The sequence below is a fragment of the Cylas formicarius genome, unplaced genomic scaffold (genome assembly GCF_029955315.1).
Source record: "Cylas formicarius isolate icCylForm1 unplaced genomic scaffold, icCylForm1.1 PGA_scaffold_4__25_contigs__length_36172078, whole genome shotgun sequence".
Classification (NCBI taxonomy): Eukaryota; Metazoa; Arthropoda; class Insecta; order Coleoptera; family Brentidae; genus Cylas; species Cylas formicarius.
The window spans coordinates 3,825,686-3,938,905 of NW_026844334.1; the positions used below are offsets into that span (position 1 = coordinate 3,825,686).

Here is a 113,220-nt window from a genome sequence, read left to right on the forward strand (position 1 = left end):
GCAAAAGGCAATCTTATATCAGTTGTACCACGGGTGTTATGTTCGTGGATTTTAGTATTTGTCGTATAGAGATTAGCATTCTTCTTCACGTAAATAAGACACGATAAAATATAATGACTTGGCCACGTCAGAATACGGAGGCCAATAAAATATGTTCTTACGTCATCGACATATCCTATTTGCTGTATTTTTTGCTGGTAAAAAAAGTGAGTAAACAAACTTATTATTTAAAGATGGAAAATTGCAGTCGTTATATATTGCAACCGTATCGTCAGCGAATAGTGAGATAATCCCTTGATCAATATCAATATCAATGTCATTTATGTATATTAAGAATAGCACTGGGCCTAGCGTGGAACCTGATGGAACACCAGTGGGGTTGATTTTTACCTAAGACTTCGTTCCGTCATACAGTACGTATTGCTTACGATTGTTTAGAAATGATGCAATTAATTTGATGCTTGTATCAGTAAAATTATAATATTTTAACTTGCGTAGTAATACAGTTGGACTTACGCAATCAAAAGCTTTTTGTAAACCAAACAAGAGGGAACCAACACAATCTCTCAACATCTTCGATCCGTCAAAGATAAAATTCCATTTGAGATTCCAGGAGTTTACAGCATTCCATGCATGTGCGGCAAATAAGCCAACAGGATGATTGAAAATAGTTGAAAAAAAAAAGAAAAAAGAAAATAAAATTAGTTTATTCGATAATCAATAATAGCTAAAAATAATCTTCGTCCGCCATCGCTTCGCCCGAAGAGTCGTCGTAATTGTCGAGGGCGCTCTCGTATTTCGAAAAGTCTATGTCTAGGAATTCTTCTATGTCCGAGTCACGCGACATCTTGGTCACTTTCGGTGTGACGTCGGCCTGAGCTTCGGTTCGGTGTTCGACACGGAGTTCGCCGAACTCCTGCGCCTGTTTGTGTCGCTGCAGGAATCGCGTCTTGTGCCGCATCTTCTTTTTCTGGAGCACGTTCGATAGGTCGAACTTGGGCGGCCTGCAAGACGAAGGGAAATTAGTGAAGGTCAACACAGCAATAAATTGTCTGAACACGCTTTTAACTACCTGGTTAAGCAGAATGACGAATTCTCAAAAATTGTTAGTATTGTTTTTAAGTCGATTAGCCACAAATCGACTTTTTTATTCCCGGCTCGAATTATAAGAATCAGTTTCTATTATAAGAGATTATTATCCAACTGCTACTGTGATGGCCCATAAGGAACATTCAAATACTGAATATCGAGAGATGCATGGCCTTATATCGAGGCTTATCCCAATAGAAACCTTCCATCTGCTAAGACATTCATCAACATACACAGAAGACTTGGTATAAGGGAGACGAAGGTATAAAAGAACGGCTGCAAAAGAAGAAAGAATACTTCAAAATGTGGAGGTTGACCCGTCAACGAGTACCAGAAAACAGGCTGCTCAGGAAAGAATTGGTTGGTCTACAGTTTGGGAAGATTTGCGTGAAAATGATATTAGGCACTCGCATGTTCATAGGGTTCAAGCACTGTATGAGGGTGATGCGCAATTGAGAGTAATTTTATGCAATCAAATTTTATGAAAAATTCAAATTCCATTGCATATATCTTTTACTACTTTTAAAACTAGAATTAAAAAAAAAATAAAATATTTAAAAGTTAAAAGGAATTCCACAAAGAAAAAACAACATCCTATATATCCGTTACAAATTTGTTTCTGGGATAGACGTACCCCCCTAAACACAAATGTGAACTACTGAGAAGATCCTTCTCCTATTAAATTACAAAAACGGTTAATAAGCTTCTTGCTGAAATAAAAAAACTTGGTTGACCTATACAAAGCAATTATTTAATTTTCTAATATAAGAGCAGTAGTATATTTCAAATTAAAGTTTAGCAAAAATTAAGAACATCAATACAAATGTTATCATTTCCTTTTATTATTTATTTTTTGAGGGTTGAAGCTAAAGTAGGTGAGCATCTCCTTTTTTTACTTATTTGTATAAATAAATTCGTTACGAACAAGTACTTGGCTTAGGCGGAAGAACAGAAATCCGTCATTGAAGTTTCCTTATATATATATATATATATATATATATATATATATATATATATATATATATATATATATATATATATATTTCTTTATTTCCTACAATAAATGTCTTTTTATTATTATTACTATTGGAACAAACTTTCGAAATACCCCCTATAATGTTAATTCGTTTGAATGTTAAATGGCTTGAGGTGGTCTGCTAATGACGTTTCAGTCAACCGCCACTATCGAATTCCGTCAATATCATGTACCCTAGCGTCGGTTCATTTGCGTGATTGTTGATATATTACGCCGGGGGTTGCGATTGTTTTATTTCCGGCCATGACACCCCAACGCGGCTTCGTAAATAATTACCTGTTAGTTGATTGAACCGATCAAAATACTACTACCATAATTTCCACCCCCCATTTGCGACCATCTCTTCCATTCCATTCATTTTTGCCAAAAATTTAATAAAATAGTACAGGGTTATTTATTATGTTTTGACATTCACCTATATGGTTACTTTTGAAAGATAGAAAAAGAAGTAAATACAAAAGTCTGAAGATTTTTGCTCTATTATCTTACGCAAATGTCGGAAAAAACAAACGACGATCGCAAGCTGTCAAAATGACAGAAACATCATTTTTTTAATGGAATGCCCTATACATTATTGTTTATTGTTTAAAAATGGTCAAGTCGCCCTTGATAGTAACCATATTATCTATGTTTGCAATTGTTTTAATAATGTTCTACGTTTGCTAAACAACTAATCAAAACCAAAGATATGCAGCGTAAGTAGTAACTTAATGTATTTTAAATGAGTCACACTGAGGAAGAAAAACGGACATAATGTTGCAAGGGTTAAAAGAGAATATCGACTAATATATTCGGGTAGAAGTTCCTTTAATAAATACAATTAAAGACGTAATTAAACAATTTGAGGACCGAAATAGTTTTGGTTAGTTTTACAAGATTTAAACAAAGAAACCCTTGATTTTATCACATCATGTATTAATAGGACATTGAGAGGAAATATTGTCCGATATATAGAAAATAATGGAGGTTATGTGAAGAATGTTTAGGATGAATTAATAATATTTTATTACTTGAATAATATAATTTTATGATTTGGCGTTTTTCTAGAACTGTCTTCCACCGACTTCCATACACGCTCTAGCACGGTCTATAAGTGATTGGGCATTATTCACTACTAACACTTTGAAAGGCTTCTCGTCTCCTCTATTTCATGTCTTCTTCTGTTGGGGGGACAGGTTTATACACCTGGTCTTTAGATATTCCCACAGAAAATAGTTAATCTTTGTTAGAATAGGATATCTAGTTGGCCATCTAATCGGACCACCCCGTATATTTCTAAGTAATTTTAAATTGTTTCTTGTCGTCTCATTTATAACTTTCCTATATCTCTACAAAAAATAATTTACGATACAATCTGTATTGGGTGTTTACCTTAAACGAACGGTGCATTGGATTGTTTTGTAAATTTGGTTAATTCCATAAGCGACGATGCTCTATCGACGTTGCCGATTCTTCGAAAAAGTAGCATCAACATTGAACTTTTAAATGGGACACCATGTATATTATTGCATTTTCCGATCCGCCAGTACTTCATGGTTGTTTTAAAATATTACGCTGCAATATCTGTTTTTAGTGGTTTTCGAGAAATTAATTATTTTCTTTATTTTTCGACCAAAATATACTAAAAAAATTTTTAGTACTACGACACTGGAGCCAACGGGAAGATAAAATTTTGGACGTAGCTTAGGGACGTGCTGTACCTTATTTCTTAATATCGAAAGTAATTCTATATTATACAGGGTTCGCACAATTAATGATTTGGTTACGAAGTTTTGTTCATTATTGATTGCGGCGCAAATTTTATAGATAAAATCCATTCAAAATGGAAGAAAACCTGTATTCTAATTCTATTTTAATGAATGTGTAGAAAATTTAATGAAACAATTACAAAATATGAACAAGATACAATTTTCCAGATTTAAGAAAAGCTTTACGAATATTTTAAAAATTATTTACACTAAGAAAACTTTACGTACTTAAAATAAAAATTGCACACAGAAAAATGGAACTATTTGCATTCTAAATACTTTTAAATCTATTGAAGTGGACTGATGGAAGTAGCTATCTTTATCTCCGATTTATCTATTTGTTCAAAGCATCGTAAAATTTGATGATGTAACTCTGCTCTGCACTGGCGTCACATGGAAGCATGACTTTAACGCATCTCATAAGTAAAAATCTAAAGACGTGAGATCGGGCGATCTTGCTGGCCAGTGGTCATTAAATAATTCGTATAATTCCTGTGATACCTCTTCAGTGCAGGGCCGATGCTGCATTTAGTTGGTACCAAGAGGTCCGAAGTTCCTGAGGGCTAAGATTCTTGAGAAAGTCATTTAATGGTTCATTGTAAATTAAAAAACGTACTTAATTATCTTTTAACAAGGAAAATACACTTAATATTAAATTCAAAGATAAAAAGTGTCTATTGAAAATAGCCTGAAACTATTGCTTCGTCGGCCACCTAATGAATTGTGGCAAAGTAATTCAGTTTCCATATTAACTTGGACTTGGACTCCAGACACCATTATACATCGTTTGTCAAATCATTGGCTTTGACCGACCCTGTATAATATGGAACTAGTTTCGATATAAGAAATTCTGTTCTATACTTTCCTAAGCTATGCCCAAAATGTTAACCTTCTACTGGGCTCCAATGTCGTAGAAATAAAACTTTTATTGACGCTATCTTTTGGTTGGAAAAATGAAGAAAATAACTATTTTCTCGAAAAGTATGATAGGAAAGGTATTATTCAAAAACAATCTTAAATTATTAGCGGAACGGAAAATGCAATAATATACGTTAGTGTCCCATTCAAATATCAAAGTAGATGCTCCTTTTTCGTAGAAGCGGCAACGTCGTAGCATTTATTTATTTTTGTGGCAGCCCATTTCTCGTTAATTTAACCGCACAAAATCAAAAATATCGACAATTCTCCGCTCATATTTCGGCAATTAAAAAAAATCCACATGCGAAATATTAATTTCCTATTTGTTTTGTTTTAATTATTCAAAACGAAACGAAATTACGTTGCCGCGTCTATAAATTGACATGCCGACTGGCGGAGATGAAAAAGTGCACCAAATGGCGGGACGCAACGTCAGCTTACTTCTCGCCGTCAGCGTACACCTTTTTCTGCAGGTGTACGATATCGTGTCTCACGTCGGCTAGCAGTAGTAGCAGGAAGTCAAGAGAACCCCTTTCGCCCTTAGGGCCACGAGGCCCCCGCTCACCTTGCTCCCCTTTAGGTCCCTGGGGCCCCCTCGCGCCCGTCTCGCCCTGCGAAACGATAACGTTTTGACAGATCAATTCGATACGGATTGCCAAATTCAATTTTTTGATATTTCAAGCGGTCGACGAGTATGCCATGTTCTGGAATGGCGTAATATCCGGTTCACTGGAGCAGCAGCGGTTTTTTTTTTTAATTATTGAACTGGCTTTTACTTGATGAAAATCCATTTAACAAAATAAATAGGAACTAAAAGTTCAGATTTTCACGAAATTATATATATTCACATGACAATTGTTTCGAGAACACCGTGTCTTTATCAAATGTAATATTTACAAACTACCTGCTGCTATATATAGCGAAAAATGACAATAAAATCTTAATTATTGTTGTTGTGAGAATTTAAGTTTAATAATGGAGAGGTATTTAAATCTAATTGATCGTTCAGCAATACATTTGAACGTCTCATTTTGTTAATCTCCATAGCTTCCAATTTTGTGGCTGTATGTAAAATATCAAAACTGTCGTCAAAAATGTGTTTTTCCGTGTTTAAATGGCTAGCATAATTAGAATCTAGACTATTGTTTTTAAACGCTCTTTTATGTTCGTTAATGCGTTTCTTGAAGGATCTACCTGTTTGTCCAATATAAATTTTAGGACAAGATCCACGACAATAGTGTTGCATTGGAAGAGATTTTGATATCTTTAATTTTGTTGATTAATTCAAAAGAATTTTTTATTGCAAATTTTGCTTTAAAATCTGTGTGGAGCTGTATAATATTTACTTATTTAATTAACCCATTGATGAAACAAGATTTATTAGATTGCTTAATAGTATCTTTGGACCAAAATTATTTTGAATTTAATGGACAGATTTACATCTCTAAGGAAGGTTTGATTATGGGAAAACTACTTAGTCCCTTGTTAGCAGAGATTTTTATGGATAATTTCTATGGTGGTATAGATACGTGGATGAAGTTTTTGCTCGCTTTGTTGGAACGGACAGACAATTGAATTCTTTTTTAAATTACATTAACTCGTTACATAATCGTATAAAATTCACAATCGAGATTGAACACGATAACTTTTTTAGATTTACTATTACGAAAACGCAAACAACTTAGATTTTTCCATTTACCATAAATCTTCACACACGGACACAATCATACATAAAAGCCCAAATCACCCTTATATACACACAAAATGGCTGCATTTCACTCTTTTATACACAGACTTCTTAATACGAAGGAAAACCCAGTGAAAAAATGTGGTTTAAAAATAACTTTCGGAACTAATAACACAATAGGAAAATTTTTAAAAAACAAAAAAACACAATTTCAAAAGTCAGGTGTTTACAGGTTGAAAAAAATAAAAGAGCGTTTAAAAACAGTAGTCTAGATTCTAATTATGCTACACACTTAAACACAGAAAAACACATTTTTGTCGATAATTTTGATATTTCACATACAGCCACAATGGAGATTAACAAAATGAGACATTCAAATGCTTAACGATCAATTAGATTTAAATACCTCGCCATTATTAAACTTAAATTCTCACAACATTTTATATATAATTTCGTGAAAATCTGAACTTCTATTTCTTATTTATTTTGTAAGGGTTTACGGTAATTTTCCGTAGAAATTTTGAAAAAAAAAACAAAGGAAATAGACCTCGAGAAATTTTCATATTGCAAGCCAAACGTTAGTTTGCAATTTTTACATTGTGATAAAGAGACGTAGTGAACAAATTAAAAAGTGGAGCAAGTTATTCTACCACATAATGTAAAACAAAATTCTCTTACGGTAACTTATATATTCATTGATTTATCTATTTACAAACACACAGGCAGAATCAAAATATAGAATTACTTTCAAATAGACAAACGAAAAAACAATAATAATCCAGGTGGACAATTCATGAGAAATAAAAGAATTCAGCAACATTACACAAACTGATTTAGTTTGATTTTGAAATTCTTAAGGGTCTGTTGGTTCTTTATTTCCGTAGGCAGTCGATTAAAACCTTTTATTCTCATTGAATCAGCAGACTTCTGTTTTTAAGCCCCCGAAATTTAACGGTATTCCAGGAAATATCACTCTCATTATATCCCCGGAGAGTCACTACATTTAATACAATTAATAATTTTTGATAAAACATATCTTTTTTTTAAAGGAAATTCTGAGCAATTATGAATGGGGCTTTTAAAATTTGCTTGTCTTTTTAAAGGAGGGGCATGAACGATGTCTTGGAGGATTGATTCTCATATCGGTGAAAGGTCCGGTGTGGCGGTTAAGATCGTGTGGTTTCAGATTTAAAAAAATATCTTGTTTTGCTTACTTTGCTCTCTTCATTTACTTTTTTTTTATTAAGGTCACCTTAGTTATAAAAAAACGTAACATTCGAAACATCAATTAATCAATCTCTTGATGGAACTTTTGTGAAAATGCATTGTGATTGACTCTTACTTTTAATAGATGTTAATAAATTTTCGATAAATTTACGGTTGTGGTTCTTACTGTTGCACAAAAACATTCAGGCAATAACATTTTTTCTTGAGCAGATACCCTCTTTTAGGTTTTTGGGTCAACAAAACAAAAATATCCATCAGCACGATTGACGCACTGTGGGCCCCATGCATAAACTAGGTTGCAATAAATCATTATTAAAAATGCAAAATTTGTCAATGTTTTCAAATTAAGAACATACTGAAACATATAAAAACAGTATTGCTTTCTAAAAATACTTTACCAAGAATTTTTTATGAAGGCACAATATCAGATGTTTAAAAGAAAGTTTATTTTTATTGCAATCTCTTCAATAAAATAACGAAGTTTTCGTACATTTTAAATGGCTTAGTAGGCCTTGAAAACAAATGCCGCTTTAAGTATTTGACAACTGATGTCAGTCCTGTTAATTAGTTTAGATCCGTACATGCAATGTAGAATGTTTGTGTTTTTTCTGCGATTTGTGACGGGATAAGTGCCATTAATATTTAATTTTTCAAATTCTATAGAGTAAAAAAATATGAAGGCCAACGAGTGCCAAGCAAAAATATACATTTTTCATTAGGCAAGGGTGTAAACTACTAAAAACTGTTAGCCAAAAATGTCGCAAATAGTCGCAAAGCTTATGCCAGTTAAAAATGTCAACCTCTGAGTGATAAAAATATTAACAATTAATGTGCTCTTAAAGTTATTTATCGCATGTATTGCTTGCGCAATGAGCCAATTATAATGCATTATTTTTATACATATTGTTTTCATTTTATACACACGTTTAACTTACTTTTGCTTTTTCGTTTTTTGAAATGTAGGAAATATCGAAAACAACGTTGTTTCAATTCTGGAGGGTCTCTAGTAAGAAAAACCTTGTAGAAGAAATATTTAAAATATTTAAGTCTTTACTCGTGGTATTATATGCCCATAACCATCCACAAACTGCTGTACCATTCCACAGACATTATTAAACATTGTGTTGTGCCTATTGGGCAGCTCTCTGAGGAGGCCCAGAGGCACGTCACAAAGATTGTCGGCGATATCGCGAGCATCACACCCAAAAAAAATCGCGCATTGCCACGAATAAAGACTTGATGCGAATGTTATTAGTGTCCTCTGACCCCGTTATAGCCAGTTACCAACAAAAAACTGTAAGACCAAAAAACCACTATCACCTGATATATTGGCTCTACTTAAAAGTCCAGAGCTTCCATACCTTACAAAAAATGACTATTTTGACTGTGAGTCTGACATGTCATGACAGCGAGAATGACTAAAATTATAATTTACCTAGTGGGTTTCAGGGTTAAAAAAAGTATGTTAAGTAGAAAACATCTCTGCCAAAAGGTTATTTATAAGCCAATTCTAAGGCTTTTTCTTATCCTTTCAGTTTTTTGTGTATTGTATGATCCTTTGCTCACTGTGTTGTTTTAATAAAATAGTTATATTTTCAATAAGTTAATTTAATTTAGGTAAATAGTTCATATATTTGGAATTTGTTAACCAGTGTGTTTTCTGTTTCCTTAAATACAGTTAAATTATCTCACGTGACTACAGAAGCTTTTTGAATAAAACTGTGCAGTAACTGCAAAATGTTTCCAATTTTTTTTTATTTTAGTTTTGGTATATCTTTAAAATATACTCCGAAAAATACTAATATGGCAACGCTGGAAAATTGAAAAATAAAAGTATTATTGTTTACCGGCAATGTATAATAGTAACTTAATTTAATTAAGTAACTAGAAAATAATCGAATTAATGCAACCTAGTTTGGGCAATGGGCCAACAGTGTGACGATTGGGAATATCAAAGCAGGGTTAAATTTGACAGTTTTGAACAAACGAATTCAAGTCATGGACCACTACGTTTGCAATTGCAAAACCCAGCTGCCGGTTGGCGCTGAACAGTTCTTTGCTGTCTTACGCCATCACCTGCCATTTTCTTCCGCAACACGAACCCATCAATTAGACTTTGGCAGCTCCCGGATAGAGTTTCGACGCAGTTAAAGTACCGTTAAATTTCCAGTGACAACAATACGGCTCGTATATACAAATACTTATGGTTACCTGAGCTCCTCGTTTGCATCGGCATTGTGTTTGATCGTCCGCGGCAAGTGGCACGTACGCGTCCAACATGGAGTAAGTGTAATCGTGATTTGTGTGAGAGGCGAGGACTGCCGGAGATGATCCCTCTCCTGAAACGTCAGACAATAAACCCCACCGCAAATGTACAGGGAACAAATTTTACGTTTACTCTTCTCGGTCGGCCGGTTAAGAGGATTGTTTGCGATTCGACACCGAAGAGGGATGGGGGGATGCTCGGGGGTTCGATATGAAAACTGCCATTGTGGACAATTTTTTTTAGCAAAATTAGAAGATTGTAAAATCTAATTAATTCGCGTGCATAGAAATCGACCCAACTTTTGACTTCAGTTTCTTTTTTTTTAACTACTGATCGGATAAAAATAAAGACAATTTAATATGTTCTAATACGAGTTTAAATTGATTATAATTAATATCTGCTTTTTAGGTTTAGCATAGTAAAATAACTGCACGGATCAAATTCACTTGATTCATTACTTAAAACAAATAGGGTTATTTATTAACGAGGTTCTGTCCGAACCAATAAATGTAGGGCGAGGTAAAGTCTGTTCGTAGATATAAGAAAATAAATAACGATTGTTCTGCTTTTTCTATATTTTTAACAGAATTTGCCCAACTTTGTGGAAGGATGTTAAAAACTTCGGTTTCTATAACTTTGAGGACATTGGAGTTAACACGGGGAATACAATTATTACGACGAATGGCTGATTTTAGTTGGTTCCAAACATGTTCAATGGGATTAAATATACAGTGGTGAGATGGAAGCCTCAAAACTGTATGCCCTAAATTTTTTGCATAATTATCACAGACGTATTCCTTTTGTAGGTTCAAGCTTCGTAGAACCTCAATTAATTGCTTTTTGGTATAATCTTCGTGAAAATAAATGTCGTTAATAATACATGTAGTTTTGGATTGTTGCTTTTGTGTCACATGAGGAAGGGGTTTTAGTCAACTGTCTACTGTGAAAACTTGCATTGTCCATTACAATTACGCTATTAAGAGAAATCTTTGGAACTAGATTGTTTTTAAACCGACTTTCAAATAAATCAGCGGTGGTGTCTTCATGGTAATCCAGAGAAGAATCTTTAATATTTTTCGCAGACAGAGAAAATCCATTTGGAATCCAACCATCTTTAGAGTCAGCACGCAAAATAGTTATTCTTTAACCTCTTTTTGATGGCGCGTTTGTTTTACACTTATCAGTTGAGTCAACAAAACCCTTTTCATAAGTGTCGAACCAGGTTTCATCCAAGTAAATAATTGGCCTCTGTTGATTTCTGTAAATCCTAATTTTTTCTAGATATTCCAGTCGCCATTTCCGAGTTCTAAAAGATTCCATTAAAACTTGCCTTTTGTCATTTTTTTTTTATCTAAAACCTTTCATCTACAATCGAGAAAATGTATCTTTTTTCCTCGCTGAAATGGAATTATTCACAATTTCCCATACAGTTGATGTTGAAATTTTCGTCAATGTGACCGTTTCTTCTAAAGATGCTTGCTTGCTGGCACCACGTTCAATGAGAGTCAAATAAACATTGTTTATAACTTCCTTAGTCTCAATAGATTCAACACACGCTGTATTACACACGAAATAAGAATAATTACTAATAAACCAAACCAAAGAATATTAAACGCAGGTAGGTATAAAATTATTTTCTATTACGGACCACAATTTTACCTGAATTTAAATTCCGAAACTATAGGTTATTACCAAGATTATTATCTTGTTGCATTGTATGTTAATGACCACCCATTCAAAAGCAATTGGTCACTTTCTTATATCTATGAACAGACCATACTTGACGAGGTGACACCCTGATTCGCCTTCTTTTCGACATCATCATGGATGAAATAATAAGAAATGTACGCTTACTAAAGGGATGCAGAATGGGTGATCAGGAAATTATATTAGTATACAGCGTATATTACGTCTGCGCTGCCAAATCACTTAATATGATAATATCAACCCAGAAAACTAAGTGCTTGACGACATCAAAAGTACCATTGAGATGCAAACTGGAAGTTGAAGGAAATGTTATGCAGCAGGAAATGAAATTTAAGTATTTAGGCATATTGAGGCATTTTTGGTCATTTAACTTGTATTTCGAAATTAAAATTGCCCGTCGTATGTGTGAATCGTTTTGATTGGTTGAACGGTTTGGAAAAGATCGGAAGGTTGCGACAAGATGGTGAAACAAAAATGTTGTATTTGATTTCACGCTCGCTTTCCATTCACGCTTTCGAGACAAAATTATTTAAAAATTTTTTAAATAAAAGTTATGTTTTTTTTTGTCCAGTTAGAACAAATGTCACATCTTGTTTGAGAGTTTAATATATTTTTGTCTATATAGATTGATAGTTTAAGTAAATCAATAGCTGTTAGGCTTAAAATTTTCATAGTTCCAAAAACATCTCTGTGTGACTGTAGCGTTGTAAGTTGTGTATTAATCGATTAGTTCTATGGATTTTGGCCATATATGTTATCTGTCATAAAACCACATATCTTATATATCTTATAATTTGAAAAATCTTAGAATTTAATAAAAATATCTTTCTTTTTAAAACATAAAATAATATAACGGCGTAAAATTGGGAAGTTCTTGTGAACAATATTTAAGAACCCCTATTCTGAATAAAATACATTTTCCGGCGTGTATCTTCTTATTCTCTGGCCTGAGCTAAAATGTATTCAATTCAAACAATTTGAGATTATTTTAAAATATACAGGATGAAAAAAAAGGTGTACACTTTCTTAACTAGGACACCCTATCCTAATTGAATCCCTTTTAAAAATTTTCAGCGTTTTTATTAATAATAATATATAACTGAACCTAATGGTTTTTCCAATATTTTAATGTTTCTAAAAAAATACTCGTTTTCACACTTGCAAAAAGATTACGTTATCGCCATTTTTTTGAAAGACAACTCTTGTTTGTTATTAACGTTATTCTATAGTTGGCCATGACAAAGTGACATTGTCAAATTTTTACTTGACAAGTGAGTAAATAAATTCTACAATTTGTTGTGGTGTCAGTAAATAAATAAAAATGTATGGATTTTCCTAAAACTGCACTAATTATATTTATTTATTTTATTTATTTATATACTAGGTGAGGCGGAAAAAAATGCTTTGTTGGCAGTAAGACTTTACAAGGCTATTTTAATAGACGTATACCAACTACAAAATATCTTCAGTTTGCTTTAAGTGATAGTATTGAATACTAAAACGAAAAATGGTAAACCGGACTACTATCTATAAGGAAAAAAAATGAAATTTTAAATTTTAAGAAATAAACTAAACTCGAATCGAACTAACGTATAACACATAAAATTTGTTTTTAAAACTTTCCAAATTCAAACCCAACAACATTCGAATCGCAAAAAATCCGACTGGTCCAGTATCAAATTTCGGAACTTTTGACGAAACCCAAGGGCACCAAAAGAAACGGGAAAAAAAGGGATAAAACAATTCCCTCGCCCCATCCGAAGAGGGAATCTGAGCATTTAATTTGAGTAAACTCGGAGAAACAAACAAAACATTCATAATATTCGCCGTTTGGAGGCAGGAAATGCGAGAGATAAGCTACGGCTTACGGCTTACCTGGAAATCCTCGGGGTCCCGTGGGACCCGGGGGCCCTGCCGGGCCCGGCGGACCCGGCGGTCCGGACGCAAAGCTCGACAGCCTGATTGCGGTACTTAGAGCCGTCACCTGTTAACAAAATTTTGCCCTATTTTTAAATCTTATCACCGGGGTCGATAGCAGAGAGATGTCTAGCGTTCTATGCCTTTTTTTCCGTAAAATTTCTCCTGCTAACCTTTTTCCTGCTATTTGTTAGAGCTTTAATTTTTTCGGTTGTTTGAAGTTTAAATCGTTACCGGCTATAGAACCTAAATGTTTTTAATGCTGCGACGTTGAAAAAGTACCATCAACATCGAAATTTTAAAAGGGACATCATGTATATTATCGCATTATACCTTCCGCTCCTACATATTCAGCGGGTTTCGAGAAAACATATGTTTTTTATTTTTACAAAAATATTCTTCTAGCATATGAACGGAAATGAAAAATTAAATTGAGCTTTTAAAAGTAACTCGAAAAAGCAATTAAAATTTAACTGTAACGAATATACCACGACATGGCGAAACTAGGCATTGTATTAATCTTCAGATTCAGTGGGATCCTGAAAAGAAAGCCCGACCCTTAACATTAAATTAATGGCAATGACAAAAACGTTTTTCTTTACCAACTAACATTTTTCGCAGTCCAAGGTTTTATAATAACGAATATTTAAAACGGGTTTATAAAAGCAAGCTTAGCTTTTATAACAATTTTAGAATACCGAATTCAAAACGTTTCAGTTACTTTATTTGTGAAACCTTTGGTGTTGAGAGTTAAGACTTTTTAAACAGATTTTATGGCATTCTTAAGGACCTAATTAAAAAACTTTTACCTTTGGGGTTTTATAACTTACTCCATAAAGCATTTATAAATCTTAAAGTATCTAATAAATATTATGGAAACACTATGAAACCTAAGGAATGGTATAAAACGTATAGCCCAGTAACGAACATTTTCATCTTGAAGAAGGGTGCAGCTAAGAAAAATTGGTTAAAAAATACTATGCAAGTGAAAATTAGGCTATGATTGCGTGGCTGACATTGGAAATTTTAGCACTAATAGTTTTGACTAGTGTTCTGCTGACTGTTAGTTTTATGGATGTTCAATATGAATTGAAGCTATACCTAAAGATGGCGCCTTTTAATATATGTCTAATTGTTATACATAAAATAGCATAACATATGCAACATATCAAAAAATAATCTGAATTTTGATTGCATAATTAAAGCACATAATTTTAATCTTCGATCACACGGGCAGGAAAATATAAAATGATATAGAAAAGTTTAATGGAAAAGGGGGGGGGTTCTGTTTGCTGTTTATTAGGTCCCTGTAGGTGTCGATAGCTTTTATAATTCATTGAAATTTTTTTTATAATAGCTTTTATAATACATTTATAGCTTTTACTTTAGGTAGTTTTTATAATGGCAACGAAAATGTATTCCTCGCCGTTATTAAATTTACAACCTCTTAGATATAAATAAATGAGAGTAACAATTTTCTGTTACCTATATTTTCTTTCCTTTCCTTCCTCTTGTAAATAAGTTGATTGTTCAAAGGTTCTTGATTGAATTTTTAAATAAACGAATCAATTTTCCTCGTCTCTCGCCTCGGCTTTATAAAATGGAATCGTCGACTCCATTAAAAGGAGAAAACGAAGGCGCCGGAAACTTTCGCGTTTCGATAATCGAAGAGAAAAGCGTCTCAAAAAATCGTGAACAATTAACCGAAATTAATTTTTCTTCGGGCCGTCGATTTTCTTCCTACCGTTCTTTTGTCACGGCGACATTTTATTTCGACATCGGCATTGAGAAAAACGAATTCGCGATAAGCAAACACCGCCACCTAAGCGACCGCGACTCACTTTCTCCTGCAGCTTCCTGAGTTTGTCGTGCAGTCGGACCATGCTCTCGCAATTCGCGAAGCATCGACCGGAATGGGCTTCCATTGCGTGCGAACGGCCGGTATTCTGTTCGTCCGCGGGACTGGAAACGCCGTTTTCCTGCTGCGAGGGTTCGCAGGTCCTGTTGTCGGGACGCAAAACGTATCCCGCTCGGCAGGAACAGCGGTGACTGCCGACCTCGTTAATGCAGCCGTGCTCGCAGTCTCCGTTTCGGTCGAGACACTCGTCGACGTCTACGAATTACTAGGTGTTAGGTTGGGGTAAACCGCCGAGCTAAGAGCGCACATTGTAATTTCTTTTATTCTTAAAATATTTGGCAATTCCATTGGAAAATCTTGGAATTCTATTAAATTCCACAAGTACTATGTGGAATTCTACGAAATTTTATGGATTTCCACTGAAATTTCCACAGAATTCTATGAAATTCCACTTCAATTCCTTATAATTCCTTTGAAAGTGAAGCGTAGCATCGTTCTGTATCTTCCTCATAAATTGTTTAACATTGAATTATGTGTAACTTACGACAAGCCAGAAGAAATTTACTAAAATATTCGATTTATTATTAATTAGGAGATTCTACTGCACAGAAAGATATATATAGAAAGATTTACCAGTCCGGCCTCTTGGAAACTTCATTCATTTAATTAATTTTCTTTAACAACACTCTAAATAATTGGCTTTTGGTGTTTCCTAAAAAACATACTTTTTAATTTCTTTAATTTAATTATTAATTATTATTATTATTATTATTAATTATACAATTTTTAATAATTTTAATAATTAATTATTATAATTATTAATTATTATTATTAATTATTATAATTAATTAATTAATTTTTATTTTCCATTTCCGTAGTCAACAGACTTTTGGTAATTTTTTACACTTTTACAGGCACCTAAATAAATTGAACCTCAACGACCTTTGCGTGTATCATTAAAAGTGATGGGACCTGTTTACGCAAATTGGAAAAGTCGAATACGCCGTTAGCCCGTCAAGAAAGTTTGTTGGAATTCCGACGAATTTTAGCAAATTACAGGAGATGTTCCCATAATAAAAAATATCTAGACGTATTGATTAAGCGTTCCATAACGAACCACATAATAACAAAGGAAGAAACAATCAAAACCGTGGTTGACGGCTGAGGCTTTTACGATTCTTTAGATAACTGCTGCACTAAATCGGCTTCAGCTATTGTCAAGAATATGTAGCAGGAAACGCTCGATTGGCTCGCGATAGTGTTTAATGAAGCTTTAAAGTGACAACTGGGGCACGCACTGGAATTCTTCGGAATTTCTTCGAATTCCACTGGAATTCCTTCATGCTGTAAGCTATAATTCGCGTACGGTTTACCCCTCTATCCGATATAACCAGATCTCATTTGGATCTGCTCATCGTACGCGTTACGACTTTTCCCTGTTCCTGATGGATTATCTCCGACTAATATCGCGAAAACAAACTTTCAAACAGGTGCCGCAACTGCCACGCCCGCCCCGGGAAGCCATCAAAAACTTTGCAGAGTAACTCCGCAACAATAAACCGCGCAATTTATCTCTTCTAGACGTGGATGAATGCTCGCGGCAGCGTAGAGAGTCTGCGGCCCGCTTAAAAAGTAACACGCGGGTGACGCAAGGAGAGCTTTTTGGAAAGAGGTGTCGCTTAGATGACGCCTTCTTTAACGGGAGTTAATTTAATTTTGCTGTCAAATAAAAGGGATTTTTATTCTGCAATCGTTTTGGTGACAGCAGCTGACTGAATAACATAAATGATTCAAAAACCCCATATTAAGTATACAAACATAAACTTCCCACACAATGCAGTAAAATATGTTTCAAGTCACGATAAGCGAGGTGGCAAAATATAAAAAATCACAATGCAGTAAAAACTTTTTACATCAAAAACAATATTATTTTTGTAATCTGTGCGCGATGCGACAGCTGGGGCGTTGTTTTATCTTGCTTCTACGGACCACTACGTCACGTCACGTCATCTTACTTCAATCTCATTCAGGATATAGAAAATAAAAAAGCACTCGAAATAGCGAATTCCCATTACAATATTTTGCGTATCCTGTAAGACAAAAATCGTAATTAAAAATCTATTTCTCACGGTTTGTCAGTTAATAACACAGGTCTATTTGGTGATTTTGATGTTTGAAAGCTGTTTGCTTATTTGCATATTTTGAGCTATATTTTTTATATTTTGAACTATAACGGCGTTTTTTTTATAGCCCTCTATATCTTATATATGAAATTATGAAATTAAATGCGATTTGGCAACACTGGATACCATTAGATTTATCTGCAATACAACGTTGTAAACTGCTTATGTGCAGTTTGTCGTGCTACTGTATTCGCGGCTGTTGTCTTCGTTTTTGTGTATTTCTAGTATCCTATAACGTAGAAATATGGAAATAAGAAATTGTGTGATCAATCCAAATAACTTTTGTTATATCTGTGGTAGTTATGTAGTAGTAAAGAAAAGGCAAACTGTAACTTCTTTGCTGAAAAATATATACCACGCTTATTTTAGTGTAACGAAGACAAGTCCTGGGCTCCTCATACCGTTTGTTCCATTTGCGTTGAAGCCTTAAGAAACTAGCAAAAAAGTAGGAAGAAATGTTTAAGCTTTGGTGTTCTTGGGGTATGGCGAGAGGAATCACAGCGATGATTGTTATTTTTGTTGGTATATTGATCAAGGATTCAAAAGAAAAAATAAGAAACGAATTGTGTATCTCAATCTTGAACCTGCCATTCCACGAGTTCCTCAATGGTCAGATGTACCGATATCTACCGCCCCAAAAGAACTAGAAAACGTCATATCGTCAGAATTAAAGGATGCATCCGAATTGTTAGCGCCCAGATTTCATGACTAGCATTTACTGGCGCCTGCGCCACATCAAGCTTTGCAACAATATTCCTGACTTAGTTTCAAATTTAGGAAATGTGTCGTATATAAAAGAAGTGTTTTGTTACAACAGAGGGGTTATACAAAATTTCCATGCTTTATTTATGAATGGAATAGTTGCAAGAGATAGACATTGGACTTAAATAGAATGGCTTTCTAGAACAAGCCTTACATCTGGTAGTAAAAATTTAATAAGATATAGCTCAGTTAACCTTAGTTTTACTGCCTCCTCTTCACATCAAACTTGGCTTCATGAAGCATTTGGTTTAAGCCGTAGACAAAAATAGACAGTGTTTCAAATATTTCTGCGAGAAATTTCCAACCGTATCTAATAAGGTAAAAGAAGGTATTTTTTTTGTTGGGGCGCAGATGAAAACATTATGCAAACACAAGGATTTTCAAAACACAATAACCAATGTCGAGAAAAACGCCTGGGTTTCATTTAAAGAAGTATTCGATCAGTTCGTTGAGAACTCTAAGGACGAGAACTACGAAAGTATTGTTCTTGTTTTCGCGGCGGGAATTTTGAGGCCCGTATTTGCCACAGTTCGAAAGTTATCCGGCTTCAAATACCGACGATTGTCCGTTTCGGAGAACAGAAAACAGATTTTTTTTCTACGTTGATCTAGATAACCAAGGTCAGTAGCGTCTTCATTGCCCTACCAAGGATATTAAAGGCCCTAGACAAGCACCAATCTAGTTCAAACCGACTCATCTTATTTTACGACCCTCGTAACCGGCTTCAATGACGTCCGCTACATAATTTCGTATGCGTTCCATTTGACTTTAAAATCGACCCCGCAAATCCAAATGGCTGCATTCCAACGGACGCGACGACGTGCATCGAAAAGTAGGCAAACAATACTCACATCCCACTGCATTGTCCCCCCTGCCCTCCGGCTTTTAATCTTTGCTCGTTCTCCGCTACGCGCAGAACATTAAATCGACCCTCCGTGGGAACGCTTTAAATCGCAGACCCGCGACGGCTTTTGTTTTCGGGGATATTGACTGATGAAATTAGGGTTAATAGGTCTCGGATTCCGGGTCGATTCCAGATGTTTAAATCAACGTTTAATGGGGGGTGTTTTAAAGGGTCGTTAAGGACTGAACGCTGCCACTATTGTCCGAAGATAATACCGTCCTTTAGTAATGCGATCGGTCTTTGGCCCTCCATTCCATTGAGCATTCCCACGTTCAGGTTGGAATGTTGTGCCGTTCGCTTTCACCAAAAATAATTTTATTTGATGGGAACAAAACTTTCTTTATTTTGTATGCCCTTCGTGATTCCTTTTCTTTCTCCTCTTCTTCATTTCAATATAAAAACCTCACAAGTAACTTTATTTCATCGATGCATTCTCTCCTAAAGTATCAAAGAGATAAAAATCATTCATTTTAAAAAATGATATTTTGTTGGTTTTACAAGTTCATTGACGACGACCTTCACGTTGATGTAGGTCACTCGGCAGCGTCTCTTCGATCTTTTTTTCGTTTACACGGGGATTTTTATTAAGGGGAGCAAAGTCAACAAACTCGGAGGGTCGTTAGTCGGAATCGGGGTCCCGAACATTTTTGCTTTGTCGGATTCGGGCGGAAAACAATTGGGGATCAAAGGAGATCCTTAATGAAACGGTTAGCTACAAACTTACCGACGCAGACCGGCTTAATCCCGTTGCGTTGGTTTCCGGGACTGAATTTGTAGCCGTCGTAACACGTACAGATGATTCGCTGAAGGTAAACGGTGCACAGTTGCTCGCAGACACCCATTGAGCATGGATCTTGGTCTTTGGGGATGCACCTTAAAGAAAACATCATTAGCAGTTGCCTGCCTTGATGAGGCCAAAACACTAACACCACGAAAATCATTTAAAAATGTCCCAATATATATTACAATGACTTCCTCTCCAAATTTTAAATATTTACTGGAGGGTCGAAAACAGAAAAGAAAAAACTATTTATCTAATAATATATAATAATAACATGTTATTTCATAATCTATGAAACTAGTTATCCTTTCTATGTAGCATTTGGCAAATTTTCTGTTATGAGATATGCACTTAAATTCTTTATTCATAAAAAGTTAGATCTAAGCTATTGGTCCAAGTGGTTCCAAACAAGATGCCTCGATTTTCCACATAGATGTTACTACCGAAGTGTGTCGATCTATTCTGTATCTCAAACTCCAGGAATTCCTAAATTGCCCATCATTATCTGTTAGGCCACCACTGAAAGGTGTGACCATGCTCATTGTTTGCGCGATCTCCTCGTTCACGTCCATTGCTACAGCTTCAACTTTCTTTTCATATGGTTTACTAACCGTCTAGGATTACGAAAAATATGTGGTATTGAATTTAACGATAGCTCTATATAGTTTTATTGTCACATTTATTGTAGATGACTATAAAAAATAGTTTAGTTTTTGATTGGCTGCTTTTCTGAAGATGTATGAAACGTCGTCTGTATCATATGCAATAATCATCTGATCATCAGCAAAACGTATGTGAAAGAGATAATCGTTATCTATCTATCTATTCTACACTATCTTCGTAGCGTTACTTTAGCTTATAATTAAAAAAGTGTAGATGAGAAGGAGCATCCTTCTTTTAAGCTTTCTATTATTTTAATCTGTTCTCACACTTGTTTCCAGTATTTCGAAAATTTTCGAGACTGTCATAGAGCTTTTCCGACTCTGCGAACACTGAATGGGTACCTACATTTCTAGCTGTTTTCACCTGTCTTAACCCGAATATATTTTTTTACAAATTCCCAACTGAACTTGTGACACTAATATCTCTATGGTTAGTGCACCCTTTTGAAGCTTTTTTTTTCAAATTGAAACCAGTTCGGAGTGTTCCATTTTTTCTATCGGTCCTGTAGATTAGCCATTTTTCATCTCGCAGTAATTGAAGGTACATTCACTTCCCCATTGTTATCTGTCGCTTCCTTAAAATTTCTTTTAAACTCCTGTTGGTCTTCATTAAAAAGAGTTTGGTGTTTGCCAATAAGTTGTAATTTGTTTCCCGACTTTCCTAATATTCTTAGATGCTATTTGCAGCTGAATTCCTTCCATAAATCGATCATTTCTCCACGTTTTTCTTCCTACACTTTGGATTTTAGTATTGTCACTTCCCTGTTCATCCTGGTGTAGAGTTTTCTGCCTTCTTCATCTTAGTAACCAGCCATTTTTGGTATAGCAATTTCATAAACTTTTATCGAGTCTAGGTTTTTTTTTCTCGCAAACCTTTATCTCTTTACAAGTTACAACCTCTTCAATATGCTTTTCATCATTATATTACTGTTGCTTTGTGCAAATATAAAAAGAAATATTTAGATTCAGGTTTTTCCGAAAAAAGTGTCTCGGAACCGGTCCAGCTATACTACTGACATATCCGCTTCGTTTTTTATGCGCAATCAATTAAGGCGAAGAGGAAAGGGGAGCGCGTCAGAATCGACTTTATATGGTTCGCATATCGATATATACAGGTCGAATACCAAGCAGTCCGGATGGATAAACTTTTCTCATAAATCGGGTTGAGGAAAGTTTTGGTTTAATTTTATTTCGGAAACGAGATCAAGGTGGGACGAGCCGAAATGTCTGTTTCCAGGGAGTTATTCTTTACGTACGGGGGTCGAATACGAATTAGGCGCGGCTGCTGTCCTGTCGAGAAGAGTTTTGCCCCACGCACCCCTCAGGAAATTGCTCCCACCGTATAAGAATTTCAATATTCCAGCTCGCATTTTCGCAATATATTTCAGGCTGAGGAAATTATTGCAGAAAATCGTTTTAGTTTTAGTTCTCATGTTTCATGACCAAAATTCGTTGCTGATATCGTGGCTTTGGCTTAATATAGACCAAAAGTGCCATTTTTCGATACTATGAAGTCAATGCCACTTCCGGTTTTAAAGGACACTACTGTAACTTAAGAATTCTATGTGGAACACCCTGTATTTTTTATATTTTTGTTTTCTAAGAAATTTTAATTAATATTGAAGATTGAATCTATGGCCACAATAAATACAATCTGTCAGACCGAATGATGATTGGACAAAATTCTAAAACTAACCAAAACTAATAATTTTTTAGGATAAACCAGTGAGAACAAAGATTGCAAATTCTGTCAGTTTGTACCTGATTAGTGATATTTGCAATTTATAAATTGAGAAAAAGTTGATACGATTCCGGTATTCCGGTATATAGATTATATATATATATATATATATATATATATATATATATATATATATATATATATATATATATATATATATATATATATATATATATATATATATATATGATGACACTATATTCCGGGATATCATCCGTTCGCTCGTTGAACTCCGACTGGAATCCTGCATCCGACTGGAATCCTGCAAATCCTGCATCCGACTGGAATCCTGCAGACGTTTCGCCAAAATCTCACACTCTGGAGTGTTCGAAGTGTTTTCGGAGCGCGAGCATTGAAGATGCCAAGTGAGATTTTGGCGAAACGTCTGCAGGATTCCAGTCGGATGCAGGATTTGCAGGATTCCAGTCGGATGCAGGATTCCAGTCGGAGTTCAACGAGCGAACGGATGATATCCCGGAATATAGTGTCATCATATTTTTCCATCCGTGAATCAATACGTGAGAATATATATATATATATATATATATATATATATATATATATATATATATATATATATATATATATATATATATATATATATAACATTCAACTGGAACCAAGTTTAACGATCTTATTATTATTATGAAATTTGTTTGAACCCATCAAATAAATAATGTATTCGTATTTCATTGACAAGGCAGTTTTATGCTTACGATATACTTTGAAACAAACTATACCCCTGTAGGTTTGCCTTCAGCCTTGACCCGCCGACCGAAAAGCAATAATTTCCAATTTCTGGTGGCTGGTTAGGGTCCCGTATAACGCGATATTGTGAGTTTCACCTTCCCATTGAAAGTTCCCGCCAAGTTTCCTCGGGAAACGTTATATATTTGCGGGAGCGTCTAATGAGTTTAGTAACGAGCGTTGACGCGAGAGTTTCTTTTCACGCCACCAACACCAGAAGAGTCTTCACCTCGGGCAAGGAAGAAAAGCGTCTTTTCAAATTTCGTATTCCTGATTTCCTAAGAATCACCCTTAAATTCATATGATTGCCGTTCATTAAGTTTTCTAATCCAAAAAATGTTATGGTATAACGTGTTAGGGTTAGGTAACAAAAATTTTTGTATAAATTTGCAAATGCAAAACCTCTTTCTTGCCTCTCAGGATGTTTACGCGGTTCGCGGGGTGATGGGAGAGTTCCATATGAAAAATATTGTGCATTGACTAACCAATAACTTAACGAGAAATGGTTTAATAAACAGTTTCTCTAGCACTTTAATTTCCAGAATATGTAATTTTATAAAGATTTTCAAAATATGGTAAATTAAAAAACGGAAATAAAAGGATTGGAGGGCAAGGAATAAAATACTATTAGTTTTTTTTTCAAGCATTAAAATATAACTAAGTTCCTTCCGAAAGCAATTCTTAAATTAAATACCACTAATGAAAAAACGATCACGAAATTGCTGTGCACTAAGAAAAAGGTACTAACGAAGTTAAACCCAACAGAAAAACAAAATATCTAAATAGATAAAAAAACCGCTCCGGAAAGTAAATATTCAAGTTTTTTGAGTATGCATGTATACATTTGGCAACGTTATTTTTGATTCCAGATATTTATTTTCAAAATGGGTGCAGAATTTCCAAAGAAATCCTGTTTGAAAAAGATATTTTCGAGTTACGCAAAAACTCCACTGGTCTTGCGAAAGTCTTAGCAGTCTTTTTGTAAAAGAAACTAACCAACCATCTTTCAAGCCAGCATGCAAAATAGTTATTCATTTACCTCTTTTTGATTACGCGTTTGTTTTACAATTATCAGTTGAGTCAACCCAACTCTTTTCCGGGGTATCATACGTGTCGAACCATGTTTCATCCAAGTAAATAATTGGCCTTTGTTGTTCTCTGTAAATCCTAATTTTTTATAACTGGTAAGTCTTACGCCGTATTATATCTTGATCACTTCCATCTACACTCGAGAAAATCTCAGCATCGCTTCTTTTTTTCTTCGCTGAAATGGGATTATTCACAATTTTCCATGCAGTTGATGTTGGAATTTTCGCCAATGTGGCCGTTTCTTCTAAAGATGCTTGCTTGCTGGCACCACGTTCAATGAGAGTCAAATAAACATTGTTTATAACTTCCTTAGTCTCAATAGAATAGTGTTTTCTACATTTGTTCGGGAACATCTCCTGAGATACACTAGATGCGCAAGTATTTTGCATAATTCGCACATGATTCAACACACGCTGTATTACACACGAAATAAGAATGATTACTAATAAACTTAAACTAAGTAGTATACCAAACCAAAGAATATTAAGCACAGGTAGGTATAAAATTATTTTCTATTATGGACCATAATTCTACCTGAATTTAAATTCCAAAGCTTTAGGTAATAATCTTGTTGCATTGTATGTTAATGACCACCCTTGGATACTCCCATTCAAAAGCAATTGGTCACTTTCTTATATCTATGAACAGACCATATCACTTTTTCCTTCACTTATATCATATTTGTCAGTGGTAACATCTAGTAATCTGGTAAATCTTTTGTATTTAATTCTACTTTGCTTCGTATGAATATTTAAATAATCTCTTCACAGTGAATATAAACTGTCAGAAATACACAAAATCAGAAGCGTACGCACTCTATTTTATCGTGAAGCAGTAAACGATGAAACGATAAGAATATATTGCCTTTGTTTTAAACAAGAAATCACTGCCTTAAATTTTGCGCATTTCTTTTGAACCACCCTGTGTATGTAAATGGTGTGGTGAACAATTCGTTTTCCAAAAACCATTGTGATTATTCTTTCCCTATAAAAAAAAATTAGATCAACATTAATACTCACTTGCCAGCCATAAAAACATAATCCTTGCAGCAGTGGCTTCTGGTGCAGTCGATCCATTTCCCGTTGGAGTTGCATTTGTATCTGGTCGTTATGACGTTGCTGGAGGGGCACTCCAGGGTTTCCGGTCTGGAATAAACAACGCAGCTGAAGGGCCGGCCTGGGAATGCGATTCGGGGTGCTCAGGACGATGGTTATTGCCCTTTCGGTTATGATTCGGGTTTAGATTTTCGATGGCCGTTGACCATCGTTGCGGGAAATAAAATTTCCCAGGTCGATGTCGACTATGTCGGGGTTTCGAATGGATATTAGCGAAATTAATGGAAAATATTTAAATTTAGACGCCAACTGAACTCATTACTTAACGGATGCTTTTGGTTTTTTAAGTTTAATCGAAAAAAAAGATTTACAAATCTTTTAAAAGTATATGTATTTGTTACAATTTTTCTATTTTCATGTTATTCAAACTTTTATGCAAGTTGTCATTTACTGGGTAATAGAAGAATTAATATCTTAATTATTGGCCCATATCAAAAACTGTAATCATACTTTTTACAAAACTTTTGGATTCCTCCCGGGTCCGTTTTTGCAGAGTCGAACTTGCTGATGTTTCACCAATCATCGTGTTGGTTTCTTCAGAGCTTGACTGAAACTGGCTCGCATTTTATTCTGTACACATATTGTTTGAGTGGGGAGGAGCTAAATGAGGGGCATAAACACCATCTCGGATGACTGATTCCCAAATTGGTGACAGGCAAAGACCTGAGTCGCGATTAAGATTGTTAGGTTGCTTATAGATTTCTATAAACTCTCGGAGACCAAGACAAATAAACTCGTCAGCTGTTGCCGAACACAATCGCGCTATTTTGTCAGAAGGGCGGTCTGAAAACCAAAAACAAATTTATGTAAATGGTATAACAATAAATTACATCCGCTTTACGTTTTTGTAATTTTTTATATTAATATTAAAAAAAAAGTTGATTTTAAAGTTTTCTGATGTACACAACGTTGCCAATAAAATGTCTCCCAAAACACCGCAAATCTTAAAAAACTAAGTATTTTCCTTCTCAGTTGTTCAAAATTTAACTTTTTAAGTTTCATTTTGTTTTGCGGGTTTTTCACTTTTTTCCCTTATTTCTATTCTGATGTTCCCAGTATGGCGCAAGGGGATATCCTCAGGCCATCTATTTAAAGGACATCTGTGGTATATCGTGTACAGTAAATCAGCAATCAGCAGCATCCCTGAGATGTACTTTACAGTATATTCTTAATATATATGCTAACCCTAAGAATGTCCCGGGACATACGACTTAAATGGGACATTGACCGGATATACTGGGGATATTGTCTACCATCTGGGGTGTTCGTAGTTTTAAGGCTCTTTAATGGTGAGAGATTTTTGGACAAGTGGTAAATCTCGATTTGATGTTTTCGTACAGAATATCAATAGAAAATCAGAGTTATCATTGGGTTATTTTGTTTATAGAGAACCTACTCACGCACACCGGTATTCTAATGCATTGTCACATCACCATCCGGTCCATAAATCATTTGTTATCAATTCTCTTCAGAATTAAAACGCCTTACATTTGTTCTCCTCTCTAATAATTTCCACATTAGAGATATTAAGCGTTCCGTCACAAAATCCACTTCACCACAACCTTCCAAAGACAATGAGCCCGACAGCATTGCCACACTTGCACATTCAAAGCATCACTGACCTCATATCAAGAGTTCTAAAGAAATACACCGTTGAAATCAGATTTCTCTCTTGCTGAGAGCTTTAGCTCCGCCCCCTTGAACAATATATAAGCAGGTACAGAGTAGAATGCGAATCAGTTTCAATTAAGCTATGAAGAAGCCAACATGGTGATTGGCGAGTTTTGTAAATAGTATTACAGTGGTTGTTCCGAAGTAGACAATAACAACGTTGCAATTATTTATTTGAGGAATAAAATCTATAGATATTCTGCCGATTGGAGACTTCCAGAGACATGGAGTGCACCTTGGTCCTGGGTATTTCACGAAGACGACAAAAACGTCGCCCACAAAGGGTTCGTCGGCACCTTTAACCCGGCTAACAAAGTTGCGTCAACAACAACAGCCCGTAACTCTTGGCCGGCACATTTTTACCGCTACATTGCATAAGCAAAGCGAAGTTCCCGACCGCTTTGGGAATTGTACTCCGCGAAAGTTTACTCTTGGCGGCACACGGAGCTTGCCGGAATCGTAACGGAGAAATTGAACTTTTAATGGCGGCCGCCTAAAAGTTTGATTAAAGTCCTCCAACATTTTACTCTCTTTTACGCAGATGAAAACACGGCGGTTGCATTATATATAGGAGGAGTTTCGTGGTTGAGGGGAGCGGTGTAATCCTAGTTATCTGTTAAATTTTTGAAAAAAATAATAAAAAGGTTTATTTCTGATATTCCAGCTCATACTGTTCAAATTTTGACTGTAGTATTTTGCACCAATTTATGAAAAAAAAGTCAAATAACAGATTATTAAAATTTGACCTACGGGAATATAAGGTTCCAATTCATTTTAAAAGAAGGATAATGGAAATTACTTTCAAAACAAATTTCGTTTATTGGATGGAATCCAATATCTAAGTGTTTATTGATACTAATGGGTGGAGTAATTAATTTTAACAGATGAAAATATTACATTACATCTCCTAATATGTTAGGAATTCTAGCATAAGCAAATAGCATAAGTAAATAAAAAAAAGATGCCCTAATGAAAATTAATCCAAAAACTGGAGGTTTTTTTTTTCAAAATAATGTTATTTTGTATAGGTGACAATTGATGACATTTGACGTTGTGTTAATATATTACAAATAAATATAAATTGTCATGTATGTCATAAATGGCATGTAAAGGAGGTACGGACGTTTTTTATTAGCAAATATATTGGATAATTTAATTTTTTTAGTTTAAAATTGAATTACATATTTTGTTAAGGTCTTTAGAATCGGTTTTGTAATTAATTGATTTTTTGTTTTTTCGAATGTCTATACTTTCATAAAGTTCTCTTTTTTTGGTGTTAAGTTCTGTTAGTAGGACTTTAACTTTGTGTTGTGTTCTCGCAATGGGTATGAAGAGCTGTTTTATTTTTTTGGTCATACTTATGTCCGTTGATTCTATTTTTTAAATATTTTCTTGTTTGTCCTATATACACACTGCCGCAATTAGACCATGGAATTTCATATACTATATTACTTCTTTTTTCAACTGGAATTTTTGCTTTGAGTTTAGTAAAGAGGTATGTTTTTTGTAATTTATAACTTTTGTGTCCTATTTGAATATTGTGTTCCTTGAAAATGTTTTGGAGTTTTTCTAATAATCCAGATATATATGCTTTCTTTGAGGATTTTGATGTTGGTTTCTGTTTACGTTATTATAAAATTTGTTTTTACGTTTATTAAAGATATTATTAATTAACTTTATGGGATAATTATATTCTACAAGTGGGCGTTTTGCTTTTTGAATTGCGTCTGGTCTATACTCTGGATCGGATACTATTATGACGGTTTTTTTTTAGGGGATGATGTAGTAGATATATACTAGTACACTATTTGTTTGTATCGTATACAATAGAATAGAATAGAATTTATTGACCACGTTTTGTTGATACAATTATGGCAAGTCACAGATACAATATGTAGAAAAACATGTACATAAAAAGCAAGACAATGAATAAATTAGCACGAAGTAGCTTGTTATTTCTAGTTAAATAGTAATGGTAAGAGGAGTTATGACTGAAGCTGTCTATGTTTTTGTGTATTTCTAATAATTGATAATAAATATACAGACAAGGAAGTGGCATAATTTCCAACTTCTTAAAAATTGGTTGACAATGCTCCAGATAACCTGCACCGGCAATCAAACGAAAAGCTTTCTTTTAGAGTTTAAATGCCTAGTCTGCTGTGGCAAAATTATCCCAGAGAACAATGCCGGAAGTTAGATGAGAGTGAAAAAGAGTCTACTGATTATAAAAATATTAAAGGCAAGTTTTTTACACAAAATGTTAATATGAGGGGTCCAATTTAAACTCCCAAGAGCCTTACATTCTTGCCCTCCAGTATATTATTATTCTTATTATTATTCTTAGTTGAGTTCATTGGAGTCTTTGTCATAATTCACAAACGATGTATCGTCCCCATATAGTGTACACTTATTGGGGAACGGAAAATGATATAAGGCATTGATGTGAACAGTAGCCGACCCAAGACGGAGCCCCCCCACCCCTCACTAACAACTTTTTTATTGAACGTTTGGGGAAAAAACGTCATATTCATATATGTTCAAAAACTAATTAGATAAAACTTACCTATTTTTTAATTTAGCATCCTGTATATTATACGGTTAATAAAATCCCCTAAGAATTCTGCACCTTTCTTGTAATTCCAATAGTTTTTGAGATATATGCTCTTTTATCATAAAAGCAATAATTCAAAAAATTAAATAACATTCTACAATCTTAGGCGGCTGTGAAGTAGGTGGTCGGCTTCAGACAAAAAGCGAGTCTATAAAAAATTTCAACAAACATCCAGCGTATCCAGCAAGAAGAGAATGTACGTTTTGTATAATATCATATCCTAATACCTCCATCCTATACCTAAATTCAAGAGATTCCGAAATATTTGTTAACTTAAATGCAAAAATAAAAAATATTCTAGAATATATCATTTTCTTCAGTACATCTGATGTATGTTCGCCGTAATCTTTCTAAAGCGGCCGTGGTAGACTGAAAATATTTGAGCTTCTGTTCTAATCAAGTTTTAATTTCATCAATTCCCTTGAATTTCATCGGAGCTGAGCGCTAGTGCTAATTCTATTCAGTTTATTTCTTCATTTTCATTATATCGCTTTAGCGTTATTATTTTTAATAAATCTCGATTAAACGATTTCCAAAACTCACTTAAATCAACATCATCCATCAAGTTTATCATATTTTTTTTAATAATAACACATTTCATGTAAAAGTGGATTATAATCAGGTATTAGTGATCTCATCGGGATGAGAGTGAGCATTATTCCGCGAAATATGAATAATAGGAACTCGAGAATAATTTTTTATGGAGTCACACTTGAAATGTGTCAGAAGTTATCCAAGCAGCTTATTTAGAGAGACGTATTAAGAACAATTTCTACTTGTCGTTTGTATGCTACCATACTCAATTACTTTTTTCAAAATGCGGACCTGTTTCTCTTATAATCATTATTAGGAAAATGTAAAAAAAACACTTTTTTTGTGAATTTTTTGAAATCAGAAACTGAAAACAATGCAAGTTGGTATTTAGAAAATTTAATTCTAAATTTTCTTTCCTAAAATCAACCGATTTCAAGAAATTTGCTTTCTGTACTTCCGAAACCAATAGAAACTCGAAAACGGTGTTTAGATTAGGCATATGAACAGCATGGGGCCGCACACAGTTCCTCGCGGCACCCTTATTTCAAGAACACCCAGATTTACGGTAATGGGTTTCAATGAAACGTTTGTAACGCCGCAAATCCCGATCGCTGGCTGATCGAAAACTCACCCCATCCCAGCCGAGACTTCATTAAGGGTATCGAGGTAATATCCGTCCTCTTGGTCCCCCCGCAGTGTCTCCGCTTTCTGCTCCGTCGCGATAAAAAACGTTAACCACGTTATCGCCAGCAGGAACAGCGACGTCGTCGACGTCATACTGGCGGCGGTTGAGGCCGTGACGCGCAATTGATGACGGTTCCGCGAAGCTCGGAGCGGCCGCCGCCCTCCTGCGTTGCCGCCTCCGGTCTCTGATAAATGATTGAATCAATTACCGTGAAATTTGCCGACAGATTATCGTTTTTTATCTCGCGCGGTTCATTGCGTCCTCCTTATGACGTTCATCCGCTATAATGCTGAGCTAATCACGCTGGAATTCGTTATTGCAATGTTAAGTCATTTTCTCTCCCTCACTCTCCCTCTCTCTTCAGGACACAAGCGCACTTACAATAGACACAAATAACCGTAATGTACATAGTAATTAATATACTTAGATGTTGATCCTCCAGCTTATTTGATAAGTTGTGCAACATGTTAAAATGTCTGACAGCTATTACCAAAATTCATTGGCATCAATGCAATTTCTTTCTATCTCTTCATTTATATCTATAGTAATATAAAACACATATATGCTCTGTCTCTCTCTCCTTCTTAGCGTTTTGTTCTCTCTCTCTCTCTCTCTCTCTCTCCCCCCTCTCTAAATACCTTTGCGCTGCATTACGTTGATGCTTTAATACTCTTTATCTCTATTTTTTTCTTCGATTTCATACCATCACAAAAATATATAGGACATATTTAATTATATAATAATAGAAAATAAATATGCTGAATCTCATCGACAGCTGTTACCAAAATCTCTCTCGCTGTCTCTCCATTTTCTCTTTTCTCTCTCATCAGCACAACAGCACATCTGTGTCGTACGTAATATTTATATACCGAATAGGAAACACAAACACACACACGCACACACACACACACACACACACACAAACACACAGACACACCCATAGACACATACACACATCAGGGCAAGAAGATATTGAATAAGGTATATTTATTTTCATAATAGAAGATACAAAATCATTTGGTATTAATGCACTCTCTCTCCATCTCTCCTTTTTCTCTTTCCCCTCTTATTAGCACATTAGTACATCTGTCTAGTGTGTAATATATATATATATATATATATATATATATATATATATATATATATATATATATATATATATATATATATATATATATATATATATATATATATATATATATATATATATATATATATATATATATATATATATATAAGTATCTAGTAACAAAAATACATATGTAAACTGCCTCTCTGTCTACCTCATACACACACCAGCACAAGAACTCATTGATCAGTAATAGCTCCACTCATTGACAGCTAACTCCAATACCTTTTGGTGTTAATACACGTTTTTAATACTTACTTTCCATCTCTCTCTTTCCCTTCGGTCTTTGACTAGCGCAAGAATAAATCGAGAATATTTATTTATATAATAATAGAAAACACAGGCCAGGTCAAGATCGTTTCGTATTGATACACTCGTTATCTCTCTATCCCCCACCCACCTTCTTTCTCCTCTGTCTCTTACTAGCATGATCAGAAAATAATTGTATGCTGCATATCATAGACGACTATTATCAAGATCTTCTGTGGTTAATACATTCCCTACCTCTCCTTTTCTTTTCTCATTCTCACCACCCAAAAAATAGCCTCTCTTTCTCTAGCACCAACAAAACACATCGACAAGATGTAAATTGATTCACCTAGTAACAAAAATTACATTTGCCGAATCTCATTGTCATCTGGTACCAAGATTATTTGGTGATAATGCACTCCCTCTATCACGCCTTTTTATCCCCGGCCGCAGCACAATAACGATTCCGAGTAACACATATATAGATTATGTCTGTCCTCTTTCCTCCCTTTCGCTATATATATTTTTTATTTTCGGAGTTTGATGAACAAGCTGATTATGATGATCACAGCAAGAGATCTTTTAAAGAACATTGCTTCGAAGTGACTTACTTGAAGTTACTTAAAGTCGTTGGTAATAAAGATAGTGTCGTATTTGAGAATTCCTTGAGCCGTCGCTTTAGCCAGTCGTCCATCCATTAGTTTCAGAATTCGAACGGGGAAGTTTTCGGCGAACACGCTGTATAAAAGGTGTATTTTAGTGAACTGTAGTTTCCCAATAGATACATGGCATACGAACGGAGGACCGAGCAAGCACTCATTATTATTATTTGGTTCATAATTTTCAAGAAACTAAAAAGAAAGCTTATGGTTTTCGACTGAAAGGATTTTTTTGCCAAAGGTTGTTGAATTTTGGTTAATTCCAAAAATACGAGGAAAATTCAAAATAAATCCCGGTCCTGTTCTTAGTTGTTTGTACATTTGTTTACTCGAAAGCGGGATACGGTGCAGTGGGTCAGAAGCTTCCCAAAATATTTAAAAAATGCTAATTGGTTACTAAGGAGCTAATTGGTTAACATGAGTATCTCTATTTGAAATAAATTGAAGTTACAACATGAGATTTGTAAATTTGCATTAATTTGTTTCATATCTCGGTTCTTGTAAAGTACCAGTGATATGACAGTGACAGTTCTGAAAGTAAATGAGGATAAATTCCTAATACCACCACACACCTAAGTAAATAAAATATGATTCATTTTCTAAAATTGTTGCTTCTTAAAGTTGGTTTATTTCTAAGACTTTAGTTAGTTATGTTGCCTAAGAAATTAAACTTTAAACTTCCGGTATGTCTGCAAGTAGTTTTCTTTATTATTATTATTAATCGAATTTATAGTGCCTCGCAAAAAAAAATCAAAAAGAGGTAGAAATTCTAAACATGTTTACCCAATAACCTCTAAAGATAATATGATAATATTTATTAGGTAGCTTTTTTTTTTTATTGAAATCATTTGAGTTACGTTCATGATTTTAATGAGAACTTACTTACTTATCGGAATAGAACTTTAATACTTTGAATTGTTTACCGTAAAAGTCAAAGAGACTTTTTAAGATAAAAAAATAAATCATGCCCCACTTATAATTAAGACCGGACTTTACAAAGTGCGATAAACATAAACATAACAAAAAGCTAAGGATCACTGAAATTGGTTATTTAACTTAACCTTAACATACGAAGGAGATCTAAATTATTTTATTTACACATAGTTGATACAGTTTTAATGAAAGTGAAATATGAATTTTTAAGGCTTTGTAGGAATATGGGGGAGGTGGATAATACTTTCTTTAGTTACTCATTCACAGACTTAATATACAGGGGTATACTCGTAGACGTTTCAGCACAAACGTTGTGGACTTTAGATACTTCAAACCCTCCTTTTCTAAAATTAAGGAACGAAAATGAGTACTTTTCAGATGTTCTCTGGTATTCAAATACGTCGTTCGCCCACTTTTCCCTTTGACATTTTATTTAAACAATAATATATGATGACGTTAAACTATAATTAAATTTTCACCCTTAAACACTGGCAAATCATTAGCGAACGCTCCGCACACGATGTCCGGAAAATAAAGGAAATCGCGCGAAATCCCACTTCTGACGTTTGCTGATGCCCCGGGATCCGACGACTTAGACCGTCCTTCCGCTTGTCCACTAAAACGCGGCCGACGTTACATTATCAACATGTTATCGTTACGTCCAAATATGAACCCCCCGGACAGCGAGGACGCTTTACGAGAGGCTTAACAGTCTCCCGTGGGTTCGCGCGCGAGTGTCCCGACCCGAAACGTCTGGATACGGTTGTCACGACGAGCACATATTATTACGTAAGGTTTCGGCAAACTCGAGCGGGGTGCGACTGAAAACGCAAGAGTGACATGCACGATATCTTTGTAATTAGAAACGTTTATTGAGCCTGATGATTAATTGTGATGAATGGCTCGAGCGGGACATAATTAATCATGGGCGGAGGACGATAAAATTTTTGCATGGAGATCTTTGTTCGACCGGCTACAAATGTCGGAGTTGTAGGAGATTAAAGCTGCTATGTTCTCGGTGGAGAAAAAAACAGCATTTAATCGAAAGCTAGACGAGCGATTAATTTCACTGGTCTGCAAAAAAAATTTTTTTTTCTCTCCTTGTTGTTTTCATGCATGAATTCATCTTATTTTATGCTCTAAACACGGAATCTGATATACAAATAAGTACCACACGTAGGTTTTTAATTTAATATTTATTTCATCAAAAAACAATATTATTAAAGTATACATTATAATTTATTTTTTTTCGAGAATCCTCGATGTCCTGCAGAAATAACAATCATTCTCATGATTTTGAGGCTCACTCCAAATCATTGGCATTGCAAACGGCATGGATTTGTGACTTTCTTCAAGCCAACCTCTCAACGTTCTTGAGCAGCTATTGAAGCATACTTTTGGCAACCAACTTTTATCTCGCTCATCGATAGAAAATCCAAAATGTAGCTTATAAGCTGTTTTAACCAGATCCGTCATGACATGTCGCTGTGTTTTTAGTATGAATTCCGCGCAAATGTAGCAAAAACAATCTGAGGAATTTTTACAAGTCCGTGGCATTTTATAACCTAAAATCACATAAAATTAATTTTAAAACAACTTTCAAACTTCTATTTTATATTTATTGACTCTACTTTATGCAAAATTTACAAAAATATTTGATATAAAAGGTAAACAATTAAACGACAAGTTTTCACTGAACTGTTGTAGTGTCACAATGAATACTGCGCATGCGTGTATTTACTACCATAAAAATCACCTTCGGCACTTCCCACCTTTCTCTTACAACTCTCTGAAACTCATTTTGTATGTATATTTACTTCTTGTAACGTTGGCGAATGAAAAAATTGAAAAAAAAAAACAAAATTTTGAAATAAAAAAAAAATTATATCGAAAAATCTAGACGTGATAGAAAAAATCGGCCAACGGGGATAGATTCAAAACATTTGAATCATTATACTTATAAAATTATTTAAAGGAGGATTTCATGGCCAACCAGTGTTTTTGCAAGTAATAGTAAAAACCGACAACTTTAGATCAGGCCTCCAAAAAAGTATCTTTCTTTAATTAAAATATGAATATTTTATGGGATGCCTATGCTCCATTAAAAACAGTCGACCTTTAAAATGAAACACTTACCTTGGATCACAGAAAACCCTAAGTTTCTAATAAAATTAAGAAATAAAGCCAAACTTAAGTACAACAAAGAAAAAACAAGCCCGTTATAGAGCGCTTAGAAACTTTAGTAACATTTGATCCATTGCGAGAAAAAAGCATATATAGAACATTCTTTAAACAAGGAAGACAAAAAAAGTATTTTGGAAATCTCTAAAAAATTTATATGTTATACAAAGTACAAAAAACAAAGGACAAAAATTCCTGACCAACCGTCAAATCCAGATTTTATAAACAAGTCTTTCGTTAACTCTATTCCAATTTCAAATTCAATGATCGACTACTATGAGAACTCTCCTTGTTGTCCTTGCCCTTTTATATTAAAGTACATCTGTCATTTTATGTTTTTCCCTCTCTTTGGAAAGTAGCTAATATTGTCCCTCTTCCTAAGATTGACAACCCGCAATCGTTTAGCAAGTTAAGGCAAATTTATAGTCTAACAATATTACCCAACGTGTCCTACAAACTCAAATACCAATGGAGAAACAAAAGGAGAAACTAATGGACAATAGACAGGTAGGTTTTAGGAGGGGGCACAGTTGTGCTACAGCGCTTCTTTAAAAGGATTGATGAAGGTAAGTGCACTGTGTTGGTTCTACTCGATTATTTTAAGGCTTTTGATACCATTAGTCACAATATTCTGCTCACTATTCTTAAATGCTTAGGTTTTGGGAAGGCATCCGTAAATGTAATTAAAAACTACTTAACAGGGAGATAACAAAAGGTGGCCCCGAACATAAGAACTGGGGTTCCTCAAGGCTCTTCTGGATCCCTTCTGCATCTGTTCTTGTTGAGTCGAACTAGCTAACGTTTCGCCAGTCATCCTGTTAGCTTCTTCAGCTCAGTTCAACTCAACAAAAACCGACGCAGCAGGAATAGAGAAGTTTTATGAAAAGTATTTTCTAAGACTGTTTTCTGCATATTATTATGGTTACTTTTACAAAATAATACAAATAAAAATATTGTTACCGTTACCAGAATGTGTTTTACTCCTCTTTGATTAACACACAATAACGCGTTTTACCACAAACCGAAACTCAATTTTACGTACTTGACGCGCGTTTCGCCAACCAAGTTGGCATCTTCAGGAGAAGATTAAAACTCAGTTTTATTCTGAATATCTGAGTTTCGGAATATCCCTGGCATTGGAGACAAGATAAATTATTGACTGACGCCTTTTCTTTAACTCAAACTCTTGCCTTTCCTGAGTTATTTAGTCGAATCTCTGCCATAGGGTCTAGCACAGGTTACCCATAAGTCCTATGTCTTTCCCACCTAGCCCCAGGTTGTTAAGATACGATATGAGAAGCTCGTGTTTGACGTCAAATAATTTTTCATAATCTATGAAGCACATAAGACATCTTTCCTCTTGTGGTGGTAGCTCTGTAACAGCGTTTGCAGGGTAAAAATATTTTCTCTAATTCCAGACCCGCTTTTGAAATCAAATTCATTGGTTCCGCTCACTTCTTCGTATTTTTTGTATACTTTTGTGTTTGTAACACGGAGAAAGAGTTTTAGGAAATGACTCATGCGACAATTTTGATGCATAGTTCACAGATTTATTTTTTCCAAAGAGATTCAGATATACTTTCTTTAGTACTTATATGTGTCGTTGTTGTCTTTGATTTTACACTTTTGATCCATCAGTTTTTCGCTGCTGTCTTATTCTCGGTGAAGTACGAATAGACGCTTGTTTGACATCAAGTCAATATTTCTTGGTATTAATCTAGTGTTAATAATATTCTATAGTTCTATATTGAGATGGTGTCTGTACTTTGTTCTTGTTTGTTCGTCGTTAAGTAATTTTGGATAGAATGTGTCAGTCTATTTCTTCCTGGCATTGTGTTGACTTTGGTTACTGTGTTTCTAAAGCTTCTGTTGATTATGATATAATTTATTCGATTGGTTACAAACTTTTCATCCGCACAACGATTTATTAGGTGAAAATCTTAAAATCAAATCCACTGACACAGCATTGCAATTATTGGGATGTGTTATCACATGACTCCTCTTGCCATTTAAAAAAAATACTTAAAATGATGCCCTGTTGTCATTTTGACATTTTGAGTAATTGTTTTTATGTCACGTCATATTAGATATTTTAATTATGCCGAAACTACCCCCCACCCCCTCTAACTCAATTAATGTCGAACTCGACATGTCATTGTGGCTAATAAAATAAAAAAATGAACGTTTAACGACCCCCTCTTTGATCTCCATTCGTTCGGCGCGGGAAAAAAAAACGGATGACGGTCGCGGCGGGAGGGGGCGGAGGCCCAAAAACTCAATTACCCCGAAAACCTCCCCTCGGGGCACTTTTCGCGTCACAACGCGTGATGGCGTTAATTATTTGCAAGACGACGTCCGTTTGTATATCAGGCAGTTTCAATTATTTCTGCCCCGCCATTGTTTTAAGCACTTTGCCGTGACGCAAACAAAAGCTTAAGGCTTTCAGCAGGTGGGAAATTAATCAGGAAGGCCCACAAAAGGATTAAATTTTACCTCCGGCTCGGCGTAAATACGGCCGTGCCGTTTCGCCGCCATTTTGTGCGTTTTCTATTTTTTTTTCGCGACGTGAGCGACCCCTCTCGGTCTCCCTGTGCCACTACCAGAGAAAAGCTTTGTTCGAGTTTCTGGTAAAGCTAGAATTTAAGAATTCCACAAAAGCTGTGCTCGATTCGTTTATCGTTTGAGAAAGTTTGATCGACAAATTAAACCCAACATGGCGTCTCAGGGCAAACAAACAAATTAAATAACTTTTCTTTATCAGCGAAACTGTTTAGCAAATGATCTTACTTTCCGTTTGTTGAAAGTGTTTCGCATATTAATTTTTGATTTTAAAGTGTATTTTGCCTTTCTTAGCTCATGATGTGTATAGTGTAGAAATATTTATTTTTGTTAGTGTAGTAAGAGTATTTATTTTACTTTGAAGGAGATAAAATATCAAAAAGGTTGAGAATGCCTCACACACATCATCAAGTCGCTTTAATCCTTCGAGCCTCACCCTTATAAAATTATTCTTTAAAGACTTGGCATATTATTTTAAAATTTGTATTTTATTATTTTACAATATGATTTGAAAAATTAAAATTAAATTTTTTTTTGTAATGATGTCTGTTTTTCAAATTTGAATCATGAAACTAGAAGTAAAAAATCAAACCACAGTTTTATTTTATTTTTTATTTTACATATTTACTATAATAATACATAAGCATAATAACATAAATAAAACATTTTTACTAATAATAATTAAAATTAAGATAAATTAATTTGTAGTAATAGGTAAATACCTATAATACAATAATATTATTATGTACTCTTTTTAAAATTGAGCTGTCATTATCACCAATATTGTTAATTATTTTCTGTTACTTTATCTAAGGCTCAAACAAAGTTCTTTCTCCTGCTGCTATATATATTCCTTCATTTGAAACGGTCTGTGGTAATATAATTCAAAATTCGTTGCACGCATCTTTTACGCTATTTTCGAATAAATAATTAGTATTTTTTAGAACAATTAAAATATTGTAAAAACTGTTAAGTGTTGACATGTATTATTATTAATAAAAAAGTGGCAAAATTCAAAATGATTTCGAGACAAGATTTAAGAATAGTATAATTATTCATTTATGTGAATTCCTAAAAAAAAATTATTTTCTCTAAACACAGCATTTCATGTATTTAATTAAGTAATGTAGCTGAGATCAAGATGTTATGCTAATTTAGCTTAGACTCACTTGTGGCGAGCTAATTTGTCTATTACGATTTATCCATTCCCCTTTCCAAGGTGTATTTTATCTAAGTTTTTATCGCCATTGATCCTGGATAGCTTGGATGAATCTCTCTGTTCCAGATAACAGGTCAGGTATAAGGTGGACAATCCCCTCCATCAACGTCATTGATTTTCCATTATTTTTCTAATGTTTGATTTTTTTATTTCAGGAGGAGTTGAAAGTGGTGGAATGGTGGAATTAGTGGGTTACATGCTGAATTTCCTGGTTTAACAATCCCCTTCTTTTCTTTTTTTGTAAGAATCTTTTACTACCTACTAAAATGCTATTCACAAATCTTCTGGCTTCTCCCTGCGTCGGTTCTTGATGAACTGAACTTGCTGGCCTTTCACGAATTATCCTGTTGGCTTCTTCAAAGCTTTTACTGAAACTAACTAACTCAGTTTCAGTTGGGCATCAAAGAAGCCAACATGATTATTGGCGAAACGTCAGTAAGTTCAGTTCATCAACAACCAGGAGGAAACCAGAAGATTTGTCAATAGTACCTCGCCTGGTGGTTTAATTAGTACTAAGTGAATCATTGTCATTGTTTTATTTTTAATCAATAAAAATTTACTAACTCAATACTCAACTTAACATCCAACACCTGTATTTATCCTGTACTATAAATCGGTAGGAATTTAGGGAACGGTCCCGTTTAAAATGCATATTTAAAGCACTCGGCGACCCCCTTAATACCTGATTTATAGTTCTCCTACGTCATAAAGCATCACTGTGGCCTTATCTGACTCTAGAATAAAATTTATTTTTCGCGTTCTCGTATTTGTCACTTTTATTTGTCCGTTAGAAAACCGTTACGTCCGGATCGAGATGGCAACGTCGCCGTCTTATAAATTATTTTATTGCAAACTTATTCCGATTTAAGCGGCGACGACGAGTGACGTTTTTTGTTGTCTTTTTAATTTTAAAATTGTTGGTCGGTGCGAAGAGATAAATAATTGCGTATCTTTTTACTTCGTCGTTTTTAACTATCCGGGTGTAATTAAATTCGTTGCGGCGCCGCCGGCGTCGACGAGTCATACGATAATTACCCGAACTTAGAAAAACCGTGAACTCAATGCACCTCATCAACTATCTTGCGAGACTGCGGAAAAACAATTAAGACGACACAAATGAGCTTAATCGCCGAGCAATGCCGTCGCCGCAGCGATGCCAGTCATTTAGATGGATTGTCGGCCGGCGAAATCATCGTAATTTCGAAAAATAAAACTTCGTAAATCCCTCCAAATTCCATTATAAAACTCTATATAAATAATTACTGCCTTAAACCACTGATAAATCGTCATAACTCATCGATAAATCACCATAAATCATCGAATATTCTCAAAGATATAATACATTTCTTTGAGGCGTGAATCACAAAGGAATGGATTTAAATATCGGTATAGTTCACCATAATTTATAGTATTACTGTGGGTTAGTGGATTAGAAAGATTATCGACTGGTGAAATCATCGTAATTTCGCCAAATAAAACTTTATGAATCCGTTCAAGTTCTATTATAAATCTCTATATACATAATTACTAATTTTTAAGGCTTAGCTAATTTAAAATCATCAATAAAGCGTCTTAGATCACTGTAAATCCACAATAAATCCACATACTTCACTGTAATTTATAGCAATGCTGTGGGTTAGTCGATTAAAAAGATTCTCGACTAATGAAATCATCGTAATTTCGACAAATAACATTTATAAATCCGTTCAAATTCCATTATGAAAATGTGTATAAATAATTATTGTCATAAATCACCACAAATCGTAGGAAATTCCCAAAAACATAACGCAATTGATTAGGAGGCTTGTTGGCTGACGAAATGATGGTAATTTCAGCAAATATATTTTTTTTTAAATCCGCTCAAATTACTTTAAATAAGTATATGTGTCACTACTACATTTGAACTTATGGCTAACAATCTGAAAGACTATCGTGTTAGCTCAATAAGTAAATTGGTGATTAGTTGATTGGTGAATTGTTGTAAATCATCGATAAACCAAAATAACTTCTCAAAAATGCGCTGCAATTTTTTCAAGCTTGCAACGCGGATAAAAGTAGGAATATAAATGATAGGTAAATTGCCAATAAAACATATTAGATCAGTGCCGTCGACCCAATTCAAATCATTTGGACGCAGTATTGGCCTGCGAATTCGTCGCAATTTCAACCAAAAAAACTCATGAAGAAGCCACTAGGATTATTAGTGAAATGTCAGCAAGTTTGTTTTATCAACAATTGACCCAGGAGGAATCCATCTGTGATTTAAATCTTTTGAAAATTATTTTTAGACCATTTATAAATAGTTGTAAATCATTGATGAATCACCATAAATCACCGGAAACTTAAGATCACACCGTAATTCTTGGACGCGGATGAAATGAAACATCTTGGTTCTCTGCAAATCCCTAATAAACCAGCATACTACTCTATTATAGCAACTATGCAAACTATTTAGGCACGTAATCGAGAATATATAGCGAAATCATAGTAATTTCAACAATAAATTGTAGTTAGCAGCGTTAGAACTTGGGGATAACAACCAAAAGGATTAAGAAATATGTGATTTCTATCCCATTAATAAATCGTAGATCATTCATCAGCATAAGTAATCGGAATTCGCCACTAAATGTCATAATCCGTCAGCGCCACGGCTATAACATTTAGACGCTTGATAAATAATAGTGAAGTCGTCAATAAAGCGCATCAAACCCCTGCAAATCCTCAATAAATCAGCGTAAATCACGATACCTATTCGTGTCAGTTGTACTCTGGGTTGACAAACGGTAAAGAAAAGAAAACGTTCGTAACATTTATTAATTTACTACAACAAAAATAATGTTATGACCTAATCGAGTACCAAAATTCCGAGAAGATTTTTCCCAGGTGTGACGTGAGCAGAGGTCTGGCGAAATAGAGCAGCAGCGCTTTCAAAATAGGGAAAGAGAGCAACACGACGAACAGGTACTTGACGATCTTGTGGAAAAACAACAACCTGAAATAAAAAACATATTCCACGCCTAATCACTGATGTAAAATTCGAATTTCTTAAGAGCATAAAAGGATAACACGTGCCTATCACATTTCAGACTTATTTCTGTCAGACGGTAAACTTATTAAGTTAAAAGGAAACGTTGAAGCACAAACGAAATAATTCCCCCCTCTCTACCGACGAGAAATAGGGTAACTGGGTTTACCTCCGATATCGCTCTTTGTGATACTCAATTTTCGACATATCCTCCTTGAGTATATATTTCTTTAATCCCATCAAGATGTTCTTCAGATATTCGTCGACGTTAATGGAGCTCAGGTCAAAGTGGAACGTAACTCTATCCGCGGGACTCAGTTTTTCCCATAGCGCTTTCACGTTGTTGTTCTTAATTGTCCACTCGTTTAACACGAAGTAACTCAATACGTCAGAAAGTTTGGCTATCTTCGAGTAAATCTTTCGCATCCTGTAAAAATCAAAGTACATGAATGGGAGTATCGGGTGTCACAACTCCCTAGCGGAGAAAAGAGTTTTTTTTTTCTAAATTGCTTAGACGAGACCCTCCAGATTTTGAGAAGTTGGGAAATGTAATTCGGGTGTTCAAATAAATTGTTTTGTTAAAATATTTGATCTAACGCATTTTTAGATTAATTGGATATTTAACAGCTCAATGTTGTTATTTTTTTCTTAATAACTGGAGTTAGATTTCGCATTTTTTAAATAAAATAATTATTCATTACAAAAAAAAATCCTTATTAACCACCATAATGGATTTTTTAACTAGTTGTATTGCAAAAACACCTATCATTTAATCGATAAATGGAAATAAATATAATGTTTATGTATAAATAAAAATTTATTTTTTTCTTTCTTTCTCTATTTCATTTTGTATTTACGTGGTCCTGCAAAGTTAATAAGCCACTATTATTTTTACTTGTGTTTAAACACATTTAGGAAGAATATGGTGTATACTGTATAATTCATTTATAATTAAGTTTCGTATATTTAAATAAAATGATGATGCTGTAACGCATTTAAAAAAAAATTAACAATTTTTTTTACTATTAACCATTGTAATTGCTTTTTTCAGCAGTTGTATTACAAAAACACCTATCCTTTAATCGATGATAAATAAAAATACCTTTTTTTATTTCTTCCTTTCCCTATTTCATATTGTATGTACTTGTGTTAAAACATTTTTAACACGAAGATGGTGTATACCGCAAAAAATCCATAAACATAATATTAATTATTCAAAATACATATATTTCGTAAAGTACCTATTAAAAAAATAGTTCAAATTGTAACCTGTAGCTGGATATATACCCATAATAAATTATTAATTTCTGAATTATATACAGAACAAAATTTTATGTCACAATTATTAAATTTTTTTGTTTCTGTTTCTGCAGAGCGTAATTGGATTATGCAATAATTATATTATTATTATTTATTTTATTCCATGTTATTCATTTGTAATTAGAAATTATGTTTTCATTATATACAATACGGAAGAAAAAAATGTGATACAAAAAAAATAATATACTAAAAAATTGATTATTTTAAGAAGAATACTGGAAAAATTTTGCTTATGTGGTCTTCTCGTATACGTACGTATATGTAATTTTCAATTTCAACAGAAACTTAGCCCGAAGCCGTCTGTAACTTCTTTCTTGTTTTGACTGTCCAACTCAGTTAACTTATTTAGCTGCGATCTGGAAACCCAGAGGAGGTACGAAAAAAGTTTCGTGTTCTCACCCAAACACCCTCGACATCAACTTCGTTAATTTAAATGAAACACCCTATATTTGAACATTTTTGGAATCCTTGTTTAAAATAAGGGTCACTTTCTTAAGAAATTCCTAATCAAATTTTGTATAGTGTATACAAAAATTGAGTTCATGTGTTGTTTATTCATATTTTGATTGCTCCATATAAAATTGTGTTGTGACGCTACTGACCCAGATATTGCAACAAAAATTTAACCAGAGACTAAGGAGATGATGCACTACTCAATCAGTTTGGCAGATGCTCCTCAGCTTATACAGGTTGGCCAAATAGGTGGTGCCGTTTTGGCGAATTCAATTAACAAAATCTCAAAATTTTCAAATGGAACACACTATATTTTAATTCAGTTATCAATTCTAGGACAAAAAATAATGTAAGTTTATAATTTATCTTTTTTTTTAAATTTTACTTACTTTTTAAGATATTCGAGGTTTAATATAACACCCGTTTTTGTTGAATTTAAAGCTGCCCACAATAGGTCGTTTGTTGGCAATATTAGGTATTTTTTAAATAGCAAATACATGGTTCTACTTCTTTTAAAGATAAAACTCCAGATATACTTAAAGTTTATAGGCTAACCAAACAAGGTAGCAAATTTGAATAAATAATTATATAAAACAAAAAAAAACAGAAACAAATAACTAAAAAAGACTTAAATATGGTGATACTGTAATATATTTTCAATATATTGTATGTTTATTTATTAATTAATTTATTAATATTTATATCATATTTATATTTATATTAATTTATTATTAATTTATTCATTATTATATTTATATTTATATTATATTATTTATTTATATTATTACTATTAATTAATTATCGATATTAATATTTATTTTAACCAAGGGTTTCAAGAATGTCCAAATATATAGGGTGTTTCATTTCAAATAACAAAGTTTTTGGGAAACTCTGCATCAACAAAATTATAATATTAAATCTTCAGGAGAGTCCAAAAAACTTTTGCACGAAACTTTTTTCCCTATCCCCTATGGGTTTCTAGATCGTATAGTGGATCGTTTTATTTGGAACACGGTGTAATTGTATGTTATATGTACCTCTAATACCTCTAATATTGTTAATTTTATTTTTATAAGTTTTCATTGTAATCTTCACGAATAGAACATTGTTAGAAGACAGGCAACAAAGATAATTCAGCAGCTAAGAAACTAAATTTCTTAAAATTAAAAATTTTGATGTTGCAAAAAAGTGTTTTTTAATCACGAACTATGTATTAATCCTTCTGCAGATGAAACTGGTTCAAAGTCCCGCTCGAGTAGGTAACCATTTTTTTTTTATATCTTTTTTTCAAGTTTGTTACGCCCTGTTCAGTGACACCGCCGCCAGGACCAAGGGAAAAAATGCCCGATCTCCCTTATCCGCATTCTCATCAAATCGTATCGTCTCTGAGACGTCCTATCAACTTTTTATCCCCTACTTCATTTTATTTCATGACGGAACACGGGTAGCTTTCTTTTTTTTTCGGCCGGCTCAGAAAATAAGTGCCACGGTCGTTACGAGCCGTTTTGTAATTAATCTTTATTCCCGGCACTTCGGGGGGGTTGAGGGGAGCACCGATTAATCATCCCTGATATATTAAATATATTGACTTTCCTTTAAGCGACGGCGGACACCTTTAAATAAAATAAAAGTTCCCCCTTACGATTAAACGATAATATGCTCTATTTTTTTTGTTGCTTTTTTTATGTTTTCATTTGTTTTCGAGATACACTATAGACTTTATAATTTTCTTATGGGCACTATATTATCCATAGGCCATAAAAATACTTATAAATGCATTTATCATCATTCTTAGGGTAACAAAAGCAAAGAGTAAGTCTTTTTTATAGTAAGATATAATCAGGAACAACATGGTATTAAATAAGCATCACGAATTTTATAAGAAATATCATATTTATTAGGGTAATTACTTATTTAAATTAAAACTGTGCATTAGCAAACAGTTTTAAGTCAAATTTGAAGGATTTACTTTTTACCGTTAATAACTCAAAGAATTTGAAGCTTTTATGAAGATTGATAAATATAAAGTCATTAATCTTCAAATGTCGATAACTCGATACTATTTTATTTGTTCATTTTGTTTTATAGACTCATACTTCATTTTAATTAGCTACATTTTAGATTGACTCATTTTTTTGTATTATACCGCTTTTGTCCTAGGTTTTGACGATGTTGCTATTAGCTGATATCCATAGGATAAAAAAATATTTGTTGTATATCTAAATGTCGATACTACATTGTTTGAGTAGTATTTTTTTTTTATTTCTGAAAGGGCAAGTATTTATGTCAGATTCAGTAGGCGTACTCAGTAACCGCCACAGTTGGCCATGATGAAAAAAAAATTCCCTTGTTGAGTCTTTCTCTGCTATGTGTATGGTTAGTTTTGGTTGGTTTGATATCTATTATGAATTATTGATATATGAAATTTTTGTTAACATATACGTCGATGTCGATTAAAAACGAAACGAATTCGTTAACATTTACTCTACTAATTATTTTATCTTGACAATGATATTAAAATAATAATTTTGTTAATAAAAATATTAAGATTACATACAAATTAGAACGTTTTTTTAAATAAATATTAAACTTTACATTTCGTATTGTCCATTTTCGTAATTCAAAATAAACTTATAAGAGCAAACCCTTCTTTTAAAATATCTCACCGATGTTTCCCCATACGTGACGTAGACGTAGACGTAGACAAAGCTAGCGAGTGCGATAGAGCGACTTACCTCGGTTTTTGACACGTGAGCATCAGCAGCGTGTCGAAAACAAAAGCAGGCACGGTCTGTAGAACGAACGACAGCGAGTTAAACAGGTGCTTGTTCTCGACGATGTAAAGCACCGGACTCCATATTGCTTTCTTAAACGGCGGAAATCCGCTCGCCGCGGCTCTGTCCGTGTATTCTTTTATCGATATGTAGAGCGGACTGTCGTATCCCGAGAAATTTAAAACTTTGGGTTCGTAGTTCAGGAAGTCGTGGACCCTGCAAGTTACACGGGGATGAAACTTTCTTGATATAAAGCGAGAAGTAGCGATGTAAGGCCTGTTCTGGCACCGATGGCTAGATTCGTCCCCCTGCGCATACGCAGTATAGAAAAAAAAAGAGTTTTGGTTAGTTGATACTTCTATAATGATTTTCTGGATGTGTACATAAAAAACCCAAACAAAAAATTCTTTGGGTTCCTTGATTCATTTGATAGTTATTTTCGAAAGTTTTATACAGCCTTGCAATTTTAGTTAGTGACTTAGTGACATGAGGATTAATGGTGTACACTGTGTAATATCTATGGGGACATATATTGGGATATATGGGATTTCCTTTATTTTAAATAAAAATAAACATATGTTGTTTTATGTTTTAAGGGTCTTGGTTTTTTTTAGATACTAAAGAAATCTAACAAAAAATTATCCAGGAATTGGCTTTTTGAAAGTTACTTTCAAATCTTTTCTGTCCTTCGGTTCTGGTTAGTTGGTGGCATACAATGGGGGGATAAATATGTAATAATTTATAACAGTTCCTTGTTACTCATTAACCTTAAAATACTTATATTACTGGAGTTTTTCTTGGCTTGAAATTGTTCAGCAAAAAAGCAAAAATGGATATTTTTCAAGAATAGAAGATATAAAACTAATTGAAATAGAATATAAAAATTAATAAAATAGTTTATATATAATTTCCCTAAGGTATGTAAATATGTTTTATATAAAATATTTAACTATTTAATATTTGCATATTTTAGATTCTTGATAAATATCCACATTGTTTAAAATTTTAAAGAATTTTTGTACTACTGAACAAACTTTACCTAAGAACAATAATTTTATAATAATAATTTACAATGTACAGTTATTTCTCTGTGGATTTTGTGGGCATTTAAACAAATTAAGCCCCCGGCTGGTTGGGAATGACATATGATTTACTTTCTTCAAAATAAATATTAATGTATTTCATTGTAGTTAAACAATACATTTCATATTTTCTGAAACTCTTGTCTTTCTTAGATATGAAAGAGGACTAACAAAGAATTATCCACTTAATATAAATACCCATAGTTGGAAATTTATTATTTCAATTATTTGATTGCTATTATTTGCTTCAATACGTTACGAAATGTGTCGGTTTTCTAGGAAAAAGAGCGGGCTGTCGTATCCTGAGAACTTTGACACTTCAAGTTCCTTGTTGAGGAAGTCGTTCACGATGCAATGATATAAAGCGAGAAGTAGTGATGTAAGGCGTGTTCTGGCACCGAATTTTTTTAGAATTGTTTTAAAGTTGGTGGGGGTAAGTAAACTAATTTGAATTTATAAGGGTTTTCTGGGTGTGACTTGAAAAACCCCAGGGTGTAGAGGATTATATGCTCCTTATATTTCTTAAATTTAATATCTTCTGATTGTCTTGCATATTTTTATATGTAAAATGATCCCAACAAAAAATTGTCAACCACATTTACGTACCCACGGTAGGAAATTTATTCCTTCATTCCTTTCATAGTTATTTTTAAATATTGTGACTTATTGTGCACGTTTTTCCTTGCTTATGACGATAAAAAAAAGTTCATGGAGTGCAAAAAGTTTGAAATTCAAGATCTCAAAGATCTATTTAACAAATCATATCAAAACTATTTAAAATCCCGTTTCCCTCGCTCAGATCACCAGGATGCGTTGTGGAATAAAAACAACCTTAGATCAATTATTTTTAGTGAGGTTTTGAGGCATCGGAAGCCGATCGCGGCTAAATTAACCTCAAAATCGAGAGTTTAAATACCTACCACGTGTTATAAACGTCCCAGGCAAAACACAATAGGGCATTGATAACCATATCTCCGGGGACTGTATCGGCTTTTATACTGCCGTTGCCCCTCGCGACCCGTAGAATTCCACAGTGCTCGGATAGAAGTATGCCCAGGGGACCGTAGACGTTATCAGTCCAACCCGGAAAAGGCTCGGACACGGCCGAGGTAACTGGAAAGTGGAAAAGAACAATCGACATTTTTAATAACGTTCTGTTCACGGATTCCGAGCGTCGGAGTTGTGCTGCTCCGAATAGAACGTCATTGTTTTGGCCCGATCCAACGTAAAGCTGGTTTAAAAATTTAAAGAGCTAAAGAAAATAATTTTTATGCGGAAAATACAGACTTAAAATTCTCTTTTATATACTAAAAGTACTGAAATCCACTGAAAATAGTGGGGGAAAAAACGTTGTTTATCTTTAAAAAAAAATTATAGGTAACAATATATTTTGAACATTTTAAATTTGATAATTTGAGAACTAGAACTAGTACTGCTGCTATCAGAATCAACATACATATGTGACGATCAAACTTGAATATCCTGGAAGGCACGGTTACCTCAGAAGTTGGCAGTGGGTCAACAATGAAAGAAATCCCGTTGGTAATTTCTCAACTACGGTTATTATTACTATTGAATAACGATTCCACTTACCTATTGTAGGCCTAAACAGCCCTATCGGTAATTGGCCGCCCTTTTTCTGCAACAGATTCTCAGCAACCGATTTGGTGAAGACGTAGGAGTTCGGGTACTGGCCCACAAACCTGCGAATTCCAATGAACTTTTCAATGCATTGTTGTAGCAAGTTTTTTTTTCTATTTCATTCATTTTTCATTTTCATTTTCATTCATTCCACTTATTAGCCCATGCCAATATATGGGCGTTTCAACTTCTGCTTGAATTATGGCCGGGTGGTCCAGCGTCATTTTTCTGCTTTTAATATTTTATATTATAAATTAATGTAATTTGGAGAATGAATCCTCAAAAGAACGTCTTATGGTCATACTTGGTCAGCCATTAAGGTAACGTTATATCGATTAAGTATCACTCAAGTGCGATATTTGATAAAACAAGCTTTCCTTAACTCTTTATTTGTAATTAAAATGCAACTTGTGAGTGAGTAAAGGAGAATTTCATGATTGTTAAATTCCTTCTGCGTCTAGCTAGTAGTGTTTGTTAAAGAAGAGAGACATCCTGAAATATGTTATGTATTTGAAGGATTTGTTTGTTGTCCAGAATGATAGCGATGAAGAAAATAGACCAAGGTTGCCAAAAAGTTACATAAGGAACCAATAAAATACAATTAACCTTGCATAATGATGGTGAATTTAATTCTTGTTTAAAGATTTTTAATTATGAAAATAATTTACCACTAATCTATTACCAACTTGAAAAAGACTGCAACAGGGCCTACCAGTTTCCCCATTACTTCAAATGCTTTCGGGTTTAAGATAAAGAAGGAAAGTTTCAGCTGGTTTGTGTCATCATTATCTATTAATTAATATTTTTCTCTTCACTTTTATTTTACGTTATATATATTTTTATCTGATTGGTTAGTTAGTCAATCAGGTGTGGGTCAGATAATAGCAAGCAAATAAGAAATCCGTTAATGATTTATATTTTAGGGCAAAATTTGTCTGCAGATCTGAAAACGCCGGAGGGTATCATGGAGGGGGGGGACAGTGGAGTTGACTGGCATTCCAAGGTGAAGATTCCTTTCTTACGAATGATTCACTAGAAGAGAAGGAACGATGTGACAAAGACGTAATGAAAGCGTTTAGGAATGGCGAATCATTCCAACAGAAATAAAAAGAAAATGGTCGATTTACTGGCAGTCATGAAACTTTGCACTCATTTCGGCACAAAATGGGATTGAGATTTAAAGATATTGACAAGCGTAGTTGTATTAAATAAACCCATGGTGGACATCACTGATCATCATGCTAAAACCAGATTTACCACTTATCTGAAATTCTCTCAATATCTTCGATCCGTCAAAGGCAAAATTCCATTTGAGATACCAGGAGTTTACAGCATTCCATGGATATGCGGCAAAGAATATATTGGAGAAACGGGTCTAGGAATATCAACCAGGTTAGAAGAACATGAGAACATCAGCAGTTGCCGAACACAAGCATGGTACCGGTCAACCAATATGGGAATCAGTTATTCGAAGTGTATGTAGTATATACGCAGGTACAGAATTGGAGCCAGTTTAAGTTCAGGTCTAAAGAAGTAGACAGGATGATTTTCATTAGTGTTGACGTTAGTTTTTGAAATCTCTGATTGTGATTTTGGGTACAAAATAAAAGAAGAGAGTCACTGAACCCATAATTAAAACACTTTACCTCTGCTCTTCTCTGTAATAATTTCCACATTAGAGATATTAAGCATTCCATCACAAAATTCACTTCACCACAACTTTCCAAAAACAATCAGTCGGAAAGCAATACCAATTGTCGTTATCTTTACTTACATTCAATAGGCCACTGGTCACATACTTAAAGTCCTGTTGAAATATAACGTCAAAACCAACTTCCCCAAAAGCCCATATGAGATACTAAGAGTTTACAGCATTCGATGCTGCAAAGAATACATTAGAGAGACGAAAAATATCTAGCCTCAAAGAACATGAAAGAGCCTTAAGACTATAACAAATAAACTCATCAGCAGTTGGCGAACACAAACATGATACGGGACAACCAACATGGGAATCAGTTATCCGAAGTGCCCCTCCTTCAGCTCGGCCTCTTAAAATAGTATATACGCAGGTGCAGAGTAGAATTGGAGCCAGTTTAAGTTAAGCCCTAAAGAAGTAAACAGGATGATTAATGTTGACGTTAATTTTTTAAATTTCTGAATGTGATTTTGGGTAGAAGATAAAAGAAGAAAGTCACTGAACCCATTATCAAAAGACCTTACTTCTGCTGTTCTCTCTAATAATTTCCACATTAGAGATATTAAGCGTTTCATCACAAAATACACTTCTCCACAAGCTTTAAAAAACCATGAGTCCAAAACAACACCAATTTTCATTGTCTTTAATTACATTCAATAGGCAACTGGTCACATATTAAAAGTACTGTTGAAATATAACGTCAAAACCAACTTGCCCAAAATTCCATAGCCTTAAGACTATGACAAATAAATTCATCAGCAGTTGCCGAAGACAAGCACGATACGGGACAACCAATATGGGAATCAGTCATCCGATATGCCCCTCCTTTAGCTCCGCTTCCTTAAACAGTATATAAGCAGGTACAGAATAGAATGCAAGCCAGTTTAAGTCATGCTCTAAAGAAGTAAGCAGGTACGATGTATCTACGACAATTTTTGATGCTACGAAATTCCCGTCGAACAATCGACCAAACAAAATTTCATTACGAAGTCTCGGGGACGTTGCTTTCTGAAAATCGCAGTTAAAGTTAAGCCGGTTTAATGCACTGGAAAAAGCCTTTGACGAGCGAGCCAGAAAACCTTTCCCGATAAACCGCGTGAGAGCGAGTTAGCGTCAAAGGGCGGAAACCGCGCGTTAATGAAAAGCGTCGCGGCAAAAGAAAAAATTAAGCCTCACCCCTTGGAGATGCTGTTCAAAAGTTCCGGTTTCATCTCCTTCGCTATTTTAATTAACAGCTCGGGATCGATGGGCGGCTCGTATAATTTCTCCTCGATGGTTTTGTGTAGGCAGTTGGAGTACGCGGTCGATACCTGGACGAAGGCCTTCAGGGAGGTCGCCCCCTTCATCACCTCCAGGAGTTCCGCCGTGCCGTTGACGTTTGTCATCACGGCGTCGGCCAGGCTGGCGTTCATGTTGAGCGAAGCCCCGCAGTGAAACACTATGTTGATCTGCGGGTGGTAAGCGTGGCGTTGTTATTACTGTGAGGGGCATAGCATAGCATATTTCGCCCTAAAGTCTTTACTTTAGACACTATTTAAACCAGAATGTAAAAATAATACTTTGCGAATCTTTCTGTCTTTTACATTTTAACTTCTGTGACAATTTATAAGAAAGCTGCATCGATTCCTACCGCTTTATACAGTTTCTGAGAAATTTGAGAAAACATCATAATGTTTGCAAAGTCCATAACAAGATAAATATGAAGTTGCGGTAAACGGTCTTTGATTCACGAGTGTTTAATAAACGAGTGAGTCAAAAAGGGTACATTTTTCGCAAAACAACACGAATATATTCACTGACATGACCGTCAGAATTGACAAACGTCAAAAATCAAGGCGTGGGAAATATATCCGAAAACATCCGATTGCTCGCAAACCCGTGCGGTAAAATCCCGGAAATATCCGAAGGAGCTAGGATCCGTGGGAAACGAGACTGACGCGGTAAAGTGGCGCTTGCCGCACCCTAATTTATCTTTCGATGACCAAAACCAAACTTTGATATCGCGTTCGAAAAATATATATTTTTCTTTTAAATTAATTTCAATTATACGAAAGAGTATATTTTAGTATATTTTACTAGTAGTACTGTAGTAGTATTTTAGCGTATTGTTTATATTTTGGTTAATTTCCCAGTTATCAGGAACGAAGCAAATGGCCAAGGTTTTGCGATTAGGCACGAAATTACGCACGTCACTATTTGCAAACGATTAGCAAAATTGCAAAACACACGATACGCGTGTATCGTTTCTATTTAATTGTAACCAACTCCAAGGCGTGCTTCTAAGATAAAAAAATTAAATAGACCTTAGCAGAAGTAGTCAAAGTGCTGCTTATATTATAAGTATATCATACCAATGTTACGAAAATACTTGAATAGCTAATGAACAAAAGCTCAGGGAAAAGTCAGTCTAAAATTAGCCAAGATTCTTAGATTGAACTGAGGTGACTTTTACTTGATGAAAATCCATTTAAAAAAATAAATAAGTACTAAAAGTTCAGATTTTCACGAAATTATATATTCTCACATGACAATTGTTTCGACAACACCCTGTCTTTATCAAATGTAATATTTACAAACTACCTATATACCGAAAAATGATACTAAAACCTTAATTAATGTTGTGTAAATAATGGAGAGGTAATTAAATCTAATTGATCATTAAGCAATACATTTGAATGACTCATTTTGTTAATCTCCTGGCTTCCAATAAAGTTACTTTTCTACTTTTTGTGGCTGTAAGTAAAATATCAAAATTGTCGTCAAAAATTTGTGTTTTTTGTGTTTAAATGTGTAGCATAATTAGAATCTAGACTATTGTTTTTAAACGCTCTTTTATGTTCATTAATGCCTTTCTTGAAGGCTCTACCTGTTTGTCAAATATAAATTTTATTTTGTTTTATTGTTTTTTAAAAATTTTCCTATTGTGTTGTTAGTTCTAAAAGCTATTTTTAAACCGCATTTTGACAAATGTTTTGAAACTTTTTCACTGGGTTCTCCTATGTATGTAATTGTTTTAAATTGTTCGTGTTCTGTATTAGGTTTCCGATAAATAGAGTTTACTGTTGTCTGGATTTGTTTTTTATTTATAATTTTATCGATATTGGACGGATTGTAGCCGTTGTTCAGTGCAATTTGTTTAATTTGTTAAATAAAACAAGCAAAGACATCATCCACGTATCTATACCACCATACCACTTTTACCACTTTTTTGTTAAACAGTTTAACTGCTAACTACTTGTCACTAAATAGTGTGGAGTTAGTTATTACTCCCTTGACTTGTCTTTGATATAACTCGGTAGGATCGCGTTTGATACATTGGAAAAGTTCTGGTTTAAGAAAATTGTTGGTTTTCGAAATATATTCTGGGAGATCGATAGCTATAACTGTCCTTTTATCTGCACGTATAAATATTATGTTATTCTCACAACAACATTAATTAAGGCTTTATTGTCATTTTGACACGGTGTGAAAATCTGAACTTTTAGTTCTTATTTATTTTGCAAGATTCTTAGTTTTACATTTTTGGTATTACTAAGCATGTTTTATCTTTGGTATTCCAACACTTCATTCCATACCATTTTGTTGCAGTAATTTGGCCAAGCCGCAGTAGAATTATAAAACATCAACGGTGTCATGTAAACACTTCTGAAAAGATTGTTATATGGAAAAATATATAGGGCATTACATTTTTTATGTAATACTGGAGAATATATCTTTCGTTTAAAAAAAAAAACAAAATAGTGTTAGATCAGGGAAAGATCACTTCGCTTATGAAAAAAAAGCAACCAAAACGCCGCATGGTTACGAGAACGTATTCAAAGTAGTCTCGGTTTCTTTCGAACGCGGCCGCTATATACTAGAATGAGTAACGAGGACGATATTTCCGGGACGGGCATTTTAAACATAAGCGACAAATTGGAGACAAGAAGAAAAAAAACGTCCATTCAGCGATCTGCGTATTCGAGCGCTTCCTATTGCGTCCTTTCTACGATACGTGTTGCTTTTCAATTTTTCCGTTTTCTCGTGCGCCTTCTTACCGCTTAGCGCTTTTTAAACCAGCCCGCAGCCATCGAAAATGAAAAAAGATGTTGCAGGCCAAATTTACTCCAAATATGAATATTAACTTTTGATATACAGTCGAAACTCTATATAGCGAAATTTCGCTCACGTCGTTGCGACGAAAACGTGTGTTACTTTGCTCCTGAAATATCGTTGTATTTTGACTGTTTAAAGCTGTAAAAAGGCTGAAATTTGCCGTCGAAGTGTGTTATAGTGCCTGCTGCTGAGCTCGGACGACAATTTTTTGCCAGTACTACAAAAAACCATCTCACGTTATCGAGATTTAAAACACACTAAATCTGAACTAATGCACAATAACAGAAAACAATATTCAGTTGGCAAAGGTAAAGCATGTCAGGGATGGCGGTATATTGGTGGGCTGCAAGTCCAAGGAAGAGAATGAGAAGGTTAGAAGGCTGGTTGAGGAGACGATGTCTGCATCATATGCTGCCAAAGAAGTTGCTGGGGTCTTGCGGGAATTAATTATTAACTGTAATTCTGATGTAAAATTGTGAAAGTATTTCCAACTAAGAAAAATGACAAAGTTTTAAAATCAATTATTGAAATAAAAGTTGAACTGTGGTGACTTTTACTTGATGAAGAACAAAAAGTTCAGATTTTCACGAAATTATATATTTTAACATGACAATTGTTTCGACAACACCGTGTCTTTGTCAAATGTAATATTTACAAACTACCTGCTACTGTATATACCGAAAAATGACCATAAAATCTTAATTAAAGTCGGTGCGAGAATTTACAGTTCAATAAAGGAGAAGTATTTAAATCTAATTGATCGTGAAGCAATACATTTGAATTTCTCATTTTGTTAATCTCCATGACTTCCAATAAATTTAATTTTCTACTTTTTGTAGCTGTGTGTAATATATCAAAATTGTCGCCAAAAATGTGTTTTTCTGTGTTCAAGTGTGTTGCATAATTAGAATCTAGACTATTGTTTTTAAACGCTCTTTTATGTTGGTTAATGCGTTTCTTGAAGGATCTACCTATCTATTTTAGGACATGATCCACATTTCAACCTGTTTTAAATTGTTCGTGTTCCGTATTAGGTTTCGGATAAATAGAGTTTACTGTTGTCTGTATTTGTTTTTTATTTATAATTTTATCTATAATAGACAGTTGTAGCCGTTGTTCAGTGCAATTTGTTTAATGATATTAAGTTCTTTGTTGTAATTTTCTGTTGAGAGTGGCGTATTAAGAAGTCTGTGTATAAAAAAGTTAAAGGTTAATGGTGATTTGAGCTGAGCTGTTATGTATGACTGTGTCCGTGTGTGAATGTTTATGATATATATGTTATATATCCATTATAGATAAAATTATAAATAAAAAACAAATACAGACAAATATTACAGCCAGCTACTCGCAGTTTTGTGGCGATACCTTCAGGATGGTCGCTGAGGGTGAAGCTTACTTCCGGAAACTTCTTAAAGCCCGATACTTCCATCCTTTTTTATTTGTTTATTAGCATAGTCTTATTCAGTCCTACACGAATTATTGAAAACTTGTCATTGTATACCATTCCCGTAGGTTCTTGAGCCAAGACGTTCTTCTTCTACCAGATTTACTGCCAATTTTTCGTTGCACAATCATGTGGAGCAGATCCTATTTTCCTGTCATCAAAGTACTCTTTCGCTTTTCTTAGTATCTTCGCTATTTCCAACTCCTTGTGAGTCACGGGGTCTAACCTTTTCCACTCAGCTGATCTTCATCAGGTGTTGATATCTACATACTGCTGTTCAAACCTCCATACCGTAGGGAAGAACAGAGACCACCTTCTACGGATGGGTCCCAGTGTTCTTTATGATGCTCCCTAAATATGTAAGTGTGTTACCGCTTTCTAAAGCTGTATCATTAATAGCTACGTCTTCTCTACAAACTGTTCACTCTTTTCAGTTGGTTTGCTAAGGCTGGAAGCAATAATAATAATAATACTTATACATTTATTAAATATTATTAAATAACAAAATAAAAATGCTTTAGCCATTTAGAAATTTTATATAACGCTCAAATTTTATTATTAATTAGTTAGATTCTGAAGGATAGAATGAATAGAGTTAACGTGTTTTTTTTATGTTTTAATTATGTTAAAATAGAAGAAATTCATGTGTAATTTGCATCGAAGGTACATAATGAGCCAACGAGTGGCAGCCATATACGGGGAGACGTGATCCCTCCTCCTTACTTCGCGAGAGAACTTTCCGGATACGGAAGGATTGCCAGTATCCAAACATGGTCCGTATGCAGCACTGCCGTGATTAAACTGCGACAGGACAAGTGATTCACACATCAGCCTACGAGTTCGCTGACAAAGATAATCTCTATTACCATCAATTAATTTCAAATTAGCATAGACCGCAACTGTGAATCAAGAGTGAGACCCAAGCTTTTATATGATTCACAAAATGACTTTATGTTGTTAAGTTTTATTGTTCCTAAATTATCTTTTCCCAAGAGAATTACTGAAGACTTATTAGGGTCTGTGTTACGTTAAAAAAAAAGGTAAATCAATATTAATGATGTCCTCAGCTACAGCTTTTTCTCGAGCGTCATCCACATAAAAATGGCAACAGTATACAATAACGGATCAAGAATACTGCTCTGTGGGACACCTATGCAAACTTCCAGGAACGATGGCGGCTAGTGATTGTAAACAACCCGCTGTGTCCAGCCAGACAAAAACGATCCCAAAAACTTTTGAGTCCTCTCGGTCAAATCAACGTAACGTAAAATGGCCAAAACAATTGAATGATTTATCATATCAAACGTCTCACTTGAGTGAAAAAATATTAATGACTTTCCATAGTCCTTAAAATGTCATCAGTAATAACTATGATCTGGTCTAAAACCAGATTTTTTTTCAGGTAAAATATGATTTAAATAACGTTTCACCAAACATCGTCTGACCTGACCTGAGTCGCGGTTAAGATTGTTAGTTTGCTTGTAGATTTCCATAGACTCTCGGATATTTCGTTGGTGGAAGAATTGATTGCATTGTGCATTTATTGTGTTCGACAACTGCTGTTGAGTTTATTTGTCTTTTATGTTCTCTGAGCCTAGTTGATATTTTTCGACCTGTCTCTCCAATGTATTTTTTGCCGCAAATGCATGGAATGCTGACGGATCGAAGTTGTTAAGAAATTTTTAGATTTTTGATATGTTGTCAGTGATGTTTCGAATGTAAGGAAAGGCGGCAGTGGCAAATGTGAGATTATTTTCGGCATCATTGCTATTGGCAGATTGTGTTGAAGTGTATTTTGTGATGGGACGCTTAATATCATTAATATGGAAAGTATTAGAGAGAAGAGTAGAAGTAATGTGTTTTAATTCTGGGTTCAGTGACTCGGGCTGAGATAGTGTTACGGCTCTGTAAACAAGGGAGTTGATTACCGATGATTTTTGGGTCGGATGGTGATGTGACAATGCATTAAGGTATGGGTCTGTGTGCGTAGGTTTTCTGTAGGAGGTTATTATAAGTTTCTTCTTCAATGGAAGAACGCATGTTAGGGTGTATAGAGTTAAAATGTCTAAAATAATCTACCAGGGCTTCTTGACCATGAAGCAAAATTCCTACCAGTCGCAAAAGCTTGCAACGGATTACTCTACCTCCCCTAAGCAGCGACTCCTTGAATTTTTGAATATTTAATTTAATTTAATTTAATTTAATAACACTTCTTTCTAAGAATGGGCCAATTATTAATTAATTTGTTTTTTAAGTAATTGCTTAAAAATTATTTGTGACGCTTAAATCGAAATTTCGTCAATTAGAAGTAAGTGTTTTATTAAATTTCACCCGAATGAGTAATTATTATAATTATATCGATAATAATAACGCCGTATTAAATGAAAGCTGTTTGGGAACCATTTTAAACACAAAAAATTACCTATTTACTTGTCAAGATGCATAAATATATTAAGTATTAGTTTTTAATATAATATAAATATAATTTACATGTGTTGCCTTGAAACCGTCACCCATACATTAAATCATCATTATAATTCCTATAAATTAGGCAAATAAACAGGGTAATATAATTTTAAAAAAATGAATGACGAAAGTAACAAAATAATATATACTTAATAGACAGAATAGAAATTTCCTAATTAACAATAAATTTTAATTAGCCAAATATAAACCCTGTTACTCACCCTTGCTACACTTGGTTTACTAACAAAAAAAATCAAGGGCAATTTGCGCTGATTTCAAAATGGTAAATGAGAGAACTCCTTTGGATTTTGCATCCAAAAATTAATCACTGCTAGCCTGTGTAATACGAAAGGTTAATCCGTATTTTTTATCAATTCATCAATTTTATCAATTGGACTCAAAAATTATCCAATATTTTTGCACGTTCTTGATCAAAACAATAGATTAGATTTTTATGATCATAGCCACTATGGTTTTAAAAATGACTACTTCCACATTTGTAGGTTTAAACGTGGAAAAATAGTTATCTAACGAGGAACAAAATAGCAAAAACTAATAAAAAACCATTTAAGCTTCAGGTGACGAACTGGATATAACAGAATGTCTTAGAATAGTGTATATTCGGTCATTTATAAAAGAGACAGCAATAGTAGGCCTGATCACTAGTAAATATACGCAATTTAGTAATGTGATATTTTAATCACCTGCAAGAGATTTAATTTTGGATTAAATACGCTTTTTCCTATATACTGATCCACTTCTCCTCGCTATAAGTGACGTTTACTGCGAATGCATATGGAAAAAGTAATCTTATTGTGCTTCCCTTCAGGATGCTGACAATTTCGCATAAATTGGATGCAAACATTCTTTGCTTGCCCTTATATAAAATCGTCTATAATAACGCTCTTGCCAAAAATATTAGGCGGTAAATTTAAACGCAGACAAGTGGCGCCCTCTGATGGGACGCCAGTATTAGAGGAGGAAAGCAACAACCGGGTGCTTACGAAAAACGCAGTTAATAGACATTTAAAAATGAGCCCTTTTACGATTTATTAAGCTGTTGTCCCAAACAGCGTAGGAAACGCAAAAAGTATAAACTGCCGGCGTTTCGACGCCGCAATCAATCATTCGCATTTTTCGGTGCACGTACAACGGGGGGCGGCTCTAATTTACTTTACCGACCTCACCCACCCCCTTTCCCAATGAACGGAGCGCGATATTTTATTGCGTCAAGTAGCTATAATGTAAAATTTATCGATTTTGGATACGATATGGAGAGGAATATGGACCATTCGAAAGGAAACGTGTAAATTGATAAATACGTGAACGTATATCGACCATTTTTTCGATTTGGGTGACAAGCAATTCGAATTTAAGAATGGTGAGCTATCATTTCTGCAACAACGAGTTTTGAACAAATTCTGATAAGTATAAGCTTATGTACAGTGCTGATGGCACATACTGGACGATGCCTCCTCAAATCACTCCCAAACGTATAAAAGAGCAAGAAGATTCTGCAGTATCGCCCAAGGTTATCAGAAAGAGCTGACGCACATCAAAAAAGGCGTGATTAGCAACAGAAACTCAACCATTCGAAAGGTCCAATCAGATATGAAGAAGAAAAGGCGTCTCAGTATCTCAAAACAACAATGGTTCGAGAGAAAGTTCAAGGAAGTAGTCTTAATTCAAGAGAGTAAAAAAGCATCAAGCAAACCATCAATCGAAATAAATGGGCTATAGAAACTAATACTTTGCACACCAGGGAATAGCGGTCTCATCTGATGCACCCAAGAATAGAGGTTTTTATAGTTTTTTGTTATTCTCTAGAATGATAGTGAAGATGCAAGCAAGTAGTTTATACAGTTGGTTAACTATATGGTTTAAAAAGACATTCTCCAGTTTTTATATGTTAATTGCTACTTAACAAGTCTTTCAAAAAGTAGGATTATACTATATGTTTCAGTAAGTTGCCATCATATGGGAAACTTTTTTATTATTGGTTTTAGGAAAGAAACTCATTTTACATGAAAAGTTCCGACTCTTCTGTTCTTTTTTATAGAAATGTTTTATAAAAATTGTGGAAACGTGTTAAAATTAAAATGAAATAATATCGTATTTTGACGAAAAGAAAATAATAATAATAATAATCTGTTGTGTGAATGTTAATGTTTATTTCTTCAGTGAATGTCTCAGCCTATACTCTTAAAAATGATTTGGTAAAATCACACCGACCTGCGTTTGCCGCTTTAGGCAGTGTTAAATTTCTTAGATGTTTAATTGTTAAATAAAATAAAAGATAAGAGTTCCACTTATTCAGTTTACATTACTGCCTTGATCGTTAAAAAAAGATTTATAGTCACTCAACAAATCTTTTAAAGAGTAGGGTTTTACTATATATTTCAGTAGGTTGGCGACATACGGCACTTAAAAAATCATCAGTTGAAGTAAACAGGCTATTGAAACTTCAATTTCAGACCCCAGCTACCATCGGTCTCACCTGATGCACGTAGGACTAGTAGTTTTTAGTATTCCCTTGAATGGCAGCAGAGTGGAAGCAACTAGTTTTACAATAAATACAATACAATAAAAATAAATCTAAGGGTTTCATTACTACCCTAATCATTCATCATTAAGCAGCTTAAGTTTTTCAAACAGCAGGACTGCATTATATATCTCAGTAGGTCGGCACCATCTAGGAAACTTTTTTACAATTAATTTTAGGAAAAAAAATAATTCTTCATAAAAAGTTCCGCATTTTCCTACGTCCCAATGAATGGATGGGTAATGAAAAAAAAAAGTTTTTTTTTTCAATTTTTTTATTACTGCGAATCATTTAGGAGCTGTTCTTAAAATGCATGTTTAAATTGGCGTTCGCGGTCAACTTGATCATAAAAATTTTGCTTTGGCCGTGTCCATTTTGGAGAGAAATGGGATATTTCAATAAGGTGTTTTGCTTTCTTCGAGGACAACACTAGATGTAACGAAAAATTGAAAACGAGTTTTGTGAATTGAAATTTATCGAGGTTTTTTCGAATCAAGCCAAAGAAAGCGGGCTCGGTAAATCGTGTTTCGAATGTAATCGTGAAAAAATATTGGTTCGAGGAGCCGATTGCGGATTCCGTAGCCAATAGCAACTAATTAAATGAATAATGTATTGGTTTACTGCAGAGGTTCGTTACCATTGCCGCTCCATCTGTTGTCAAACGTCTGCCGAATGCGAACTCGAAAATGATAGATGCTTTTTATAATTGACCTTGGGAAAATTGAAATTTTTTCTTACATTTGGAGAAGCGGCAGTGTGTTGATTGATTTTTTACAGCAAATTTGAATAAAAGTTGTTCGAACGTGTTGTCATTAAATTGAAATAATCCCGTACTTTGACGAAAAGAAATAATTAGCTTCACCTTTGCGGTTTTCAAAATGCTACTTTATTCAGTGTAAAATTTCGTACGTTTAATTGTCAATTGGCAATGACATAAATATACCTAGGTTATAATGTACACCGTGTGCCACATAAAACGACCCACTATACCATCTGAAAACGCATAGGAGACACGAAAATAAGTTTCGTTTTGTTGATACCGGGTGTTATTTTGTTATTTTAAATAGTATAACGTGTATATATCGACAGCTTTGGAATCTTTGGTTAAAATAAAGGTCACTTTCTTAAGAAATTCCTATTCGAATTTTGTATATTTTAGGCAGAAATTGATTTTATGTGTTTTTTTATCATATTTTGATTGCCCCATATAAAATTGTGTTGTGACGCTATTGATCCAACGAAAATTTAACCACAGAGGAGGATGATACACTACTCGATCAGTTTGACAGATGCGCCTCAGCCTATACAGGGTGTCCCAAATAGGTGATACCGTTTTGGCGAATTCAAATAACAAAATCTCAAGATTTTCAAATGGATCACCCTATATTTTTATTCAGATATTAATTCTAGGATAAAAAATAAGGTTAGTTTGTATCTTATTTTATACATAATTTCTTCATACTTTTTGAGAAATTTTTCAAGAACCATGGATTCCAAAGATGTCGAAATATATATATATATATATATATATATATATATATATATATATATATATATATATATATATATATATATATATATATATATATATATATATATATTCTCACGTATTGATTCACGGATGGAAAAATGTGATGACACTATACTCCGGGATATCATCCGTTCGCTCGTTGAACTCCGACTGGAATCCTGCATCCGACTGGAATCCTGCAAATCCTGCATCCGACTGGAATCCTGCAGACGTTTCGCCAAAATCTCACTTGGCATCTTCAATGCTCGCGCTCCGAAAACACTTCGAACACTGAACCATGGATTCCAAAGATGTCGAAATATATATATATATATATATATATATATATATATATATATATATATATATATATATATATATATATATATATATATATATATATATATATATATATATATATATATATATATATATATATATATATATATATATATATATATATATATATATATATATATATGATGACACTATACTCCGGGATATCATCCGTTCGCTCGTTGAACTCCGACTGGAATCCTGCATCCGACTGGAATCCTGCAAATCCTGCATCCGACTGGAATCCTGCAGACGTTTCGCCAAAATCTCACTTGGCATCTTCAATGCTCGCGCTCCGAAAACACTTCGAACACTGAACACTAAAAGCCAATCGAAAATCTTTCAAAAAATTGGATTATGTTGTATTTTTCAAAAAGTTGGCAACTATGAGAAACCTTTTTATATTTTAGAAGAAAAAAAACGCATTCTTCATAAAAAAGTCCTGCATATTTTTAAATCTTTATGAATGTCAAAACATTATGGAGGGGCGTGCAATGTCAAAATTTGAAAAAAAAATGTTTTTTTCAAGTATTTTCAATTTTTCGTTGCTTCTGCTCAGTACTAGCGTTTCTTTTGTTCACAGTCATATTGAATGCAAACAGTTAAAAGGCTCATAAAATGTGTTCATTTAGACATCGCTCGTAAAATTTGTTATCTGTAACTGGAAACAAAATTAATTTTTAATCGAATCTATTGATAATTGCATATCATTTTTGTAAATAACAGTTTTTATTTAATGATAAAAATTAATAGATATTTTGTCTCGTCTCGTCTCGCCAATGACGGCAAATTATTTTTATCTTCAGATGAACATTCAAAATGACTATATTTATTTATGTGTCATTTGTGAAACTTACTTGGGTATTTCTGGTATAAATTAAATGAAAAAAAATATCCAGCAGGATTTAGGACGACACATTTATGCAAAAACATATGCTTAACCTAATAGTCGAAATTACAAACTAAACCACCAAAAATTTAACGAACTATGGAAAACTCAATCCGCCCACCACATTCTCTTTGATGTTTGATGCCTGCAAGCGACAAGTTGTAAAAATGAATTTTAAAATTAGGGAATCTTCCGGAAGTTTAGACTTTTTTATGTAAATATGCACTAAACAAAGGATTATTAATATTTAAGAAGGCATTTACATCGCATACGCGTATTTCCGTGTCAAATTCAATTAACCTTTCGTATCAAGTTCATGGCAATTTTAAATTTAGAAGCTTGTTAATATCAATCAGGTGCTAAAAAAGTTGTTTAAAGTCAAATATCAATATTTTATGTATTTAATAATAAAATTTCTTGAACACAAATTGTAGAATGGGTTCAAAGATGGCCCTAATGTTCTTTCAGATTATAAAATTTGAAGACCTTACATTATTTATTATCAAAAGAAATGCGGACAACTTAAGTGGGTGATTTATGGTTAAAAATGAAGGGTAGCATAAACGTTGGGTCAAAAGTCGACATTGTTTTAATTTTTTATCTTAAAATCGAAAATATAAACTTGATTGTTTTGATTTGACACGGTGGAGTTCGAACACCTGACTTTTGCGTGAGTGGCTTGAGTTTACCAAGCGTGTTACATACTACAGTTTTTCCACAACCGTTAGTTTTTGGGTACATTTTTCGCAAAACAACACGAATACGTTCACTAAAATGATCGTCAGAATTGACAAACGTCAAAATTCAAGCCGGGAGACTCACGCGGTAAAGTGACGCTTCCCGCATGCTAGATCGGTGTATAATATATAATGAATATAATGAGGTATTTCACACAAGGAAGTAGAAGTTAGAAGATAATTGCAGCGCCCAAGTAAATTATTTTTATAAAATATGTTTTTTTCGATATGTAATGCTTATTTGGAAACGAAAGTTTTATGAAAAAATTGCAAAAAAGGTTTCTAAATAAAATACAAAATAAAAACTATATTTATATTTATACGTCATCGCATAAGTCGTTCCTTAAGTCGTCCGTTAAGAAGACTGATATTGATAATCTAATTCAATATCCATCACTTATTCTACAAAAAAATATGTAGAAAGTGTTATTATAATATTAATAAGTCCGTAATTTATTGTTCATGTTTGTAGCTTGATAACTCCCGAACCATTGACTTGACGTTATTTTAAGCAAGGAAAATACCCCTTAAGTGTTTCGCATTTGTATTAAGTCGTCCTGAATACCATAGACAAGACTTTTATTTCCAAATCCATAAATAAGATTCAAGTCTGGAGAGAGGTGTTGAGTTTGTTGATCTATCGATCTGTTTTAATTAGACTTTCCAACACTTTCATTTCGCCTGATCCTGCGATCGATTGGATTGTGAAGTCCGTGCAAATATCGGAACAAGTAGAAAAGCTAAATCACAACTAGAGCTTCATATCAGAATATCAGAATATCAGGTATGTTGCTTATTCAGTTCAATGGACCTTGGTGCATTCTGATATGTACTTTTCTCAGCTTTCCCGTTATAATACATGAAGCTGTGGCAGGTCGTGAGACAAATGAGACTTCTTTCAGTTTGCTTCGCTGTTTAAATAGTGGATTTACCAACAAAAGATCTATAGTCCTCTGGTGTGACAACTTGTCAAAATGATAACAAATATATTTTGTTTGTTCACATGACTGACATGACATGACCGTCAGAATTGACAGACGTCAAAATTCAAAGCGTGGGAAATATCTCCGAAAATATCCGATTGCTCCCAAATCCGTGCGGTAAAATCCCGGAAATGTCCGAAGTGGCTCGGATCCATGGGAAACGAAACTGACGTGGTAAAGTGACGCTTCCCGCAGTCTAGATCGGTGTGTAATTAGGTATTTTACAGACGGGAGTAGAAAAGGTTATTTATAATTTACTAAAAAAAAAGAATGAAATGAAATGAGTAGAAAAAATATAATACATGTCTACCATTTACATACATATATTTTGTTTCACGTTTGCAGTTAGCCTAATTTTTATTGTTAACAAGCTCTAAAATACATAACCAATAAATTTAAACGCCAATTTAAAATTAAAGTATATTGCTAAAATGTTCAGTGACAATTACACCATTTCTTTTTTCTGTCATTTTATAATTTTTCAGTTTAGTTCTCCGTTTGCCTTGAGCTTGTTTTCTTGCGTTAATATATAATTAAAACGAATTTTCTCCTTTGAATATCTCAAAACTTTCTTTTTCGCACCTTTGTTACTCTTCAAATGACATCGGATATGTTTTTTTTAACTTACCGTTTTCGAGAATCATCCAATCGACCTTTGGCCTTGAATAGAATTTTTACATTTTGCATTTATTTTTACTGACATACCCAAGATCTCCACTAAGTTTTTTTGTTATTTGAGTGCTATTTTTATGCCCAATTCGACCGGACTATAGTCAAACAAAACGTACGTAAAGGATCTGCAAGAATTTATTTCAAAAATACCGCCAGTTTCGAAGGAAAATTAAATCGATTTTTGTGTTGTTTTTCAAACGTATTATTACTGAGATATTCGAAGCGATTTTCAAAATTAAAAGCCCTTTTGTGCCATTTATTAATTTATATTCATTTAAAAAAGATAAAAAGATCATTTTTTGCAAATACAGTTTTGTTGTTCTTCCGATTTTGCAGGTATTTTTCATATTTTATTTCAATAAATAGTGCCCAATTTATTAATTATATAAATAGTTCGTTAGCGGTTCAATAGAGTAGCTATTTAAAGCTAGCTTTTGAGCTATCTGTTTACTTTTCGTTGAAAAATATTAATATTCTATATTGTTTTTTTTGTTATAATAAAGGCTATTTATTATTATTATTTTGGAAACTAGAAATTGGAGAAAGCTACTCACGTTTTCCCTCAAAAACTGTTTCGTGTCGTCAGTCAACCCGAGCCCTTCCTCCCTCAAGTCGCCTTCGATGGCGTGCCATTTTCCCCCTTTGCTATCGTCGATGTTCGAAAATATCTCCTCCTTGATCAAGTTCGTGGCCCTCTTCTCGAACCCGACGTCCTTTTTCTGCCGCACTATCAAATAGACGCAGTTTATTTCCGTCGTCCTGAGCAGTTTCTCCATGATCATTTTGCCAAAGAAACCAGTGCCGCCCGTCAGCAACACGTTCTGGTTCTTGTAGAAGTTCTTCACTGGACTGGTCATGGCAGATTGGTACGAAACGGTATTTTCGAAACGTCGGTCGCTGAAAGCCGGGGAACTCTTATACGATTGTGTTAGGCACGCGTTTCATTGGCGTCGAACGCAGGTTTGCATTTTCACGAAAAAATACCGCTAATTGATTTAGCGATTAAGTAAAATTGGACGGGCAATTCCTATCGCTCGAAATGGCGGCTAATTAAGTCAAGTAACGAATGGAACTTCTACTTGTTTTTGAATTTCGTGTTATTTCGATGAAAAAAAGTCACCTCCATTCGAGAAAAAAACATTTTTAATATAAGAATGTTTTGCTGAAAACTATAAATATCGCAAAAAATATAACGTCATTAGGAATTAAACTGGGTAAGTCGGACAGGCTAGGGAACCAAGTTGTCTCAAGAATGTCCCAGAGGATAGTTCTGCTGAGAAGAGTCTGTATGAACTGTTGGTAGGCTATAAATCCAGGGCAATGTCTAACTCATCTTTGAGCGTAGCAGCATTTGGTGACACCAATGAAAGAGTACAAGAAAAGTCTACGAAAGAAGCTAAAGTAAGGATTTAAGATGATGATGATTATGATTGACGTGAGTCAAACTGTAGTGGTTCTGATCGTGATCGATATGTTGTATGAGGATCTACGGGGGTCAACAGGTGCACGCAAAAGTTATAGAAATGTTTGGATTGTTGACAGAATGCTGCATGTTGCATTCGACACCAGAACCTGATTAAATATTACATCGACTTCACTTGATTACATAAAGGTATTTGGCACAAACTCAGCAGAGGATAGTTCTACTGGGAAGAGCACCTATGAATTGTTGTTAGGCTATAAACCCAAAGCAAAGTCTGAGTCATTTTTGAAGGTAGCAGTAGTTGATGGCACCTATGATGGCCTAGAAAAGTCTACGCAAAAAGTTTCGAGGTGCTCCAATTAAACAACAGGGTTATTTTCATTATAAAAAAGGTAACGACATAATATGGCACCAAGCTGTTATAAGGACTAGTTCTTTTTTGGTTTGCTACTTTAGCCAAACCTTTATAATATAGTTTGCTTTAGCTTTTAATTCTCTACTAAAACCCTCTTGAAGAAGGTTCCAGACATGACCACCCAAAATTATTTCATCATACACATCACATCTAGAAGGTTTTGTCGAAATTTATATGGCAATATCAGAAATGAGGACCATATTTTTGAAAGCTGTAACAAGCAAAAAAAAACAATCTGTAACATGGTTATTGGCTCTATCCAACTTCTGAGAATACTAAATTGATTTTTTTTAGATTTACCTCTAAACCGTTCCTAAAAATTGGTCGACATTTGCTGCGAATTGCTTTTGGTGTCCAGTTGGTATCCAATTTTTGCATATGGCAAAATAATCAGCAACTAACCAACGGGCCTAAAACTTGACAGCTTTGAAGGAGCAAAATACGTAACTAAAACTAAATAAATACGTAACCAACTATGGTAGTGTCACCAACCTTTTTCTATTTGGAGAATAACATATTCGAATTGGCAGATGGAGGAAATATTTTTGAGGGACGCTGGTGCGTTGTTGCTCAGCTGCCTTGACATTGTGCCATTGTTTTCAAAGTGGGTAATGAATTCGTTATTACTAATTGAAGTCGGGGGTCATTACTGTCACGGAATTTTCTACGCCTTACAAGCAACTAACCGTTTTCTTTTTTCAATAATTTTGATATCGATAATTACTAAGCTTTGATCTTAGAGGAAATCAGAAAAAATCGCATGTAATATGCCTTGTGCATTAACAAATTTGATAAAAATAGTATATTATGCAACAAGTACGGTAAACGTCATTTGACATGAGCGGAGCGAGTGTTTAAAGTGATTTAAAAAGTTTTGCATACTATACTTTTTCTACGACCGTTAGTTTTTGGGTACATTTTCGCAAAACACGAATACATTCACTGACATGTTTAACGCTGTTTAAATAGTGGATTTACCAACAAAAGATCTATAGTTCCCTGGTGTGACAACTTGTCAAAATGACAACAAATATATTTTGTTTGTTCTAATATTCAGCAATGAAATCTTCAATCAATATGGTCGATTTTGAATTTTGGGATATGAGAGAGCATACAGACCTAGTTCTAAACACTTCAAAGCTACAAATTAGTGAAGTAGTCAATATCTCAGTATTTTCTGATTCGCAAAAACAGACTGAAACCAATGTTCTGAAGAAGGGTGAAAGTATGAAGGATTTGCTAAATGTTGAGCTACTTCCACCAGAAAACAAAATATGTGAAAACAAGAATAAATGTTGCCCTATCTCAGTAATCTGCTCCATGAAAATAAATAGTATATTATGCAACAAGTGTGGTTAACGGCACGTGTATTATTTACGAACATTTTTAACGGGATTTTTGTTAGGCGACTTTTCGAAAACCAGATTTTTTAAATGCCGTTTTTTTCCTTAAATAAGACTTAACGGCTTTGGGGATTTTAATTGATATTTGTGAAATTTGTATTCCACACTTGTTTGTTGTCGTTGTAGTAGTCTGGCTCAATCTTCATCGTGTTGGCTTTCGAAGGGCCCTCCTCAATGAAACTTAAACGATATTTCCTATTAACATTAACTAAACATTTATTCCTGCTGGAGTGATAAAGGCAGGAGTGTAACAGGTATATTTCTTTCTTTCTGATTTATTTCTTTAGTGTTGACCACTTGTGTGGTATAATTGATTTTACTGTGCGTTTAGAAACACTTATTTTACGAAAATATCATTTTTCGCTTGATGCAAAACTCGTAGAACTTTTTGAAAATTGGTTTCGAAACAATCTTTTAAAAATATTCCCAATAGCAGTGTTATTGTCATGGTATTTTTATTTTTATATACCCAACTTCTAATATGTATATACACGCTAAAGGTAGTATTTTAAACTCCCGGAAGAGGGAACTGCACGAACTATCCGACGACACTCTAACAATACACCTTAGGACTTTTTTTTGGGGATTGGGAAACCGATGTCGCATGATTTGAATTTCTCCAAAAGGGAATACCATACCACTCAAAACAGTTTTTAAATTTTTTATTATTGAACAACAGCTTTGAAGAAAGTATTTGGCATTGATTTTCACAAGATAGGGTTTCTTCGAGCTCTAGTCCTATAAATTTAGCCTGCTATATTCCCCGCTATGAATTTATTGCATGTATTTATTGTCCTAGTTCCTTCTTTGTGTAATTTAATTCAATAAGAGTATACCCACCTAAATAAATAAAAAAAAACTATATTTTCACCAAAACCTTTGAGAGTCCGTCCCTGATGTTCTGTCCTTTAGTACCTACCGGACCCGAGTTTCATTGCCGTCAGCAGGTAACTTTCAAAATTTCAGGCAAAAGCCAGACTCTTATTATTTTAGTCAAAATAATTACGTGTAGCGCCTTATATAGAAAACATAAATTTCCATTTTTTTTGCGATGCCCAAAAAACAACAAAATCGAGAATCTTTGCCTCACAGATGCCCTATAGGTATAGTGTAGGTCGAATTATTCTTTCAAATTTCCGCTCCCTGCGTATTATTTTTGACCGTATATGGATTTGCTTTTGCACTAGACTTGTGGAATGTCTGGAATAGCTTTTAATAATAATTAAGAAAACAATAATAACTAAAACTAATAAAAACAAAATTCCTTAACTGTCAAGGGTGGAATTTTTACCAATCAAAAAGTCAAATTCATAAGTCTAGGGCGAAAAATATTTATAGAGACTTCAGTTAAGGGCAACAATTCAAAAATGCTGCAATACGTATATATTTTTTGTCCATTCTTTCGTTGAAAATACTGGTGTAGGTATAAATGGCGGCTTAATATACATGTAGGAATATTATGACGGTTTTAGTATAGACTTTATGTGATACATAAGTTCCTCTCTAGATAATGGGACCGATATTAGATAGTTTTATTTACATCATTTGTTTGTGAATGCGCTATACAAGTTACCCTCAATACGGTGTAGTTTGAACCAAACTATACCGAACCAATACCGACAAAATTACACTCACCTTTAGCGATTTCGATAACCGTTAAATCGGGTCGACACTTTGAGAACGTCTTGCTGTAGACTCCGGGGTTAAATAAACCGGAACGCGAACCAAATGAACTACTGCCCCCGATGACGGCGCCGGTATAGATTTAATTAAATATTAAGTGGAATTGAGTCGGTTTGGTCCAATGGCCGCTTATTGTGTTCTATTGACCAGGTTTTTTTAGTACGCTTATCGGAAAGCTTTGACCGTCTATTAGGAGGGGCAGGAGCAGAAAGCAGTTCGAATTATTCGTTTGTTTTCAAAGCCCACTCGGAATGGTTGTCCCGGATGTTTTAATTAATAATCCGGGCTTGGAGGCGGTAGTATAAAAAAACTGCTTTTCGACCGAACCTCGTATATGAACCGACGGACTAGTGGCAACATTGATTTCGGATAACGCCATGAATAATATAAGCTTTAGTGCCTGCTGTAGCACTTGGGGATTGCAAATGGTGGTTGGGAATTTGATTAACTTTTATGGCGGAGGAATTTAAACTTGCGAACACCTCGAGGCGGGTATCGAAAATTTTTGATCTGTTTTCTGATTCGTTCGCTATCACTGGATTTTCGCCAGAAGGCATTGTTTAAACATTTAAAACTTTCTTTTGACAATACCTAAAACTTATTTAATTTTTTCCGCCATCCAACTGATTTTTACGAAGCTGTACTGAATATATTTATTTAAGAAAGTTTATACAGGGTAATGATGAAATAAAGAAAACTAATGATAAGTGTTTTAAATGTAAATATTTTAAGAGACCCTCTTAAAAAAAATAACAAATTTAAATACTTGTTGATTTACATATATCATAATTTTAAAATATTTTAATATTCTGTGTCGAAAAAGGCATATTTAGTATAAAAACCGTAGTATAGTAATAGTACGTGACGTGGGATGCCTATATTTTCTACTAGAGGTAAATTTGATTTTGTCCTAATTTGTGCATAATAAATATAATTTATTAATGTATTACATGTATTGTCAAAATGGAGAAAAGAGTAAAATAGCGGTTGGCATGGTAACGGCACGATGAAGAAAACAAAACAAAAGAATCCGTTTATACTTTTGAATTAAAATAATTAAGAACGAACTTCAATTTATTTAATGAATAATTATTTCTATTCTAATTTCTTCTCAATTATGATAAACATATAAAATAAAATAAGTAGTACCGTAACTGTAAATTTGTTGGTTAGTTTACTAATACTGCTTCTATTATACCTAAGTAAAGGAGTATGCATGCTGTGTCGACTACTTGCTGTGTCTTTTATGCTCTTTCATCTTAGCTAAAAATATTTATAACATGATATTTGAAATTTTCGAGAAAATGGTAAAAATAGCTGTGTTTGACATAAAACGCCTCCTACCGACTCGTAAAACAAATAATAACGTTATATTGACATACCAGTTGAAACTCCTATAAATACTAAACTAAGTTTGTTGGAACTGGATAAGTCAAAAAAAGTTATTCAATTTTTTTTCTAAACCAATATTTGACCGTTAATTTAACGAGATATAAAAAAAAACCTTATCTAGAGTAGATTACGCTAAAACTAATTTCAATATAGGTTAATTTGGAACATTTTTGGGAAAAAAAACATTTTTTCTATTTTACACTAGAGGTTACGCCCCCTAGCTGCCATTTCATGAAACTGAGAATAATTTCCAGCTTTTTCTCTTGGCTGATTCACCGATAAAAAATTTTTTTACGCATCATTTTTTTTTCTAAGTTGTAGGACTAAAATTTCCTGAGACACGGCCGGCGTCCTTTGTTAATGGGGTACCCGCTACAGCACCTCCCTAAGCTACGTCCAAAATTTTAACTCTTTACTAGAGCCGGTGACGTAGTAATAAAAATTTCATGGAAGTTACGTTTTGGTTGAAAACCGCTGAAGATTATTCAAAGACAATAAATCAAAAAGGGACAAAAGTCTTGCATGGATATTTCTAATCGATCTCTGGCTATTTAGCAGGCGGCTACGAGTGGCAAAGAGGAGGGGAGTTGGTTAAAATTAACTGCACGCCATTATATTACGCTCTCATCTATCTATATATAATTTCAGTCTCGCGCACTCCAAACATCATAAATCGTTAACTCGCGTATCACAGATAAAACATTTCCTACACATATATACGTGCACACTTTTATGCCGCTGAAAAAGTGCCGGGCGGTGGGCGGGATGGTGGGGGGGACGGCGCTAATTAAAACAAATTTATGTTCCATTAAATTGCCCCCGCGCACGGGTTCGATCCGGTCCTCATTTGACGCGCAATATCCTCAAATTCAGGGCGAAATTAAATCTCCTCTCTCTGTTGTTGACGAGCTCCTTTTTGTCGAAGCTCACCCCGCCCGCCAACATGCAGTCGTTCCAGTTCGCGCAAGGCCGTTTCCTCCTCGTCACCTTATCGTTGGCCTCCACCCACACCTCGAAGTGGTACCCAGCCGCTTGGTCGCACGGGCCCAAGTACGTTACCGACAGCTCTACGTTGGTGACGTAGTAATAGTAGGCGACCTTGAACGCTCCGCCGTGACAAAGCAAGACGAACGTTTGGTCGACGGCCATCATCGTTTTGGTCACTTCGGCGCTCTCGTGGACCTCACGTGGATGAGTTTCGACCAGGTGACGTTTCATGGCGTCCAACACTTGTTTAGCCGCGCACTTCTCGAACGGACACGGCACCAAGTTGTACTCGCAGTTGTCCCTGTGGGCGGCCACGTCTCCTAGCTGCAGCTTCACCTTGCATCCCCTGGAGGTGTTCCTGCACGATACCCTGGCGCTGCCGTCGACTTTCGCCGCGCAGCTGAGGCAAGCTTCGCCCTTGCACTTCGCGCAGATAGCGTGACCTAGCGAGCAGCTGTGTTCTTGGTCTTTGATCACTCCGCGACAGTTGGAGCAATGCTTCAGGTTTACTTTCAATGCCGGAGTTAGCCTCTGGTAGACGTTCTCGTAGAGGGGCAGATGGAGGAGGCTTTGGTCGTCGCTGAGGTCGGTCTGCAGCGTCGCGTTGGACCCGGAACGGTGGTTCCCGTCCAGAGTCTCGTAATGGGAGTCGTCGAGAGTGGTCACGACGTCGGGGAAGTTAAAGTACCTCTTCAAGCACTCTGATTCGTGCTGTTCTCCCGTGTCCCAAGGAAAGGTGTGGTCGCAACCCATCTTGTGATACCTGCACGGGAACATCAGGCAGCCGGCTACCGTTTCGAAGCTGATTTGACGGAAGCAGTCGCGTTGCTCGTTCTGTGGCAGAATACGGTAACACTTGCCGCAGATTTGGCGGTCGTTTCGAACCACCACAGGTTTCGTGCTCAGGTATCCGTTGCAAATGGAACAGTTCAGACCGCGGAGTACTTCGTCCGGGATTTTGATCATCGCGTCGCGGTTACTGCGCTTCGAAGGTGAACCGGGGAATGACTACACGGTATGCGGTTTATCGACGACGGTATGTCGTCCGCCCGTTATCGCTGGCTTGTTTGTTTTGATAAGGCGAAATTTGTGACGATTTTCCATTTTTATGTGGGTTACGGTTTCGCGCGATGTGTTTTCAAGACGACGCACCCTCAAGGACGCGCCGACAAAATGAAAATGCTAGAAACAGAACAGATTACTCATAAACAAAAACTGTATTAATTTTCAATGTATTCATTTTCCTGGTTAATCTATTAAACCAAGTACAATGGTGACATTTCAATGGCACTCTTAGACGACCTTACTAAAGCCTTCGATCGTGTGACCCACCGTGTACTCTTAAATAAATTAGAATTCGAGTCATATCTCGACAACAGGTTGCAGTACATTGAGTATCGAGATGAGTCGAGTGACAAGGTCCTATGCGTTAAGTGTGGCGTTCCACAAGGCTCGGTTCTTGGACCGCTGCTGTTTATCAATTATATACACGATTTGCCGCCGTCTAGCCGTAGTTCTAGCATCACCTTATTCGTGGACGATACGGCCATTTTGTCAATTGCAATTAAATACCAGTCAAGATGATATGATCACACACAGTTATTTCAGACTGACGTTTTCACAATCTAATAAGATTAACATGTAATTTTGTAAAGTTCTTCCGCCCAATCTTAGAATCCTACTTTTTAAGCAATCTAAAATAAAAATGAAAGAATTTTTTACTCATAATACGCTGTAATGAACATGCGTATTTTATTTACACCGTGTGCCAAATAAAACGATCCACTCTACGATCGGAAACCCATATGAAAAAAATGTTTTTTGGAGTATTACATCTTTAAAGTAGTCTTCATGTCTTTGCGATTTAAAAAATACTTATTATTGCGAACAAGAAACCTTATGTGGGCAACTTTAAATTCAACAAAAATTAATACGGGTGTTATCTTAAACCTCGAATTTCTCAAAAAGTAAGTAAAATTTTAATATAAGATAAATTACAAACTTATCTTATTTTTTGTCCCAGAAATGATATGTGAATAAAAATCTTGAGATTTTGTTAATTGAATTCGCCACCTATTTGGGACACCCTGTATTAGCAATTTTATATGGGGCAATCAAAATATGAAATAAAACACATAACCTGAATTTCTGCCTAAACTATGCAACATTTTAGTCATAATTATTTAAACTAACCAAAAATGTCGAAATATACAGAGTGTTCAATTTAAAATAACAAAGTTGACGTCGGGGAGGGGCGGAGACTTTTGGGAGACCCTATATCAAGAAAATTATAATATTTTTAATCTTCAGGGGTTTCCAAATCGTATAGTGCATCGTTTTTATTTGGCACAGGGTGTACACATATTATTAGATTTGTCTGTCAAATAATAGTTATTATTGTATCACCATTCATTCTCGTATAACTTATCTGAATGATTAATAAAGTTTTACTCTATTCTATTCTAATTGCATGGAAAATGTCAAAAGTTCTCGCAATTTATAAAAGTGGTGAAAAATTAGAAATTAATAATAATTAATTATTAACCTCTTGTAATCATTTGCTCAAGTAAAATGAGTACACCTTTTCGCAAATATCAGAAGTAATACATTTAAATCATTGATAGTGAGCTTTATTAGTCGGTTGTGGTGTTTCATTTTAAATTAGATATTTTTACCTTTAAAACTCAACAATATTATCAATAATATATTTTAATCAAATTGAAAGCAACAATATAGATAGGTAATCCACTCTAGTTTTTAAACTAATTTAATGAGGCGGATGGATTTCATAATATTTAGCAGGTTTTTTCGATTGGTAACTTGCAAATGATTTCTATTTTTAGTAAGTATCGTTATCACAGCGCGAAATCCACTTTCGCACAAATGTGACGATTGGATTGTTATCAAAAATCGTTGAACGATCGACCATAATCAAGGGTACAAACGCGAAATTGACTTTTGTAGCCAAAATAGCGAAAGCAGCGACGACATTTTTTGTTTTCATTATCAAGTTCAAATCATCACCTTGAACAGAGTGAAGCAGATTGTAAAAACAAGTCAGACAATTTCCTTTTGTTAGCCTTCTGTGTGATCAATATGTTCAAATCTTAATCACTAGCAACACAAAGCTGACTAAATAATCTGTCATTCAAAGTGTTGTCTCGTATTTTATCGATTGCTCTCATGACATGTTGCAAAGATTGACACATCCGTTCACTTAAATTTCTAGCAACTAAATGCTGTCGGTATATAATACAATGTATAGCAAGCATACCAGGCATTTTATTTTTAAGTACAATATGAAGTCTTTTTGACGCCAGGTCATAGCTGGACCACCAGCTGTAGCAGCTGATATAATATTCTTCAGGGGAATTCCTTTTTTATCACCAAAACTTTTCTAGTGTCTTAAATACGGTTTCTCCTATTGTGCCTACTATTTTTTCATCTATAGTAAATCTCCCGTAACACAACAACGCTTCGTTAGTTAGTAAAGTGGACTCATCAAACTGAATTGAAAGTTGACTAGCCTTCAGTGACTCTCCAATGTTTTCATTCATTGCATCAATTCGCCTTTACACAGGAATGTTGCTCAAAGGAATCTTTAGAATTATATCTACCTCCAGCTTTCGAAGCACAGTAGTTATAACTACTTTCATTGCCAGCAAAATTAATTTAATTTTTGGGCAATTAACTGAAACATTTTGTATGAAGCTCGAAGTCAGTCCATCATCTTGCTTGCTTTTCCATCTTAAAAATCGGCTACATTTTTGTTCTTCGTACATGGATACATTTTATTCAAATGATCTTGAAGTCTTGAAGGCCTCGACTCGTTTGAAAATATTTTGAACAAAGAAGGTACAAAGGCAAAGATGAGTTGTCCAATTTTCTATGAGTCCTTATCGTATATATTCTGCAATGTATTGCCGTATAAGTTTTTATACAGGGTAGAAATATAATTTGTCAAAAAGACATGTAATGTTGGATGTTATTCTCCGAAACAGATCAAATTTTCTACAAATAAAAGCTTTTCAAACCCTATACAACTCACTAGTAAGAAGTATACTTGAGTATGCTTCATTACATTGGTCCCCATTTTATTAAACGTATACTGAAGAAATAGAAAAAAATCTGAAGAAATGTTTACGCGTTTTACACTTTTAAAAACAAACTTTACTTCAGAATTCCGTTATAAAACACTAGAATCAAGACGGAAGAAATCTGCTTTACCATTCTTTTTAATACATACATTTTTAATTGAACTTCCATTAATTCATTCAAAGACCACTTGAAACAATTAGCATTTAAAACCTAAAGTATTGTATTTAATGTTACCTGTAAATTGTTTTTGCTTATGCTGGTATTTTTTGGTTTATACAGTGGACTTAGTTTCACTCTTTTACACTTTCTGCGTTAATGTGAGGTCAGTGTAGATAAAATTTATGTTTGTAATGTTATTGGGCTGTGTAGTCTGTTAATTGCAGCCAAATAAATAAAATAAACCTATATTTAACCTCCTTTTTTTGCCATATGACCATAGTAAAGTAAAAAATAAGGGTTAGTAATATCAAAAACTTGGCTATTATAAATTTTAATGAAAATAAGTAAAATATTCCCAAATTTTGACAAGGGTTAAAAAAATATATCACCTAATTTCAAGATGAGCATTTTAATACAAAAGCTATATTTGCATTTTTAATTATATTCAGTTCAAATTTATCAGAACGGCTCAAGTAAAACAATATTTTTTCCTTTGCAGATAGAATGGGTAGTAAGGGAATGGAACTTTTGTTAAGTTGAAAACTTGTCTTTTAACTCAAGTTTAAAGAAGTCGGAATACTTTTCGAACAAATTTTCCCCAATAACCAATTTACATAACATGACATAGCATATTACAAAACCTTTTCCATATGAATCTGTCTGTCCTTCTGCCAACTGACGTCATTACTTTTTAATAAAAAAACTTATTTTTCGTATAAATTTATATTCAATTTTTATGTTTTTGTCAGTTTTGACCCCATGAAGCGCGTCTTGGTATTACTGAATTTTTTATCTTGTATAACACGTGTTCGGGAATGCTTTGTTGCCCCGGTAGACCTTTTCTGTATTGAATTATTAAAAATTAAATTAAAGACCAGCGTTTAGTCGTTAATGAAATAACTTCGTAAAGTCGAGCAAGTTTCGCGAAAGTTTTGAAGTTTTTAACGAATCGAAATAATGTTGGAGTCGAAAGTTTTTACCTAAACTGGATCTCACTTTTGATACTGCCAGGAATTGCTTATGCCGGCGAACTTATAATCGACGCGGAAAATTTTCGAAATTTTACATTACGGTGTCACTAAAACAGTAATGACGTAATTTAGTAAATGAACTCGTCCGCTCGATCACCGTATACAGGGTGTTTGCGATAAGATTAGGGTAAAGCGGTATAATACGCCCCACATTTCAGAAATAAATATTCAACTAAATGTTTGGAACGTTTACTAAAAACTAAGTGAACAGGAAATAACTAAGATACGAAGTCATTCTTTTCCATCTTAAAATCGGCTAAATTTTTGTCCTTCTTATCTGGATGCATTTTATTCAAATGAACTTGAAGTCTTGAAATCATAGCCTCGTTTGAAAATGTTTTTCAAGAAAGAAGATACAAAGGCAAAGATGAGTTGTTGAATTTTCTGAGTCCATATTTTATACATTCTGTATTGTGGTTTCTCCTTTTTTGCTTCCGACATAACTTTGGCTTTACAAATATGTCAATATGTTACAACTTAATTGGGTACAGCCCGTACGCCGTACTAATTTGAGTATTAAGTTTTTATACCATCATATAGGGTAGAAATATATACCATATATTCGATATTGTCTAGTAAGTAGGTAGGGGTTAATTTTTGTGAAATTTATAATATAAAATAAATGAAATTACTACCCACGTCAATGCCCCAATTATTTTCTGGGCCCTTTATCGCCCCCCTGTAGGTCTCAAGAGGGAGTTATCGCTCACTTTGAGAAATATTGATTTAAATCAACACGGCTTTCTGCCGAGAAGATGGTCAGAGATGAACTTAATAATCTTTATAGTAGATTTCTCAAAAGGGTTTGATCGAGTAGATCATGACTTATCCAAAAATTGGATGCTTTTGGTGTCTTGGTCGATTTTCTGGAGGTATGTGCCTCGTACTTAAACGAAAGAATAATGTAGGTTATGGTTAATGGTTAATCTGGGTCCACTGTTTTTCTTTTATTTAATAAATGACCTACCTGATGATCTTCCGATTTCTACAAGACTATTTTTTACTTAAATAAAACAGAATGTCACAAAAAAAAAATTAAAGATCTGGACGTAACTCAAGGCACAAAAATAATCTTCTAAACCCATATACACGTAATGTTGGATTTTATTCTCCGAAACAGATCAAATTTTCTACAAATAAAAACTTTTGAAACCCTATACAACAACCAAACAAACCAACAAAAAGTTTTTCTACAGACCCTTCCCATTAAAAGAAAAATGGATATCTAGAAATACCAAGACGGGGGCGTATTACACACTACTGATTTCGACACGCCCCGGGCAAAAGTACTGAAAAGTTATTCCTAACAGGCTATCTTTTGTTTTCCATTCGTTTCTTATGACCTCCAAATCTGTTGCATAGCTTGAGGTGCAGCTTTCATGCAACCATCATCTGTGGATTTGGTAGAATAATAGTGTTCTCCACACTCAGTGCAGTCCGTGTCATCAATGTCTGAAGCCTCATTTGAAATTTCATAAACTACTGTTGAATCCTCTTCGGAAGACGAAGTAGGCTTCCTCCTCTTTTTATCTTTTTTCAAGCAAAGGATTTTAGATTTTGTTCCGAATGTGCTAGGAGCACTGGAACATTTGGGCAATGCTTTAGCTGACTTTTTATCAGACAGAATCTGTCATTTAGCTCTATTTTCCAGAGATGTTAGGATAATGGCTGATTGCTTCCTTTTTGAGGTATTAATTGGAATATTTGGACGGGAGCAATTTCACTTAAAAGTTTGGATGGAATTTCTTTTGAGTCTTGCTGAGGATCTGTTGCACGACTTTCCCTGCTGAGCGATTTTTAGCACATCATTTAACTTAACTTTGTAGAGCTATTTGCAGCTAGATGTCTCCTCAAAGTTCTTGAAGGTATTCCCATCTGACCACTTTTCACTTTTTCCATAGCTGTTGACATTGCAGTTTCGGTCCAAGATGCTCTTGTGGTTTTTCTCACATATACTCTGTCCATTATCTAAAAAAGGGCAATAATAAAGGGTAAAATAACCTTCGACTGGCGCGTTTTACAACCAAGCATATGGGGCGTATTCGAAATAGGGTGTACAATACGCCCCACTGAGACATGTCACCCATCGCATTTATTTTAACGGCAAAACGTGCTCACAGGCATTTATTTATTTGTCTAGATGAAGGTTCAAACGAAAAAAATTGAAGGAAAATGATTTGAAACATAAAAGAGGACATTTACTCAAACTATGAACCAAATGTTTGGCTGTACTTACTAATGAATATTATTTTTCTCGGAAAAATACAAGCGTGCGTCTTTAATTACGGCATACCCTACACAAAACGTACGGGAAGTAACACTAAAATTTATCGATAGTGTTTGGAGGTAAGTTCTTGGAAAGGTTTGAATATTTCAGAAATATTTTATTCTTCCGAATTGCAGACGTTCGTTAAATGCAATTGCTTAAGGAGCTACGAAAAATTAAGAAAAATAAGAAAATTTATGTCTAAATGAGATTATGAAAAGAGATGTTATTCTTTGATAGCAGATAGGAACTAAAAATGCTACACAATACTACTAAAGGTACTTGAAAACTACCCTTGTTTGCAACTGATGGAATTGAAATGAAAAGATTCTCATTGCAAACCTTATTCTCAGATCTTATTATTATTATTATTTAAACTCTTTTTTAAGAAATTTGAACCCCATCCTAAAACCGACTCAATAATTTCATTTGATGTTAGGCATTTTTTGTAGATTGTTGCTTTAAAAATTATTCCATTTTGAATAAATACCATTTCAGAGCAACAAAAACAGTCAAATATAAATATAATATAAATATATAATATAATTTTTAAAAGTCCAATAAATTGCAGAATCTCGATCCCATTGTGTGTTCGCTACCCTATATTTACTCTGATTTCCCTAAATCTTGGTTTTATCGTAAAATAATCCTAGTTAGTTATTTAAATAACACATAACTACTGCAATGTACTATTTTGTTATCAAATACCTCTAACATCAAGTCACGAGGTGCGTCTTAAATTTATTTTTTTATTTTTGCTCATTTTTTAAATCAATTCCGTAATACCAACTGTTGAAATAAATCGAAAACAAAGGTTAAGTTTTTATAAACCCTTCATTGAGGGCATCTAATTATTTTTTTATCATGTACCAAAAAACATAATTATAGTTAGCGCCATAAAATAAAAAAAAAGATTTTTCTAACTTATTTTTGAAAAAATTTGTCCTCGAAAGTGTCATATACTATTTTAAAAACTGTTGGCGCCAATAAGGAAACTCTGATATCCGAATCTCGCAACTATCATAAGTTGATATTCTTCACCTACCTCATCTCCAATAGTTCTGTCCATTTTTTATTTCCGAGATTTTGCACGATCAGTATGTTAGCAAAACTTTCTTCTAACATCCTCAAACACTGTTTAAACTATTCAAGGCCTATTTAAACTCTTTTTTAAGCAATTTTAACTATCCTGTATATCTATAACCTCTAAATACTATGGGTATAATTTTTAGAAGTCAAATAAATTGCAGAAGCTCGTTTCCATTGCATGTTTCGTCAAGAAAGTCATAAAGAAAATGACGTTTCGCCGGGAAATAAATTCGCTATCCTACATTTACTGTGATGCCTCCACATTTTGGTTATTTTTGTTTGTTTTACGCTGACAAATTCTTCATGAATTATTTCGTGAAGTTATTTAAATAAAAAATGACGACTGCAATGCACCATTTTGATATCATATACTGAAGAAGCAATATCGAAAAATTCTTCATGAATTTATTCAAAAAACATTCTCCAATCAGAGTACTTCTGCAGTTAGATCGCATATAGTGCCATAATCACAAATGATCCGTATGTCTTAGCTATATTGCTATTATTTTTAGAAAACTGACAAACCTGTGCCGATTTACGACATCCAGTAATGACCGAGATAAAGATGTCATGCCATGAGGTCACTGCACATATGCTTTGACTCGACTTTAGAACTTGTTCTATTTTTTGACACTGAACACTGAACATAATTATAATTAAAGTCATAAAACAAGAAAAAAACAATTTTTTATTTTATTTGGGATGTTATTTGCTTGATAGTGGACAGCAAGTAAAAATGAGAGGCAATAGTATTAAGGGTATTTAAAAACTACCCTTGTTTGCACTTGACCGAACTCTGAATGGAAAGATTCTCATTATTGACTTATAAAAGTCAAATTCTTCAAAAATTCAGGAAATAGAAGTGTCGATATAAATCAAAAAGTAAGGTTAAGTTGTCATTAACTACTACTGCTCTCTGAAAGTGACATCGACGGTTAGAAATTTTGGAATTACACTTATCGCATCTCGAGAAGTCCAAAACTTTCTTTTGACATCCTCAAACCAATTTCAAACACTCTTTAAATTCATTTCCTAGTATAGGATAAATTTATTAGCAGCAATGATACGGGCAGCATTTCTTGTAAGTATGAATAAACGCAACAAGTACAGTCAAACATAACCTCTAAATACTATGAGTTTTTTGACCTGTGAAATGACAGTTTGAGAGGTGAAATAAATTGAAGAACCTCGTTCCCATTGAATTCTCCATCAAGAAATTCATAAAGAAATTCCAGATATAAACCGCTCGTTATATTTTGCATCGTTAGGAACTACTGGCGCTATTTGTAAGCTTCGCAGCGTACCCGACTGTCCGTAATTTCACGAAGATTAGAAAACTCGAATCGAAGGTAAACGACCTCGCTAGCCCGATACGAAAGATTCGACAATATCTCGCTTACAACGTTCCTAGAGATACTGGCAAACTATTAATCATCCGATACGGGCTTAATTGCATATTAATAGCCTGTAGTAATTGATTTATGTTCTCGGAACACAATCGGAATGACAATGGTTCCTCGGCAAACAAGCGCTTCTAACACGTGTTGCGGGCAACGCGCGTATGCTTGGTGCGCCACCTGGCGCACAATGGAGAAAACTCCGACACCATAAACTACTACTCGGATCAGGGCAATTCATCATCGATTCCGTGGTGCATAAATATGTCATAAACAACAACGAAAGTGCCGCTCCGCCCGATGTTGCGATGTCACACCGTTCGCAGTTCGTAGAGTTACTTGAGTCTCTTTGGGATCAAATATCTCACGGGCCCCGTATAACGGACGAAAAAAGTAAAAACGATTAAACCAAATGACCCAATTTCAAAGCCTTTTCATTTTTCTACTATAAAATGTTTCTGGATACAGAACTGTACTGGGTGGCCCATTAATATCTGGAAAATATCTCAGAAACCGTTAGTCCTACCACTTAGAAGAGAAATATATTCTAGGTGAATCGGCCAAGAGAAAAAGCTGGAAATTATTCTCAGGTTCACAAAACGCCGCTAGGGGGCGTAACTACCACTGTAAAATAGAAAAAAAGGTTTTTTTCAAAAATATTCCAAATTAACCCATATTAAAATTAGTTTTAGCCTAATCTACGCTAGATAAGAAAACTTTTTCATTTGAACTATTTTTTTCTATCTCGTCAAATTAAGTATGTGGGACGGGTCAAACAATGGTTTAGAAAAAGTTGAATAACTTCTTTTTGGTTAATCCGATTTCGACGAATTTGTTTTAGTGTTAAGGAGTATTTATAGGAGCTTCGACTGGCATGTCAAACATCTATTTTTTCAAAATATTTATACCATTACGTTTAAAATTTTCGAGAAAATCATAAAAATAACTGTTTTTCACATGAAGCTCATCCTACCCACTCGTAAAAGAATTAATATCGTGATATTGACATGTCGAAGCTCCTAGAAATACTCTTTAAAACTGAACTAAGATCGTCGAAATCACATGGACAAAGAAAAAGTTATTCTACTTTTTCTAAACCAGTATTCGACCCTTGCCCCACCCTTAATTTGACAAAACGGAAAAAAATAGTTTAAACAAAAAGTTTCCTTATCTAGAGTAAATTACGTTAGGCCGGGATATCCCGCTTCTTTCGGTACAAGAGTTTGTATGAACGCACAAACGGGTTTCGAATATTTTTTTTGTTTACCTTGATATCTCTAAAAGCTAAAAAGTTACAGCCTATTAAAATGTTGTCAAGCTAAATTGTCGCTCCGTGCTGTGCAGTCTACATAGCCGCAACTCGACTTTGTTTTTCAAAGAAGCCGCTTTCACAAAATGAATATAATTTTATTATGCACGCACCCTGTATAAAGTGTCTTTGACAAAATTTGTACCAGTAAAAGCGACTTCCAATGATATCTTTTCGAATGTCTCGCGCACCCTGTATGATAGAGAAAACTGTAAATAAAAACTTGTTACACTTATACAGGGTGCACGCATAAATATTTCCGTTAATTTCATGAAAATCACGTCGTAGTTCGCTATGGTATGATAGAAAAACAATGTGGAATAAATATTTTTGAAGCGTTCGCTATAATTGCCTCGTTGGAAGTCGCCAGCAATGGTCGTAAGTTTGTCTTTTTGTTTTTGTCAAAGTTTGACTTGACTTACACTTATACGGGGTGCACGCATAAATATTTCCGTTAATTTCGTGAAAATCACGTGGTAGTTCATAATGGCACTATAGGAAAACAATGGAAAATAAATGTTTTTGAAGCGTTCACTATAATTGCCTCGTTGGAGAGTCGCCAGCGATGGTCGCAAGTTTGTTTTTTCTTATCAAAGTTTGACGTGACTTCACTTATACGTGGTGCACGCAAAAATATTTCCGTTAATTTTGTGAAAATCACGTCGTAGTTCGCAATGGCATGATAGGAAAACAATGGAAAATAAATGTTTCTGAAGCGTTCATTATAATTGCCTCGTCGGAGAGCCGCCAAGTTTCTTTCAAGTTAAAATTTTTCAAACAAAAAGGAGGATAGTTTACCAACGAGCTGTAGTGTTCGTAGGCCGATCATTTTTGTAGCGTCACGCTCCTTGAAAATTCCAAAATGTCATAAACTTCGCGTTCCGACGCGGAATGCCAAGCAGAAGCCCCCGTCGACTATTTAAAAGTTGGGGGGACGTGTCTCGGAAAGTGTTTCGAGTTGGAAAGTTTCCGACTTGCCGGCAGAATATTCTACCACTTTCAAATTGACGCGACGGGAGCTGCGTCGCTAACCGTTACTGCGTTTGAAAGTAATAAAATTGAGATAAAACTTCGCGGTGAGAACTCGCTTTAGGACTTTGAAATTGGTTAAAATCTCCGATTGACGCAAACCTCATTCAACGCGTGACGTGGCAATTGCTTTTTCTTGAAAGTCGTAGCAAACGCTTAAGTTGAAATTATGCAAATGTTCGGCCTTGACCTTGTAGTGATTAAAATGAAAGGGAAACCTGCGAGCGAAAAGTTTTGCTTGGAAATTTTAACTTTTGTGCTGTGCGAATGGACAGAAACAGGTAAAAAGACCATCGAGCCAGTAGAACTTGCTTTAGAGAACACTGCATTGGTATCATTGGTATCTAAATGCGGGTCCAGACTTCTACCTCTCTCCCAAGTCTGAAGTCGGTAGCTGTTAATATCGCGACTCAAACTTATTATGTTTATGAATATATTTTATTTATTTTATTTTTGTGCCAGGACAGTAACCAACTTTTTCTTTTTAATGGAATGCTATGTATATTTCAAAAATTTTGAATTATGCGGTTGATTTTGAGTATTTTTTTTTCATTACATACATACATACATACGAAAGTATACGAAGTGTTGAGCCGTTTTTGGCGGAAAGATAAATCTTTGGAAAAATGCATTTTTTTAAACGTGAGAAGTAAATTTGGAAATTTTTATTATAGATCTATGACAATGGTTAATATTTATTGCTTTGACCTATATTCTATTTACTTTTTAAAATAACAATTTTTTAGAGTCTTGTAGATTTTGGTCCATAAGTAAAACACCTTGTATATAATCGAAAAAATATGTAAAACAAAAGGTATAGAGCCTGGTCTCCCACGTTTTTCGGTTGTAATTTTTTTCCGATCGGATGAATGGTTTTGGAGGAATAAACGTTTTTCTGGATGACAAAATAACCAAAAAAAAAATTCAAAAATTAAAAATAAATACTTTGCGTTATTTATTGCTCCCAATTTAAATAGTGCGGGTCCAGGCTTCTACTTCTCTCCCAAGTCTAAAGTCGGTAGCTGTAAACTTATCGTGTTTCCTAGGAATGTTCAAAAAACAGTCGAAAATCGTGATAAAAAGATGGATGCCGGCCTCGGATCGAGGTCATTTCTTACAAACTTATGTATCTCGTGGAGGGCTAAAAAGGAGGCAAATTTCACTTTTGTAGCTCCAACGGTTCGAAAGTTATTCAGAAAAAACCAAAATACGAGAACGGAGAACGGACAGACAAAAAAGATATATTTTTTTCGACGCTGATCATTTCTATACCAATAGCGATCCCATAGGTCCTACCGTTACCGATATATAAAATTTTTATACCAGCGTAGATTCGATTTTTCGAAAGTAACATGATTAGGACAGCCATGACAATATCCAGCCACCGTTAGAAGAAGGAACGAGATTGTTTTGAAGTTCCTTCAATTAACCTTTGGATGCAAAAATCTTAGCCCAATAGATGCCAAGTGGGTCGAACTTTATCTTGAACTTTATTATTGGTTCCCATGCACCTGAATTTTCGAATGATGGCTCTCTCGTTGTTCGATGCGGACGTAAAAGATGATTCGTCGGTGCTTCCGAGGGTTAATGTGTTCCCGCTGATGTATATTTTACGAACATATTTCATGTTGATTGCTGACTATTTCGAGTGGAACGCTTTTTTGATATCGCGAAACGGGAGTGAGAATAATCGCCGTTTCGATTCGACGCGGACTTTGTTTCTTTTTCCTTTCGCTACTTTTGCGGGTAATTGAATTTTATCCTTCGAAAGGAACATATCTTTTTTTCTTCATTTTTGAAATTCTTGAAGAATTTCATACAACCTAGACAGGTCTTACGGTTTCTGCATTTTCACAACGGAGACACGATTGCGAATATTTCGAGAAATTTTGAAAATTATATTTTTCTTGAAAATAAACTGTGCCAGAAATAATAATATAATATAAAAATTTATTTAACCAAAATAGATACCCATATGGTACAAAGTTTTGTTTATGGAATTTTTTGGAAACTCTGATGGAAATGTGCAACTTAAATCCACGTCATCCCCAGAGACTGTTAAATAACGAAGTTTTATTTAAATGTAACACCAAATAAAAACTGTAGCTATTGGAGTACAAATAATCTCTAATGAGTGACATAAAATCATGCACAACATCCAGAAAAAAATAATGTTTGGGAAGAGAATTTGAATAACAAAAATTATTTTTCCTCATTCGATGAAAATCTTCCTCGAGTTCGTTTCTATTCAAGCAGTCTTTTAAATCCAAATCAGTATTGGAATATTTTAATACCGTATTTCCCGAACAGTTGAATGGTGGAAGCAAATATTGGATTTTTTCCTCTGGGATATTTGAATTCAAAAGTGTATATAGAAAAACCACAAAATTTAGATGACTTAAGTTTAGAATCAGATAGGAAATAAGGCAAATGTTTTGAAAATGCGTTTAATCCTGTGAGCGTATTGTCTAGAACAAGAATGGTGGTCATGATCAACATCTAATAAAATAATTTCTTTGACATGTTCTGTTTTTATAAGGTTTCTATCAAATTTACTCGTTGTGGATCAGGTAATCGTTCTTTCTGGCTACTTTGCTCTAAACAAGTTACAAACTTCTTGATTTCTCTGAGTTTCATTTACATGCATGACGCATCGGTAGCAACTTTTTAACCAGCCCTGTATATTTACTGTTTTTTACCAATCCAATACAATAAAATTCAAACTATATCAGAAACGGTAAGACTTGAATGTAATGAATGTTTTTTATACCTGTCTCTCAAATTATATTAACATAATCGAAATTTATGAATGCTTATATATTGTCAGTCGTACAGTGTAATGTACTATAAATTTCTACATGTATTCCTAATATCAATCCAAGTGTCAATCATTGTGTTGTCCCTATCATTGTATCATGTATAATTTTCTTTTTACGTTACAGCCGAACCCGAAGGTATTTTACAGAAGGGAGGAGAAAAAAGAAATGAATGTGAAGTTTAGAATAACTCAATTTTATGTTTTAAAATGGAAGTACAAGCCCCCACGCCCCTTACAGGTTGTGTTATATTTAAAATAAGGTGGGACAGATCATGTTGACGAATCTTCTCTTTCTTCATTTGATTCACACTTACTAGAACTTATGCATTTTTAATTCTACCGAATTTATTTGCCCTTTTCAATTCTCCTTTTCGTAATTAGCTAATAGTTACTCAAAAATCTACCTTAGGATTTAAAAAAATATATTTCACAAAACTAAAATATCGTTTTAATTGTAACGAAGAATAAAAAAATGAAATCTAATTGGTGGTATTGAATTTTTACAATCCCGATTATAGTTTCGCAATAATTATGATTTAAAAACTCGTAACACAAACTTCAAATTAACTGTGGGCGGGGGAGGGGTGCGCGACCGCGCGTGTAATGAAAATGGCGTAGTAAAAAGCTCGTCGGGAGGGTTTAAAGCTCTGAACTCGCAACGATAGCGAAGCGGTCTTTAATTGGGCTCGCGCGAAGCTGCCCCCCTTTTCGGGCGACCCGTTCAGGAATTTCGCTCGTTAACAAATCACGATTTCTTAATGGGGTCGCCCCCCCCCCCCCCCATCTCTAAAGCTTATCCGTTTCGAGTTAATTCGACCGCAGTATTTTCGTTTTTTTAAGGTTAGATTAACGGGAGTGAAGGGGAGCTAGTATTTGATTAAGTCAGTCCGGAGCGAAAAAGGGGAGAGCCAGATAAATCCAGAGGATGATAACCGACTTCTAGAATGTACAGTTTCATACGAAATTGGTTTACAGTGAAAGATATATTGTATATTTGGTTTCTTAAATTTATTTATTTGTTTTATTTAATCCTTTATTGACCTCGACCACTTGCGTAGCTACATATAAGAGAAAACATTTGCCTAAAAATTTCGTTGTTTCTATTTTTCGACTAAAACCAACAAACCAATCAGATACATCTAGATACACGTCTCATTGTACGGCATGCTGTATCGTAAATCACAGGAGATCTATTTGGCGCATTATTCTCAATATCACCTGAGTGAATTATAGCCTTGCGAAAATAACTATGCCTAGCCCTGCGTCCGCGTTGTTCGCAGGGTCGATAATTGTACGGCCGCATCTAATTTCACATATGCCGCGACGACTCTTGACTCTGGTGGAGGCAGGTATTTTTTATGGTTTTTATCTGTCATACTTTGGACACATTCATAGTATCGGGAACTATACCAGATGTACACTAAATTCTTTCAACTTAAAGTGAATCACTTATTCATAAGTAAGGATAATTCCCGGTATGTCTGGTCGCATACACTGATTCAAATTTCATTTTGAGCAACATATTTTTCCTAAAACTTCAAACGTATAGATTTTTGAATTTAATAATAGATCCAATTTTGTCTGAGCTTGGATTAAGCTCAGATGTCGGAAAATGGTTAATGTTTTGTTTTATACTTCATTTAAAAAAAACTTGGCGTTGCTTGTCCTACATTTTGTTTTTTTCTACTTAAATATCTTTAGTTACCAATAAAAATGTTATCAAGATAAATTGCATGCCAGGAACTCAAATAATTCTTCCACGATTAGCAAAAACAATACAAGAAAATTAGAAACAATACTTCCTGCTTTTAACAGCTTTTCTGAAGAATTCTGACAACGCTGTAACTATATAATTTTGGAATATATTTTGATAGATATTTTATGCTTATCCGTCATTAATGCGCAGTTCTTAGAACGTCAGTAGAATGTATACGGAGGTTCACTACCGATAAGTCCTATTTCTAGCTAAGTAGTAGATATTACGAGGTTCAACGTCGGTATAGTTCTCAAATATAGGATCAAATTTAGATTAGTCAAAAACGTAAAAATTTGTTCTATTAGATATATAATTTTTATTAATCAATATTGAAATACTCTACTATGTATAATATTCTATATATGAGTAAATGAGTAAATATATGTCTGCACTGATAACTTACACACTATTGAATATCGCACCGAGACGTGCCAAGCATTTAATAAACTAACCTATACAATAATAACATTACCAAATATATATATATATATATATATATATATATATATATATATATATATATATATATATATATATATATATATATATATATATATATATATATATATATATATATATATATATATATATATATATATGTATATATATATATATATATATATATTAACAAATTAATCTAAACCCCGTTTGAACTATTCCGTACAAGTAATAATTGATCAGAATATTGCTTGGGTTCACCGCACGGTTCGACTTAAATGCAAATGACCTTGGCGAATATTCCCCGTTAAATTTCGCAGTCGCTGCGGCCCTTATAATGCACCCGTAAACCCCAATTGAAATGTCCCCATAAATCCACCCTCTTAGAACTCCGAAGCCATTATACTGGCGGAACAGAAGTTAAAACGGGACATTAACGAATATCCGACGAGATTTGTAACGCCGGTAGATCTTCAGAGCGGCGTTTTTCGTCCATTCGAAACTTGGAATTTTCGACATTGATATCGCTCGCAGTTAACGGTGTTTCTTTCTGTCGTTTTTTCAAAAGAGGCGTCAAAATCCGGTGCCGCCTGTTGCGCTAGCGTAAGACGTGGGACGGCGATTGAAAACAAACCTTTCTAATAAATTTATAAATGACATCTGACATCAATTTAATTATCCCTTAAGCTGTTACTCTTGCTTAACTCTGAACTACTATCGCCCATTTTTACTTACATAACTACTATCGTGGGGTCACAAAGGACCCCTCAATTTTTAATTGGCTGTGGTAATTATTTAAATATCACTTGTGATTTTTTTTTGATGAATGTATGAGTATATAGAAGATACATATTTAGAAAAGAACACTTATATTTCAAAAAAATAAAAATATTAGAACATAAATTAGCAACACTTTCATTTTTATATAAACAAAATCACACGTTCATTAGAACACAAAAAAATATTAAAAATTATTGGAACAAAAAGTCTATTCTCTGGAAATAGGATTCTCATAATACTATCTTCATGTATAACAGCAGAAAGAGATATTCAAATCTCAAGCAAACAAAAGGACACTCAATTGATTTTTTATATAGTGCCATGAAGTACAGTTGAGTTGTTGCAGATTGTCTTATGACATTCTGAGTAAATGGTGGAATGTTTGGTATCTTTACCCCTGAGAATATCAGAGCGATTTTTTTTATTCCAGGATTAGCTGCGTGAAAAATGATATGACTATTTACCACAGCAATATCCATTATAGCGTACCAAATCACCAAAGGCCATCGACGACATCTTCGACCTGAACGATAAAGGGCACATTTTTAATCAAGGGCGTCAACGCCTCCTTTCGTCTCATTGTAAAACATTATCTCAGGTTTTTTAGTTTCCTGATCAACAGAATTGTCGTGGTGCACGGTGGACAACATAATCACAATTTCATTTTTTTTAGGGACATATGATACAATTGTGAAACTAAATAGACACTTATTAACTTCGTAGTTTTTATTGGGTTAAAATGGTTGAGGAATTTCCCTCTTGTTTTTATGCATGATTTCCATATATGTAAGTCCAAGTTTCTTTGGTTCACTAACCAGCTCTAGTGAAGTTACTATTAGCAATTGGATTCACTGAAGTGACTACTGTTCTGGTAGGTATGGACAGCTTCAGTGGATTTGGTTCATTGGTTTTGCCAGTATATAGTAAGGCTTTTACCAAATAATGTGTCTTGGAATCACATAGACACATCATCTTGAAGCCGTACTTGACTGGTTTGGCTTTCACATACATCCTAAAAGGGCATCTGAACCTAAACTTAACTAACATCTTATCGATTGTGACATATTCGGAACTGGCGTAATTTGCTATACTGTTGGCTATAAAAGTGATGAACAAATAGGATATTGCTGCAAGTCTATCACCACTTCCCTTTTTTTGCTCGCTTATTACATGATCATCAAATCTAATGGCAGTGAGAAGAAAAATTGGTCTGCCTAAGCAACTTGTTAAAAATAGTGATTCTATATCTTTGTGATTGGATTTGAATAAACCAGAGAGATATAAAATACCCAAAAAGACCTTAAGTTCAGCTGGGCTTGCACGATCGGCAAATTTGCATGTATCTCATAATTCGCTCTTAGGTAGGCACTTTTTTAATTTGTATACTCTAAAATGCTGGCTAACGTATTAGGAGTTATCAATAGAGACCACGATTCAAGTGGACTAGATGGTTTTGATTGTAATATTATGATGGTGTCGGAGGATTTTTAGCCCACTTATATCTGTTGCGTCTGTAATAATAATTTCCAGACGATTCTTCATCATCATTCTTCATCTTATGTAATCTGCGCCACTTAGATGGATTTCTGAGGCTGAATCTTGTTCAGAGTGTTCACTCTGATTGTCTGTATCACTGTTATTATTGTCACTATTATCTTCAACATTCTCACGTGGGTCGCTTAAAAGAGTCTAGAAAAATGTACACATTGTCCGATGTCACTATGACACCGCCAATTCGAACATTATCACTATTAGAAGCTATTCTGACTAAAATAAAATTAACGCAACTACTATCCCGGGGTCAAACTCGACCCCCCATAGCAAATTGCTTGCGAATACTGCCACGGAAGCTCTACTGCTAAACGGTACGTTAAACTATGCACCTAGGTGGGAGAATACATATGGAGACAACGTCATGCGCGGAACCGTCTGCCAGGTAATCACAGAAGTTTAAGTGCCAGATTTGACCCCACGATAGTAGTTCAGGGTTAAGATCTAGATTTATTGTAACAAAAATGAAGAAATTGCTACACGTGAATGACGTCCAGCAGTGTCTTCGTTAATCATGCAGATAAGCTCAGTTCTCTTCAATCTAAATATGATGAGAGGACATTTTCTCAGATAAATATTATTTAAATCCATTGACAGTTAAAACTATCGTCTACTTACTATATTCAATAAAGTTACAGATGACAGTGCAAAATTGGTGAAACCACATAAACTAAGGGTACCTTTCACTTAAAAGGTTTCATTTCTCCCCACTAAACGAAAACGGACTATAAAATCGTTAAAATTGCCTTAACAATCGCTTAGCGCAAGAAGTTCGCGTATATCGGCCGTCGTGACGATTTAATTAAAAATCCAATCGACTGCGCCACCGTCGCACAGTCTGCCATTTTCTATTGTCACATTTTCCGCGTAAATTATTATACCGCGTCCGTATTGAGGTAGTTAGTCCGCCGTTGTGATTGATAATCGGCAGGAAATTAAAGTACAATTAATTGGCTGGACGGGGGTACCTGGGCGGCTGGGGGGTTAAATCCGTGAAAGCAGGGATATCTCCGGTCTCCGGTCGTCGCTTGTGTTTCGCTTCTAATTGAGAAAATCCATTCAGTCCGCACGGTATTCGATATTCGTGATTTATTCGGTTACGAGCGAGAGCATTTGGTTTTGGGTTGGGGAAGTTTGAGGGGGTGAAATATTAGCACACTGATTTGGCCTTTTCGATAATACCTGCGGGGCGGTCGTGCTTTTCGTCGGAACCCCATAGGGGGATAGTTACGCGGAATGTAGAATATCATTTGTTATATTTAAAAACTACAATAATATGCAAATAAAAATTATAATTAAGTAGTTGGAGAACAAACGTGAAAATCCTCCATCCTCCCAGCCCATCGAGCAAATGAAATTTGACAATCGCTAATAATTAAAGTAATTATTAATTATTAATCACTCCAAAATTTTGTGACTGTGAAAAAAAAGAGACAGGAAGAAAAACAAATAGCGAATAGGTCAAGAATATGGGAAGAGAGAAGTAAAAAAATTAAGGCTTCGCAATTACTGAGAGCAAATTAAAATTAATTAATTATTTAAGTTTTAATTATTAATTAAGGTAATAATCTTGTTGCACTGTATGTTAATGACCACCCTTGGATAATCGGTTCAAAAGCAATTAGTCACTTTCTTATATCTATGAACAGACCATACCTAGCAGTACTGCACTATAATTTGCCTCGACCAATTGAATCTGTCATCGATGACCGCACCAAGTAGTTTAGCTCAACTACGATTCGTAACAGTAATCGAAATCATCAATATCAAGGTTTAGTTTTAAGTTGAATTTCTTATCAATCGTTTCACATTCAATTCTTGAATGTTTTGCTCAAAGCTTATTCTTGTGGCCTCGTCGCAGTATCATACGCAATTTATTTTATAAACAAGTCTTTTCTACAGATAGACGCAACTGTCCAATGAAAGGAAAGCACAAAATGTCGCAAAAAGGACATACTTTGGCAGTGGACTAGTTTAAATAATTTTTTACCATCCAAATCTAATTAAGAACTAATAATTATATATATTTATTGGTATACCGTCTTAAGTGTCGTATAAATGCTTCAAAGCTCAGAGCAAATAGATCAAAATCCGGAAACGCGTTATCTACTGTTGTAAGTACGGGTGAGAGTATTTTGAATGGTATCTAGATGCCGTTTGACTATTACGAAGAAAGTAGAGATTACAATTAAAGATTTTTTTCCAAAGCGAAAGGAAATTCAATCAAATAAAATACAATACAATACAATAGAAATGAATGACTATAACTAAAAAAAGGTCTCTATCTATTAAATCTATAATTTAGAGCACTTACTAATTTTCGTTGTACACTCTCCAGCCGTTCGAAATATTTAAAATACATTGGATTCCAGACTGGAGTAGCGTATCCCAACACGGGTATGGCAAGACTGTAAAAAAGTATTATTAAATGTTTTTCATTAGTAATCCCATTAGTCACCCGTAGAATAAATCCAAGACTCTTTAGAGCCTTTTGAACAATGTTTTCTACGTGCATCTCAAAAAGAAGCAGCCCGAATCCAATGTAATACCCAAGTCCTACAATCTGTTCAGAGTACACTATTGTTTCAAATTTGACAAATCTCTCTGCAACAAGGCCTAGTCTGCCGCCGAATGAATCAATTTTTAAAATTTATATCATTTGCGTACAAAGAGTAAGTACTATGTAAAAAGCATTGGCAAACATCATACGGGAAAATGGCAAACAATTACGGACCCAAATGTGACCCCTGAGGTGCCCCCGCAGTTATATTTGTACTCTTTGATTTTATCCCATTTACAACAACATACTGAGATCACACCCACAAGTAACTCTTAAGGAGGGCGAGACCCTGCTCACCGAAATTCTCCAGTTTCACGGCAAGAGTTGGGTGGTGTATTTTATCGAAAACTTTGGAGAAATCAGTACAAACGCCGAAAGTCTCCAACTCCTGCCCCATATTGTCACTGACTGACCGAACAAATGGTACCAAATTAGTTGAGATTGATCTTTTACCCCTTAACAATAAAGAATAATTGCTCTAAAACAAGTCACTCAAACAATTTCCCGAAGTGGCTTAAGAGAGTGAAAATGGGGCAATTTTCCAAAGTCCAGGATATTTATCGGTTAAGATGGATTGATTGTATAGCAAAAAGAGGGGCTCACAAAGATCGGGGTATTTAAAATGTCTTAAAACTTGTAGTATTCAAACTACTAAACTTTTAACAGTCGATATCTCTCATTAGGACTCAACACACCATTTTGTACATGATAAGGATAAACTTCAAACCACAACATTAAACCAAACCACATTAAAAAATTTAAAATATATTTCGCTCCAGGTGTTCTAGTTAGAAAACTTTCCGTTTAAATTAAAAGTAAGTCCCGCTAAGCCCTCGAAACCTCAGGCCTCGTCAAAATTAACTCCCGTCGACGGAAATAGACCGTTCAAAAATCGACCTTCGCAGGAGGGATATTGACCCTCCTGTAAACATCTACACGAAAAATAAATATTTATTACGACCTGTCGTTTCCACCTGACGTCCTGACGGGATCGCACGGTGCGTGAACCCGGTCGGGTTTGCCGTAAAATGGAGTTTTTTGTCAAAAAAAATACCTCCACGCTCCATTCATATTAAATTACCTGTACTAAAATAACGGCGACTTTATGACCCTGTCGCGGTCCGGAATTTGCATACGAATACAAATTTTATGCGGTGGAAATAATAATCCAAAAAGACCCGACGATCCGTTTTATTTGTAACACGTGGAACCACAGATCCCTAAAAAAAACAATCAAACAGTATCGTATATGATAATGAATACTATTTAGAAATGGAGGTGATAAAATATAATGTGGTGTTATTTTTCTTTGTCAAAGACCTTCCGCAGTCTGTAAAGAATTTTGAAACTAAGAGTATATGCACCAGAAACAATCCATTTATATGACATCGTGGACAGCTTGTACCCACACTCAGAAGTCATGCCAACTAACCAACCATCACAATGCTTGTTTCATTCAGTAAGGTGTAAGCTTTTTTGCGGATTAAGGGATTGTTCAATGTAGGGACATTTCTTTCTATGTAACATATTTTTTTAATGGTATTCTATTTTGCTGACTTCATTTGTAATACTTTGCTCCATAATGTGCTATTTTCTTACTCAACCTAAAGTAACCCTAAACCTGCCCCGCAGTACTTCCGCACGTACAACATATTACCTATCAATTTTAAAAATTCTCCATAAAAATACATCAGAACCAGACTCTCTACTGCACACACATGCTGACTCAATGAGGGCCTGGGATGTATACTTTGATACCAAATGAAAATAGGATAAATATATTGAGCATGCTCATCATAGGCTCTGAAGCAGTGTTCTTCTGCCGGCAGAGCGTTTGGTATTAAGCGGGGGGGATGCCTTTTATTTATTTAAACCCTGTAAGAAACGAGAACCTTCCTGCGTTAAATTCCTGGTTTAATCGATAAAACAGTTTGGAACGATGGGCGACGTTTAGAGCTAAAATTTCTCTATCTGCTATTATAACTAAAGTGCAGCATTAGCAACTTTTACTTAGTTGACATGCAGGAATAATTCCGAATACGAAAATTATGAACTGAAGAATCTAACCTCGAACCCATCTGACGTTTCTTACGAAACGAATAAGTGTTTCTGGCGCGATGGGACGATCCCCGCAAAAAGGGTCTAATTAGTTTTTTTTCCCGACAATTCCGAGTAATTGCAGTGTCTCTGCGCGGATCCGGGGCGTCGAACAAAAACCAGCTGGAAAACCGGAAGCCCGTAAGAGGGTAAATCTCGGGATAAAAAGAGCGGCCAAACAAAAACACGAAAAAGGCGTGTAAATGTAAACGAACAAGACAGGGGAAACCATTAGGAGGCAGCAGGCAGTAAGGAGCAGGACGCGACGAAGATAATGGGATCGGTTTTTACGGAAAAATTATTACGACGCGCCTCCCCCCACCATCCCGCTCGTCTTTTGGGAGATTGCGACGCGTTTAATACTGCCGTTTTCGGTAAACAAAGCGATTTGTTTAATCTTTTAAGTCTTTGTTTATTTCGCGTGATGGATCGGAATTCGGGATTAGCAAAAGGGATTTCATTCCTAGCCGTGGTTGCATTTAGAAGGTTCTTACCCATAGCTCTAACACCTAGCAACTTCAGTGGTGATATTCGACGCTTATCCGCCTTTAAAGCGCAGTTCTTCGACGTAAGTAGTAGGTATACGGAGGTTCGAAGACCTTAGGTCTCACTCCTAGCAATGTCAGTAGTAGGTATTAGAACATTCGGCGCCACTGGTTACTCCTAAGAATGTAAAATTTTGTTAGACGCAGTAATAAATAATAAAAGGTCATGTAACAAAAATTCGGAAGTTAATATTTTCTGTGATTTAGTTAAAGTCATCTTTACAAAATAAAAGTTTTCCAGAAATCTGTCACTAATGATCACTTTACCTGGAACATTTTTTTTAATTTTCCTTGTATCCCAAATTCTCAAAACTATTGCCCTTGTCGTAGGTCGCTAAGTGTTATCGTTTAGCCACAAGTCGATTTTTTATTCTCTGATCGAATTTTACCTGTAAATGTGATTTTACCTAACAGGACTTAATGAAATTTGAAAAAGTCATTGTCACCATCTGTTAAGAAATAGTTTCAATTAAAAATATTGCGATATTCAGTTTTGCTACGGAAGAGCAAATTGAAATGCAAATCAAGGACTACGGCTTTATATCTAGGCTTATCCCAATAGAAACGTTCCATCTGCTAAGACATTCATCAGCATACACTGAAGTGTATTGGTGAAAGAAGATCATTCAATCCTAATTATATGAATAAAAGGACACCATGGTATAAAAGAACCGCTGTAAAAGAAGAAAGAATACTTCAAAATGTGGAGGCTAACCCGTCAACGAGAGTATGAGAAAACTTGCTGCTGAGGAAAGAATTGCTTACTCTACATTTTGGAAGTTTGCATAAAAATGATCTTCGGCCTTTCATGTTCAAAGGGTTTATTTTTATTTAATGTTGGTTTAATTTAGGTCTTATTTATTTTGATTTTGATTTTTATTTATTTTTTATTATTTTACCACGTTGAATGTTTCCTCCAAGTTTCCGAACTCAATTCCCCTGTATACAATTATTATTTATTAATTGATGATTTATTTATCAATTGATTTATTGCCTATATTTTTGTTTCTGCATAATACTATTGTTATCGCCATACCCTTACTGTTGGTATTTTTCCGTTTCAATTTGTTTAATATCTACAAAAGTTTCCGATGAATTAACAAAATTTTTGGATAAAGCAAAACTCCTTAAACGAAACAGATTAGAGAACATTTGCTATACTCTCTTTCAATCTAAGCTCGATCGTGGGATGGATACTCTTTTACTCTTGGAAAACTTGAAATTTTACAGAGGCGCTTTTTAAAACTGTTTCTAAAACAGAACAGGAAGTACAAAGCCATTTTGACATTAAACAAATATACTTTTTACATATTGATTTACATTACAATGAAATATATGTCTGGAAAAAAAAACCTGGGGAGAAACCATATGCGGGGGCTAATCTGAAGAAACGGAGGTACAATATCTTCTCAACTAAAATTATGAAAGAAACGACTCGTTGGAATTGAATATAGGTATGTTGTCGAAGCGTTATACAAAGGGCACAAAAAATGTTATTAAGTGGAACCTTGACCGGAACGTAATTCTCTTTGCCGGACGGACCTACGTAGTGGAGCGTCACGGATGTAGCCCATTGAGGGCTAAAATGCGGGAAATTGAGGGATACTGAGATCATGTAAGGCGTTAACGCGGACGGCGGAGCATCGTAACTGCGGGCACGAAGCTCCGATTTGAGCGAGGCATTGGGGGGAAATTGCTCCGGGTGGAGATAATTACTCTAGGAAGAGCGCACAGGCTTTAGGTGGTTGTTTTGCTCGAGAGACGATCCGGCTGATTACGCCGTTTGTCTATGGCGAGACTTGGGGAATACTGACGACTTCAAATTCCACAGGATTAAACTCTGTCGAATGCTTTCGCGATAACGTTTTCCTGGTGTTTTGATATCTTGAACTAGAGGATCATGAGATTTGGAGATACAATTTTTCTTGATTTGTCCTGCATCATGTATTGACTATATCTTGCTGACGTTTCGGCAAACATGGTGTTAGATTGCTCTAGATGCACCATAAATATGGACGAGAATCTTGAATCTTGAATTATTTTTACAAGAAAATGCTAGATACAAATATTTTGATCTTGGTCATGACCTTCAGAAACTGTTGATGGCGTTATTTGCCGTTCCTGATATTTGTTCATGAATTTGTGCGTTAAATCTGGAATATATCCCAGGTAGTACACTTCGCGGCAGACTGCGTATTGTTTCAGGGAGATTTGTCGAATTTTGAAGAATATTTTCTCTGAACAGATCGTTTGTTAACGCTGAGAAATGTCACTATATTTTGTTTACTAAAAAATTAGGTAACTACAAACTGAAATTTTCGGATTCTGTAAAAGATTCGGGACTTCTTTTTGAGATGCACATAGAAAATATTGTTTAAAAGGCTACAAAGAGAATTGGATTTAATTTACGGGTGACTAATAATTGAAATATGCTACGCCGGTCTGGAATCCAATGTATTTTAAATATATCGAACTGCTGTAGAGTGTACAACGAAAATCTGTAAATGCTATAAATTATAGATTCAATAGACACAGATTTTTTTTTATTATAGTGAAAACCTTCATTTTGATTTATTATTTCTTTAAAAAGTTGGAAACAATTTGATTGAATCTCCTTTCGTTTCCATTCTTCGAAACAGGTAAACGGTGCCTGTATCTAGATATCATTCAAACCATTCTTCTCTCTCCGATTATCAGTTGTTGCCGTACTTATAACAGGGTAGAGAACGCGTTTCCGGGTCTTGACCTATTGCTTTGAGTTTTGTTGAGTTTAAACGTAACAATCAACCTACTCTAATAAAAAGCTCTAAATAGTTCTTAATTAGATTTAACTTTGAAGACGTAATTTAAACTAGACACTGAAAAAGGGTTTTTTTTGTGGCATTTTATGCTTTCTTTTTATGGGACAGCTGCGTCCATAGTTCAATATCTGTCAGTTAAATGAATCACTAAATATTATGCTCTTGCGGCTCCACCAACCGGCGTATCCGCAGATAAATCTTCACTCACAAACGTTTGTCTGTTTGAACGGAGCGGTTTCCGGTCTATTTACATTGCAACCGGAGTTTTGTATATCTGCGGGTTGATTAATAGAGATCGGGAACGCGGTCTTAATTAAAAATATGTAAAATGTATGGAAATTTCCCCGAGCCGAGTTTTAATCGGTCCGTCGCAAATATATGCCCTACTTTATAAGGGACACCACGGATATAGACGTAGTTTTAGATAGTTACGTGCCGTCGAACTATCGCACGTCGTCGGCACGGTCGAAAACGAGAATTCGAAAGAGAGATCGCGGTCGACTTGATTTACGGCGGTCACAAATTCCGCGTTTACAACCCAGATTTCCGTCGGGCCTTGTCTCTCGATGCTCCAAATCAGTGTTTAACACCAATAAACCGCAACGCAATAACAATGCTCGCGGAGGATTTATCGCAACTCGGGCCGCAATCGCGAGACTGTTCGAAAGCAACAGACCCCCGGGTTTTACACCGCAGGTCATAAAACAGAGAGCATAGTTAAAATCTCTCGCTCAGGGCCAATATTTGCCAGTTCATTTTCGAGTCGTTCTCTTTGCCAACAAGAAACATGTTATTACAATTTAATTAATTTTATGAATAGATTCGGTAGTAATATTAATATTGAGAAACTTTTCCAAAGGGCTCTCCATTGTTTGTTACGCGGACGGTCTGCCGACAAAGCAACTCTGAGATATAATTTTTGATGCTTTCGCTGACGACACCGAGAGCGCAGTATCAGCAAAAAATAAAAAGAGCCTCAGCGACTTAACGTGCATTTGCTATGTATCAAACTGTATGCATTTAAATTGCACAAACATTGTAGTTACGAAATTCGTTCCAAAAACGTCAATAAAAATTCTGGTGTGTTATTGAGTGTCGAAGAGCAAAAATTGGAAACAATTTCTTCGATTTCCTGAAACTTTGAAGAACCATGCACTCTTTCAGTATAACACAAGAAACAAAAACTTGTTAAGCTTCTTTTTATAGTTTGTCATCCTGTAAGCAAAGGCGGAATATGTGGATATAAAAATCTACAATCTTGCTAGGAAAAACTAGATTTTTTTCAAGTCAGAAGCCAAAATATTTTCACGGGAAAGTGTTTTTATTCGCTTAAATATTTAAATTATTTGTTTAATTGTTTATATATACACTGTTGACATTAAAATGTTTTGGACATTCAAAAATAAACTGATTCAACATTTATCTGTCTATGAAATACTCGAAATCTGAAGAGATTTATTTACAATATTACGAATAATTTTTTTTGTTCCTGTAAATTAATTTACTAAGTCGTTAATTTTCTCGCTTCTCATCTTTAAAAGTTATGTACAGTACAGTTGCTTTCTTTACGTGTTAAGCTTTGGAGGATATATAGAAGTTGCTTAATCAGATGTTTTAAGAACAATAATACTTAACGTTTATTTATATATGTAACTAACGTCAGTTCGGTAAAAAATTTGTAATGACAAAGAAGACCCTCTCACTGCTGTGTTTGTGTGAGATTGGTCCTGAGGGGAGAGGACTCTGCCATTAGAAACCTCAACTACATTTTATCACGCAGTCGGACCTCTGGTTCTTTTATTTTATTATTTGTCATTATTTTTTTCTTTATCATTTAACAATTTTTTGTTCTGGAACCGGCTTTGCTTATCTACTTTGCTAAGATGGCTTCCCAGTTTTACTTTTATTTGTTACTTGAACAGTCCAACTCTGTGAAATTTATTATAAATTAATTAATGAAACAAGAAATCAAAGATATATTTAGGCAAAATCGTTCGAACACTCAAAAACGTCCAATTTTCGATATCAAACGTAAACTAATAAGGCACGTTTCGCCGTCCAAAATTTTTTAAATCGGATAAACCTCTCGCGAAATCGAACCGTATCTTGAGAGAAATCGCGTCAGCAAATTGCCATTTGAATGCAATTCCCCCGATCCGAAAAATCCCAGCGGCGCCGTCGGTAGTCGCCGCCATTCTGAAACGTTTCGTACCGTAACTGGATCGAAAGCGGCAACCTTTAAGGTTCCGATAACTACGACGCGCTTTTATCGAAGGATTAAAGGAATGAACTCTTAAAGGGAGACTAAGTGTAGGGAAAAGAACTTTAGGTACGCCAATGGCGGCCTCTCAAGCTATGCTCAATCTCGTACTTTCTAATCGGGGGATTTTGGAGGCGGCCCCCTGTTATCGTCCACCGTTAAAATCGCAGAGACGTTTAGAGGAATTCCTTAAAATAGGACTACGGTGATTAGTGTAAGCTAGATTTGATTTGATCGGGGCTATCGAGCCGATAGATGAAAACGGAAGCGTTCGTTTTAATCGCCAACGGAGGACTAGAAACTGATTGGGTCATCCGTTATTTTCATCCTCGACACGAAAGGTTTATTGTTTACCTAGAACATATTGTTAAAAAATTATATAATGTCAATTGCACATAAAGATGTATTTGAAAGAAACACTTTTAATCTTTTTTTAACACCACAACCTTCCAATAGCAATGAGGCCGAAAGCAATCCTATACTTGCCACTGTGGTCCTTCCTTACATTCAAAACATTACTGACCACATATCAAAAGTTCTAAAGAAATATAACGTCAAAACCAGATTTATCACTTGTCCAAAAATCTCTCTACATCTTCGGTCCGTCAAAGACAAAATTCAATTTGAGATGCCAGGAGTTTACAGCATTCCATGCATATGCACCAAAGAATACATTGGAGAGACCGGACGAAAAATATCAACTGGGCTCCAAGAACAAGAAAGAGCCTTACGACTAAGACAAATAAACTCATCAGCTGTTGCCGAACACACTCATGAAACCGGACATTACATTTTATTAGATAGAACTGAAATTCTTGCATGTAATCAGTTCTTCTACCAACGAAAAATCCGAGAGCCTATAGAAATCTATAGACAACCTAACAATCTTAACCGCGACTCAGGTCTCTACCTGTCACCAATATGGGAATCAGTCATCTGAGACGGTGTTTATGCAGCTCATTTAGCTCCGCGCCCCTCAAACAATATATAACCAGGCACAGAGTAAAATACGAGCCAGTTTCTTCAGTCAAGCTCTGAAGAAGCCGACAGGATGATTGGCGAAACATCAGCAAGTTCGACTTAAAAACCGACGCAGGAGAAATTCAGAAGTTTTGTAAAAAGAAAAATGTATTTTGCAATGAAGACCTTTTATTAACGAGTCTCTTTAGGCACGAGTGAAGCGTCACAACAGGAATTCATCTACTTAGTGGTGTGTCTTGTGACCATCACATCTCTTCAAAATATTTCTGACAGTTTGTGGGCATCTGATCACTGCATAGTTGGGTATCATAATAATTACAATTTGTGTAGTGACCCCACCATACGCCCCATAGACAAACTACAGCGTCTCAGAATCCACAGATTATTTTACTTTACTGTGACAGCGAGGTGTTTTGTGTATAAATTAAAATGATAGTATTGTGCTTAATTCAGATACTGATGAATTGGCTTGATGAATTTGCAAATTCGTAAGAACAAATTTAAAAACACTGTTTCCTCATGACAAATCGTGTATTATACAGTGGTAAGGTAACAAGGTACGGTATTAGTTCAAGGGGAAAACGCTGGAAATTATTTTGAAATTTCTGAAATGGTCACCACAGTGGGTACTGTTTTACAGCTGAGACCAATTCATTTCTTAATGCTCTTTGCTCTATCTGGAGAGGGTGTCTAAATAATTTCGGAAATAAATATCGATAACTCAAAAACAAAAGGATTCTAAAGAGAGGTTTCTGCTATATATTTTATATACATATATATTTTATTGTTCTTTGTCATCAATATTGTTTTAGATTTCGCTCTTCTATAATTTCGGCAGGGTGTATTAAGTTAAGTTAAGAGTTTGTAGTGAGGTGCGTTAGCGTGTTGCAAATCCCCGATAAGTTTAAGTAAAGGTGAAAATTTGATGAAATCCCTTTACTTTATATCCAATTTAGGGCAGCCTTTATGAAAATCACTTGAAAAAGAGAGACCATCGAAATTTTACGATGTTTTTAAAAGCCTTCTTGCGTGACTTCAGTAACTTAGTTATATTAGATTTTAACAATGGACACGCTCCGCAGAACCGACCTGTCGAAACGCCATTTTCTCCGAACTGTCGGATTTTCCGTTTTCTCCCTTTTTTACATTTTAAATCCGAGGGGTAACCGAAAAGTCGGATAGTTATGCAACCGACATTGTAAGCGTACGCAAACCCAGTTAGCACAGTAAAAATGATTTAAAATAATAATAATTATAATGATCATTTTCACTCATTAATCAAATAAAATCATAATAATTATAATAATGACATTATTCATTCATTAAAGCCAGAGTTTTAATTGAGAGTATAGATAACTTACTACTAAGTAGCCTAAGTAGCACGTGGAGGTTCTGACAAGAATCAGCCACATCATGAGAGGTTCTAAATATATGTTGGAAGGAGAAGAATATTCTGGCGCAGAAATCTGAGTGTCAAGTCATTTTTAAAACTTAAAATAGCGATGATGTTAGCCAACTTCCGAAATAAAGCCTAAGCCTAAGCCTAAGTAAAGGTTGAAGCTCTACTATGACGCTAGGTATAAGAGTTGTTCCCTTTTTTATTTATTTATTATTTTATTATTGTAAATTACAGTCTGTTAAGTGGCTGTATTGGAAAAATAAGTGTAAAATTTTATTAATTTTGTGTGAACTTTCGTTACCATTAGACTCTTATTCTTATTTTCAAAATGTGAGTTATCCTCAGCCACCCTGCGTTAGTAGCATAAGAATAATATTATCAATAACGATTTTCTATTAAATAAAAATTGCTTTTTAGTTTCAATTAATGGATATTTTCGAGATCGCTTTGATCTTACAATTAAGACCCCCGTCACGACCAGATTCTTTTTGTTACCAACTTCCTCCTCCTCTATAATTGCCATTTCGTTCGCCGTCTTCCTTTCTACCTTAAAAAGCCAAGCAAATGTTCTTTAATCAGCTGCGCCGCCCGCGGGAGAGATTTTCCATTTTTTTTGCCACGCTTTAGGGGTGGGAGGGGTGTTCAAATTACGGCATTTGCAAATTCAATTTTGTCTGGATCGAAGAGACGACGAAGGATCACCGCCCGCGGCATTTTTTCCTTCTTTTTTCGCACATTTAACAAAAATACAAAACTAATGGCGTTTCTTAATGAGTGTCGATCAAAATATCCCATTTTAAGATTTGATTAAAGCTGCTTTGGTGGTACCTGCATTGCCTGCAACAAAATTGATTAAAGATTCATCAGTCTTCACTTTGGAACTAGAGATCAACTGAAGGAAGAGCAGAAGTAAATTAGCCATTAAGCCATAAGATCGCCAGCTTTCACGTCATCGCGTCTAAATTGAGTTCGAGAAATTTTGATTTTCATTTGGATTATTCAAATATCCCAAACAGCGCATGAAATAGACGAAAACCGTAAAACGGCTAAATGGTTTATGAGAAAAATATTTTTTTCTATAAGCATAAATAAATTTTAAAAATTTTTGAAAAATACTTCACGACTTTTAATTGCACCTAACTTGTCAGGTTGAAATGTCAAATCGAAAGTTGATAGCTGCATATTTAAGACACCATATTTTATAATATAGCACGAAATATCCTGTGCATTAGAATTTTTAGAATAGAATTAGAATTTAATAGAAATATTTTGGATATCTAGTTATAGCCAATTGTCTTTAAAAGAGCTACCTATTTTTTAGTTTTTTGCAAATTGCCGATGCAACCTGTAAATTTTTAGAAAATCTTATTCTTAATGATTTAGTTCAAAATTTGTTTCGACATTTGCAATCGTTTTTGTGAAACGTGTGCAATTTTAAATGTTTTTAAAAATTTTCTCGACCGCCCAGCCCCCTCCCCCTAGCTAAACTAACTATACTTTGTACCGGTGCCCAGTTTGAACTCGATAGCTTTGAATTTCGGACACTTATCGTGTTTCATAGCTATGTACGAAAAACAGTGGAAAATGGCGAAAAATTCTTACGAAATTATGCTCAAATCGCTAGGAAGTTATTCGCATTTTTAGAGCGTCGACAGAGAACAGACAACAGAGAACAGACAAAAATAAAAACTTTTTTTGATGCCGATTCCATGTGTACCAATAGCGACGCTGTAGGACGCACCTTTTTCGAGATATGAGTTTAGTTGCCAAGCGCGTATACTACGTATAAAGTAATAACTAATACATAGAGGGGTCATCTCCTTAAAACCAATGACAGGCTGCCAACTCTGCTGCCGTCTGGTGGTGGTAGAAAAATTTGCCACCAACGAACACATATATCAGATTTTAAAGCTCAATAATATCCTTGTAACAGTAACAAAGTCCGCTAAGATATCACATATTTTCAGAGGGCCATTCGTTCGCACGGGGAGATATCATAATGGTTGTTGTGGCAGAAGTACTTTTAACATTTTAACAAAATAATGAATTGTCCACCACAAACTTCCTGCCATTTTGTCGCTTAATCATAAGCGTTGTCGCTTTAAAAATCGGAATATATTTAGGTAAATATTTGAGTAATGATGAATTGTAAGTGGTTTACAACCTTTTGTTATCTGCAAGTAATTTTTGTTAATCTCAATTCATGTTGCATACGATCCTCGCACTGCTTGTTTGTTTTTGTTTGTCATTTGTTTTCAGTTTATATTGATGACTTTACATTTTAGATTTTATTTTATGGAGCCATTTTAGATGAAACATTTCACTTGCTAAATAAGTAAATGCCTTGACTAATAGGACTTTACTCTTTCCTATTCTATGCATTTCTATTGCGTCAGCATGAGCGGTATATTTGACACCTTCGGTTTAACGGTCAGAGGGAGGATTAAGGTTTTCACGGTCACCGAAACGCCAACCGTGTAATTTGAACCAAACTATACCGCTAATTTACTTTGGCGTAGGGGCTTTTAGGGCAAATTGCTCCAAATTCGTATTGAGTGCGCCAGAATGGAGGTGGGTGTATTATACAGAGTGGGACGCGACCGATATTAAATTGCGACCGCTTTTAACGCAGTTTAACGCAATATGGCGGACGGAATGAGCTCGCGAACGTAACGGAGCGCGAGCAAATTCGTCACGAAATAATTGATAGCGGCATTTGTTTGGGCAGTAATTTTCCCGAGCATAAATTTTTCCCAAACTCTAATAGGTTGCAGCGTAAATGGGTCTGCCTATCTGTGGAAGTTTATTAGGCCACAAACGAGATGAGTTAACGATGAGTTATCTTTATTGCTTTTAGAGAGTGTCGGAGTTGTTACGCGCAGCTCAATGCGTAGTTTCCGTCAGGCTGTAGATCCAAGTGCAGTAAGAATAGGACGCTTTGATTATCTAAAAAGGAAATATTCAATATTAAACATGTGACTATTTAGTCTCCTGGACTATCATCCATTTTACCCCTAGATAGAGCACATAATCCAAAGATCCGGTAGGAATGGTATCCAGGGTTACGGGTTTTCGAGTCCTAGATAGCATCATCAACACCTTCTTCAATGTGGGCGTATCTGCCTGGTGCCACTTGGAGTCAAGCAACGCTGATCCGATACTTAACATCTGGAAGGGGACATAATTTAAGGTTTCACGCATAAGTTAACCCGAATCCGTACCGAATCTCGAAGTCTTTGTCCGGTGTGGCAAAATACGAAGAGAGATATGAGCCACCCGCTCAATTCGTACAACAGACTGGCGTTCATTTCCTGCAAAATAAGTATCACCGAACGACGTGCTAATCTCTAGAGGTGACGATAAAGTCGATAGGTTGTCGATAAATCGATAAGCAAAGTTGGTTCCATTTCACGATTTTTGCTCCGGAACCCGCTGTGCTTATCTACTCATTGAATATCAAATTATTAAAAATTTAAACTATTCTCTGTATCGTGTCCTCTATCAATTATTAACGGCTGCGCAACCTTTAAGCCTTGGGTCGCTACGCATGCGATGACGACGCCTGACATACACGTGACATGACTCGCGCTTTTGCTCACAACCTTCTTGAACTCCGAGCTTAATCTGAAATCAGAACTTGAGTCGTCCGCAAGGCTCTTGGACAACGCTGTAGGCGATCTGAGTGCAGTATCTTTTTAATTTGATTTTATTCAACTTCCAACTAACTAACTCCAGTCGTCTAGGTCTGAAGTTTAGTGAGGAATTGTTACCTTAGCAACTCTACGTGGTACCTAATGGCGAAAACGATTTCCTTTCGAGTCCTTGGTTCATCGTTTTCGTCAAAAATTGATCTAACCACAGTTTTCAAGTGGTCCACGCGAGTCAAGATCACCTCTGCCACCTCCCATATCATTATAATTAGCACCGCCGAGGTTAGGAAATATGAGACGTAGCCGGTGATTTGGAACCCCAGGAATGCGTGTTTAAATGGCGAAGGCAGTGTTCCTGTTTGAAAGCAACGAATCTTTGTAAACACCACCAAATCACAAAATCCTTTATTATCCATGACTCACCATTGTATGGTATCCAAGTTGGAGTTATCATGTTACAAATTTCCTGCAAACCTTGACGTTTATTCCTGCGACCGCATTCACGGTCGGAAATGGTCATCGTGACACTCAGGCAGACTCCTGCGGTGCAAAAAATGATCCATAGTAACGACAATTTGTTCATCCTGCGTGTGGTAGTACGATAGGTCGGAGGTTCTCCAAATGGTCGTCGACTAGTGACGCGAGTATAAAGAGCAGACCAATCCCAACAATGGATCCAATATTGGCAGTCCAGACGGATGATACAGATTCCGCCGCAAATGACGATGAGGTCGTCTATGATAACTGAACGGACTTGATCTGGAAATAATGGTTCGAGACTATCTATCTTAAATGTTCACTTACTTTTGAGAGAGACTATGAAGTGAGCTATGGTTGTGACGACGCAAGCCGAGGAAAATATTCTGAAGGTAGAAGAAACGATCCAAAATTTTCGTTTTTCAATACTCGCTGTAGGAAAAAACCAGAAATACTGGAGGTACTTTAATGTGTAGTAGAAGGGATCGGTTGGATCCACGTGGTAAAGGATATCCATTGGAATAGTGGTACGAATTATCGATGTTAAGGGATTTTATATGACTCTACAGATGCGTGGTCTTTAATTAGTTGTCGCGTATAATTATTTTCAAACCGAACTCGCATGAATTTTTAACGCTTTTAATATTGCTTTATAAAAATTAAAAACGTTTCGTTCTCTCTGCAGACAAAAGGAAAATAAATAATTGATGCCAGCGCAAGGTCGATCCATGGTTTTAAAATGGTTGCGTTTAACAACTTTGTTTTGAAGGTGCTAAATATTTTCTTAAACATCAGCTCTTAAGTCTCCTTAATGGGGCAAGATTACGTTTCTGTCAATCTTCAGCTAACTTATTTTCAAGATCGTTATTTGAGATGTTTTTGGTACTTAAGGAGAAATTAAAAATATTTTACCTCTTTTAGGAATGGATTTTTAGGTGTAAATGATTTCGCAAGCAAATGTTTTAGTTGTTTTTAGGTTTTGTTGTGCCTGAATTTTATAGGCTCGTTATCAAAAACCGGAAACCCGCTCAAAACAGAACTATGAATTTAAACTGGAGATATAAAAATCCCCTTTAAGATTCCATAAGTTTTGTTCGAAAGTTTTAAGTGCATCTGTCTAGGATACCCGGGCTGCGAAACGGAGACGTAACCCACCGGTTTTGTTTTGGGAAACTTTCGACCGTACTTTATTAAAAATGACGAAACTTTGGCAATTTCTGCGCGGCCGCATTTTTGTTTTTGAAAAATCTGTTCGCAAACTGCGCTCCACGCCCTGGCCCGAAATTGAATGTTTATCGCGAAAATTTATGTAGACAGATAATCGCATAGTTTACATTTTGAATTACACAGGGTGTTATGTGTTTTTTTTTCATAATTGCCCGTTCTGAGGTAGTAAACAAAGTTGCATGCATATATACATATGTATATGTATATGTATTTTTTTAAAGATCCGATGATATAGACGGTAGCATGCTTGGTTACCAAACTTTATTCAGTCGTTTTCGATACTAGTCAGTTTTTTTTCTTTAATTATCCTTTTAGCTTCGTTCTCATTCCCTTTTTCTTTTGACATTTTGCACATATTATTGTTAGATGGCTGACCTCGAATTGTGTACCGACTCAGCAGCATGTATTAGAGAATGATTATGATCTGATAGGCGTAACGTGGCTTGGTCAAGTAGTGGATGATCGAGGATTGAGCCTGAATATATATAACTTTTTCCATTAAGGCCGTTTAAATAGCCTTGGCGGTAAAGGAACACTTGAAATGCAGGGCATTCCTAGCAAATAGTCTACATTTTGTTGAGTATGTTTGGGTTAAACTGTGTCTGGGTGACTTCAACATACATATGTCGGAGTTGAATTCTTTAAGAACTGAATGTCTACTTAATAT

The 113,220-nt window shown here is 34.9% G+C and overlaps 3 protein-coding genes across 3 annotated transcripts; all 3 read right to left on the reverse strand.

Annotated features, from left to right (window-relative positions):
• Positions 1-692: 692 nt before the first annotated feature.
• On the reverse strand, positions 693-34,744 carry LOC132701289 (collagen and calcium-binding EGF domain-containing protein 1-like). Its single transcript, XM_060669087.1, has 10 exons — positions 34,388-34,744; positions 32,928-33,054; positions 30,885-31,122; positions 25,342-25,467; positions 20,027-20,175; positions 15,437-15,708; positions 13,554-13,662; positions 9,917-10,044; positions 5,233-5,402; positions 693-1,004 (listed from the first exon to the last, which is right to left on the reverse strand). The coding sequence occupies exons 3-10, from the start codon at positions 31,028-31,030 to the stop codon at positions 728-730; spliced, it is 1,377 nt and encodes a 458-aa protein (XP_060525070.1). The 5' UTR covers positions 31,031-31,122; positions 32,928-33,054; positions 34,388-34,744; the 3' UTR covers positions 693-727.
• A 7,919-nt stretch (positions 34,745-42,663) lies between these two features.
• LOC132700336 (fatty acyl-CoA reductase wat-like) lies at positions 42,664-72,539 on the reverse strand. Its single transcript, XM_060667569.1, has 8 exons — positions 72,409-72,539; positions 68,087-68,429; positions 53,035-53,306; positions 50,115-50,224; positions 49,442-49,634; positions 47,401-47,655; positions 43,062-43,319; positions 42,664-42,859 (listed from the first exon to the last, which is right to left on the reverse strand). The coding sequence occupies exons 2-8, from the start codon at positions 68,387-68,389 to the stop codon at positions 42,706-42,708; spliced, it is 1,545 nt and encodes a 514-aa protein (XP_060523552.1). The 5' UTR covers positions 68,390-68,429; positions 72,409-72,539; the 3' UTR covers positions 42,664-42,705.
• Positions 72,540-110,048: 37,509 nt separating this feature from the next.
• On the reverse strand, positions 110,049-111,843 carry LOC132700833 (odorant receptor 82a-like). The gene is made up of 7 exons (XM_060668401.1): positions 111,654-111,843; positions 111,273-111,608; positions 110,970-111,204; positions 110,724-110,823; positions 110,421-110,510; positions 110,212-110,367; positions 110,049-110,145 (listed from the first exon to the last, which is right to left on the reverse strand). Exons 1-7 carry the CDS (start codon positions 111,841-111,843, stop codon positions 110,083-110,085), a joined length of 1,170 nt encoding a protein of 389 aa, XP_060524384.1. The 3' UTR covers positions 110,049-110,082.
• Positions 111,844-113,220: the final 1,377 nt, after the last annotated feature.

What these genes read in the sequence shown, in the direction of transcription:
- LOC132701289 (XM_060669087.1), bottom strand. Translation starts at nt 31,030, where the DNA reads ATGACGTCGACGACGTCGCTGTTCCTGCTGGCGATAACGTGGTTAACG. An exon ending in TCAGGAAGCTGCAGGAGAAA is followed by an intron (nt 13,663 to 15,436) that starts GTGAGTCGCGGT and finishes TTTTGTTAACAG; the next exon opens with GTGACGGCTCTAAGTACCGC. An exon ending in GATGCAAACGAGGAGCTCAG is followed by an intron (nt 5,403 to 9,916) that starts GTAACCATAAGT and finishes ATCGTTTCGCAG; the next exon opens with GGCGAGACGGGCGCGAGGGG.
- LOC132700336 (XM_060667569.1), bottom strand. Translation starts at nt 68,389, where the DNA reads ATGACCAGTCCAGTGAAGAACTTCTACAAGAACCAGAACGTGTTGCTG. An exon ending in GCTGTTTAGGCCTACAATAG is followed by an intron (nt 49,635 to 50,114) that starts GTAAGTGGAATC and finishes TCCACTTTCCAG; the next exon opens with TTACCTCGGCCGTGTCCGAG. An exon ending in TGGGACGTTTATAACACGTG is followed by an intron (nt 47,656 to 49,441) that starts GTAGGTATTTAA and finishes TGTAACTTGCAG; the next exon opens with GGTCCACGACTTCCTGAACT.
- LOC132700833 (XM_060668401.1), bottom strand. Translation starts at nt 111,843, where the DNA reads ATGGATATCCTTTACCACGTGGATCCAACCGATCCCTTCTACTACACA. An exon ending in CTTCATAGTCTCTCTCAAAA is followed by an intron (nt 111,609 to 111,653) that starts GTAAGTGAACAT and finishes CATTATTTCCAG; the next exon opens with ATCAAGTCCGTTCAGTTATC. An exon ending in GACAAAGACTTCGAGATTCG is followed by an intron (nt 110,368 to 110,420) that starts GTACGGATTCGG and finishes GTCCCCTTCCAG; the next exon opens with ATGTTAAGTATCGGATCAGC.